This window comes from Pelodiscus sinensis, chromosome 10 (assembly GCF_049634645.1).
Source record: "Pelodiscus sinensis isolate JC-2024 chromosome 10, ASM4963464v1, whole genome shotgun sequence".
In the NCBI taxonomy this organism is placed as follows: Eukaryota; Metazoa; Chordata; order Testudines; family Trionychidae; genus Pelodiscus; species Pelodiscus sinensis.
The window spans coordinates 32,451,170-32,569,672 of NC_134720.1; the positions used below are offsets into that span (position 1 = coordinate 32,451,170).

Genomic DNA, 118,503 nt, shown 5'->3' on the forward strand with positions numbered 1-118,503 from the left:
TATTCCCCTTTATTCGGCATTGGTGAGGCCACATCTGGAGTATTGTGTCCAGTTCTGGGCCCCCCACTACAAAAAGGATGTGGACGCATTGGAGAGGGTCCAGTGGAGGGCAACCAGAATGATTAGCGGGCTGGAGCGCATGACTTATGAGGAGAGGCTGAGGGAGTTGGGTCTGGTTAGTCTGGAGAAGCGAAGAGTGAGGGGGGATATGATAGCAGCCTTCAACTTCCTGAAGGGAGGTTCCAAAGAGGATGGAGAGAGGCTGTTCTCAGTAGTGACAGATGGCAGAACAAGGAGCAATGGTCTCAAGTTATGGTGGGAGAGGTCCAGGTTGGATATTAGGAAAAACTATTTCACTAGGAGGGTGGTGAAGCACTGGAATGGGTTACCTAAGGAAGTAGTGGAGTCTCCATCCCTAGAGGTGTTTAAGTCCCGGCTTGACAAAGCCCTGGCCGGGTTGATTTAGATGGAATTGGTCCTGCCTAGAGCAGGGGGCTGGACTTGATGACCTTCTGATGTCTCTTCCAGTTCTATGATAAGGGGATGGTTTGAGAACATGATCTTGGTAACTAATTGAGCATTCATTATCAGTGGGAAATAGGTCAATGGAGTTACTATAGAGAACTTTCTGGGTGTCTGGCTGGTGAGTCTTGCCCACATGCTCAGGGTTTAGCTGATCGCCATATTTGGGGTTGGGAAGAAATTTTCCTCCAGGGTAGATTGGCAGAGACCCTGGAGGTTTTTTGCCTTCCTCTGTAGCATGGGGCACAGATCACAGCTGGATTCTGTGCATCTTGGGGCCTTCAAAGTATTTGAAGGCGTCAGTATCTGAGACATAGGTGAGAGGATTTTTCTAAGAGGGGTGGGTGAGATTCTGTGGCCTGCACTGTGCAGGGGGTCAGACTAGATGATCATAATGGTCCCTTCTGACCTTAAAGTCTATGAGTCTATGAGTCCCCATTGAGTATTGTGACAGATCACAGCCTGCAAACTGCAAAACTCTTATAGAAGGCAGCCATATTGGGAGGTGGGTTAATGCTTTCTTGTTTTCAAATTAGCCTCACCTGAACACAGCCCAGCAGCTAGGGTAGAAAATAGAGGCCTAATTAGGAGGCGGCTTGCAGCTGGGGTTAATTAAGCACCTGCTGCCAGTTAAGGCCTCCGAGGTTCCTATAAAAGGATTCCTCCCAGGCAGCAGGGGGGGCATTTTTTGGAAGGTGCACAGAAGAGAGCAGCCGGCCCCGCCCCGGGCCGAGCCCTGTCCCACCCCGCCGGCTTGTGATGAGAATGACTCGGTAAGCGGGGATCCTTGCCTCTAGAGAAATCCCAGGGCAACAAAGGAGGCTCTGTGAGTCTCTGAGGTGCTCAAGTAACCATCAAGAAGCACAGAACTCCTCAGGGAGCTACCAAGGGACTTTGTCACAGTATATTAAGTATGTTCACTCAGGCACAGTTAGGCAGTGCTAGGTATATGAACTGTGCAAGTGTTTGAAAGGAGTTTAGAACAGTGCTGTGTCTAGTGTTGAACCTTCTGTAACATGGTACAATTTTGGCCTTGCTAGAACTGGTGTTGGAATGCTAGTCTCAGGAAGTTCTAACTCCTGCAAAGCATCTGAAAAGGTCACAGAAGCACCCAAGAAAGAATAGAGAGGCATTTTTGTGAGACATTGAGACACATTGACACTAAACATAAAAAACTGCAGGAGTAGAGGGACAGTGTCAGGAAGGAGCCTAAGGAGAGCATGCAGCAGCTCCTAAACATTATGAAGTAGCAAGTGCACATGCTGGAGGCTGCACAACTAGCCCCTCCCTTGCAGCCGATGACCAAAAACTCTTTTCAATACATCCCTTGTCACCGCCAATGACTACAAGCCTCTTTTGAAAGAGAGCATCTAGACTGAAACCACTTCCTTCGAAAAAGCGAGCTGCTTTTTTGAAAGAGCGCCCAGACTGCTCAAAAAGTTCTGATTGCATTCAATAATATCTCTATTTGAAAGAGCACTTTTGAAAAAAGGCATTATTCCTTGTAAAATGAGGTTTACTGTGGTCAAAAAAGTTGCATTCTTTCGATTTAATTTCGAAAGAACCTGGTGGCCGTCTAGATGCAAGGGAAGCTTATTTGAAAAAAGCCACTTTTTTGGAAAAAATCCTGTAGTCTAGACACACCCTAACTGTAGTGCACAGACAAATCAGTAACCCCTTAGCAACTCAGGCACCTGCACTCCCTTGCATGGCAACAAGTTTCACTGACTTTCAGCATCAAATTGCTGTCTCAAGGCATCCCTAGTGGTCCCACATTGTGGTGCTCTATGAGCCCTGGTCTCAGGCTGTTTAAACCTGGCCTTCAGGAGCTGCGCCTCGGCAGTCCTGCCCTGATTAAAACTTTCATCCTTCCCTTCACAAATATTAGCAAAGGCACGGAACACGGCAATAGCCATAGGAATGTTATCATCGCCAGCAGACTTTCAAACAGCCAAAAGCACACTCCACAGTCATTCTGCACCTGCTCAATCTGTTATCAAAACATGCCTTGCTGCTGTTAAGCCTTCCTTTTATGGCTTCATGAGCCATGGCATTAAGAGGTAGGTAAGGTCTCCAAGGATCACAATGAGCATTTCCACTGCTCTCATGGTCTGGGCAGAAAGTCCCCACTTGTAGCTTCCTGAACAGGCCAGTGTTCTGAAAGATGAGTGTGTCATGCACCTTTCTGGACCAGCCTGTATTAATGTCTGTGAAATATCCATGGTAATCCACAAGTGTATGCAGAACCATGGAAAAATATTCCTTGAAGTTAATGTACTCAGAGGCTATGTGGTCTGCTGCCAGAATTGGAAGGTGCAAACTATCAACCACTGCAGTTTGGGAAGCCCATTCATGCAAAGCTATCCACAGTTTCACACACAGGCTATGTCTACACGCGTGGCTTCTTGCACAAGAACATTTTGCGCTAGGGTTCTTGTGCAAGAAGTCTTGTGCAAGAAAACATCCACACTGCCATGTGCATGCTGTTCCTTTGCCCACGGCAGTGTGGACACTCTCTTGCGCAAGAAAGCTCTGATGGCCATTTTAGCCATAGGGCTCTCCTGCGCAAGAAATCCCTGCTGAGCATCCACACTGCCCTCTTGCACAAGAGCTCCTGCACAAGAGGGCTTACACCTGATAAAAAAGAGCGTATCTCTCGTGCAAGGAGCCCTCTCTTCCCATGCCGTACTGTAAATTTTCTTGCGCAAGAGCAGGCGGGCAGTGTGGACGCTCTACAGATTCTTGCGCAAGAATGGCTGTACTTGTGCAAGAAGCCCCGAGTTTAGACATAGCCACATTGTTCAGAGTCAGTCTTTTGGAGCGGGATGTGATTGATGGCCCTGCACAATTTCATCAGCATGAGTCCAGCAGTCGCCTTTACCACTCTAAAATTACTGGTGACTGAGTGAAAGCCGTCTGGAGTAGCCGTGCAATCTCCGCAGACTTTTCCATAGGCAGGGTAGTTCTAATTTGTGTAGCCTTGTGTAGCAGGGTGGGAGTGAGCTCATCACACAGTCCCATGAAAGTGGCTTTCCTCATTTGCAAGTTCTGCGGCCACAGCTCATCATCCCAGGCTTGCATGATGATGTGATTCCACCATTCAATGCTTGTTTCCCAAGCCCAAAAGCCACATTCCACTGTGGGCAGCAGCTCCATGAATGCCACGAGACATCTCCTGTTGTATGAACACTTCACAGACTCCTCATTGTCACTTTGAAACTTCAGGAATAGCTCAATAGCATTTTCGTTGCCACCTGGGGATCCATTCCCACGCATCCAGGAGACAGAGGACACAGCAAAGAAGCCTTAAAACAGTGTCAAATGCAGACAGCAGTGCAGGGATTGCTGGGATGTGAAAAGCATTGGGACAGGACCAAAGAAGCCCCACACCTCCTCCCAAATTTCTCTGGCAGAAGAGGAAGAGGTGCTCTGTGGGATAGTTGCCCAGAATCCACCACTTGTTAAAAGTGTCGTTTCCCAGGGACTGTTTCCCAGGACCTGTAAGTATGGCCTAAATTCTGTATTCCCAGGTGAATATATTTATATTTAGCCATATTATAACCCATATGGCTTGCTTGTAGCTGTTTACCAAATGATGCCAAGTATCAGCGGGGTAGCCGTGTTAGTCTGAATCTGCAAAAGTGATGAGGAATCCTGTGGCACTTTATAGATGAACAGATTTATTGAAACATAAGCTTTCGTGGGCAAAGACCCACTTCGTCAGATGCATGTCACATATATGCATCTGACGAAGTGGGTCTTTGCCCACGAAAGCTTATGCTCCAATAAATCTGTTGGTCTATAAGGTGCCAAAGGACTCTGTCAATTTTACCAAATGATGTAGATCACTCTGAATCAGTAATCGGTCCTTTTCCTCTCTTTGTCATTCCCCGATTTGTGCAAATGTCATCAGTGATCATTTTATGCTTTCTTCCAGGTACTGAAAAAAATGTTAACTAGCGCAGGACCAAGAACCAATCCCTGAGAGATCCCAAAGAGGATATATTTGCACTGTTCCTTGAACCAGGTTTCAGATAGCAAATTTCTAAGGGTACTTCCATTCATGGGAGTTTTATTTTTAAGACAAAAATAAAGCATACATCCCATGTGGTGCAAATGTATTCCAAATCAGGGTCTGTGAAGGTCTGAGTGGCCTGCTTTCACAGAGCTCCATCTGAAGCCTGTCCACAGGGGGAAAATGTGAAAGGAGTTGGGTGATTTCAGTCTAGTTCCTTGTGGATGGGTGTTGACAGAATAAGACTCATCCATAAACAAACCAATAACTGCCACCCTGTTCACAGTATCAGCAGAGAAACCAATGATTTGAATTTGTAAAGAATTCATTACCATCTTCCCTTCTGGGCAACCCTCTGGCTCAGGACTAAGGCACACTGGTGCAGCAGCCTGAACTGCTACTGTTTGGGCATTAACTGTTAGACTGAAGTTCTTTGTCTATCCTCTTTGCATCAATCTTGAGTGCTATATTCAAATGAAAAAATTAATTAAAATTAATTTATGTATTTTTTTTTCCTTTTGGAGCCTCCTAGCACTACATAATAAATTACTTTAAAGTGCTCTGAAGATGAAAATAATCTCTAAGTGTCACATACCATTTGTCATCATAAATATTAAATCATTAAATATAGCAAAGATACATGCCACCTCTGTTTTTATATTCTATACTATTATTTGTTCAGTATGGGCCCATCCAATTTGTGTGATATACAATTAATACAAAACACAAACATTTACTTAAATATTGACAGGGGCAGAAAAGAAAAGGTATCATTCCTCATGCATTCAACCCATACCATTAGTAAAGACTAGAGGCAAATAAATAGGACATGCAGCAGCTCTACAGACTTAAGATTCTATAGTGGGGAATCAATTCAGTACCAAGGACCCCGCAGTGGAAATACTCTGACAGCACCTTTCCTCAGTCTTAACTCCTTCCTTGCTTTAGCTAGATCCAGCACCTCAGCTGATTTTATCTGAATAGGCCTAATTCTGAGTTCCCTTTACCCATGTGAATTAGGAGTAAATCAGTGGAATTATATCAGTATGTGAGCTCAGAATTGGCGTTTCTGTTTTGTTAGACAGAAAACCATTGCATTTTCTTGTTAACAGTCTATAGCACTGATGATTTTAGAGCCATGGTTGTGCTTCTAATACACATTTTGGATCTTGGATGCATGTCTTGTGATGAGTGGTACATATATAAAACATAACGTGAGTGTCTCTGGTCAATTACTATGCTTTTACACAGATATACTTTTTAATGGGCTAGTCCCTAATGTGAGTGCTGTCCATCACAGCAGCTGGAGCCTTATGTAGGCAGGATCTAAATTTAATGTTATTTTTTTTCCTATGAATATAATTCTGTGGGTGGTGCCAGCTGATGATTATATTAGCTGAAATACTCTGTTTATCCTTGGAACAGGTACAGCAATGCAAGCTTCCTCCCACCACCAGCTTATGAATGAGCTGGAAGAGTCATTCCTAGTGCTAAAGCTTTTATTCAAGCTCTGTGCCCATTTAATCCATGACCTCTGATGGAGCTGCCAAAGAGAATTCCAATTGTTAATGCTGGATTTTGGGATATGAACACCTGCCTAAAGGAAACAAAACAATCTGACCTATTTCACAAAAGATATTCATGTCCTGATTCAAAGCCCACTGAAGTCAATGGAAGGCCTCGCACTGACTTCCATTAGCTGTGGAAGAGCCCCCAAGTGACAACACACTAGAAGCTCAGATCATTCAACATTTTTAAACTTGAAGTCCAAAGTTCAAAATAGGAATCCACGGCAGCATTGCCAACCCTAAGCATTTAAAATCATGAATCAGAACTCAAAAATAAAGATTCCCCAAAGAACCCCAAAACTAATTATTTTTCTTTGTCTTCTTGGTTCTGAGTCTGCAGGGTGAACCTGAGTCAGATTTTCAAAATTTCCTCTGCCATCACAGGGGCTAGAAACTTAAAAATGAAAACTGTGATTCACACCTACTTATAAGCCTCCTGAAACTGAGGGTTTAAGCAAACCATCAAATACTACAAGAGTCCAGATAAAATCACACAAGTAAGTAACTTTATAAAAATAACCATGAAAAAATCATAAATTTGAACTGTAAAATAGCCCAATATCTCTGGAGCCTTGCAAAAACTTGATGCCCTTAGAGCTCACCCATTACTAATGTTAACATTGTATTTAGTGCATTAGCCCTGCTCCTCTACTTTCTTTTCTAAAATACAGAGAGACAGTCTGGTGTACTTCTGATGTCGCTGTGGATTAAAGCTTCACCTGGAATGATTAAATAATTGACACAGACATAAAAGCTTTTTTGTGAATGCTTTCACATGACATTTGTTAGAAATCCAATCCTGTGTAATATTTTCCAGTGATACCAGATGTGCACATCAGAAACATACCAGATCCTTGTGCAAACCTTCTCCCACATGGAGCCAGCAGCAACCTGGGCCAGGTTCAATACATAGGTGTTTCTTTCCATCAGTGCAACACAGAATCAGCTCAAGACTTCACAGAGTAACTTGAAAAAAATACACAACAGCCGTGGGTGCCTCAGAGAGGCAATACTTCCCCACACACAATCACAGAGTCTGAAAGAATTTTTAAAATAACAAAGAGATGCCTTATGAAGCTTATTTAGCTCTTTTTTGAATGGAGTGGGGAAACAGATTAAATCAGTCAAGGGAGGACCCTTGCATGAAGGTCCAGACCTCCTGCTGGGCACCTATCTCCACCCCTCTCACTTTCACAGGGCTCTGGCATTCAAACCTGTGTCTTAGCTAGGTCCTTTCAGGTTAGGTTTGGACAGTTAAGAACAGTCTTGCTTCACTGTATTTATACAAACTAATGCCATTAACATTGGTAAGAGCATTTCACTACCCCCGCATTCAGTACTAAAGTAATTTGTAACCCAACAATAGGTTATTGTTGATTATTTTGAGCAACACTACTCTATATGTTGGATAATTAAGCAGAACAGGTGTGTTCATGTAAATTCTATATTTACATGAACACACCTGCTCCAGAAGTCTCTCCCCGTCCCAGCTAGCTGTTGGGAGAATTCATTCAGTTCATTAAGGCTACATCTAAACTACACCCCTCTGTCGGCAGAGGGATGTAAATTAGACGTATCGAAAGGGCAAATGAAGCCAAGATTTAAATATCCCACACTTAATTTGCATAATGGCGGCTGCTGCTTTTTTCCAAAACTGGGCTTTTTGAAAAAAACTCGTTTTTTTTAAAGCCTCATTTTGAAAAAATGCTGCAAATGAAGCACGGGATATTTAAATCCAGGCTTCATTTGCACTTTCAATGCATCTAATTTATACCCCTCTGCTGACAGACGGGTGTAGTTTAGACACAGCCTTAGACTCTGCATATACTTGCTTAACTACTACTTCATGCTGATTTTTGGTAGGTTACTGGAAAGCCAGTAGTATAGTTAGTTAGTGCAATATAATGCAGACTTCTTGAAATCTTTACTCATTGTCATGTATCTCTGCAACTCTTCTTCCTGTTTTACTTGGTCTCTTAACTTAAAAGCATAAAATCTGTTGGAACTACCATTTTTTTATTTTTAATGATTTTAATTATCTTAAATGCTGTTTTGCCTGAAAGCTAACTGCTTACAATACCAGCCCAGGAGTTTCTGCAACAAATTAGTCAATGCATTTGAATAATTTCTTCAGGAATTATTGTTCAAATGTAGAAAATTTTTCTATTTGGATATGATCTATTTGGATTTAATCCTGATCCTAAGAAAGTCCCACAACTGTAAGTGCTATAAAATGTATAGGGATACACTGACCTTGCTCTAATGAGCTTAAAATCTAAGAGGACAAGAGCCAAGGTTTTATATACATTTACTTTATTTTTGTAATGTAAACAGGTATAAATATCCAACTGCCCTTCAACCTACCTAATTTCTTATAGGAGTCATTACAGAAGTGGGTCTGGAGGATGAATTTGAAGATGGCAGTGACATTGATGTGTTCAGGTTGGACATAAGAGTTAGGGGGGAAGAACATCCTGAGCCAGTTAATGAGAATTGGACACAACAAGGCCTTAAAGACTGGTCTTAGAGTGAAAGGATGAAGGAGATAAAAAAGAAATAAACTGGGAGGCAAGAGTTGTAGAAAGTCGCAAAACTGAAGACACACAAGTTAAACGTGATGCAGTGAAAAAGGAGTAATTCAAAAATCAAGGGTGATGCGGTCAGAACAACAGTCAAGGGAAATTATTTTAGCAACTATGTTTTGAATGAACTGACAGGAGGCAGTGTGTATGTATGTGCAGTGTTGGGAAGACAAAGAAAAAATAGCTGAAGATGGGTGATGAAGAAGGCCTAGATGAAAAAGCTGAATTAAGGAAGAAAGGGGCAGATGTCAGAAACGTATAAATGCATAATAAATCCTATTGGATGGCTTATTAACATTAATCATTTCATGCTATCATAAAGATGTTTGACTAGTCTGAGCAAATGTTATGTTGAGACACAGCCTCTATGAGGGTGCAGGATTCCCTCAGAAATTGTTTCATAGAAGGCACTGGTATGTATAAGTACATTTTCTGTCCTGTCCCCTTTTGAAGAGACATTGTCAAGGTTGACATGCTCTACATTTTGCCTAGGGTTGCCAGATACTTTAAAAAATAATGAACATGGTGGGAAAAAAATTGGTTGAGCAAAAAAACCAACCAAAAACCAGGAAACCAACCTTGTTGAGCAAAAAAACCAAACCAAAACAAAAAAAAGTCACTGAGCCTTTAAATAACCCCATGCTCCCTGCTATCCTGCCCCTGCCAAACGCGGCAGGGGAAGAATGTCCCCACCAGGCTTTTGTCAGAGAAAAACAGAAAATACCGAACATTTTACATGTCTGGTATTTTCTGTTTCTGTTTTTGGTTTTTTTAAACCTGACAGAGGCAGTGAAAAATGGACTGTCTGGGTGAAAACCAGACACCTGGCAACCTTAATTTTGCCTAGATTTTAAGGCAATATTCTCCTTTATACTTCCTTTTTTATCCCTGAATTCAATTAATCTCAAAATAGAAGGGCTGAAGTAATCCTTAATCCAGTTACACATAGGGTTCCAGCTGGTTTAACCAAAAATACTGAACCCCCTTTACCCCCCAAAAAAAACCACCAGGGAAAAAATGATGTTGAGAAAAACAAAAAGGAGGAGACCAAAGTTGTTAAGCAAAAAAATAAAAAAATACCGGACACATGGCAACCCTAGTTACACAAATAGGGACTATACAACCCTTTCTCACCTTCTCTTTCCCCTGGAAACAAGAACAAAATCTAGCATTGGAAACCTCTGTCACTAGTACAGAAAACAGAAGCAATGTTTCCATTCCCTACCACCTTCTGTCCTGCCTGTCTGTCATGCTCTTATGAGCATATAGTACTTTCATACTGTCTAGAAACTTGCTCTCTCAAGCAGAAGCCTTCAAGTTTCCTATAGTAACCACTACACCACATCCTACCTTCACGCTCTACTCTCTTTCTTGATACAGATACTCTACACTACACTGAAACTGGGGGTTTTATGCTTATTTATTTACCATGTGACATTTCTTCCCGTAAAATAACTACAGTAGAATCTCAGAGTTACCAGTGTTAGGAACTGACCAGTCAACCATATGCCTCATTTGGAATCAAAGGCATAGAACCAGGCAGCAGCAGATACCAAAAAAATTAAAAAGCAAATACAGTATAATACTGTTTTACACATAAGCTGCTAAAAATAATACAGGGAAACCAGCATTTTTCAGTGGCCATTTGTAAGCTTTTAAATGAATAACCATTATTTTTGTTGACAATTACGAGCATTTCAGAGTAACAAATAACATCCATTCCCAAAGTGTTACTTTGAACTTCTAGTGTACATGCAATCTATCACTCAAATGCACACAAACCCATAGGACAAAAATCACACTGATGTTTGTAAATATGCTGTCCAAGATAAATAATCCACCAATAACATCAAATTTATTCAGAGGAAAATTAACATATGTTTAACTCTGAGGGAAGGAGGTAATAAATACCTTGCAGTAACTGCAGAGCCTCAAAATATTTTCTCTTTATGGAGTCCACGCTAGGTATGCATGTGCCTCATTCACACAAGGTCAGAATCTTTGAACAGCATTGTTCATTATCTTGCACCCAGGGGTGGATTAGGGTCTTATGGGGACCCTGGGCCAGACCCCACCGCTTCTGCCTACACTCCCTGACCTCCTACCTGGTGCTCCTGATGGGAAAATGGGGTCAGGGTGTGGGGGCTTGCTTCACTCTTCCTGCCTGATGCTCCAGCCAGGAAGCAGGGTCGGGTTGTATGGAGCAGCTGGAGCACCAGGCGGGTGGAAGGGACAAACTCCTGCTGTCTGACCCCAATTCCTGGCTGAGGTAGGCAGACAGATCAAAACAAACCCCTGAGCCTCAACCCCAAGTCCTGGCTGGAGCATCAGGTGGAGCAGGGCAAGTCCCTAGCTGGAGCACAGGGCTGGAAGAGCAAGGAAAGCCCCCAACCCCACTCCCTGGCTGAAGCACCAAGCAGACTGCTTGGCAGGAGCACCAGGCAGGTAAAGTAGGTCAATTGGGGGTTCCCATTTTTTAGCGCCCCTCCCCAACTGACTGAGGCACTCAGGCACAGGCCCACTGGCCCAGTGGCTAATCCACCATAGCCTGCATCCTGCATGCCAGCATGCTCTCCCACCCAAAGTCATAAATAATGAGCAGCTGCAACCATCCCTCAGTTCCCTTGCTATTTCAGCAAATGAAGACTGTACAAGAGATTCTAAAGAGCCAAGGACTCTAAAAGTGGTCCCTAGTATCTTGTTAGTTGGGGGCAAGTGCAGCAGCATCTTCCAGGGGTCTTTAGATGGTTCTGAAATGCCTTTATTTATGGTTATTGCTAACCTGCCAGGAGTAGAGGATATTGAAATAATCAAGATGTCTTTTCTTCAATCACTTAGGCCACCATCTTTGGAGTGTCAATAATTTGAGAACGCAGCTCCTGAAATCACACAGGACTTGTAAGGATGGAAGAGGCTGCATTGTCAGGAAAAGTTGAAAGGTCTTACGAAGAATTTGAAAGGTCTAAGGTGAGACCCATCTGTTCTAATTCCCCATCCCTAGAAGCTTTTGTGGGCCATTGTACAAATACAGAATAGAAAGAAAGTGTGTGTGTATGGGTGAACGTACACACTCAGAGGTTTGTTTTTACGTGTCCTGTACCTGAATGGGGATTGCAATAGTATGCTCCTAGTCAAAGGCTATGTCTATATGCCAGCGTGTATCAGAGAATTTGTCATTCAAAGGTGTGAATAAACCATGCCCCTGCGCATAAGTTACAGTTACCTAAGCACCGGTGTGGACAGTGCTATTTTGGCAAGAGTACATCTTCCATCAACATTATTTCTGCTGCCTGCAGAGACAGTTTTATTATGCTAACAGGAGAGTTTGCCTGTCAGCCCACAGTATCTTCACCAGATGCACTGTAGCAATGGAGCCGCATCGATGCAGCTGCAGCACTGTACCTGCAATCATGTCCTAAATTATTCAAGAGACACAGCTTTTGTGTCATTCTTTGTGCTGCTGCCAGTATCTCCTAGAAGAGACCACTGTTATCTTTAGTCAATGAACACTAAAGATCTTGAAAAATTAGTAAGAGACAAACACATACATTTGCACTCGGCCAATTCACCATTCGGAATAAACATGATCAAACATCTGATTCAAAACAGAGGTGGCTGTTTGCCTGGAGGTGCCTCCCCTCTGCAGTCTTGGGATGTAAATAGTTTTTTTTTTTTTAAAGTAACCATTGAACAGATTAAAATTGTATTAGTTATGTGGTTAAACGTTCAATCGGGGAACGAGGGGTGTGGAGAGTGCTACAACACTCCATGTTTTCTGATGACCCCCACGGTGGAGATTCTGATGCTCATTTCTGGCCCCATGGCCAGAACTCCACTGTCATCTGTTGGCCCCCCTGCAGCCAGGACTCTGCTGCTAGCCACTGCAATTGGGGTCCCAACTGCTGACCTCACACCTGGGGTCCAGGGGGCAGCAGAGTCCTTAGCTCCAGCCAGCATCCGACTTTTCATCCTTAATGATTAACCAAAACAGAAAAGATTGATGCTTATCAGTTAACCAGTGAACCAGTTAAACATCCCTACTGTAAGCCTCGATTTCTAACATAAAACTACAGTATTCTATGTTGAATATGTTGAATGAGTAGGAAACAAAAGAAAAAACCCAATGGGAATCACCAAAAACAAAGGAACACTAAGATAAATACGGCAGGGGAAGTCAATAAAATGAATATCCTGAGTCTAGCAAAAAAATCACACTTCCTAAATTTCTAGTCTGTGGGACATCAGAAATGCAAATCAGCAGCTGCATCACATTCTGCTATCTTTACATAAACCACATGAGAGTAAAACTACTCAAATCAGTCTGTGAGAAAACTCTTCCCCAGCTTTCCAACACTGGGTGAGTAGGTGAAAATAATATTGATACAGGCATTACGTGTTTTTAAAGTACAGCAAAACTGTACAGAGATTACCATATGTTTCCACAACCACAGAGGTTCCATAAATATGGCATGTGGACCCACATTATGGTATAGAGGTCAGCAATCATTAGCAATTAAATATTTGTCATTGAGCACTGGCAATGAAATGCAAAATAGGCATACTGGGAAAATTAAACTGGATGGCTGCGTCTAGACTGGCATGATTTTCCGCAAATGCTTTTAACGGAAAAATTTTTCCGTTAAAAGCATTTGTGGAAAAGAGCGTCTAGATTGGCATGGACGTTTTTGCGCCAAAGCACTTTTTGCAGAAAAGAGTCCGTGCCAATCTAGACGCGGTTTTGCGCAAGAAAGCCCCGATTGCCATTTTTGCCATCGGGGCTTTTTTGCGCAAAATGGTTCTCAGTTGTCTACACTGGCCCTCTAGCACAAAAGCATTTGCGTAAGAGGGCTTTTTCCTGAATGGGAGAGTCATTGTATTTGCGGAAGAACACTGACAATCTTACATTAGATCGTCAGTGTTCTTGCACAAATTCAAAGCAGCCAGTGTAGACAGCTGGCAAAGTTTTTCTGCAAAAGCAGAAAAACTTGCCAGCCTAGAAGCAGCCGATAAGAGTAAATTATTTCATATATTATTCTTAAAGTATATTAACATTGTAACCAAAGTTCACAAAGAACTTTACAGACTCTAATGAATTATGCTTCTGAACATTCCTTCAATGACACTATTACAGGTGGGAAAACAGACAAATTAAATGATCTGCCCATGATCATAAATATCTATTTGGTTAAGATGGACGGGAGCACACAAAAAAAACCCAGTACTGGTTTCTGGCATTAACTATTCATTTTCTCTCTCAAGGGACTCAACACAATTAACATAGCCATGCAATCAACAACCCTTTCCATTGGAGTATATCTATACTACCAAGTTTTGTTGAGGAAACTAATGTCGACACACAGAATTCGCCCCCAAAAAAGTCACCAAAGCGTGTTCACACTTTCTCCCTCTGTTGACAAATTGTGTCCACATCTTTAGCTCCCTCAGCAACAGCAGGAGCAATGCATTATGGGTATGTAGCCCACAGGGCCTGATGACACCAGCTGTCACTTGGTGTTGTGGTAGTGTGGAAGAGAGTGCAGGCCATCTTGGGATGATGCAAAACATCCTGTCAGGCATTGCTTTGTTCAGGAACTTCCAGTATGCTTTCATGCCTTTTTTCCAACTGCCATTCTCTGCTGTGCAACAAAAAATCTGCAGCAAGAAAGAATGGATACCACGCTTCCCTTGTATGCTCTATTAACTGTGGTGACAATCTCATGCATGGCAGAGGAGATCATCTTAAAATTACACACAGAGGAAGAAGACTTGGAGGAGCCTGACAGTGTGTGCATGATATGGACAGCGACACCCTACCATTGCATTTGGCAGTCACCTAGCTGTTGTACAGGGTAGTTCAGTATTTTTGGACTATGGAAACCTGCACTGATTGGTGGGATCGCATTGTCATGCAGGTGTGGGATGAAGACCAGTGGCTACAGAACTTTAGGATGCATAAAGCAATCTTCCTGGAGCTTTTTCCTAAGCTGGCTGGCAAACTGTGGTGCAAGAACACTGGAATGAGAGCTGCTCTCTCAGTTGAGAAGTTGGCAATTCCTGCGTGGAAGCCGAGATTCTCAATTGCTACCAGTCAGTTACGAATCAGTTTGGAGTGGGGAAGTCTACTGTTGCTGCTGTACTGCTGCAAGTGTGCAAGGCAATAAATCACATTTTGCTATGAAGAACTGTGGCTCTGGGAAATGTGCATGACACACTGGCTGGCTTTGTGGACATGTGATTTCCCAACCATTGGGGGGCAATAGGTGGCACTCATATTCCAATTTTAGCACCAGCCCCCGAGGACATCAACAGGAAAGGATACTTCTTGTTGGTGCTGCAGGTGCTTGTGGATCAACATAGGCATTTCACAGACATCAGCATGGTGTGGTCTGGAAAAGTGCATAATGCATACATCTTCAGGAGCACTGGCTTGTACAGAAAACTGCAGATGGAGACTTTCTTTCTAGACCACAAGCTTAAAGTAGGGGATATGGAAATGCCCAATGTGATCTTGGGAGACCCAACCTACCTGTTACAACCCCAGCTCATGAAACCATACACAGGGCACCTGGACAGTAGTAGAGAACATTTTAACAACATGGTGAGCAGATGCTGCATCGTTGTCGAATGCTCCTTTGAAAGATAGGAGGCAAGATGGAGGAGTCTCTAGTAAAGGCTAGAGCTCACTGAAGACAATATTTCCATGGTTATCACACTTTGCATAATTTGTATAAAAGTAAGGGGGGAATTGTTGCTCAGGGGTGGGGGACTGAGGCACAGCACTTGGCTGCAGAGTTTGAGTAGCCAGACACTAAAGCTGTCAGAGGAGCTCAGAAGGCGGCTGTTAACATCAGGGAGGCATTGAGGGTGCACTTTAAAAAAGAGGGGCACTGAAATAAACCTCTGTAACAGTGGCTTCCAGGCTACACCCAGCCTCCTCCAATGCAATACCTAGAAAGGAACATGCCTTTAAAATCAGTTCTTGGGATTGCAGTGACTGGTCTGTAAGATTGCTGAACAAAAAATAAAAATGTTGAACTGTTATAAGAATGTGTCTTTACACATTGGAAAACAGTGCACTGAAACATAAGAAAGGACCCCTGAAAGCTAATAAGGAAGGTGCTGGCAAAAGGGTTACAGCTCACAAATGTGTGTAGGTCTCGGTATCAGCTGGTAGAGAGTGTACAGTGCATGGGAAAATAAGGACTCCTAGAGACAAAAAAGGAATATGAGGATGTGGGGGGAATTCTGAAATATCCACAGGGCTTTTGGCAGTGGAGGTGGGGTCACTACTGAGGATAGTGTCTAACTCTTTATAAAAAGACAGGTCTTGTCTCAGTTCTTTTATCTTCACTCAGCACTGCAGCATGTCCAGCTCATGCCCCCTTTCAAACAAGGATCAAGAAATGTGTCCGTATGTATCCCAGGTCATTCACAACTGGGACTGAACAGAATCCTCTCCCTTTACACTGATTGGCTCCAACAGTTTTGCAGTAGTCCAAGTGGGGTGTCCAGGGAATCAAGCAGGAGGAAATAGTATATGAATTTTTGTGGGGCTTGCAAGGGGACAGGGATGAGTAGCTGGTCACCTGTCTGCAGGGCATTGGAATTCAAACTGATGACCAGAGGGGCTTATTGGCAATTATTAGGCACTTCCTGGAGATCAGAATCAGCAATAAAATGCCTCCAAATGGTCACACTGCATGTTTGCCAACAACACAGGGAAAACACAGGGGAAAAGAAAAAAAACCTTGTGGAGATGGAAGTTTTTTGTAATAAAAAATGATTGTTTCTTGTGACAAAAGTTGCATTGCAGAGTGAACGCTTACTAGGGATGTTAGATATCAATTAGTTCAATAATCATGTAACCACACAAAATCTTAGTAGTTACACAATTATTCCATAAAGCCCAGATACCATTTTTCTTAGGGTACATCTATACAGCACCCTAAACTTGAAATAAGATATGCAATTTCCATTACACAAATTGCATCTCTTATTTCAACTGAACTTTGAAATAGCGTATTTTGAAATTTGGTGCATCTATACAGCACCAAATTTCAAAATAATGAACCATTTCAGGACATCGTGGAACAAGGGTTACAGGGATGCCTAAACAGTGCATCCGTTATTCTGAGACCTATTTTGAAATAGTGGGTGCATTCAAAAGACACAGGGTGGCTATTTCGGGATACTTCTGGTATCTTAAAATAGCCCTGTTGTGTAGCCACACCCTTAGATTTCACCAATAATCTTTCAGTGAAAGGAAATTTAACATATTCTTCTTACTATAAATTTTAGAAAAGTGCATCCATTTGTTCAATAACTCCTTTTAAATGGTAAGAGTTAGGACCATCTAATTTGGTATACAGTAGAAATGTGCTAATGTGTATGGGTAAATGGCTAATAATAAGCCTTGGCTCGTCAGTTAACCCTCATGGTTACATGCAGCCCCCTTCTGCCATGCTGCTGCCTCTAATAGAGTGGCAGCAGTGCTGTGAGGAGGGGCGGGAGGAGAAGGCCAGGCAGCTCAGCGGTTACACAGTTACAAAACTTTAACATCCCTAGTATGCAGCTTCCTCGTATCATACTTTTAATTCAAGATCAGAGTTTGACTGTGCAAGAATAATGGGATATGTGTGGAATGTGATTACTTTGTACAAAACGGAAAGGGAGGGGTGTGATAGCAAAGACAGATATACTCATTCATAACCACAGGGGGGCAGCCATTGGCCAGCAGCATGGTTCCCCCCGCACTCTGCCCTGCCCCAGAAAGCAGTTGCTGGTCGCTATGTGGCTCCCCACCGTGGGCCAGCCTTGGGGAGTGACAGCAGCTGTCCTGCATGGCCCCCACATGCACCCGGGCTGGTCCCAGGGAGAACCTGAGTGAGGAGGGCTCCACAGCCCCTGCTGCCCTGGGCTAGCCCCAGGGAGCACCAGCAGGTGTAGTGCGCAGCCCCAGGGAGAAGCTGGCAGGCAGAGTGCATGGCCAGGTCAGCCCCAGAAGAAATCGGCAGCTACCCCTGCCCCTTGAGCTCCTCCCCCTTTTTCTTCCAACTCCCTGCACTGATTCCTACACTCCTACCCTCTGTGTCTTTCCACACCCTCTGTTCTGACTCCTGTACCTCCCACACCTCCAACCTCCTTCCGAGCCCCACACATCTCTCCCCAAGCCCTCCTCATACTCCTGCACCTCTCTCCTCCCCAAATACCAGCCCCCTGACCTGAAGGACCCAAGAAGTGCTGGGTATGTTTGAGTAACAAGTAAAAGCCATGCAGTTAATAGCACACATATAACATACATTCAAATTGTCAGACTTCACAGCTTTTTTTCCCCTTCAAACCCAGGATTTTTTTCTGCCCTTATTTAGGAGACAAAGACAACCCAACAATAACTTATGTATGAAAATTTAATTACATTATTTTTTTCATTAGAAAATACTGATTTAACTTACATTTTTATCAAGGTGGGTTGAAAATTATATTCCAGTCAACAAGACCAAATGCCTAATGAAAAATTATGGTTATTTCTTTACATTATAAATTAAAAGTCCAAACATGTATAAGGATGTAATAGGATAGTTGATTAACGGATAAGCAGAAGCTAACAGGTTAATGCTATAGACAACACACATTTCAGCCCCTTCCCCTGTTGCCAGTAAATTTTTTAACAGGCTGACCAGCAGCACGGCTCAGTCCTGGTTTGTGCTGGGTCTGGGACCTACCTCCACTATGGTTCTGCATTTAAAGTGTATTAGGAGCCAGGCAGCAGGCAGCCCAGCTCAGTTCCAACTTGCGCCAGATCTGGAAACTCACCTTCCCTCCTGGACAGGGGCTGCCACCACCCCACGCTGCTGTCTCTGTATCAGAGGCAGCAGCGCGGGGTGGAAGGCAGCCAGTTCATGAGGGGAGATAGTTTTTAAACTGGCTCCCCTTGCGGACAAGCTCCAGCCTGGCGCCCTGCGCTGTTGCCTCTGACAGAAACGCAACAACGCGGAGTGGCAGGGGGCTCCCCCAGAGTAGGGCCGGAGTGCACTGGCCGCCAGCCCCACCCCTGGGGACTACAGAATAGCCAATTAACCAATGAGAATTCATGAGGTTAATCGACTATTCTATTAACCGATGATTAACATCCCTAATCACGTAACCCTTGGTCCCTAAAAATCATTACTTACAAAAGTAGTCCCTTTGAAGGTAATAATCTGACTTACATGAGTGCCAATTACTCTCCCATTTAAATCAACAGAAAGATTCCCATAAATTTCAGTGGAAACTGGCCCAAAATTAAGTATAACTTTAGTGCCACATACTAACCTCCTGTTGAAATCTATGTAAGTTCTGTCCACAGAAGGCTTGAAGCTTTAACATCTCATCATTGCAACTTTACAAAGATCCTCAAAAAATCATGTGTTTCTGAAAAGCCAGTGAATCTGCAAAAATATGGGTTAAATATTCACACCCAAATCATTCATTTCTCCCTACTACCTTCATGAGTGTCATTTCAACAGTTCACGAGATCAATGCCATAACATTAAGGAGAAAAGAAATAGGCAAGAGATAGATGGTATAACAGACAAATAAACTAGGTTCAAATCTAAGTTACAAGACAATCTCACAAGAGGACATCTGCCTATATCACATGGAGGAAGGATGGTTTTGAGTTTAAAGCAGAGGAGTAGCGCTCTGGCAAGGTGGGTTCAACTTTGGGAAGCCAGGGAGATGTGTTTGTGGTAGCCTTTGTTACTCAGGAGATGCAGTGCAGCATTTTCAATTAGCTGGAATTTCCTAAGTGCTGATGGCTTCAGGCCCACATACACTGAATTCCTGTAATCCATTTAAGGGGTGATAAAGGTGTGAATAACTGAGGCCAGGTCTTCATTTGCCAGGATAGGATAGCATTTGTTAGCCAAGTAGATATGGTAGAAAGCTTTGCTATGCTGCCCACAAATGTGGTTCATCTTTGACCTGCAGGTGCATCTCTAGAGCTTAGGTTGTAGTTCAGACTTTGTCTACTTAAACTTTGACCTCTTTAATGAAATTGCCAAATATAATAGCAGTTGTGGTACAGACACCTGTCCCTTAGCTGAGATGTTAGATTGAGATCAACGGCATATTTCAAGTGAAAGGACTATGGGGGCAGTACCAACTGTAGGCCAACTGTGTTCAGGACTGGATTCATACCAGCAACCAGAAGTAAAAATATCCATGGGCCAGATCCTGAAGAGATATAAATAGTTGCAGTACCATTGACATCAATGAATGACACATTTATACACTAGCTGAGAATCTGAGTCCATATCCTAATTGAGATATCCAAACCTAGATCTTCAGTGGTATTTAGGCACCTAGCTCCTGTTGAAATCAGTGTAATTAGGAACCCAAATACCTTTGAGGATCTAGGCTCCAGTCTAGTGCTTTCATGTCATTTCTTCTCAAAATGTCAGGTGTGAGGAAAACGTGTCAATGACAGATTTGTCCCAAATAAATCGAACTGTGAATGTCCCTTTTAGAATGATTTGCTATATAATTCAAATCATATTGGGAAACATAAGGGAGCTGGTTTCTGCCACAGTTTTGACAGACCCCTGTGGTTTTTTTTCTGTTTCACTACAGAGAAAAATAATCTTTATTCCTAAAGTACTAGACACAAAAGCTTTTCAGAAGACTCAGTCATGCTTACTTCTCATGTGTTCCATCTAGCCATACGGATCTCAAATAAGAAAAATGTGCTCCTCTGCTGAGAAATGAAAGAAAACTGTTGTCACTCTGGTTGTGGTAAAACTTCAGAAACTAGATGTGTTTTGGTTCTCACAACAAAAACTTCAGTGGCCGCAAAGAGCAGCCACATACTCTTGCTGGTGGCCACTCTAATCAATCCATCTCTCTCTGTCCATGCCTCCTGCAGCCCTTCAGCAAGAGTGCAGGGAAGGTGGGTCAGGAGCTCATTGTCCACCTGCAAAGTCTCCACGTCCCTACCAGGCAGAAGCAGGGGAGCTGTCCAGGGGAGTATTCCAATGCTGCAGCTGCCGCCACTGACAAGAGCCACCTCCAGCACCGCTCACATCAGCCCCACATGTCTCCAGAGGTGCCACGTAGAAGTCCTCTGGGTGGCTACATGGCGCAGGGCATCAAGCCTTGCTGGTACCACGAGCACAAACCAGTACAAATACACAGGCAACACATCTCGCTCCTGTTGGTAAAGTTATTCAGGAGCAACAGCAGAGCACTGCAGGGAAAAGCTGTTGCTTTGCTCCTCTCTTTCCCGATCTTTGCCTATGCTTTAGTAGCTTTTGTGGCCACAAAAAAATGCACTAGTGGCCCCGATGTGACCATGGTGGCTGTATTTAAGAAACAGTGGTGTATTAGCAAATCAGAAATTTAAAGAGTGAGAACTCAGAGAATTAAAGAATGAAAAATCTGATTCCAACTCATAAACTGGTAGGCAATTATCACACTCCTAACCACCATTTTTTGCATTATGTCATAATATATTTCCAGGAACTGCCTAACTTTTTAGAACAGTGTGGGTAAGAAAGATCCTTTTTCTCATCATTCACAACTCCAGACATCAAAACTAAACTTGCACCTTTTTTCTTTGGTTTCTCATATATGGGGCTTTTTAATACTATTTTTGTTTCTTTTTCAATGCTTGAAAATATTGCTTTAATTAAACCAGTGTAATCAAGAGCAGAATTTGGTCCTGTCGGCTTTGATCACTGCATTCTTACAGCTTAATATCTGCTGAACACAAAATGATCACATCTCACATCCTATTAAATCTGTATCTTTCTATAAAAGTGTATTCAACTTTCTAAAATATGTGTATCTACATTTGGGGGTCTTAATGCATGCATATATTTGGTATCATCAGTCTGGATTCATAGCCTTTCTCTTGCCCGAAAAACAGATTACTTGTGGCCAACACATATACTAGTATATATTCAATATTTGTGATCTTGGATTGTAAGCTCTTGAAACTGGGACTGTTTTCCCTTTCTGGGTGTTACTGTAATAAAAATAGCATTAATAAATGAAAATAAAAAATATATATTAACAATATAAGGATTGTAAAACTGTTTATAGCCACTCATTAACAAAACTTACAGCATAGCCATGGAGAGTATGCTTATTCCCATTTTACCTATGATTAAATGAAGGCCTAAAAAGGCTAAGTGATTCACAATGATCACACCACAAATTGCTGGCAGAGCTGGGAATAGATCCCAGAAATCCTGCCTCTGACTATGCTGCTCTAGCTATTAGAGCACTCTTAACATAAGCAAACTAGATAATACAGACTGTTCTGCTAAAAGAGAAAATTGCTCATAAAAAAAACAGATCCAGAAGTTTGCAAAAATGCATTTCCAGAGCAGAGTATGCTCTACATTGCTCTTCAGCATCCCTTGCTGACTGATGAATCATCAAGACCGTCCATTTAAAACCAGACAAGCACTGTTTTCTACTATGTAAAAAGCAGCAAGATGCAATTACAATAACTAAAGGCAGGCAACTAAAATTGAAAAAATAGAACAAATAGTTAGAATAAAAAGATCAGTTAGACTATATGAGCCTGATTATCAGGACCTTTAAAGAACAATATTATTCTGGTTCCCAATTCAGAATGTTTAGGCCCTCATATTGAATTTTTTAAAATATAAAATTGCAAGAGATTCATTACAGTTACTAAGTACAATATTATGTGTATATTACACATATATACTTAAGTACCAGCACACATTATATACTGCATAATATATATATATATATATATATATATATATATATATATATATATATATATATATATATATATATATAAATAATGTGTATACATTCTTAATTTCACTTCAACAAGCAGGTAAGCTAACCAAGAAATGATTTAGTAATGGTAATATCTCTTATCATTCTTCATTGTCTCAAAGTTCTTTACAAGCTGATAAACTCCATATAAGCATCTGTCATCTGAAGAAGTGGGTTGTGCCCAGGAAAGCTCATGATACCAGCTATATGTTTTGTTAGTTTTTAGGGTGCTACTACATTATTTGTTGTTTTTTTCTGTTTTTCCTGTTACAGACTAACTCTGCTACCCCTTTGAAGCACTGAAATTCAGTCAGCTCTGGGATTAAATCGGCAACTGATTAACTCAGAATAGCAAAACAGCACATATTATGACATGGGATGTAAGCGACTAGCCAACTAGTTCAGTGTTTCTCAATCAGTAGTATGCAACAGAAGGCTGGAAGGTACGTCAACACGAATGAAATTTGGAGAAAACTGAATTTTTGTTTTAAGTTGTACAGTGCTTTATTATTTTTGTACTTTTTACACCCAAAAATTTAATCGCCCATTTAGCTATGATTAAGTTGTTTAAACAAATGTGTTGCAATGGTAGAAAAAAATGTTGTGTGTCTAAAAACTGTAGAGGGGTACTGTGGGGGTACTTATAAATTTTTTTTTTTTTTTGAAAAATGCGTACGTTATAAAAAAAGGTTGAGAAACACTAAACTAGCTAAGCAAAATCTTATCAGAGAATCGACTAGTCTCCTGACAAAGTCGCTTTCCCCACCATTGCTGCCTCTATCAGAGGCAGCAGGGGAGAAGCAGGAGTTGATGCTGGGAGGGAACCAGCTTAAAAGCCAGTTCCCCGTTGGACCTTCTCCACGGGGGGCAGGAGAGTCAGGAGGTAGCAGGCACCGGGCACAAGCCAGGAATCAGCTGATTGCTGGCTTGGATTCAGTCCCAGATGCTACACCTCTGCTTTTTAAATGTATTAAGAGACTGCCTGCTTCAGCCTTTTAAATATATTAAGAGCTTCCCAGCTCTTAATACATTTAAAAGACTGGTTCGCAGTGGTGGGACCTAGCGCAAGCCAGGAATCAGCTGTCCCGGCTTGTGCAGGGTCCTCCCCTGCTGTGTTTCAGCCGGTCCCCTGCCAGCTCTTCATACAGCAAGCAGGGTTAGGGCTGGGAGCTAACCCTGCTCTGGTTCTCCTGCTTATCGACTAATTGACTAGTCAATGGAAAATCCATCAACTAGTTGATTGGTTAATTAAACAAAATTCAACATCCCTAATTCGGACAAGATGAGAAGAAAAATATCAGGTAGGATTTGTAATGGGTGTAAATTGGTATAACCAATGGAGTTATGGTGCTTTACATCAGTTTAGAATGTGATCCATCATATCTACCTGAAACAATTTCAGGGTATTATACTACAACCGGAATTTGGATAGGCAGAATATAACTATCAAAATGGGAATTTTGATAGAATTTTGGAGTTTATTCTTATTAAAAGTGGTTAACATATCAACTTCCTGTTTCATCTGAAAGACTAGTTCATTATAGTATTTATAGCTGTGAGACATTTCTTTCCAATAGCTAAGAAAAAGTTTGCTACAGCCCTTTGTATTTGCTACAGCCCTTTGAAAGGTATAAATACCTTCTATGATGTTATTTTCTGAAGGTTCATCTACACAGCAGGGCTTAACTCGAAATAAGCTACGCAAATTGAGCTACGTCAATTGCGTGGCTTATTTAGAAACAGCTTATTTCAAAATTGGGAGTGTCTACACAGCACTTATTTCAAAACAGAGAACTCTTCCTACAAGTTCCGTTAACTCCTCGTATAGTGAGGGTTACAGGAGTCAGAGTAAGAAGTCCTCCAACCTGACAGTATTCAACATTATTTTGAAATAACTGCCTGCTGTGTAGATGCGGACTAAGTTATTTCGAAATATGTTGCTGTGAAGATGTACCCTTAAGCATAGCTCAATTTGTGTAGCTTATTTTGAATTAAGCCCTGCTGTGTAGATGCACACTAAGGGCTTGTCTACACTTCAAAGAAGATCGAATCTCTTCTGGGGTTCAAATTAGCAGTTCTAGTGAAGACATACTAATTCGTACTGAGGGGGCATGCCCATCGGCACCTTCAGTCCTGCTCCTCACGAGGATTAAGGGAAGTCAATGGACACATGTGCTCCCATCAACTTCCCACCATATGGGAAGATATGTCGTCTCCAACAACGTAATTAACATAACTAGAGTTGCAAACCTTAAGTCGACTTTCCCCTTTAGTATAGACCTGGCCAAAAAAAATATTAAAGATACTTTGCAGACCTTTTGATCAATTAATAGAAAAAATTATTTCAGGAATTTTAGGAGAAAGGCATTAAATTAAATTTAAAATTATATTCCATTTTTACCAAGCAACTAAAGTGTTTTTTAAAAAATGTAACTACATACTGGGTTGGGAAGAACTTTATATAGATAACTTGCTAGGAAAGTAAGTGATGATCTTTAAGACATAAGTGTGCAATCAGTGAACTCTTTACAACAAACTTCTATATGGGTCAGTTACAATACAATACATTACATAATTATACAACTGCACTAGTAACACAACAAGCCTGCTGGAGTGTATGCTGCAAAACAGGAAATTTGGAGAGGTTCCAAGTAAAGTCTCCATATTCAATGTATAGGCTGATGTAGGCAACCTTACTGGACAGATCAACATAAAAGGTTTTGTTTGCTGGCTGAGAGAAACACATTAGATGCTCATTCAGCACTAAAATTGGCAGTGGGGTTGTGGCAGACCCACTCTTCTCACTGCAGTTGGCTGAGAAAACACTGGAACATGCCATCATATGGAGTATGTAGCCTTCAACACCGAGTTCAAGCCTCACTTCAGAGGGCTTTTGCATAGATAGATATTTTAGTAAGCCAGGAGAAAGGCCTATATAATAACCACTCAAGGGCAAGTATCAGAGGGTATGTCTACACTACCCCGCTAGTTCGAACTAGTGGGGGTAATGTAGTCATCCATACTTGCAAATGAAGCCCGGGATTTGAATTTCCCGGCCTTCATTTGCATGAAGCCAGCTGGTGCCATTTTTAAATGCCGGCTAGTTTGGACTCCGTGTCGTGCGGCTACATGTGGCACGGACTAGCTAGTTCGGATTAGGCTTCCTAATCCGAACTAGCTGTACACCTCGAACTAGCTGTACACACTAGCTAGTCCATGCCACGTGTAGCCGTGCGGCACGGAGTCCGAACTAGCCGGCATTTAAAAATGGCGCTGGCCGGCTTCATGCAGATGAAGCCCGGGAAATTCAAATCCTGGGCTTCATTTGCAAGTGCGGATGACTACATTACCCCCACTAGTTCGAACTAGCGGGGTAGTGTAGACGTACCCAGAGGGATAACTGTGTTAGTCTGAATCTGCAAAAGTGAGGAAGAGTCCTGGGGCACCTTACAGACTAACAGATTTATTAGAGCATAAGCTTTCATGGGCAAAGACCCCTTCGTCACGCAAGGGCAGTTGCACTGATTATACCCCCTGGGCATCTTTTCTAGACTTTGCTAAACTGTCTGGCTATCAGATTCTACTAAAGCTCTTTCCCCCTCCCCTTGCCCCCCTTGCCAACCTCACAAAAGCCACCACAAGAAAATAGGGACAGAGTAGAAGGCTGCGCTATATTCTACTGCGTTCCATACCTGTGTGAAATGAGGATGTAAAATGATACCAAACCAGACTATATGGTTTGCACCTATTTTACACAAATGCAAGAGTACACAAGCTACAAAGAAGTGAATAATGAGGCCCTTGATTTCCATGGACCCTGAGTAGGGATGTAAGCGATGAGTTGAGTAGTTGACTATCGGATAAGCATAGGCTTATTGGGTAGTCAAATCACTACTTGACTGCTTGCTCCTCCTCCCCCATTGCTGCCTCTCTATCAAATGCAGAAGTGGGGGGAAGGAGGGGAGGAAGCAGAAGCATAGTACTCGGTGGAGCTGGCTTTGGTTCTTCCCAGCATTGTCTACACAGGTGTGGAAGAGGCAGGGCAGGCAGAGGCGCAGCAGGTGAGCTGGGACTGAAGAAGGCCTGGCTTGTGCTAAGTCCCCGACCACTGTGGCTTTGCCTTTTAAATGTAGTAAGAGCCGCTGGCGCAAGTCCTTGACCACTTCACCTCTGCCTTTTAAATATAGGAAGAACCAGCCTGGTCCCCCGCTGTGGCTCTGCCTTTTAAATGTGGTAAGAGCCAAGTGGTTCTTATCACATTTAAAAGGCAGAGCCACAGTGGTCCTGGAACCAGCCGTGAGCTGGGACTGCTCAATTCTGGCTTGTGCATCCCCTGGTGTAGCCAGACAGGAACCCCCCTTGTAACATCCATTTTTGCTTGCCTGGAGCACACAGAGCAGAAGGCCCAGGCTGTGTGACCGTGAATGGCTGTAAACAGAGATATGCCAATTGCTGACCAAGAGGCTGCCAAGGAGTGTCCTTGACTTAACCCATATTGATACGAACACACAGCCATCCGCGGGGGGAGGAATCTCTCACCCAGCACTCACAATTTAGTTATCTCTCTTGCAAGTATAAATTAACTTGAAACTTGCTTGTAAGAACTGGCGCCACAAAATGGATCAGTAGAATTTGGCCTCTTAGATAAGAAAGAGGATACGGGCCCTCAGGGGTATAAAGATGGGTCCAGAAGCACATTTTCTCTGAGTGTCAATCTACCATCTATCTGCTGGTCGGGTTAGGTGTTTGATCTCCCGAGGTTCCAGAGGGGACGCCCACCTCGTATTCGTCTTTCCTAGGAATTGAGAGACCGGCCCTGGCCTGACACGCTGGAGTCAAGAGGCACAGAAAGGGGTAAAAATTGTACCTGGATGTGGTCCTTTGCTTAAGTATATATATATACATAGTTTTAGAGCTCTTTAAAGATTAAGCTGTCACTTGGTACCATTATTTCTATTTTCTATCTTTATTTTCTTTGTAACTATTTTTTTTAATCTATATTTGCTAGCAGTTAAGAAATAGAGCAATGGCCATTGTAACCATATGCTTTTATAAGTCTTTTTAATAAACCTGTAAGGCTGTGTCTACACTGGGCCACTTATTCCGGAAAATCAGCCCTTGAATTTCCAGAAAAGCAACGATGCTCTACTGTACAAAATCAGCCGCTATTCCGGAAAAACTATTCTTCTCCAGCTCGGGCATAAGTCCTTATTCCGGAACACTGTTCCGGAAAAGGGCCAGTGTAGACAGCCCAATAGTCTTTTCCGGAAAAAAGCCCCGATCGCAAAAATGACGCTCGGGGCTCTTTTCCGGAAAAGCGCGTCTACATTGGCCATGGACGCTTTTCTGGAAAAGGGCTTTTCTGGAAAAGGGCTTTTCTGGAAAAGCAGCCTGCCAATGTAGACGCTCCTTTTCCGGAAAAACTTAAAACGGAATACTATTCCATTTTAAGCAGTTCCAGAAATTCATGCCAGTGTAGACACAGCCTAACTGTTTAAGCTTTAACCTGACTCCTTCAGTTGCTGTAACAGAACCAAGCACAATTTAAAAGAACTTCAGCCAGTCAAAAAGGACAGGCATAGGAAGAGCTTGGGCGTTTGGATTTGTGTCGCTCCCAGGTGGCAGATCCATTGGGGTACCTCTCAGTCTTTCCCAGGCTGCCCGCTGTGAAGGAATCTTGCATTCTAGCAGCTAAAATCTGAGGTGTAATAAGCTCTTCCTATATAACGGGGCATCTGTTGGCCTGCTGGCCACCCTCTGCGACGGGACCCCGGTCCTAGCAGTAAAGACACAGACGTTAAACCTTTTCTCGGAAACACACACACACACACACACACACACACACACACACACACACACACTGCCCTGACCGTCGGCTGACACCTGGGAGCTAACTCCCTGAAGCTCTGCAATTAAAATGTACATAGTAGGAGTCGGGCTGCCTACACACCCAGCTCCTACTACATTTATACTGCAGAGATGCAGTGGGGGTAGCGAGTGCCCCTCCTTATTGACTAATCAAGTCCATTAGCTAATTAAATGCTACTTAATATCCCTACCCCTGTGTAGTGGTTTTGTGGGGAATACATCCCCTATCACAATTCAGATGGTGGAATAATAGTGTAAAGCAGGGGTTTAAAACTCACAACCCACAGAGCATCTGCAGCCCGAGAAGTTCCACAATTTGACCCCACACAGCAGGTCACACATTTTGACTCCAGGGATGCAGCATTGGGGATTATCAGGAGGTCTGGCAGTGGGGCAGCAGGTGTTGGGAGCCACTGGGAATTGGAACTATGCAGTAGCCTCTGCTCTGCCGCCATCTCCCAAGCCAGCCCGGTCACTCTGGTTTACCATGGTGGCAGGAAGTGGAGTATGCCAGCCCCAGTGCAGGCTAGCTTGGGAGATGGCAGTGGAGTGGAGCAGGCTGCTTCATAGCTTCCCCATGGCTCCCACCTCTGCAGTGAGTCTGGGGGATCCTGAACCCTGTTGCCAGCCCCCATCTGCCAATGGCCCTGTGGGTTAACCTGAGTATGGGGGAGCATCCTGTCCATAGGACAGGTGGGGCAACAGCCACAGGGCACCCACAAAGCACGGGATCTGTAGCAGCTGTGCCAAACCATCTTATGGATGGGATGGCTCTGCACACACCTCCCCCTAGGGCACAGAGACACGCTGGCAGTGATGTTGTAAGCAGTAATGGTACCGGGGATTCCTGAGGGAGAATTAAATTGCCTGGAGGTGGCAAGCCAAGCTGGGGGGATGCACAGAGGGGAACACACTAGTCATGAAAAGCATTTCTGAGGCTTTCCAGGTTTCTCTCCATGGTGAAATTAATGTTTAACCAGTTAATTAATTAAACAGGATTTTACAGCCCTCGTGGAGATATGTGAAATAGTCAAGAGCTGGTTGCTGCTTTTTGAAAACAGCCACAATAATACAACAATTTGTTAAATGATAAGCCAAAAGCAGGCACCACAGCAAACAAACACTACAGACATCTATAGCTTGAGCCACAAGCTGGAGTTTCAGCACTTGTCTTTGTCTTTCTTTCTTTGCACTTGCCTACAATTCATGGCTGCAGCTTGGTATAATTTTTCATTTAAAAATGTAACGTAGAAGGAATAAAAATATCCAATTAAAATGTACAGATACCAATCTTTTTCAGTTTTGTTTTTATTGCCAAAAGCTCTGGAAATTTACACTAATATGGTGTCACAGCCTATGATAAAGCATAGCTCAAGGCTTTTTTTATAGCTTGTATGATCATATAATGTTTTAATATTATGTGTTGCACTACTGATATGTTGGTTAGAATTATAGCTTTATCATCTCTTGGCTTTGAAAATTTTTTCTCTGATCCTGTCTTTAGTGCTGTAAAGGGGAGTTTTGTTATTGAGTGGGAGCAGAACGAATCAGGTTTTACAAGTTTTATATTGAATTTCCAGATTCATATTATTTTAATTGACATCTTGTTTCCTGTAATGTGCGTGTGGTATGTCTAGAGACTAGCTTTGCTAGAATACAAATACTGTATAATTTTCCAGTTTGACTATGTATTTTCCACATTTTGGCTAGTCATTAAGGTTGTGGGCTGTGGTTTTAATTTAGTAAGGAGAATTTATTCTCGCCTAAAAGTGAAACAGGTTTTGAAAATATGCATGAATGCGAAAAGCATTTCTGAGGCTTTCCAGGTTTCTCTCCATGGTGAAAGAAGTTAGACTGTTGTCTTCAGTAATAATACATGCAATTTCCCAAAAGATGGAGCTGTGCCAATCATCTTTACAGATAACATAGACAATACCTTTTTGCTTATGATATTGCTTTGCCACACTTCTTGTATGTGTATGTCCTCAATAAAAAATTCTATGTTTCACTTGATTGAAAAGAACAGTATTTATCTGAATTAGATGTAGAGGTCTGGTCTTCTCAGGTTCTATGTGAGGAATAGGGAACCTCAGGCCCAGGGGCCACTTGCCTGGATCTGGCCCCCAAGGCTCAGCCCCCCCCCCCCCCAGCATTGGGGAGCCCACACTGGCATCCCAGCCTCCCTGCTGCCCTACTTCAGAGCTGGACATGGGACGGTTGGTGCAGCTGCAGCTGGGGACGGCAGGCCCCCAGTTCCACCTACAATCCTGCCCCTCTACTGAGGCCCTGCCCCCATGGAGAGGAGGAGCTGAATGCTACCCCTCCCCCCAGAGGGGAAGAAGCAGGACAACACACTGAGTGCTCCCCAGCCACCCTGGAGCACCGGGGAGGGAAAGAGAGGTGAGGAGGCATGTGCATGCAGTGCAGCTCCCCAAGCACTAGGGGAGGGGAGGAGGTCTCATGGTTGCAGGAGCATGGGGAGGACAGGTGCTGGGGGAAGCAGCACTTCTCCTCTAAAATGTCTACAGTAGTCATTCTGGGGGCAGAGTGTGGGCATGGCCATGCCTGGCGGTTTGGAAAGGCTAAGTTTTCCCCCGCCTAACATATTGGATGTCTATGGGGCTGGAGTACACAAAATCTACTAGATGGCCCCCTCGCAGGCTCTGGTGTGCACAGGGAATGTGGGAAGTGTTTCTCTCCTCAGTTGGGAGCTTGGGGGCCACATCAGTGAGGGTGTTTTTCTTGCTTCTCACTTGTGTGCGGTCTCCGACTGCTTTTTTGGTGGGTCAGTGGCCCCCAACCAAAAAAGGTTCCTCGCCCTTGTTCTATGTACACAAACACCATAGGTGACAATGGGAACTTTGCACAAAACACGTAGGTCTTGATCATATCACAGATATATGTGCAGGGAAGGGACCCTCTCTGTGCTCCTCTCCCTTCAACATGGAAAGGGGGCGTAGCTTCCTCCTTGTCAACCTCAGATCTCACAGGGATTTTTCCTGTAATAAGAATCAGGCTCCTAGCTAGGGTGTTAGATGTTAAAATGTGTTTATTTAGGTAATAACCCAATTATACATGCACAGTGTTAGTAGAGGCAACATTTTGACCTCTTCAGCTGCCCCACCCCCCTCAGTATCAGCCCCTCCAGTAGCTGACAGCCTCAGCCCAGGTGCCAGATTTTGCAGGTCCATGTTGGTTGAGAGTGGGACTTGAACCCTTGACTTCTGGCTTTGAAGGGGGGGGGGGGGGGAAGGGCGGGAATTGGCTTCCACAGAGCTGTCTACCTTCCATGCACTGCTGCCCCAGTATCAGAGACAGCAGTGCGGGAGGGCAGACAGGAGTTGGTGCATGTGGAAAGCCGTCTTAAAAGCTGGCACCCCACCCTCACCATCTTCCATGGAGCTGCCTTCCACCTCACACTCACACTGTTGTTGGCTTCCTATCCGAGACAGCAGTACGGTGGAGGGGGGAGGGGAGGGAAGAGCTGTGTGTAACTGCATGTTAGCTCATCAGTTAACCATGTACATGTTTACACTTTCACATCCCTACTCTTAGCCATTCTGACATGAAGGAAAGCATACACACACACGCGCGCACACACGTGTTTGTTCTGTGGTAGGAGAGCAGTAATGATTCAGTGGATTATTTTTAGTTAAAATGTTATTTCTAATATACAACAAAATGTGAACATAGAGAAACAGACTTTGCACATTAACATGAATTATGCATAACTGAATGACACATAAAATAAAACTCCAAGGCAATGCCCTAACTGACAACAGCCTCACCCAGACTGCTGCACAGTCCAACATTGCTAAAGCACAGATCATGTTTAGCCATGACACTTCCTGGCCTGAGTATAAAGAAGGCTGCTTAGGCCTGCTCTATGCTGGTCCCGCCCTGAAAGTACCCCTCACGAGGCCATTGTGGCCCTTTTAGCAACACAAAAGAACTGGAACCTGGCCCAGAGAGATTAACCAATTTGCAAAAAGCCAGAGTGGAAGTCTGTGGCAGAGCTAGAAGTAAACTCTAGTTCTTTTTAGGGCAAGTCTACACCGGTGAAGAAAATTGATGTAAGATACACAACTCTAGCCATGTAATTATGTAGCTGGAGTTGATGTACTTTGCATTAATTTTCTGGGATGGCATCACAGCAGGAGGCTGATGGGAGAAACAGTCCCTTACTCCTCACAACAGCACCCTCAGCTTTTGATTTAGTGAGTCTTTATTAGACCTGCTAAATTGACCCCCCAGAAGATCAATTGCTGAAGCATCAATTCACTGGTAAGTGGAGACAAAGCCTCAGTCCCGGTCCATTGTGTTAACTGCAAGATAATTGTTCTTCTCTAAGGCAATGTTATTTTGGATGTTGCAGTATAATATTAAATTCTGAGGCTTACTAATGAAATAAAATGCAGTATATACATTCCCTTGGCCAATCCACTGTGCAACAGCCCAGCCATGGCCATCTCTGATGATTCACAGCATGGGTTTTCAATCTATTTTCAACAGAGACTAAAAAATTTCAAATGGTGGTGCAGACCTCTTTGGAAATTATAGAGTTAGCCTAAGGATCCACAGACCACAGTTTGAAAAAAAGCTGTTCTATGGTAACAACAACCTTTATAGACCCCAGAGGGTCTATGAACTAAAGGCTGAAAATCACTGCTGTAAAGGAAAGAAAAGAAAAAACAAAATATATTGGGGGGGGGGGGAGGTGGGATTCCTTCCTTACATCCTGCAGCTGACAGTCTACAGCTCTGCATCATGAGATTTTAGGATCATGAGATTAAGAACAAACAATTTATCAGCGTGTTATGCTAAACAGGATTTCAGGGCATCAACCTGCAACTTTCCATGCAAAGATGTTCTCAGGCCTAATATCTAAAGCCCAGCCCTAAAGGCTTTTCCAGTCTCATACCCAAAGCAATTTAATTGAGAAAATTCTCCCTCGGTAAATCTGCAGAGCCTGTTATAATACTGTAAAGACCTCTAAGAATGTTATTTGCTTGCCACTGGAACTTTTTTAATCAAAAGATGATCCCATACCAAAAGTGATTCAATTGCATCATCTATTGTTAGACCAGTGCAATGAAACTATTGTACATAATTGTTTTTGTTCCATTTAGATACAAAATAAATACTTTTAGACTATTTTTTTAAGAATAAATGTGTTTAATAACTAGGAATTCCTGCCAGAGAATGTTGTTAAAGTCAAGACTATAACAAACAGGGTTCAAAAAGAGCTAGGTAAATTAATGGAGGATAGGTTCATCAATGGCTCAATTAATGAAGGATAGGTTCATCAATGGCTATTAGCTAGGATGGACAGTAGTGATGTCCCTAGCTTCTGTTTGCCAGAAGCTGGGAATGGGTAACAGAGGATAAGATCACTTGATGATTCCCTGGTCTGTTCATTCCCTCTGGGGCATCTGGCAGTAGCCAATGTTGTAAAACAGGATACTGGGATAGACAGACCTTTGGTCTGATCTAGAATGGACATTCTTACGTTCTTAATCTCTTTTTAGGCCTTCACTTTATATTTGGCAATTAATTATTAGAATTCAACATGTGAAGATTCCCAAAAGTGTGCCACGAGCTAAACGTTTTTAAAAAGATTGTTCTGCAAGCTTTATATTAGACCACCCCAGATTTCTGTAACTATGTAATATTAAACACATTTATTTTTATTTTTGCCTTTTACACCAAAGACACAAGGTGCTGCCATTTCCTACATATTACAACTTAAGAAAAATATCAATAGTGTTTGGAATTTGTATATAGCACATTACAGATTTAGAGAGTGATGGTCTCCCAATTGCAGCCAGTGGAAGAAAATGGGGCTTTTCCTAATTTATGTTAGTTTTCCCCTTTAATATAATAGCGACTATTGACAGCCATTTTATGAGACCATGCAATGAGAGTATAATCAAAGGATCCAAGCCAAGGATTTCAACATGCTTTCTAAAGGTCAATGTTTTAAGTTGCAAAGCACCCGTAGGATAGGATAATATTCTCTCTATTTTAAAGATGAGGAAAATGAGTCACCAAGACATTAAGTGAATTGTCAAGGCCTCACAGCATCTAAATGGCAGTGCAAAATGTAGCAACTACATCTCCTGAATTCCAATACTGTACATTAATTACTGGACTATGCATCTATCTACAACAAAAGGAAGCTTGCTTATCATGGTTGGTTGTTCCACCTTACATGATGATATCATCATCTTGCTCCACTTATTTAGCAATTATTTAGCCAAACAATGGCATGTTCAATGGCCAAGATCCTGCACCCTAAAGATATTTGAACAGATTCATGACACTACTCTGTGATGCTGCTTTGTCCCAAACTTTTTCCTGATATTACAGTGATTTGCGTCGGTCCAACTTCTAAAAATAGATTTCAGGTTTTTTGTTTTTTTTTTTTAATTATGCATCACTAACTGTTCCCAACACCTGCATGAAGGGCCCCAAAATGAGTAGTAATCAGCCAAAAAAAGGGGGGGCACATTTTTCACTATTGTTACCATTTTACAAGGTGGTCAAAAAACTATTTAGAACTAGGGAGAGAGGGAGATTATATGCTGTATATTATAGGGAGTTAAAATACGTTCAGTTTCAGCTTTACTGCTTGTAGAGTAAAACAAAGGAAAAGAAGCTCTAGTGTATCTCTCACTGATTCCATTTCTTCATTAAAATCCTAATTAAACATCAAGAGATATTTTTTTAAAACCATACTAACCAGTATATGTGCTAGGCCAACACTTTATTCACTGATGCCACACTGTCACACTAATTTTCTTGCAATGGTGTCAGAATAAATGCCTTGGCTATGTCTACACTGGCCCCTTCTTCGAAAGGGGCATGATAATTTTGAAAGTCAGAATAGGGTAGGAATAAGAGATCCTCTGGAAAAGGGCTTTATTCCGGAGGATCGGGCCAGTCTAGACGCTCTTTTCCGGCTTTTCCCCAAGCCGGAAAAAAAGCGGCGGACATGTTTATTTAAATCCCGCGGGGGATATTTAAATCCCCCGCGGATTTCCCTATTCTGACTTTCAAAATTAGCATGCCCCTTCCGAAGAAGGGGCCAGTGTAGACGTAGCCCTTGTGTCTGTTATATTACAGTAAACTTCCGATAATCCGGCACCTTTAGGACCCAGGGGGTTCTGGATTATCAGATATGCCGGACTATCAGAAGGGGGGGCTATAAGGGGTCTGGAGTGGGGTGGGCGGGGATGCCACCCCAGACCCCTCATAGCCCCTCCTTACGATAGTCTGGCTCTGCCCCAGGCGACCCTGATTCAGCTGCTGCTGGTCAGTTTCAGCAGCAGCTGAATCGGGGATGCCTGCAATAGAGCAGCTGGGGTGCTGCTGGGTTGGTCCCGCAGCGCCGAGGGGCGGCGCTACAAGACCAATCCCGCAGCACCCCAGCTGCTCTGCCCCAGGCGTCCCGATTCAGCCTGCTGGTGAAACTGATGCTGCTGGTCAATTTCAGCAGCGGCTGAATCCCAACGCCTGGGGCAAAGCAGCTGGGGTGCTGCGGGGTTGGTCCCATAGCGTCGCCCCTCGGCGCTGCAGGACCAACCCGGCAGCACCCCAGCTGCTCTGCCCCAGGGGTCCCCAAGTCAGCCGCTGCTGAAACAGATCAGCGGCTGATTCCAGGAAGCCCAGGGCAGAGCAGCTGTGGTCCTACCAGGTTGATCCCGCAGCGCCATCCTTTAGCGCTGCGGGACCAACCCGGCAGCACTCCAGCTGCTCTGCCCCAGGCATCCCCAAGAGCAGCTGGGGTGCTGCCGGGTTGGTCCCGCAGCCCTGAAGGGCAGTGCTACGAGACCAACCCAGCAGCACCCCAGCTGCTCTGCTCCTGGCTTTCCCGATTCAGCTGCTGGTTAGTTTCAGCAGCAGCTGAATGGGGAAAGCCTGTCCGGCTGCCCCAGCACTTCCAGGTTCCTGATGGTGCCGGACTATCAGGAGTCCCGGAGCATTGGATGCCGGACTAATGGAGTTTTACTGTATTATAATCTTTTCAATTTCTAAAGCACATTTACCACAAGGATCTCAACACATTTCATCGAGATAGATGCACTTAGCACCACTGAGAGGAAGGGGAATTACTGTCATCCCCATTTTTCAGATAAGGAAACTGAGTCAGGGAGGAGGGACATGCGTCCTCCATGATCAATGTTTTCCTCAGGAATTTAAATTTGGGGAGGGGTGTCTGAATTTATGGGGAGGTGTCAGGGCTGATGAGGGGTGAGACCATAAGGGTAAAGGTGGGCTGTATGGCACGATAGTAAAAACTGAAAAATGTTTCATAACCATTTTATAGGATTTAACTCATGTTTTAAAATCACGCAAATTAAAGTTGGCTACTCAAGCCTTCTATGAAGCACTACGTCTACATCCTTCTTGGTTTCTTGTTATAGTTTTGCACAACTCTGTCAATGAACTTCTCGAATGTAATGCGTTCATCAGTGGCTTCGCGTGTGTCCGGTACTTCCATTCCTTCAATTGATATGCTCATTAGTTCATTCACATGATCAGGCAGAAGGCAACTTCTTTCAGAACACAAAATTCTATTCAATGATGAAAAAGAATGCTCAACTGTAGCTGTTGTGACTGGGAGTAGCAAGAGATGAATTCCTACGTCTTTCATCCCAGGAAACATAGCACAAAGATCCATTCGAGTCACTAGTGATGATAAAAAAGAAGTATCAGAGGGGTAGCCGTGTTAGTCTGGATCTGCAAAAGCGACAAGCAGTCCTGTAGCACCTTATAGACTAAGGGTATGTCTACACTACAGCCTTATTTAGAAATATCTTATTTCAGAATAGTTATTTCAAAATAAGATATTTCAAAATAACGCATCTACACACAAAATGCATTTCAAAATAGCGTGTGGACTCTAAATCACATTTAAGGCTAGCCGGAACCAGTTCCAGCAGAGCACCAGGTCAGGACTTACTGTGTGGGGTTGCTGCCTGAGGCTACCTGAGGTCTGTGCTTAAAGGGCGCCCCCCGGACAGCCAGTTATCAGGTTTTCCTGCTTGCTTGTCTACCTTGCTGGTCTGCCCCACTGGGGGCTTGTGCCTCATTCCTCCCTCACATCCTTCTACTTACCCCTCTCTAGCCTCTCCTCCTGATGTCAAATAAAATATTTTCATAAACACAAACTTTCTTTATTTAATAAAACTGTGGGTGGGGGGGAATGAAACTCGGGTGAAGACTGGGGAAAGGAGGTGGGAGAGGGAAGAAGAGAGGGTGAGACGGGGAGGGGGAAACATGGGAGGAGGGAGCTGAAAGGGGGAAGCAAGGGAAAGAAGGGGAAGGGGAAGCTCAGGGCTCACGATTGGGGGTCTCGACGGACCAACTTGACTTTCATGTTAACCTGCTCCTGGGTTCACATGTGGCCTTTGCTGGCCAGGCTGGCAGCTATCCTGCCATAGATGTTCCTCCATCTAGTGCAGAGATCTTGGACATTGGGGGCATCCCCACCAAACCTGAATAAGGTCCATGATCTCCACCCTAGACAGGAAGGCGCCCACCTGGGCCCTGGCAGGCTCCTGAGAAGTGGAAGACTGTTCCCGGGGAGCAGTGGAGGGCTGGCTGCCAGTGACTGCTGGCTCTGGGCTGGCAGGCTTGGAGCTGGCACAGGCACTGTGGCCAGAGTCTACCCCTTTAAGGGCTCCGGGGGGGAGGGGAGGGAGAGAGAGTGGCCATCATGACACTCTGAGAAGGCTGGAGTCCCCCTATTTCGAAATAAGTGTCTACACAACACTTATTTCGATTTTGGTGTTATTCCTCATAGAATGAGGTTTACCAAATTCGAAATAAGCGTGCCACTATTTCAAATTAATTTCGAAATAGTTTGGCTGTGTAGATGCTAGTAAAGTTATTTCGAAATAATGGCTATTTTGAAATAACTTTGCTGGGTAGACATACCCCAACAAATGTATTGGAGCATAAGCTTTCGTGGGCAAAGACCCACTTCATCAGATAAAAAAGAAGTTGAAGTCAAATCTTCATTCATTCATGTCGTATGATATTCCACTCTGTGTTCAAATTCTGTAGTCTGTCCTGAGCACATGGCAGCCCCATTGCTGGTAGTAGGAATAAGTAGGAATAAGAGATCCTCCGGAATAGGGCTTTATTCCGGAGGATCGCGCCAGTCTGGACGCTCTTTTCCGGCTTTTCCCCAAGCCGGAAAAACAGTGGCGGCCATGTTTATTTAAATCCCCCGCAGATTTCCCTATTCCAAAGTTCGAAATTAGCATGCCTCTTCCGAAGAAGGGGCCAGTCTAGACGTAGCCTCGGTGTTTTATAGGACAGGCATCTGTAAAAGCTACGTAGAGGATGAGTAGAATCTAAAAGTCACTGTTGCAGATTTTTAAGAATCAAATCTGTGTACTTTTTCAGTTGTCTTAAACACTTCTTGTCCTCTTCCCTTAAGGATTCAATATAAATGCCTTCATTAGTCAACTTCTAGACTGAAATCTTTGCTTCTTCCAGTACTTTTTCAATGGATAGCTCTCTGATTGATCCAAATGTAGCTTCTATTGCTGGACAAAGATCTACTACTGTTGTAGCAGATGCCTGGATGGCATTGTTTATGACCCAAGTGGTTTCAACAGTAGATTTATGAGAGAGGGAATGGCAATAGTCTTCTCTGAATGTAGTAGCAAAAGTAATTCACCAGCCTCACTACTTAGATCCATCCCATCTTGGTAGATACTTTCCAAAGCCAGTAATAATGGCTGGAGTAATTTTAAGACAACAGCCAAGGATCACTCATGAGAAAGTCAGCGGGTTTTCCCAGGCTGGACTAATTTGAACTTCAGTCCCAGTGTATCTTCTATATTTTCCAAGATATTCAGTCTTTTTGGACTCTGGCTGAAAAAAAGACTAGAATTAAGACATTAAATGTATAACTTTTTTTTAATGTCTTTTGAAGATTCTGCAGCTCATATTAGTGCTAGTTGGAGTAGATGGCCTCTGCAGTGTGTATAGGAAAGATTAGAGTTACATGTTTCTCTGAGCAAAGTTTGTACTCTACCATGTCTTCCAGAGAAGTTTACAATTCCATCAAATGCACACGCAACCATCCGTTTGGGGTCCAATTGACAAGCATTTAACTCTTCTAAGATGTGGGTTGTCACAGATGCAGCTGATGTGTTTTCTATAACTTGAACATCTAGAAATGCATCTACTAGCCTATTACTGACATCAAGATAACATACACAGTGACTTAATACTTGATGCCCATTTGCATCAGTGCATTCATCAGCCATGTATGCACATTTTTTTAATGTGGTGAGAGAGTTCTTCACTTTTTCAACTGTTGAGTCTTTCACTGTTGCACAGCATGCTTCTAGCCAGTCAGTTAAGTTTCTTGCAGAAAGATAGTGAGCATTTGCTGGTCTTGTTCAGAACCAGTGTTCAACTTCAAGATGAAGAAGTGACAATGCACTTAACATTGGCCTCCAGTTTGTAGTGTGTGGTATCTCTTGCTTAAATAGAAAGTATGATGCCACCGCCATGTTTGTTCACATGAACTATGTTGTATCTCCAGCATTCTTAACAGCCTCATTTAGTACTTATAAAATTGGCTTTGAAAGTGGGCTTATAAGGCTTTCTGCATGTTGATGCAGTCCAGAGGCCTGGTGTTTTGCTGCCTTTTCACGTAGTTTGTCAGCATTGGCTTTGCTGATTGGTCTGACAAACTAAGCTCCTCCATTTTTACCAGTTATACCATTGTAAAGCTTTCCTTCTCTTGCAAAAAAGCTTACGAAGGTGCACCAGTAGCCATCTTTTGTAACTTCAATAAAGGGAATACTTTGATCGACAAACATTGGGAATGCCTTTAGGTTTTGGAGAGACTGTTTCTTCAGTAGGTGGCTGTATTTGTGTTTCGGGCTAGTCGGGTGTACATACACCACTTGACACTTCAGATGACATGTTGAAATATTCTTGGTTCTTGATGTGTGTACTTCACCTTGGTTAGTTTTTGAGGCCTTTGAGTGGAAAAATTATTGTATTGTTTTTTGTCTTTTCATTTTCACTTTGATGTACAACATATAAAAGATGTGAATAAATTAAATGCTTTATTAGGATAATGCAAATTTAACATAAGGATAATGCAAAATACACCAAAACACATAACAGAAAATATCATATTGTCTCTATATAAATCCATGGTACATGCATGCCTTAAATACTGTGTGCAGATATGGTCACCCCATCCTAAAAAAGATATATTGGAATTGGAAAAGGTACAGAGATGGGCAACTAAAATGATTAGGGGTATGAAACAGGAGAGATTAAAATGACTGGGAATTTTCAGCTTAGAAAAGAGACAACTAAGGGGGGATTTTGACAGGAGGTCTATAAAATCTTGACTGGTGTGAAAAAAAATGAATAAGGAAATGTTATTTAATCCTTCATATAACACAAGAACTAGCAGTTACCCAATTAAAATAATAGGCAGCGGGTTTTAAAAAACAAAAGGAAGTACTTCTTCACACCACATAAAGTCAACCCATGGAACTCTTTGCCAGGGGATGCTGTGAAGACCAAAACTATAACAGGATTAAAAAAAGAACTAGATAAATTCCTGGAGAATAGGTCCACCAGTGGCTATTAGCCAGGATGGGGAGGGATGCAATACCATGTTCTGAGTGTCCCTACCCTGTTGCCAGAAGCTGGGAATGGGCAACAGGGGATGGATCTGTTCTGTCCATTCCCTCTGAAGCTCCTGGCCTTGACCACTGTCAGAAGACTGGATACCGGGCTATATGGACCACTGGTCTGACCCAGTATGACCATTCTTATGTAAAAATTAATTATAATAATAAAAATGTTTAGTACAGAAACTCTCCAAGACAATGACATCTCAAGATAGCAACGATGTGAGATAACAACCTTGGCAAATAACTCATTTTAAAAATCTTGGCCTACTAGGAAACACATTTATATAAGTTTCCATTCCCAGTCACAAATCTAGCATTCTGGAGCAAAGTCACTAAAATATAGTCCAACAAACAAATGTTTATTTAACGTGCCCCTCATTTTTCCCTCCACCTCACTCCACTCGCCAGTGTTGTCCTTGGTCAGTGGAGACTCAGAGTTCAGAGGTGCTTTCACGTGAGTGCACCTCCCAGAAGGGGGGCAAGAAGGCACCTTGCTTAATCCACCAGCTGCTCACTGTTCGCTCTGGCCACTGTTGTTTGTTGTGCCACCATTCACTCCATCGCTCTGTTGCCAATGGCTCTGTGCTGTCACCTTCTTCTGTCACCTGCCACTGTGACCTCTGCGAGTTGGTCTCTTGAGGTTCCACCCAGCTCTTAGTGATTTCAGCTGAGCTCTCAGTTGGGGAACCTCATGGCTAGTGCAATCTGGGCTGTCTCTCAAACGAAAACACTGTACCCACAGGAACACTGTCCCCACAGCAGGACTAAGCACTTAGACCTGACTATCAGTGATTTCAGCTGTAGTGGTTATTTAACAAAACAAAAGACTATATATGGAGCCTAATCAGTTCTGTCTTTAAACAGTGGCGAGAGGCAGGTCAAATAGTATTTGTGACTCAGACAGACCATCAAGCAAAACACCTGTCTCCACCCTCTCTCGATGCCCTCAATCAGAACAGGTTAAGTACAGTTCTACTGCCCTTTACTCATACAATAAGAACAACAACATTTCATCTCTTCCCCCCCTCGCCCATTCAAGTGATTTGTAACCTAACCCCAGCCAAATCTATCATTTGGACAACACAGCTCTGTTTGCTGGCTACCTAGGTAGATTAGGTGTGAATGTAAATATAATCTGGTCCTGAAGCCTTTTACCCCAAACCCCAGCTCATCACTAGCTTTCAGGGAGAGCTCATTTTGACTTTGCTTACAAATCAGAATTTGAAATTATTAGGTTGGCCAACATCACCAAAATGAATGCACTAACATTGTCATAAAAAAACAACAGCTGTATAAGAAAGCAAGTTATGTTCATACTTTTCAAATCTATTATACTTGTTCAGGTACACATATCTTATCATACACACTTTAAAAGCATATGCAATATTTATTAATGTTTCAATTTCAATTCAAATTTCCAATCACTAAATTGGCATGTAACAAGTTCACAAAACTTGGGGGGGGGGGGTTGGGGAAATTAGGGGGGTATACACCCCCATAGGGAGGGTGTAGGGACATCCCTGTCGGTTATCCAGCAAGTCCTGGCACTGACCTGCCCACACTCGCTAGAGCCTGAACCTGGTTCACTCAGCCCCAGGCTTGTTTCTGAGGCTACCGTCCTGCCTGGCCACATCCTGCAACCGTGCCGGATTTCTGGGGCCAGGCCAGTGCGGGCGGGGGAGACACATGGCAAAGTCCCCTTCGGCCCTTCTCACTGAGGCTCGCTCACCTCTCGGGATTCCCTGTGTGCCGGGGAGGGGCCGCGGCCAGGCCCATGCGCTCTCTCAGGATGACTGGCCGGGAGCCCCTGTCTCCTGGAGGGAACCCGAGAGCCGGCCGGCCGCCTCCCAGGGTTTCAGCTCTGACCAAGCAGCTGATGTAAAGAAAGAGAGAGGAGGGAAAGTCCTGGCCACCGTGCGCCGGCTCGGGCTATAAATGCGGCTGCCGCCGGCCGGCACCAGCAGCGCTCCGGCAGCACCTCCACTAGCGCCATGGCGAAGTGCAGCGGCCCCGGTGAGTCGCCAGTGCCCCACAGCGGCACGGCCGGGTAGTGCGCGGGCCTCGTGCGCCCCGCGGCGCAGCCTGCCCGGGGCTGGAGAGTCGCGGCGGGTGCGCGGGCAGCAGCGGCGTCCCATAGAGCCTCACGCGGCGTGGCGGGCTCCCGCGCTGACCGGGCTGTTTGTTGCAGGTGCCTGGTTCCTGGGGACTCTCCTCTGCCTCAGCCTGGCGGACTTGGCCGCCCCCTCGCCGCTGCCTTCCCCGGCCCCCGATGTGAAGGACTGCCTGAATGCTTCGAAATCCCTGGTAGCCGCGGCGAAAGAGGCGCTGCACCAGCTGCAGGTTTGTCGCTCTGTGCCCTGTCCTCTCCCCCCATCCTTGCTGGTGACTTTTTAAAAAATTGTCGCTTTGCCGGCAGACCTGCTTGTCTTCTCTACTAAGTAAGCCCGCTTGAAATACAATAGCTACAAGGGGGACATAAGGGCAGGTTTACACAGCAGCAGTAAGGTTATTCCGAAATAACAAAGAGCATCTCTATTCTGCTACAACCCATCATTTAGAGCTGGAGGACTTATAGACAGTGTCTAAAGCTAAGTTAAAGTAGTTCAACTTAAGCTATGCAATTGACATAGCTGAAATTAGGTAGCTTGATTGGACTTTAGGTATCTTAAGAGTTACTAGGAGTACTGAGGAAGAAGTGGGAGAGCTGTCAAATTTACAAAGGAGTTGGTATGGAATCGTTTTTCCAAAGGGAAGGCAAGTGGAGCATTGCCTCTGCATCTACATTTGTTTTGATAGATTCAGAGTGCTGTGCAGTGGTGAAAGAATGGATTCATGGTTAAAGGTTCAGATACCCTGGTGTTGGGTGCACAATCAAATAGAAGAGGTAGGGATCCATGCAGTTCAGGAAATGCAGGTTCTACTTGTACACGCTATGACTTTGGCAGAATGCTTGGGCAACATTTACACTACACATCTAGCTGTGCCACTGCACATTTGTCTGGTGTGGCTAGTTTAAGGAGTCCATGCACACATCAAATGAGAAGAGATGCTAGGACATGAATTATGACCTGGACCATGAGCTGGAAGTTTTTCATATTTAGTGTACAGAAGGATCAAGGACTCATCTTAATATATGATTTTTTTTTAAATAGGGAAATAATACAGATCTACCTCCTAATGATGTTGTGTTTATTGATATGTGTAAAATAGTTTTTAGAATACACAGATGAAAGGGCTGTATGAATTTTCATTTCTGTGAGGAGGCACCCTTTTTCTAAAGCAGACAGATCGTGTGCATTCCCAAACTGTATGTAGCCTTATATATCTGGCTCTTCAGAAATGTATGCATATTTGTTTTTATTTTGTATTTGCTTCAGCTAATCCCACTTCTGTGTCTCTCTTTTTAAACATATTACTTTTTTGATATTTCTAGATACTTGTAATAAGTTGTCCTTAATTTTTCTTAACTTTTTTCTTGCTTGTTGTTTCATATTTTACTTTCATTTGAGAATCCCATCCTTTTTATTATTATTGTTCTAATTGTTGCCTGAAATGATGCTTGACCTGCCATCTCCCACTGGTGCAGGGCTTCAATCAACTGGGACAAATTTGGAGGTGATATAAAATACTTGTTAGTAAGCAGGTGCATTGCAGAACACAATGGGATTGACTCCAGCCATCCTCCCTTTGATATTTCTTGGTGGATTAGTTTTTTTTTTCTTTGCTGTACTATTTTATTTGGGAATTTCAGACAACAGTCTAAGATTCTGGGTTGGTTGGTTTTAAGTTAACATAAAGGTACTTTAAGTTTAGTTTCAGTTAATAGAGAAAATACCCTTCATTTTCTCAAAAGAACTTTCTTCCCTTAAAGTCTGCCTTCCAACCTGAATGGCCCTCTGTCACACAGTATCTCCCTTTGATCTGTATCCTGCTAGTGTTTGTTTTTACTTTTTTCTCATCTGTCTTGTTCAAAGATATATTTCTCCACCTCCCGTTCAGTTTAGTTAATTCATACATAGTCACTAAGTTATGTAAGACTTCCTGAAAACATGCCATCAACTGGGCAAGTAGGTAATGTGTTGGGAACTTGTTAAAGAATCCAAATACCCCAACATGAAAGTATCCTCTCATATTAGTGATAGAAATGTAGCCGTGTTAGTCTGGTGTAGCTGAAACAAAATACAGGACTATGTAGCACTTTAAAGACTAACAAGATGGTTTATTAGATGATGAGCTTCCGTGGGCCAGACCCACTTCCTCAGATCAAATAGTGGAAGAAAATAGTCACAACCATATATACCAATTGTATATACTAATTGTATCCTTTGGTATATATGGTTGTGACTATTTAAGTGGGTCTGGCCCACAGAAGCTCATCATCTAATAAACTATCTTGTTAGTCTTTAAAGTGCTACATAGTCCTGTATGTCAGTTTTCTTTTAACTATCTCTCGTTGGCACAGTTGAACTGGTAGTAGCACCAAGCAGAATCTGTTTCTAAAATTCCCTGGCATAGGCACAGCCTTAGAGTGAGAGAAGCTAAATAGTTCCATCACCTCAATGAGACAAAGTGTCACTGAAGGATGGACACAAAATAATGCCACTTGTCCTTTCTCTTTTTGAAAAAGTAATCATGATTAAAAATTGTAAATTTGTGGTGTATAATGTTCTGAGTCAGATTCATGTTCTTAGAATGATTTAGAGTATTAAAAATGGAGGCAGTGCAATTCACGGAGATACACAGACAATATAAATCTATTTACAACCTGATCTTGATCCCAGTGAAGATGATGGCAAAATTTCCTTTCACTTTGGCTTCATAGCTTGTTGGTTAAAGTCATAAAGATATATTTGGAGGATTATGAATCATCTTCAATTGCCGTACTACTTATCCAGTAAATTTCTACTTATAAATAAATGCTCTGCAGCATTATGTGCAATGAATCTGTGTCCCTTTTTGTTTACATAGGAGCTTGGCATACTAAACTTTCAATGTACCCTGGAAGCTGTTGATCTTCTAGATATCACTAAGAATAAAACCAACACACCTAAGGCTTGTATGCCAGAAGAGTCCAAGGTATTGCAATAAATAAAACTCAAGTTTCATCACATTTGTATGGAACCATCTTGTAATTCATCACAGTGATACAGAATGGTCAAATTCATGTCTGGTGTCTTTGATTTTCAGACTGGAAATTGTCCTGCACTAGAAAGAGCTGATTTTGATAAGGTAAATTGCTAGTCTCTTGAGAGCAAATAATTTGTTTTTTGTTTGACTATAAACAGTACTCTCCAACATTTTTTAATCCTTGTATCTTCTACAGAGTAAATGCCTGCATGGTATCAAAGAAGACTTGATAGCTTACAGGGCAGTGTTCAAGAATTTCAGTATAGCTTACAAGGCAGAGTTCAAGAATTTCAGTAATCAGAAGATGCTGACTGCTATTGACAATATGATACAGGTATGTTTTCCTTCCAATTGACTAAAGATTACTGTATATTATTTCTATATCTTAAACTGAGTTCTGTTCTATATGGGTTTGATTTTTTTTTTTTGTCTTTGTTGTTACCAAGGTAAGTTATTCTGGAATCTGATCATTTAAAATCTTGATTATGCCTTTTTTCATTAAATTGAAGGTTTATCTTCTTTGTATAAATGGGGGTCTTACTTTGATACTGTATATTACGGTTTTAAAACGGTGATTGCCCATAAGTGATGTTGTAAACATATCACTACTGAAATGTCTGTCTTTTTAATGGTATCTTACTATGTCTCTCATTCCTACCATAAAATGGGAGGAGTGGGAGATAAGACTGTATTTTGGTAAATAATTAATAAGTATTGATAAGAAATAGGGAACAGATGTAACATGGTTATTAACAAATAATAATAGCTGGTAGCAACATGGCCCCATTTTAAAATAATTGCCTTTTTTATTAACATAGCATATCCAGATACATTGGAGATTCTAATAGTTGTTAAATGAGCTAGATTTAAATATTCGTAAACCACAGCTTCCCCTAGTTATCTTTTTAAAGGCCCAAAACTGTATTCCTTGGCAGGGGAAAAACTATTTACATCATAAGGAAAGTTTGCCTTCATAAGCAATACAGATTTGGGCCCTAACTATATGAATTGTATCATTACTATTATAGTCTACCTTTTCATAAACTATTTTATTTGTAATTTAAAATAAGCTTTTTATATTCAAAGACTAATGTATAGTTCTACTCTAAATATGATTGAATGATCTGACCAACTCACTTTTTTTAAGGCTATGAAAATTAAGAATGTGAGTAAGGCGGCGCAACCATCTACAAACAGAGGAGGATCCGCCTCTTTCAATGACAGAATGAGGTTATGTGGTGTTTTCCATGCTTTCAGAATTCGTACTGTGACCATAAGCAGGATGATGAACTACTTGAACACTCCTGAAAGCTCATCATAATCACTGAAACCTGAAAGCACTTTCTTATTAATCAAAGCAATGTTAAGTATATGAGAAAAACATATATTAGGTTCTTGTTGTATGACCTCTGTGTGCAGAAAACTCACTGAAGTCATTGGCGCTTGTACACACGAACGGTTACCAGGACTGGACTTGAATTTAAGAATACAATAATACTTCTACAAAAATGTTTCAATGATTAAGCATAATTTATGATCTAAGCTGTCTTGAGCAAATTAGTCAGTGTCTTTTAAGCTAAGATGTTAATTTTCTACATTTTTAGAAAAAATAAGCTATATTGTACGAGCATGTTCACAACATATCAAACTCAGATGTAATTTATTTATCTTAAATTATTTATTTATATATTTGTAATTTTTTAAAGTTTTATATATATAAATTATTATATAAATTAAAATATATTTATAACATTCCTGGTTTATTTATTATAATATTTATGGTTTAATAAATTTATAATTTGTATAATAAACATTTTATCTTTTTCTTATTTGTGAATTAAGATCACTATGAAAGGAATACCATTACACGAGCAATTGTGTTCTAAAAAAACATGTAAATAGTTGTGAACCAGTATATCACTGATACCACCTAAATTAGTATTGAAAAAAATCTAATTGCATTTTCTCTGTTTATATTGGATGTAGACTCTCAGACAAGACAATGAAAATAGACTACTCTGTCTATTTTATAATTAGTTTCCAGTCTCTATAATAGGCTATAATCTAAACAAAGGGATGTAAATTAGCCATATCAAAAGTGCAAATGAAACCAGGATTGAAATATCCCGAGCTTCATTTGCATAATGGTGCCCGCCGCTTTTTTTTTCGGAACAGGGCTTTTCGAAAAAAAGCCAGCTGTTTAGACAGGGCATTTTTGACAGAAATACCCCGTTTCGAAAGATCCTGTACTCCTCAAAAAATGATCTTTCAAAACGGGGCATTTCTGTCGAAAATGCCCCGTCTAAATGGCAGAGTTTTTTTTTTTTTTTCTCGAAAAACCCCATTTCAAAAAAAAGCGGCGGCCGTCATTATGCAAATGAAGCATGGGATATTTCAATCCTGGCTTCATTTGCACTTTCAATACATGTAATTTACATCCCTCTGCCAACAGAGGGGTGTAGTTTAGACGTAGCCATAGATTCAGAGGGTGAAATCCTGGTCTATCTGAAGTCAATGGAAAAATATTCTGTATAATTATATACTAAATATTGAAGGCCAGGAGGACATTGTGATCTACTTTGTCCTCCTGTACAATACTGTACCACAAGCCACAGAATTTAACCCAGTAGTCCATGCAACTGAAGCACGGGTGGGCAAAATATGATCAAGAGGACTTCTCTAACTTGGTCTGAACAGGAAAGCTCCACTGGGTTCAACCCTGGAGCTCCATGCTGTGAGGTACAACAACTCGAGGTTCAGATGTTGAAGATGACTGTGATCTTGTGTCAGAAGGTCCAGGAAGAGCAGCAGAGTAACCAGGCCTGAAACAGATACATCTAGGAGTATCAAGTATATCTAGGATACATCAAGTCAATCTTTCTTTTCAAAGATTGACTTGCACATTAATCAAGCTTTCATCAGGAAGACTGTGTCATGGGCTATGTCTAGACTGCAAGCCTCTTTCGAAAGAGAGCGTCTAGACTGCACGCGGAACTTTCGAAAGAGCAAGCCGCTTTTTCGAAAGAAAGCACCCAGTGAGTCTGGATGCTCTCTTTCAAAGAAGCCCTATTTACATTCAAGAACGCCTTCTTTCGAAAGAAGCACTTTCGAAAGAAGGCGTTCTTCCTCGTGAAATGAGGTTTACCGCCGTCGAAAGAAAAGCCGCGTTCTTTCGATTTAATTTCGAAAGAACGCGGCTGCAGTCTAGACGCAGGTGAAGTTTTTTCAGAAAAAGGCTACTTTTAGACTACAGGGTTTTTTCGAAAAAAGTAAGCTTTTTTCGAAAAAACTTCACCTGCATCTAGACTGCAGCCACGTTCTTTCAAAAGTAAATTGGAAGAACACAGCAATTTTTTCAATCACAGTAAACCTCATTTTACGAGGAATAACGCCTTTTTTCAAAAGTACTCTTTCAAAAAAAGGCGCTATTGAAAGCAAACTGTGCTTTTTCAGAAGAGAGCATCTAGACTCTCTTTCAAAAAAGCGGCTTGCTTTTTCAAAAAATTTGCTTGGAGGCTAGACATTCTCTTTCAAAAGAGGCTTGTAATCTAGACATAGCCATATAAATGAAGGAAGCTCCTCTTTTATTCTAATTAGTTAGCATTTTGCCAAATATATAGCCTATAGGAACCATCTTAAATGATCCAGTGTGGTATTTAATCTGGAAGTTAAATATACACAATTTAAGCTCTTCAAAATAATTTCAGTTGACAGCTGGTTTAAATAACTGAATTAATGAAAACATGTAAAGAAAAAAATATGAATTTACCTTACAGCAACTTAGAAACTGTTGTGGTGTTTTGTTTTGTTTTTTTTCAAATAATTTCTAGGGGACTTAACTTGTCTCTCTACCTCAGAAGAATAAGGAATCCTTTATGTGTGATTTCTTCTTTCCTTCTTCTTAATAGTTTAGGCGCTGATCGCACAAAGAGATCAACACAGGCATATCCCTATACACAACAGTTCAGCTCCACTGTAGGACCAGGGCTGTAACCATCTTTGCAATTAGATTGAGTAGGTCCATATATTTTATATTGTATATACAGCAGTTTACTGCTTTTTAAAGTAGGAGTATGTGTTATATTCATCAATAACCTAGGAAGCACACAAAACCCAAAAAAGTAATGTATAATATTCTCCAAATAAAATAATGTTCTAAAGGGTCTTGTTTTATAATTAACCATGGACATGGCTACACTACAGCGCTATTTCAAATTATCTTATTTTGAAATAGTTAATTCGAAATAAACTAATTTGAAATAACGTATTTATACACACAATCTATTTCGAAATAGCGTTTTGCTATTTTGAAATAGCGCATCCACACTGAGTGGACCTTGAACCGAAGTTAAGGCTGGCCAGAACCAATGCCGGCAGGGCATCAGGTTAGGCTTTAGTGTGTGGGTCAGCTCCCTGAGGCTAACTGAGCTCCATGCTTAAAGGGACCCTACCCCCATCCCAGACAGACAGTTCTCAGGGTTCCCCTCTTGCTTGTCTACCTCAATGAGGGACCGCAAAGCATTCCTCTTTTGAAGTGCCCTGAGTCGCCGCACTTGGGACACCACAGCACTCAGCCACATGGAGCCAGAGCTGCCCCTGGGTACGCCGGTGCATCTCGTGGGGTCGTTGCCATCAGCCCGGATACACTTGCTGCAGGCTGCCATCGGGGGGGGGGTCCATCAGGCGGCTGTCAGGATCCAGGAGGCCCTGCGGGAAAGCGTCCTCCCCAAGGAGCCCTCAGAGCCTCCCTAGTCCTCCCCACAGGTGGCTCGTGCCCCATTCCTCCCTCACGTCCTTCCACTTACCCCTTCCTAGCCCCCCTTCCTGATGGCAAATAAAAGACACATATGTTCAAAAATAGAAACTGGATTTATTGAACAAAATTTTTGGGGGGGTGAACCTCTGGGGAGACTTGGAAAAGTCCGCAGCAGAGGCCAGAGCTCTGGGCTCTTTAAATCATCACTGGAGCCCTGTGCAGTGCACTCCAGAGGTCTCTAAAAGACAGCTGAGGAAGGTTAGCCCCCATCCCCGTCCCTTAGGCATGGAGCCGGGCCCCTTTCCACCTCGCCCAGCGGCCCGGCAAGTCTCTCCGCAGCCCTGCCTTTACAAAGCAACTTTGGAGCATGAATGGAAACCAACACTCTGGACCTGTGCTATCAGGTGAAAATCTGATCATAATGACTTTCTTCATGTGGGCGCAGCCAGGACCATCTTGAGTGGGGGGGTACAGGGTTAAGACCAATCCCCTCCCAGGGGCCCAAGCGCAGGATGCGGTGCAACCTCCCCCACCACAGGTCCCACCTCCGCCTCCATGCCACCCCTTCTGCAAGCCCCACTTCTGCACCATACCCACTCCCCTCCTCTCTTTCCACCCACAAGAAATGCAGCCTGAGTAACTATGAGGTCTTGGTGTGGCTGCAGCAGGAGTCATCCTCCCCACTCACCATGCAAGTGATGAGAGCCAGTGCAGCCCAGCAGCCTGCTCTGCCCTGCCATGTTTCCTCTCCTGGTCTGCTGAGTCCTGCTTCTCTACAGTGGTGGAAAGTGGAGCACCGTGGGGCTGGGAGCTCTCCTTCCCACCACTGTGGGGAAGCCAAGCACGGCAGAATGGGAGGGTGGCACAATGAAGCAGGTGAGTGCAGGGAGGGTGACCCCCTGCTATCACCTTGAGCCAGGCCCCCATCATCCTTAGGCCCCTCAAATCCATTGGGAAGGTTGGGGCAGCCGCCGCAGGGCCCCCAAAAGTGCAGGGCCTGGGATGGCTGCCCCAATTGATCAAAAAGGCAGGATGGCTCCAGGCACATCAGTGTTCAGCCACTGATCTTAGCTTCCACCATGAAAACAGATAAATCTGCCACCAATCAAAAAAGCGCAAAGAGAACCGAAAGCAATGTACATGAATTGAGGAACTCCCATTGACCAGAGAAACAGTAAGGCAATAAAACTCAAAACTGAGGAACATAGGTATAGAGGGGCTCTCCCTCCTGCAGCAAAGCTTGTGGGAGGGCTTGGAGATCCCCTCATAGATAGCTCTCCTCACTGTTTCCATTGGAGGGAACAGCATTTCTCCCCTCCCCCTCTCTCCCGCACAAGAAGATACACCACTAGCCCCATGTGAGCTCAAACAGATCCCAAGGGAATGTCAGGAGACCAGAGCATGGCATTCTGGGCTCCCAGCACTGATTTCCACTCTCAGTCAGCAAAGAGTCACTAGAGATACACAGCCAGGGATTCTTCCATTAGTAGAAACTCATGGAACTCCCCTTAGAAAGGAATCTACATCATGGAATGGGAGCAGCAGAAACACAATACTCTGGCCCAAGTTTCAGTTAGGGAAGGAGATAATTAAGGTGACCATATTTCCCTATGCTGAATACAGAACACCTAGTAAAATTATTCCTATTCCAGTGAGTTCAAAGGCAATAAATCAAAACTACACAGTACACACATTCAAATTAACATCAAATTGACTGAGCCCCTGTGACAGGGAAGCCGATCCACGCACTCAGCCTGGCGGGCCGGCGGGTGCCGGCAGGGAGGAAGGGCCGGGGAAGCTGATCCCCGTACGCAGCCCGACTGGCCGGCGGGCGCCAGCAGCGGGGAAGGGCCAGAAGCGGCCAGAACGAGCGCCCGGGGGACCGCCACGGGCACTGCAGACAGCCCCAAGCCAACTGCCTGCACAGCTGCAGACGGCCAGGAGGCCAGGTGGGCAGGCACTAGGGCCCAGGAGGCGGGCTCGGATGGAGGGGGCGTAGGAGGATGGGACGCCGCCCAGGACACCCAAAAGGGCGAACGTGGGAGCCAGGGCGGGGGGAGAGAGCGGGGACTGGCTGTGCTCTCAAACCCCACAGGCGGCGGCGAGGCACTTGGACGAGGGACGGCTCGGCAGGCCCCAGCCCACCAAAGCAAAGCCGCGGCCAGCAGCGGGCAGAGCGGAAGGGCCAGACGGAGCCGTGCGGCAACCGATGCCCGACCCGGACGAGCACGGAGCAGGTTGCTGCGGAGCCCGGGAGCCCCAGGAGAGGCTGGCAGAGCGGCCGGCGAACGGAGGACGGCTAGCGTGAGCCGTGGACGGACAGGGAAAGACAGAACAAGTGGGGGAGCAGGAGTGTGGGGCTGTCCTCTCCCCTGCTACAGCCGCCAGGAAAAAGAAATACTGTGTAGCTGGATTTGTTTTATTTACCTTTTTACATTTAGGGTTCACATAGGGAGTGACACATACTCCTGTGCACCTCAGTCACACAGTGGGGAGGGGATGGCTGGTAACCAACTGCCCCAACCCTTCCTGCTCAGTCCTGTCCATCCTCCATGCCTGGCAACAGAGGAGGGAGTTGAACATGATCCACTGGTGGTGGGGGTATAGAGGAGCAATGGGAGTGGATGGGGGGGGCTGAAGGGGCAAAGCAGGAAGATGGCAGTGAAAAGGGGAGTATGCTGATAGGTGGGCAGCAGAGGAAACATGTAATGTATACTCACCAGTCACCATCATACTCACCAGCCACCGCACTCACTAGCCACCGCAGCTCACAGCTCAGTCAGTGTGAGATGGGGGCAGGGCACTGCTGGCTGAGAGCCAGCACACTGCAGGGGCTACACTGGAGGACCAACAGGGGGAGCAGCATGGCACCACATGCTGTTGCTTTGCTCACCACAAGCATTGCTCACTACCCCTATCGTCAGCCACAGGATTCCCTTCCCTGATTCGCTGCTGGTGGGCAGGTGGCTGGCGAGCACGGATCTGGCCAGCAGCACAACCCATCAGTACTGATGGATTGGAGATGGAAAATATAGGACAATTTGCCCATTTTTCAGAAAAAGTTGGGGCATCTGAAAGTGTGGTTAAATACAGGACTGTCACTTTAAAAATGACACATCTGATCATCCTGGAGATAATAAATGCCCCTCCTGCTCCAACCAGCCTATAGCTGCCCTAGCTCATTCACTTTCTACCTTCTGTCTCCAAGGGACTCATCAGGTTAGTGAAGATTCCCTCAGCGGTCCAGGGGAGGTTGACCACTGCCACAGAGTCGCTGAACTCCATTCATTTATGGCATAGTCAGATCTGTGATTCCCATCCATGCATTGATATTGGGGATATAACCTCTATTGATCGTGTCTATTCTATATGAAATTTCAGTGCATCCTGACTAGACTTTCACTGCGCTCTCCTAGTATTCATTGGGTTAAGTATAAAATCTGGGCTGGCTTTACACTACTGGTGGTTTCAAATAAGGATGTAAGCAACTAGTCGACAATCCAATAAGCATATGCTTATTAGATAGTGGACTCAACTAGTAGCTCCCCCTTCTCTTGCTGCCTCTATCAGAGAGAGGCAGCTAGTGGGGGAGCAGGAGCCGGTTTCCCCCAGCTGTTTCCCCCCAGCACTATATCCGGGGGGAGGGGGAGGAGCGCAGTGGGGAACTGGCAGTGCTTCCACCTTTGAAATGTAGCAAGAGCAGGGTTCTTTCAAAAGTAGAAGCACCGCGGGAGGAGGGGGCGAGATGGGGACTCAAGCAGTCCCCCACTGGCCCTGTGCTCCCTCCTTTTGAAATGTACAAGAGCCCCAGAGGGGCAAAGCAAAGTGCACACAAAGAGCATCGGGTGAGCAGCGGATTCAAGCAGACTGCATCAACTATTCGATTAGCTGATTAACATTCTTAGTTTCAAAGTCCTGATCTAGAATGTGGAGGGAATAGTCCATAACTTTAAAGAAAGTTCTGCAGAGACTACACACAAGCATACGGTAAACTACCATAACTAATGTGAAAAAAGGCTATGGCCAAGATCTAGAAGGACTCATAGGATATGTCTACACAGCAAAGTTATTTTGAAGTAGCAGCCATTATTTTGAAATAACTTTACTAGCATCTACACAGCCAAACCGCTATTTTGAAATTAATTTGAAATAGTGGAGTGCTTATTTTGAATTTGGTAAACCTCATTTCACAAGGGATAACACTAAATTTGAAATAGCTATTTAGAAATAAGTGTTGTGTAGACACTTATTTCGAAATAGGGGGCCTCCAGCCTTCCCAGGGTGCCCTGGTTGCCACTCCAGCCTCAACCAAGAACACTCCTCTCCCTCCTCCCTCCCTGGATCCCTTAAAGGGGTTCATAATGGCCATAGTGCCTATGCCAGCTCCAAGCCTGCCAGCCCAGAGCCAGCAGTCACTCCCAATGACCCAATGGCCCCAAAACATGAGCCAGCAAGCCACTGGCAGCCAGCCCTCCACCGCTCCCCTGGAGCAGTCTGCTAGCTCCCAGGAGCTGCCAGGGCCTGGAGAAGGCGGGCACCTTCCTGGTCCAGGGTGGAGATCATGGACCTTAGTCACATTTGGGGGGGATGCCCCCAATGTCCATGATCTCTGCACTAGATGGAGGAACGTGGCCATCTATGGCAGGATAGTTGCCAGCCTGGCCACCAAAGGCCACATGCGAACCCCGGAGCAGGTTTGCATGAAAATCAAGTTGGCCTGTCGAGATCCCCCAAACCTGAGCCCTGAGCTTTCCCTCCCCCTTCTTCCTCTTGCTTCCCACTTCCAGCTCCCTCCTCCTAGGTTTCCCCCTTCCCACTACCACCCCCTCTTCTCCCCTCTCCCGCCTCCTTTCCCCAGTCTCACCAGAGTTTCATTCCCCCCCCCCAGTATTGTTAAATAAAGACAGTTTGTGGTGTATACATGTATTTTATTTGACATCAGGAAAGGGGGTTAGGGAGGAGTAAGTGGAAGGACGTGAGGGAGGAATGAGGTACAAGCCCCCAGTGGGGAAGACCAGGGAGGCTCTCAGTGTTCCTCAGGGTGGAAGCTCTCCCGCAGGGCCTCCTCGATACTGACAGCCTCCTGGATGGCAGCCTGCAAGAAGTCTAGCCAAACTCGCAGCAACATGTCCACGAGAAGCATCAGAGTGCCCAGGGTCAGGTCTGGCTCCATGTTGCAGAGTGCTGTGGTGTCCCAAGTGAGGGCAACCAGAGCATGCAGAGACAAAAGGTAGGCAAGCAAGCAGAGAAAGCTGAGAACCAGCTGTCCCTTTAAGCACAGGCCTCAGATAGCCTCAAGCAGCAGCCACACAAAGTAATTCTTGACCTGATGCCCTGCTGAACCTGGTTTGGGCCGTCCTTAAATGCAATTCAGCATCCACTCAGTGTGGGCGCATTATTTCGAAATAGCAAAACGCTATTTCGAAATGCATTTTGTGTGTAGATGCATTATTTCAAAATAACTTATTTCGAATTAACTATTTCGAAATAAGATATTTCAAAATAATGCTGTAGTGTAGACATACCCATAGTTAGTGAGCATAGCACTAAAGAGATACACATTTTCAGAAGGATGAGAACAGAATTTATGAGATCAGGAAGAATACAAAGACCTCTAAACACAAAAACGTGTTTAAGCAGAAGCAGAATTTCATCTAACAGTGAACTGGTACATGGCTGCAAAAATGAATGCTTACCTCAGATCAGCATATGATATAATTTAAATTATATTTTATTTGTGAAATAAAATTTTAAAAATTCAGAATTCCAATGAAAAATTGGTATTTCTCAGTTTTATTCCCATTTTTAAAAGTACACAAAGCCAATACACATTCGAAGCCAGACAATATAGAGAGATCCACAGGAGCCCTTAAAATTAGATGTCAATTTGCCTGCAAGGAAGCAGTTCTGTATTACAGATAACAATATTTTAAAAGCTTAAAAACTCACCTATGTGTTTTTTATCTGCTGAGTTATCCATTCACATTTTCTTTTTCTGCATCCTTCAGTAAAATTTCTATGTCTAGCCTACATACCTGTCATTTTAATGTTCAAGTCAAAAACAGTAAAAAAAATACTAAAAATACATTCAATTCTACATTGATTATAATACAACAAAAATCTATACAACATATACACGCTTCTTATAAGAAATGTGTGACCTGCTATTGACACAGAGGCATCATGGCCTTTCCAGAGAAAAGGTAAAGCTGCCTTTAGTTCATATTGATGCTACATTGAAACTAGTATTTCACCTCTGAATAAACATAAAACTTCCTAGCAAAGAAGTGGCATACACAGACACACACAATGACCATATAATTGCATTATCACAAAGAGTTTATGTACCATGTATACAGCGACCCATGCTAACTAAGTCTGTGAATGTATGTACAGAGAAATGTTTTGAACCCAGTGAAATTGGCAGTATTGTTTTATAGGTGATGATGAGAGGTATAGAAATGAGCCCCCAAAGCCATTTTAATCTCTTCTGGAAATCACCTTTGGACTGGATAAAAAAATACTTAAACAAGACTGTCCAATAGTTGGAAAGGGTGAGCTGTTTTCAAGGGTGGGTTGAGACTGCTCTGTAATTCACATGAGTTGCTCAGCACTTAGCAGGAATGGTTCAAAAGAGAAATGACATCAATGAGAGATTCAAATTGCATTCAGATTGCTACTTCAGTGATAACTATATTGGTAATATAGTTGGTATTCAAACATTTGAATAATTACTCCTGAAAATGTTGCACTTATTTACATTGGTGCAAAATTCAATTCATATTATTTTCCAAAATAATGTTTTATCTTCCAAAGATTGCTGATGGATTATATCTTCATACTGGGTCTCCTGAGTTCCAAAAGTAGAGTCCACAATTAAATGACATTTAAACAGTATGAAATGTTTAAACCATTATGCAGCTGAATGTCCCTGAGAGTTCTCCTTTTAGCTTGTTTCTCCATGAACTTATGTCTGCTCTACAAAATCTGAGGAAATGAATGCACACATGTATATATTAGTTGACCACAAGGTGCTACTGCAATATAATTGTTAAATAGTAATAACAATAAATGTACATAACATCTTATGACACTACATAAATAATTTTATGCTAATTTTCCCTTTCAGAAAGGCTTTCTCCAGATCAGTTTAGGCTCCAGTTCTCCAAACAGTCCTGCATATGCTTGACTTTAAAAACATAAGTAGCACCATTATAATCAATATGCATAAAGTTAAGTGCATACAGAAATGTTTTCATAATCAAGACCACAATTAACTTGGTAAAGATGCAACTTAAATGTTATTAAAATATCTAAGAACAAAGGTTTAGACTAGGGTGGCGAACTTTTTTGAGTCGGAGGTCACTAACCAACAGAAAAATCAGTCGAGGGCCACTCACAAGTGAGAAGCAAAAACACCCAAACAAAACCCTCACTGACGTGGCCCCTGACTGAGAAGGAGAAAGACAGTCCCTGCATTCCCCTTGCAGACCAGAGCCTAGGCGGGTCCAGGCTGGTATATTCTGTGTGCTCCAAAGGAGGACAGAAGGGGACTGGAGTGCCAGTATAGGCTCCCCAATGCTGAGGGGGAGCCCAGAGCCTAAGGGGCCAGATCCAGGCAAGCCGTGGACTACATCTAGCTCCTGGGTTTAGACATTTTTGCACTGAGCTCCATAATAAAAACAAGATTTTGCTTGGATTTATAGGAGTGACTGATTTTAACTGACATGAAATTATACTAACTGTTCTAATATTAGTCATGCCAAAATATTTTTTTCAAAAAGCAAGTATAAAATACTGCTCATATAGTAGAATGATAAACACTTGCATTGACAATAAAGGGGAAGACTTCATGTTCATACATATTAGAGTGTCTGGTGAATTCTCTGATACTGGAACCAGAAGCACGTCTGACACACAATCACATAATGAAGTATAAAGAAAAGTTGGTGTATACCTTTCAGTATTTGTATTACTTCATATGACACATGATCCTTGAGACTGTCATACAAATTTTGGGCAGTTCCATTATTCTGTTCACCTTCCCTCCACTTGCACAACATCATGAATTTATAAACATTAACCTCGTCTTCCTTTGCCTGAATCTGATGAATATCTTTCATTTCTAACTTAAGGCATTCAATGGCAATTTCTTTCCAATCTTTACCCATCTTCCTTGCAAGAGTCATCAGTTGCTGGTCAGTTAATGTAGTTTTAGCTTTAGTTCCATCTAAAAAACATACAGGATACAAATAACAAATCGGCTCCAACATTCTTATTTTCAGTCGGTACTTAATTAAATGATTCCATTATTTTTGTATACTGCAACACAGAGATATGCAATGAAGGTGATCATATTAGGGTGTTGTAGGGATCTAAGGGTATGTCTAAACTACATGGCTCCGTTGACGGAGCCATGTAGATTTGTTTGTTCGGCAAAGGGAAATGAAGCCGCAATTTAAATAATCGCGGCTTCATTTACACTTAAATGGCTGCCGCACTGAGCCAACGAACAGCTGATCAGCTGTTTGTCGGCTCAGCGCGCTAGTCTGGACACTCCCGCGCTGACCTGAAAGCTCTTTATCGACCTCCCCAGTAAACCTCATCCTACGAGGCATAACAGGGATATCGATAAAGGGCTTTCAGGTAGGCGCGGGAGCATCCAGACTAGCGCGCTGAGCCGACAAACAGCTGATCAGCTGTTTGTCGGCTCAGCGCGGCAGCCATTTAAATCGCGGCTTCATTTCCCTTTGCCGATCAGCCTAATCTACATGGCTCCATCGATGGAGCCATGTAGTTTAGACACACCCTAACAGTTTAACTGGTAAGCCGATAAGCATTGGCTTATCGATTAACCTTACCAGTTAAACTCCCAGCCACTCACAGGGCTAGCAACCATCGGAGGCCTGCAGGGCCAATGGCACTAGCAGCCTCCGAGAGCCTGCAGGTTCAACAGCCATTAGTGGGGATTTTTTTTATTTGCATCCCTATTGCATTTTCACTTAATTCATTGATGCTGCTATAATGACGACTAATAAAAACCTGTAGTGAGCTACTAGCTCACCAGGCAGTATAGGAAGGATGAGGAGAGGAGTAGTGGATTACCCACAGGGACACACATCTCGAAGGACCAGCATTACTGTACCATGTGAGTAACTTCTTCTTCATTGAGTGCTGTCCCGGTGGGTGCTCCACTTAGGTGACATAGTAGCAGTACCTGCCAGATGGTGGTGGGCATTGGAGTCATTTATGTAGAGCAGGGCTACTCAACATGCGGCCCATTTGTTTGCGGCCCACGGATGGGAACCAAACCAAAGAAGTAGTCAATATAATGGTCTTCTGTTGATATGAGATTTAGTAGTTAAATTCCTGGACAGTCATTGCTCATTAAAAGTACTGTCATATGGGTGGAAATTAGGTAAATATGGCACTTTTATTAATATCAGCAGAACTGACTTAAGTGGAGCCTACATGTTGTGTAGTCTTGTCTTAATCTTTGTATTCATAACCGTCAGTGTGAAAGGCTATTTGCATATATTTGCATGTATATGCAACTACACAAGTTGCGGCCCTCGGCATGTGCTATGAGTATCATTGTGGCTCCTGGGGCTTCCAAAGTTGAGTAGCCCTGATGTAGAGGAAGGAAGGACCACATCTGCCAGAGATGTGGAGGGTATTTACCCTTTCTGTAGGGCGTAATGTTGTGCAAAAGTGTGATGGGGTCTTCAAAGTATTTGAAGGCTTCAATATCTGAGATATAGGTGAAAGGATTATTCTAGGAGAGGTGGGTGAGATTTTGTGGCCTGCACTGTGCAGGGGGTCAGACTAGATCAGTGGTCCCCAACCTTTTTAGGTTGTCGGGCGCCAGGGGGCGTGGCCGTTTGCCTGCCGGGCGCCAGGGGGCGGGGACCGGGGGCGCCCCCCCATCCACGCGCCCGGGGGCGGGGCCCCACCTACCGCGCGCCCGGGGGCGGGGTCCCCCCATAGCTGCGTGCCCGGGGGCAGGGCCCCCTCTAAGGGCCGCGCGCCCGGGGCCGGCGCTCCCCGCCACCCCCTCCCTCCCGCCGAGTGCCGCGCGCCCGAGGCCGGCGCTCCTTCCCCCCCCCCCCCCCGCCGAGTGCCGCGCGCCCGAGGCCGGCGCTCCTGCTCCTCCCCCCCCGCCAAGTGCCGCGCGCCCGGGACCGGCGCTCCCCCCCTCCTGCCGAGTGCTGCGCGCCCGGGACCGGCGCTCCCCCCGCTGCCTCCCGCCGAGTGCCGCGCGCCCGGCGCTCCCCCCGCAAGCGCCCATGAGCCATGTGCCCGGGGCCAGGCCAGCCCCGAGCACCTGGCGGGCGCATTGAAATGCCCCCGCGGGCGCCATGGTGCCCGCGGGCACCGTGTTGGGGACCACTGGACTAGATGATCATAATGGTCCCTTCTGACCTTAAAGTCTATGAGTCTATGTTGGGAGGACCAGGGTTGTCTTGGCCAGGCAGAGGCTATTAGACTTACTGTGGCCTGGAGGGAGCGGATCTTGTTGATCACTCTGGCAAGTAGAGGGATTGGTGGAAAGGCATAGAGTAGGGGAACCATCCAGTGGATGGTGAAGGCATCCCCCTCCGACTTCTTGCCAGTCCTGCTTGGGAGCAGAACTTGTGGCATTTGCAGTTGAGTGCTGTTGCAAAAAGGTCTATAGCTGGGAAACCCCACTTGCGAAAAACTAAGAGAATATTGGTATTGATCTCCCACTCGTGTTGTTCCAAGAAGTGTCTGATGGCCCTGAGCTCCAGGATGTTGTTATGGAGGTGTCTCTCCCATTGGGACCATGTGCCCTGTATTGACCTTGTGCTATAATGGGCACCCCAGCCCATAAGTGATGCATACATCATTATAGTTATTGACAGATCTGGGTGGTAGAAGGGTATACCGGCAAATATGTTGGTTGGAGAAGTCCACCAGTTGAGAGATTGTAGTACTGGTAGAGGAAGTGTGAGACACCTCACGAGGCAGTGTTGGGTTGGAATGTAGGTGGTTGCGAACCAATGCTGTAGGTAGTTCGCGGATAGGACAACAAAGGTTGTTGCCGCCATGTGCCCCAATAATTGGAGGCACATCCGGACTGTGGAAAAAGGAATATGCTTGACCCCCCCCAAATGAAGTTGCAGAGTGCCCTGAATCTTTGTGGTGGCAAATAGGCTCTTGCTGTCACCAAATCCAGAAGAGCCCTGATAAATTCTATCTTTTGTGTGGGCTGTATGATGGACTTGTGTATATTGATAAGCAGGCCAAATTGGGAAAAACTTGCCCTGGTAGCAGTTGTCATCACTTTAGTTTGTTGCAAGTGGAGCCCTTGATAAGACCATCATCGAGGTAGGGGGAAGATGATGACGTTCTGTCTTCTGAGGAAGGCTGTGACTATGGCTAGCATCTTCAAGAACACTCAAGGTATCGTAGAAAGACCAAAGGAGAGGACTCTGTATTGGTAATGGTCTTGACCTACAACAAATCTGAAAAATCTCCTGTGGGCCAGGTGGATGCTTACATGAATATATGTGTCTTGAAGGTCGAGGTCTGAGAACCAGTCTCTTTTGTCTAGTCCAGGTATTATAGTTGCAAGGGTCACCATCTTGAATTTTGCGTTGAGGATGAACTTGTTGAGTTTCCTGAGATCCAAGATTGGTCTCCATTCCCCTGGTTTTTTGGATGTTAGGAAATAGTTGGAGTAGAATCCTCTTCCTTGATAATCTGTAAAAACAGGTTCTGTTGCGCCTACAGTGAGTAAATTTTGCACCTCTGTTTTTAATAGGGGTTCGTGAGATGGGTCCCTGAAGAGGGAGAGGGTAGGGGGCATAGATATGAAGGGGACTGTGTAACCCGATTTGATAATCTCCCGTACCCATTTGTCTGTAATGATTTGGGCCCACTGTTGGTAGAAGGGGCTCAGGCGGTGATGGAAGGTGACATTGGAATGCAGTGGATCTGTGGGGTGGACACTCAGACCCCCTACCAAGACTTCAAATTTGTTATTTGTGTGAAGTCGACTGAGTGGTGGACTGGTTTTGCTGCATCTCCTCCTGTTAGGGTGTTGCTTAGGCCTCTGCTGTTGTCTGTAATAGTTATAATTATAGTTGTTTGGTAGGGAGTATACTTGCAGTTCTTATTAGGTGGGGTGTACATCCCTAGAGTGTGGAGTGTGGTACAAGAGTCCTTCATTGAGTATAGGACTTCATCTGTCTTAGTGACAAATACTTGTTTTCTATCAAAGGAGAGGTCCTCCACCTTTGATTACAATTCTTTTGGGACCTCTGATGACTGCAGCCATGAGGCCCTATGCATTACGATTGCTGTAGCTGTGGCCCTAGCCACCGTGTCAGCAATATCCATTACAGCCTGGAGGGCCATTTTTGCTATAGATAAACCCTCCTTAACAATGGACTGGAAGTGTAATCTCTTAACATCAGGAAGGTCCTGCAGTAGGTCCTGTAGTTTAGCATAGTTGGCATGATCATAGTTAGCCAGGAAGGTTGTATAATTTGATATCCTGAATTGGAGGGTGGCAGAATAGTATACCTTACAGCCAAAGGTGTCTAGCTGCATATGCTCTTTGTTGCAGGGTGTAGACTTAAATTGTGGGTTCATAGCCTTGTGACTAACTAAGTCCACGACCAGTGAGTTTGGCTGGAAATGTGTGAAGAGGAAGTCCATATCTTCTGCAGGGACAAAGTATTTTCTATCTGCCCTGTGATGGAGGCTGGATTTTGCCAAAGCACATCTGATGACTCCAAGATAGCTTCGTTGATGGGTAGAGCTATCTTTGAGGATGCCGTGGGTTGTAGTGTAATGTCTCTTGGAGTGTAATGTCCTGTGATTGAGCTACCTGCTTAAATAATTCTTGAAATTGTTTTAGATCGTCTGCCAGTGGAGAGGGCGATATCTAGAAAGCTGCCTCATCTGGTCTAGTGGATCTGGGGTCGTGTGAGGAACTCTCCGAGTCCAAATGAGGTAAGTTATCGTTCTCATTGGAGCCCACTTGTGTTATTACTGAGGGCGGGTGAGACGCTGAGGAATGCGTGGATATGGTCTGGGAGTGCATACATGTGTGCTGTTGTAATGTAGGAGCTGTATCTCTTGAGTCCGTGATTCCCAGAGGAGCCACTGAGGCTGAAACTACTGTGGAGGATACATGCACGGCTGGTTGGGCCACAAGGGATGTTGCAGGGAATGATCCCGACTGAATGCCAGAGTGGTCATTGATCCCAGTGGAGATGAATGGCATGATGAAAATCTGCTCCTATGTCCGCTGCCATAGTCAGTTCTTGGTGAGAGCAGTGTAGGAGAGTGGGGAGCCCTTTCTGGCATATAAGTATGACTCTGGGTATAAGACACCACTGAGGAGCGTAGTGAGCAAGCTCCTGATCTGAGTGGTGTGCCTGGCTGAGGAGATTTTTGTAAGTGCTGGGTCTTGCGCAGCGCTTTCTTATGCTGCAGTGCTGGAGCACGATCGAGTTCAGTCTGACCAGGGATGATCTGTTCAGGCACTGTAGAAGTGCCTGTGGGAGCTGGTGGTGATGGCATATGTGGCTTTGTAGGTGTCGCTGCCTAAACAGCACTGACTGGTGCGGCATGGTTGGGTTCTGACTCAGCTCTCTTGGATGGTACAGATTTGCGTTTCTCCGCGGTGCCGGAAAGTGATGGCACCAGGGAATGAGAGGCTCTGGGCAGCGCTGTTAATGAGCGTGCCAGGGAAGCCCACAAAGCTTGTGAGCCTCTGGGGGTGGTGACGCCACCCTATCAATGGGCTTCTGATGTTCCCGTGTCTCCTCAGGTTTGTCCCGTGGTAGCCGTATTTTGGGGTCTTTTCTGGCTCTGGCTGTCATGTTATGACAATACAGGCACTTATGTGCTGCATGACTCTCTCCCAGGCATTTAACACAGGAGGCATGGCCATCAGAAATAGGCATCAAGTCTTGACATGAGTCTCATCTTTTAAAGATGGGAGAACCTGGCATGTTAAAGAAAAAGCCGCAGCAGCGGTGCTTCTCAATCTCTCTTTTTTTTAAGCGAATGTTGAAAACTGTCATTAACTGCCTAAACTATGAAGCAAACTTTAAAATAACTATAATAATTTTTGTTTTTCCTGTCAGTAAGAAGAACACTGTTCTGACTCCGTCTTCAGCCAAGGTAGAAAAGGAACTGACGGGGCTCACAATGAGCACACTCGACAAATGGCAGGGGCACGTTGCTGGGTGTGCAGGCGCGGCGTGAGGGGCACTGCTCATCAAAAATCTCCAATCAGTGACATGAGGATGCACTGAGACCTGAGTGGAGCACCCACAGGGACACCACTTGATGAAGAACATTTTTTCTGATCATAAATAGCTACTTATTAGTGGAAAAAAATGCACAAGCCTGAACACACAGATATGCAGATATAACGAATACCCAGGCATATCAGATGCATATGATATGCAGCATTGAACTACAAGCCAAGTTCCTTCAATTACTTGATACATGCAGGAATCTAGCATAATAGTCAATCTTAAAGTGTGCTACTGCTTACAGAGAATAATGATTATTATACGTTTGTAATAATTACTTTAATAGGAAGTCACAACCATGGTTATATCTGTCAAGTCAGAACTTCAATGGGCTAATCAGATTTCTCTTTCAGTGGATCATTTTATAAAATAAATGAAGTTTTAAAATGATTAAATAGCACCCTCTAGTGGCTAAAAGCCACCACAAAGAACAATGGTGAGCAACTTGAGGTCTGTGGGCGGCGTGTGGCTCATTGGAGTTCTATGTGTGGCCCACAAGACATTCTGTTCACCCTTACCCATGTGCAGGGTGCCACATTCCATTGGTTTCCATCTGAATAGGTTTTTTTTTCTACTAGAATTACAGAGAAAACGTTGTTATCTGGCACTCATGGAGAATGGTGGTTGACAGTTAATTGAATGTGCTGGATACTCAAGCTTATAGCTCTGACCCCGTCTGCTACCAGCAGATCTGGCCCCCAGCAGCTCAACGAAGGCTGAAGGGGAAAGAGGCACCCGTTGATGATGTCAGACAGTAGTGCCAGCTGTCAAAAGCCCTGCAATGGAAAGCTGGGAGTCAGGAGCATGAGCCTGAAGCTGCGGTGATATTATGGCTGGGGGCCACAATCTTGCAGCCCACTGAAACGAAGTAGAGGCACTCATGTAGCTCACTTGCTATCCTAAGTTGCTCATTGCTAATAGAGCCAATCACTGACATGCAAATGAAAACCTGATTCTTTCTTCATTTCTTGAATATCACCTTATACAAACATTATCATTATTTTCTTTGGATGAGCTGACCATGCAAAATAGGTACTGGAAGCAAAAGACCTATCTCTTTCCTGGACAGACACTGTAAGGGATTTAAAATGTAAAGTTCTGAGCTAAAACTTTACATATATGAAATTGTAAACAAAAACTGGAACCAAATGTATAATTTAGAATAGTGCCTAATGTAACATAATATTCTTCTGGATGACATTTTGGTAATAAACACCACAGTGTCTATAATTTCTCTGAATAACTGTTAGGAAAGCCAGTAAGGCTGAAATGTTAGCAATGTTTGGAAAAAAACTAAGATTCTTAGAGACATCTAGAATTATCCATGCAACCTGTTACCTGTTAGCATATCCAGATGCAGCAGGTGCATCTGATATCGTAACCTACTGAATTAAGGCTCGAATTCAGCAAAGCATATAGGTGAGTGTTATTGGCTTCTCAAAGGCCTGGTCTACATTAGGGAGCTATTTTGAAATAACAAGCGGAACGTCCACACTACCAAGTCCATTATTTCAAAATAACACGCTGATTATTTTGAAATAGTAACTCCTGCTTTCCATAAGGAATAACACTTATTTCAAAATAGTTATTTTGAAATAGTGGTAGTGTGGATGTTCCACTGCTGCTATTTTGAAATAATTACTTTCCAGAGTTATTCAGCGTTTCCTGAGCTCTAAGTTGAGGCAGCAAGTCCACATTAAGGGAGCCTGCCTCAGACTAAGTTCTAGGCTTCCCTGTAGAGAGGGCACACTATTTCAAAATAGTTATTTTGGAAGTTATTGTTTCAAAATAAGTTATTTCGAAATAATTTCCTAGTATAGGCATGCCCAATGAGAGCTACGGGGTGCTGAACAATTCTGAAAAATTAGGCTACAACTTTTAGAAGTCAGAATGAGAGCTGAACTCTGGGAAGATCCAGTCCCAATCATGGGTGAAGAGTTCTGGAGTTAAAAAAAAAACAGGAATATCACAAAAATTCTTCAAAGCAGCTCTTTTACCTCAATGTATGCATTTACCTAATTTGTAGCATCAACCTAGGGTCATACAAGTAAACATTTGCTCCTACAAATAAAGTATATTGATGCCTTTTGCTCCCACAAATACAGGTTTCCGCCCTCATAGATTCTGTGGTCAGATCAGTGGAGGCCAATTTAACATTTAGCCCTCAGAAATAAATAGGATAAAAATAAACCATAAATAAATATTTTTGAATTGCACAAAAATTTTCTACCTGAAATATCTGTACCCTTTGGCCTTTTATTATAAATCTCTTCTTCAGAAAGGCTGACGCTTGATTTCCGTCTTCTGTTACCTGAGGAATAGATGGCAATTGATTTTACTTCTTTTGCATCATATATTCTTCTCTTATGATTAATCAGCATGTACAAAAGCAAAGTGGCCTCACTCCAATGAAGAGGAGAGTAATTCCCCTTGGAGGACACAGATATCGTTGCCAATTTTGGTTGTATATATACCTGGAGGATTCATCATATGACATAATCTTTAAATTGTTGGCAACCCTCCACTGGAAATGCATGGGTGGGGCAGGATGTAGAAGATCAGGGCCCAGCAGGTCAGTTGCTTCTAGACCCAAGAAAGAGGCAGACAAGTTCTTCCACAGAGCTGAGCTCTAAGTGAGGTCCAGGACTAGTCTGATGAAAACCAGCAATCTACCACACCAGGAGATGAAGGACATGAGAGAGACACTGGAGAAAGGGCAGCCTGACTGCAAACCTAAAAGCCAGAGTTGGGGTGTGATGGACTGATACCCACAGGAACTGTTAGGAAATAGCCCAGTGAAACCAGACATTGTTGTGGTTGTGCTACTGAGATGCAAGGCGGCAGCAGCCCATTTCCCTAATGATCCCGTCATGGGATTGCTTTCCACTGCTTGGGTCCTGGGCTGGAACTAAGTGAATCAGCATGGGCATGGGTCCTTTTTCACTAAGGAGCTGTCGGGCCTGAAATCTTAGGCCTGAGCCCAGAGATTGTTTGGTGGTTGCCTGTCACAGCTAGGAGACAGAGAACTATCGATTGTTTAATTGATCAGCTCCCACTGGCCAATTGGGATTGCCAACTATGTAATATTTAAAAACTGCACACTCCAGCAGGAGGGCTAGAAATGCCCCACCTCTTCCCCCAAAGATCATAGAATAGTAGAACTGGAAGGAACCTTGAGAGATCATCAAGTCCAGTCCCCTGCCCCAGTGTTTCCCAATTTTATTTGGCCATGGAACCCTTTTCAGCTTTTCAGAATTTCAAGGAAACCCTAGGTTTGTCAAGCAAAAAAAAAGGGGGGGGGGCAACCCACTAATGCATGAAAATCACATTCCTTCCCCAAGACCCCCCTACCCCTTCCTTGAGGCCTCATCCTCTCTGTTCCCCTCCTCTCCATCACTTGCTATCCCCAGCCCTTATACACTCTCACTAGGTTGAGACAGGAGGTCCAGGCTCTGGGGTGGGAATGAGGGATTTGGGTGTGGGAAGGGGTGAGAAGTACAAGCTCTATGAGGGAATCTGGATGCAGGAGAAGAGAATGTTGGCTCAGGGAGGGGGTTCCAGGCTGGGGAGTGTTGGGCTCAGGTGGAAGGTTGGGGTGCTGAGCAAGCCATGGGCTTGTGGATGTGAGGGTGCAGGAGTTTGGGCTGGATATGTGAGGGGCTCAGGGCAAGGAGGTTGTGAGTATCATGGGCTCAGGACACAGATTTGTGATGTGTGGATGGTGCAGGAGTGTGGTGGCAGAAGACTGAGGATGTGGGGATGCAGGAGTTTGGGATGTAAGAGGCTCAGGACAGGGGGTTCCACTGTATGATAGGCTCAGATTTGGGGTCAGGTGGTGCAGGAGTGTTATGATGCTGCAGTGAGATGGAGGTTTAGCCCCAGTTGGGGGCTTGTTGGCCAGGCTTCATTTTTAAATAAAATATGTCAAACTCAAAAGGTATGTCTACACTAGCCACCCTAGTTCGGACTAGGGTGGCTAATGCAGTCATTTGAACTTGCAAATGAAGCCCGGGATTTAAATATCCCGAGCTTCATTTGCATATTCCCGGGTGCCACCATTTTTAAATGCCCGGTAGTTCCAACTACCTGCCCGCGGCTATACGCGACATGGGATAGGTAGTTCGAACTAAAGCTCCTAATTCGAACTACCGTTACTCCTCCTGCAATGAGGAGTAACGGTAGTTCGAATTAGGAGCTTTAGTTTGAACTACCTAGCCCGTGCCACATGTAGCACATATTTATATATATATAAATATATATAATATATGTGCCACATATTTAAATCCCGACTTCATTGACTATGTCAGGTAGCCTATTTTACATGCCTCTGTTGGCAGAGGCATATAGTCTAGACATACCCTTAGTGTGCATCCCATGCAGGGACTGGGGACCCCTGCCAACAGGCAGTGTGCTATGACGCCTGGTAGGATGGGAAGTACTAATTGGGTAACTACATGGCTGCAAGTCAAGCTGCTCTTAAGAATATCTGGGTGACCTCCCAATCCCCCGACACTGCCAGAATGGGGTGCCCTAACTGAGTGGTTAAAAAAATAATGTAGTACACACTTTTCTTATAAATAACTTACTGATTGTGTTTCTTTTCTGTTCATTCTTGTTCTGGTCATGTAGTATCCAGTCACCTGTTAAAATATAAATGTTTTCTGGAGTAAATGAAAGGCACTGAAAATAATTCTCACTGCTAATCCAAAAATCCAATAATTCTCACACAGGAAAATTATTCATCTTTTATACTGCTCAGCAAGATTTAACAGCAGGGTACTGTAATGAGATATCATTTTGCTATGATTTTGTTACTTTTAACAAATATTTTACAGCACGTTTAATATGATGTGTTATCTTTAATAATTCAAACTCAACCATCCTTGCCAAAATAAATTAAAACATTTTACTCTGAAATGTGAAATTCTTTCAATTTTTACTCTTTGGTCAGTTGATTGAAACAGTACAATTTTTACCATTTCGTCAGCCTGATTCTAACTCATGGAAATTCAGATTTAACCCTTGGCTAAATCTGACCTTTTGTAACAGGTTCTCTGTTATCAATATAAATAAGAAAGGTTCTCCTATAGTGTTATTCTAAATCAGCTTTACATAACATTTGTGAACTAACTCTTTTTTGAGAGACAGTTCCCAAATATCCTAATAGCTATGGGTATGTGTACACTACCCTCCTAGTTCGAACTAGGAGGGTAATGTAGGCATACCGCACTTGCAAATGAAGCCCAGGATTTGAATTTCCCGGGCTTCATTTGCATAAGCCGGGCGCCGCCATTTTTAAATCCCGGCTCGTTCGAACCCCGTGCCCGGCTTATGCAAATGAAGCCCGGGAAATTCAAATCCCGGGCTTCATTTGCAAGTGCGGTATGCCTACATTACCCTCCTAGTTCGAACGAGGAGGGTAGTGTAGACATACCCTATGTTAATCTGTGTTTATTTCATTACCAAGATTCATGCACAACCTACAGATTTTTATAATGACCAGCAACTTGTTGGAAAATCTATTTACTTGAGTAAAACAGGAAGAAACATTTCTGAAAATGACAAAGTACAATACTATTTTTGTTATAGGTTGATCCTCTCTAGTTTGGGATTCCCTGGACTGGCACAATTTTAGTTAGCCAGATATCCACTTATCATGGGCATGGCCAAGTTTCTGGCAGTCCCATAAAATTTGTTTACAGCCACCAGTCCTGGCTCATTGTTTTGTGCTGTTATTTAGATCTAATTTTCCTCTAAATGTCTTCAAATAGCTCAGGCTATGTATAGACTTCAGGCTTCTTTCAGAAGAAACTTTTTTCAGAAGAGATATTCCGAAAAAACTTCTTCCGAAAGAGTGCATCCACACATAAAAGCGCATCGAAAAAGCGATTTGCTTTTTCGATAGATAGCGTCCACACTGAATGGATGCTATACGCTATCTTGCATTTCAGCTGTGATTACTATGTCCAGCTCTTACTACTTTTAAAATGCCGAGCCGCAAAAGTCCCAGATCTTCTGCCTCTATATTTTAAATGTACTAAGAGCCTTACTACATTTAAAATGCAGAGGTACATCAGTTCGGGACCCGGTGCAAGCTGGAACTGCTGAGTCTCGGCTTGCACTGGTCTGGGACCTATTCCTGCTGCAGCTCTGTATTTTAAATGGAATAAGAGCCAGGCGAGTCTTACTACATATAAAACACAGAGGTGCAGCGGTCCAGGATCTGATCAGTCCTGGCTCATGCCGGAGGTGGGGAGCTACCCCTGCTGCGGCTCTGCAGCTTAAAATTAGTAGCAGCTGGGCTGCCTGTGTGCCCGGCTCCTACTACATTTAAACTGCAGAGCTGCAGTGGGGGTAGCTTCTGGACCAGCTCAAGGAGAGACAGTGTGCCTCCCCTTATCGACTAATCATGTCGTCGATACAAATTGTAGCAACGATATGATTAGTCAATTACCCACTTCTTAACATCCTTACCTCTATCATTATATCACTAGATCTAAATCAGTGGTGAGCAGCCTGCAGACTGAGGGTCACTAGGGTTCTATGTGTGTCCCACGAGACATTTTGTTTACTGTTGCCGATGTGCAGGGTTGCCATATTCTTCTGGTTTCCATCCACAGAGTTTTTTTCCCACCAATATTACTAAAGTGACATGCACATAAAGCAAGGGCACATGCAGTGAGGTGCGTACTGATTGCACACAACAATGACTATGAGAGCTAGGCACTCCCTCTGCATTCAATCAAAGTGCTGCTATGGTTCTGTCAGCACACCCTACAAATTCTAGGTACACAAGCATAGTTAGCAAAATTATCCTATACTAGGAGGCCATCTTGGTTACAACAATCTTGCGGCACACTGAAATGAAGGAGGGACACTCTTGCTGCCTATTCACTAGGTTGCCCATCGCTGATCTAAAGTCATACAACACGGTATTATATATTTATTTTACATTTCTTATTTCTGATATTGTAATGTTGTTATACTCTCATAACTGCACTTCTGCTACAGCATGTGTAAATCAACATAAAAGTTATAATATATTGAGATATTGTATATTTTAGAGAATATTTAAATTAATATAAATTACATTATTAACATTTTCCAATATTTCCAATCTCTCTTTTCCTGGGACTTGGCACTTTCAGGTCCAGATCTGGTGACCTCAATGAAAGCAGAATTTGACCCAAACTTACACACAAGTTTTCAGCAGAAACAAATTATAGCTCAGTTAAACACACACACAAAAAACTCACATTCTCTTAGTTTTGCTTTCCAGACAATTTCTTCAGATTCATCTTCAATCAAAGATAAGGTAAACACCATAGGTTGCTCCAAGTAGACTTCAAAATAATGTTTTAATTTTAAGACCGAGCCATCACAAAATTCAATTTCCTAAAACATTAAATCAATTTTTTTTAAAAGCTGAAATATTTACTCAAAGCATTAAATAGCTTAAACATAAAAAGACAGCTTTTGGAAAAGCTGTGACATAGATATGAAGTGAAACCCTGGCCAAATAAGCCAACAGGAGGTTTCCTAATGATTTCTTAGGAGCCTGGATTTACCTCCTTGGTTTAGAGTTTCTAAGTTTAAAGATTTCCTATAATAACAACAAACAAATGTGCTGAAATTCATTTACACTAACACATGACCTAAATTTCTACGGCATATAAATGATCAAATATATATTTCTGCAAAATGTTTTCAGTCCAATTATGTGTTCATGTACATACCTCAGGAGTTATTTCAGCTTCTGATTCACTGATTAATTTGTATTTCTTTCCATCTTGTAGTCGTTTTTGACAAACTGGGGGCTTGTCAATTTTGATGAATTTCTTACCAGAAGATTTTACTGTTTTCGTGATATCCTAAAATTTTAAAATATATTTTACTTGATACTCATCCTGGTCAACAAATTAAATAATTTCATAAACGTGGATGTGCTTTTAAACTTTCTTGTGGTTTTCCTCTATCTTTAGAGGAAATGGATGGTGATGCTTTCCCTTGGAAAGTGAATGGTAATATCAAACATTTGCAGATCATGGAATATATTCTCCCTCACATCTAGACAGGTTCACATATTGGTGGAGCCTTCAATCTGTGCATATCAGTCAGCTATTGTATTTGTATGATATCCCATTAAGTGCAAATAATGAATGAGATTATCTACAAGGCTTTTTAAAGTACTACTCACAACTTTCATGTCTGATCATTATGAATATTCTTTTTTAACATACACATGCCTTTCCACACATCAAGCCTTACGAAAAGTAATATACAAATTTACGATTTTTAGCAAGGAACCACCAGAGAAATATTGTACCTTATCTGGTTTCATTGGCACCTGTCCTCTGAAGTGCTGAGCTTTTTCCACTGCTACTGAGAAAACTTCCCAGAGGAAATAAGGGGTGCCCAGTTGTTTGCAGGATTGGGTTCTAATTGCTAACATGTTAACTGCATATCTAGCCAAGTCTAGGATAGTAAAATACTGAATAAAGCAAGAAGCAAGTCTATTATTGACCCCTTCCAAAGAGCATCACAATGTTGATCAGAGTGAGTCCTGGCAGGTCTCATAAGAAAGGCCATACTGGGTCAAACCAAAGGTTCATCTACCCCAGTAACCTGTTTTTTGACAGTAGCCAATGCCATGTGCCCCAGATGGAATGAACAGAACAGGTAACCATCAGTGATCCATCCCGACACCCATTCCCAGTCTGACAAATAAAGGCCAGGGACACTATCTCTGCCCATCCTAGATAATAGCCATTGATGGACCTATCCTCCATGTACATAGCTAGTTCTTTTTTGAACCCTCTTGAAGTCCTGATCTTCACAATATCCTCTGGCAGGAGTCCCACAGGTTGACTGTGCATTATGTGAAAAAATACTTCCTGCTGTTTATAACCATTTTGAGAAACCTGTTAGCTGGCTGAGTCAGTTTGCTTACTTACCGGTACTGCAGCCACGGAGACTCATGACTCCTATTGGCTCCGATTAGCTGTTTGCAGCCAAGGGGAGCTGCAAGAAGTGGTGTGGATAGGATCATTGCTTTGGCTGCAAATGGTGAAACGGAGCCAATAGGAGCCACAAAGTTCCATGGCCATAGCACCAGGAAGTAAATAAACTGGTGTAGACAGTTCACAGGTTCCTCAAAGTGGTTTTGTGAACCACGTTGAGAAACACTGTGTTATGGGAAGGAGTAAGTAACTTTTATTTTCTTTCCCCACACAAATCCTCTATCACATCTTCTCCTTAGTCATCTCTTTTCCAAGCTAAAAAGTTCCAGTTTTATTAATCTCTCTTCATATAGCAGCCATTTCAACCCCCCCTAAAAATTTCTGTTGCCCTTTTCTGAACCTTTTCCATTATATCGTTTTTGAGATGAGGTGACCACATCTGCACACAGTATTTAAGATGCAGGCGTACCATGGATTTATAAAGAGGCAATAATATACTTTCTGTTTTATTATGAATCCTTTGCTTACTGATTCCCAACACTATTTGCTTTTTTGACTTCCACTACACACTGAGGCTACGTCTACACTGGCCCCTCTTCCGGAAGGGGCATGTAAATTTCACGAGTCGTCGTAGGGAAATCCGCGGGGGATTTAAATATCCCCCGCGGCATTTAAATAAAAATGTCCGCCGCTTTTTTCCGGCTTTTAAAAAAGCCGGAAAAGAGCGTCTAGACTGGCCCCGATCCTCCGGAAAAAGTGCCCTTTTCCGGAGGCTCTTATTCTTACTTCAAAGTAAGTGCCCTTTGAAGTAAGAATAAGAGCCTCCGGAAAAGGGCACTTTTTCCGGAGGATCGGGGCCAGTCTAGACGCTCTTTTCCGGCTTTTTTAAAAGCCGGAAAAAAGCGGCGGACATTTTTATTTAAATGCCGCGGGGGATATTTAAATCCCCCGCGGATTTCCCTACGACGACTCGTGAAATTTACATGCCCCTTCCGGAAGAGGGGCCAGTGTAGACGTAGCCTGAGTGGATGTTTTCAGAGAACTATTCACAATGACTCCATCTCTCTCTTGAATGGTAACAGCTAATTTAAACCCCATCAATGTAAATGTATAATTAGGATTATGTTTTCCAGGATGTGTTACTTTGCATTTATCAACATTGAATGTCATCTATTCTTCCATTTATTCTTCAGTAACTTTCAAATATCATTATCTAGCTATTATATAATATGGAGCAGTTCAACAATATATTCTGTCACAAATGATGAGAGTGAATGACAGAGTATGAACTAGTCTGGAAGCTGAACTTCTACCCTTATTCTGATCCTGCAAGCACTACGTGAATGAAATTCCCAGTGACTCTAAAACCTCTCTATATGTGAGATATTCTACTGGAAGATCAGTTTATCTATGGCTACAACTCCATACATTTGATAATATTGGATATGAGGCCTAAAACCTATTACAATGACAATATTTTAATGATCAACAGTTGGGCATTTTTATATTAAATTTGAGCATTTCCCACTTAAGTTAAAAAAATTTTACCTTTATAAATGAATCATTATTTGTTGCTACATACACACGAAAAGATAAGGAAGGGTGATTATTGACAACTTTGTATAAAATTACAGCTCCATCATAATATACTGGCTCTTGTGTTTGAACGACCGGTCCGACCGGAGAGAGAGAACTCACATGCCATTTGACATGCGTCTTTGAATGATCAACAGAAGGCTCAATTGATGGACCAGTACTTTTAATATGTAAAACTTTGAATGACATGTCAGATTCATGATCTGCAAAGAGATACCAAAATATTAACATTGCTTATAATGAATAGCAATAGATAGATGCACTTGTTAAATCAAAGTATTGTACTTACCATTTAGGCTGAGGGAATGTGGGAACTGAATGGAAGTAAGATCAGAGGCCGAGTCACAACTGATATTAAATAGAGGGCCTCCGACAATCCATGGTTTTTCAATATAATCAGCATATTTGCTCCAAGATAACACAGAATATTTGATTACAACAGCCTTTGTTACATCAAATATCAAGCCTGTAACAGTACACTGATATGTTCCCTCTGCCTCCAGCTTCAACCTGTATTGAACAAAGGTGACAAATCCAGTTTAGCTTTCATTACATGGTAAATATCATGTGATGTGATCTTTTTAAAAATGGTTCATATGAGATCTTTTTTTTTTTTTTAAGTGTTTCCTTTGGAGGTTTTCTCCCCACCAAGAACAAAACCCTATTAACAAACAAAAACATGGAAATAGAACATAAAATCTTTTTATTTTATTTTTTAAATTGAACCTAGGTTTGTTTGTTTTTAGCATATCAGCTAAATAAGGCTGGTAAAATAATATCCAAAGGCCATATCAGCCCTCCAAGACACTGGATCTAGCCTGCGGGTGAAGTGGGAGCCTCAGCAAGGCTCCTTGCCTGCCTCACTCCTGGACATTCCTTAGAACAGCTGGCTGCAAGGCCATGTGTGTCTGTGAACTTTGGGGGTAGGAAGGGAGAGACTTTGTATGCTGCCCCCACCCCCAGCACAAGTTCTCAGCTCTCACTGGCATTCAGAGCAGCAAACATGATCCCTGCTTCACTGGGGAACCTAGTGGGCAGCGCTGCTGGCTAGGAGCCACACAGGTGAGCGCCTCCCAGTCAGAGCCTGCCTCTGGCACCTCAGCCTCTTCTTCTCCCCAACCCTCGGTTCCCTCTCCTGAACCTTTACCCTACATAGCCCAAACCCTCTACACTTCTACTCCTGCACCCATACCCCCTACAAGATCCTGCACCCCCTCCGGGTCACAATCTCCTCCCAGAACCTAAACAACTTCCTACATCCTTCCTCTAGGTCAGAATCCTCTCCTGCACCCATACCTCCTCCTGGACACTACACCTTTTCCTGCACCCTAGTCTCCTGCACCAAGTCACAACCCTCTCCTTCACCCAGACTCCCACCCAGAGCTCACACCCTTCCTGCACCTCAGTCCGTTACCCCAAGCTCTCTTCTGCACCCAACCTCCATCCCAGACACCATGCCTCACCCATTAATACCATGGAAGAGTGTGGCCTTTGACCACTTACTAAATTCTTAGAGTGGCCCCTCATCAAAAATTGTGACAAGTATCAGAGAGGTAGCCATGTTAGTCTGAATCTGCATAAATAACGACACCTTATATGCATCTGACGAAGTGGGTCTTTGCCCACAAAAGCTTATGCTCCAATAAATGTGTTAGTCTATAAGGTGCCATGGGACTTCTTGTTGTTCATCAAAAATTATTGCCCATCCCTGAGCTAAAGGAACGCAGTTGGAGGAAGTTCAAGCCAGTGCAGAGTTTGATACACAGGTAAAGCGAAGAGCTGTTTCCTGCACAGGGAGCTCAAAGCAATTCCCACTGATTTTAATAGATGCTGAGCCAGACCTTAACTAAAGATTCTGAAGGTATATATTTACAACAGCAGCTAGGAAGGTGATTCTTACATGTATACCAGCTAGTCCATACAGAAGTCTGGACACGGTAGCACAGACAGCTAGCACAAGATGCCACTCTTTCCACAACGGCCAAATTATTTTTAGCATGCTAGCTCAAGCAGACCTAGCACATGTCTGACAATGGTGGAAATCACTCTTCCAGATGATGTATAGATAATACCCTGAATGATATTCAGAAGTAATCCCAAGCAGAGCACATTACAGTAATCCAACGCAGAGGTCAGAAATGCATGAGTAACTGTGGCAAAGCAGACATCCAATCCAAATGGAAAGTACACAACCCTCTAGAAAAATTCAAGTGGGAAAAGGGAATTATAGAACAAGATACTTTACAGAAGCCTCAGTCTCACAAAGGATTTAAACTCATGCTTAACTTTAATTACTTTAATGGAACTGTTCATATACTTAAAGTTAAGATTTCCTGGATTGAGCACAGAATCCAGTACTGATAAGAGTAATGAACTATCTATTTTAATGGATTTTGAGGCATATTCACTTACAATTATGCATGTTATTGAGCAAGATACATAAGATAATTTAATCTTTTATGTAATTCAGCTGAAGAGAGAAGCAATTTGATATGAAAAATACAAACGTTTACCAAATACATTAAATTATACCTACCAAAATTGTCCTCTCGAAAGTTTTCTGGGGGTCACTTGCTCTTTCTGGTTCTGTACATATAAATGAATACATTTGATGAAGCATAAATTTTGCAGTATTTTGTACAATTTGAAAATACTAATAGCAATTCTAATACGGATTTTAAAAACATACATGTTCAGTCTTGATGTGTTCACAGTGAACTTGGCTAGTAGCCTCTAAATGAAAAAACAGGAAAAAAATAAACACTTTAAAATGAAAAATAATTAAAAATTGACAGATGCATAATTTCAACAAGAGCCATGGTTCACCAAGTGGCAGAAATTCATTCTTTTCCAACTCTATCTATAAAAATATTACTTTTATAAAATATACAATTCATAGGACACACTGACTATGAGCCATTGCAGCTTGAGTATAATTCCCTACACATAATTATGTAAGATTACCTTTATAAAATATACATTTCATACACAATTATGTATAGGGAACTATACTCACTCTGAAATGGGCCCTATTCAAATCTGTTGCATAAAGTGGAGGATGACCTTTTTAATACCCTTTCCTCACCTCTAAACATTTTAACATCCCTTTGATTCTAGGATTTTTCACAATATAATCCAGTGATGCTTTATAGAAATATATTATATATCAAATCCATCAGCCCTTGTACAAATTTCTGCCCTCAGGTTTACTGACACAATCCCGCAAATTTCAACTGCCTACACAAAAGAAATTAAGCTACTATTCCCTTCCCTCATCAGCCCTCTGTCACTCCTCTCCTTCCTCAGTGAATCCCATTCTCCCTCCTCCCACATTACCCCAGGCTTCCTCTGCCCCACCCTGGTTCAGCTGTTGTCCTTTCTCCATTTCACTCAGGTTGCTTCCTCCTCACCACTCCCTGCATGCACACATGGAGATCACTGAGATACCAGGAGAGACTCTTGCCACTCTCATCTCTGGTGTGTTACAGCAGCCCACATTATCAGGGAGCAACAATGGTAGGAAAAGTCCTGCATATGCTGGAGCATACTCAGTTGCTGCATCAGGATGGCACATCCAGAGTTCAGTCACAAGTAGGAGCAGAGAGGGGCTGCAGCATTATCAGTACAGATGGAATCTTCAGAGAATTGTACTGCCAAATTCAAACAAATTTCTACTGAACATGTGCAAAGTGAGATTTTAAAGGCTTATAACTTGGCCAAACTGAAGCACTTTTTTATGTGGATGGCAAAACGCCTATCCCTGATACCAGGGATGTCTTCATCTGAAGCAGTGGGTTGTGCCCATGAAAGCTCATGATACCATCTACATTTTTTGTTAATATCTAAGGCTACATCTATACAGGCAGTCCCCAGGTTACATGGATCCGACTTACATCGGATCCCTACTTACAAACGGGGTGAGGCAACCCTGCACTAGCTGCTTCCCCCCAGCAGACCAGGGAGACGCGAAGCTAGCGCCCGCCCCCCTCCCCCCCCAGCAGACCAGGGAGATGTGGAGCGGCTTCTCAGCAGACACCTTAGCTTGAGAATAAAGGACTGAGGGAAGTGAGGTGTGGGAGAATAAAACTGAGCTCTGGAGAAATGTTTGGCTAGAGTTTCCCCTACAATATGTACCAGTTCCGACTTACATACAAATTCAACTTAAGAACAAACCTGCAGTCCCTATCTTGTACGTAACCTGGGGACTGCCTGTACTACGATCCTCTTCCACAAGAGGAAATACAAATGGAGCACTCATTTGCATATGTCAGGCTCTCACTTGCATGTCCTCAGATCCCTTTTGCGCAAAAGGTTTTTGTGCAAAAAAGTGCCGTGTAGACAGCACTTTTTTGCGCAAAAACCTCTTGCACATAAGGGATCTGAGGAGGAAATGGAAATGAGAGTGTGACATATGCAAATAAGCACTCCATTTGCATTTCCTCTTGCGGAAGAGGATCGTAGTATAGACGTAGCCTAAGGTGCTGCAAGACTATTCGTTATTTTTTAAGTTTTTTCCTGATACAAGGGTGATTTCCCTATGCCAAAATTCAAGTCCTAGTTTTAAAAAAATAGATGCACTAGAGCTCCTCAATGAAATGGCTGAAAAAATTTTTCTTTTTCAATATGAGCTAAACAAAGTTTTTTTCCCCTAATATTGTTTTTTGAAATGGCTGAACCATTTTTGCTGAAACTTTGAAAAAAGCTTCAGTCTGAGACAGACTGGAAAGTATCAGCCTGAATCATTAAAGTTTGGCAAAAAAAGTAACTGAAAACAGAGACTTATAATGGGAAATATCAGGCTACCTTAACTATAGGTGGCACTATCAGCTCTACCTATGATATGCACCACTGACTTGATTCTGCAACTAATCATGGTGAGTAGTATATACTCACATTTACAGTGCCATTAAGATAACTCCAGCAGAAAGGGATGCAGAATCAGGCTGACACAGTCTTTAATTACATGATCACATTATCTTAGGGGGGATGTGTGTATATCTTTGGTTTGGAAAACATGCTATCTGAAAAACAATATGTGAACATAATTAAAGACTGAGCTGAATCCATTCTTGAATAAACTCTATTTTATTCGATAATGTTACAACTCAGATTAATTTGTCCCACAGCTATTTATGATGCTTTCAATCAATGAAGTACAGTAAGTTTGGTATTTCCTAAATTTTTGGGTTCCTAATTCTGAACCTTTAAAATTGCATTAAGAAAGAATTTTTAAATTTATGTATTAATAAATACACAGTGTAAGAGCACAAGCATACACAACATAAATTCTTAACTGGGCTCTTCTTTAATTTGGGAAGAGATTAATAGGAAAGAATGCTTGATAACCAGTCTATGTTACTGAGTCATTTGTTTGCTCTTGCATCCCATTGTCTGCTATAAATTATTGTAAGAATTACGTATGAATCCTTATGGAAGTTGTCCTTTTACAGCAACAGAAATAAGAACAAAAATATATAAACTCACCTGATTTTCTTATATCTGGTTCCTCAGTATCTGCAGACAAAAAGCCTTCTGATTATTTAAATTCAAATTATATTACCAAGTTGTATGAACTATAAATAGACAGCTAGCAATATAACACACAAACTTCAACACATGCATCCCTTTCACCAACAGCAATCACTTCCTGCAATTCTTTTTCTGTTCATCCTGTTTTGCTACTTTTGCTGCCAATTTTACATGTATCTATGACCTCTTGTTGCTTAGGACTAATGTGGTAAAAAAAATGATTTCAACAGGTATTGTGTCTGGAATAAAACAACTTTAGCCATTTTTTATTTCTTTCTGTAAATCCTTACGCGTGAATGACCATGAGAATTATTTGGACATGTAAAAAACTATTCAGCTTCTCATGATCATGGTAAACAACTGGTTTGAAATTACGTACATAAACAGCAGTGTTTTAATCATTTAAAATCAATCTAGATGCTTAATGACAGCAAGAAAACACAGATAATGTTACATAATAATACTCACCTGACTCACTTTCAGAGCTACTTTCGGAAGTACTTTCAGAACTGTCATCTCCTTAATAAAATTACATCCCATTAGGCATGGTAATAATTAAGTACTTCACAGATAAGCAAAACATAAACTTAGCTATGTAAGTAGATTAGCTGGGCAACAACTTATACACATAAAAGAGAGAAAGAAATGTACTAGCCCTTACAAAAGGGGCTTTCTTGCTGAGAATATATGACACCAATGCTCTAGAACCTGCCCTGGCTTCCTACTGATTTAGCATTAGAGTTTAAGAGGTTGGTTATGACACCTTGAATGATCTGGAATCTGCCTGTGAGACCACCTCTAGTGCCATAACATAAAGCTCCCAGTTGGGTCTGTCTACACGTGTACCCTATTTTGAAGTAGGGATGCAAATGAAAACATTTGAAATTGCAAATGAAGCCGGGATTTAAATATCCCGCACTTCATTTGCATAATCGCGTTATGGCACTATTTCGAAATAGTACTCAAAATAAAACGCACTGTGTAGATGCAGTATTTCGAGAGAAAACCCTTCTCTCGAAATAACTGTTAAACCTCATTTTACGAGGAATAAGGGTTATTTCACGAGAAGGGTTTTCTCTCAAAATAATGCATCTATACAGTGCATTTTATTTCAAAATAGCGCTATAATGCAATTATGCAAATGAAATGTGGGATATTTAAATCCCAACTTCATTTGACATTTAAAATGTCTTCATTTGCATCCCTACTTCGAAATAGGGTACAAGTGTAGACATACTCAGTTCAGCTATCTAAGCTATGGCTGGGCCACTGCAAGAATACTGGGAGAAGAATTCCATGAATCCTCTTTCCACTCTAACTTATCTGCACAGACCAGCCATGATTTCACCCACAGACAATGAATGAGTTGCAAAAAGGTTTCATTACCTTACATTTAAAAGCATAGGATGAAAAGAAAACATTACTAAGAAATAAATACAATTTAAGGAATTTGCATAAAATGATATCGCAGGCTTACTCCCATCAAACCATCATGAGAAATTCCTCCCTTTATTTACATAACACCTTTGCAACATGATAAACCTTATTTAGATGCCTTTTAAAAGGACCAAAACAGTAGTTCAAGCTTGTTCTATGAAGTCTGGTGTCAACCAAAATGTAAAATTTCTCACACTTAAAGAACAGAATATTATTTGGATTATTTGATTGCTATTTTCAGTGGATTCTTCAATAAGACTAGGAGCTTTAGTAAGAATAATACTTTTCTGCTTACCTGATTTACACTCTTGAGCAGAGTCATCCTCTTTAATGCCATAACTTTCTTCTTTAGAAAAAATAAATAAAGTAGGGGATTAAATATGTATGTTGCACAAGAAAAATGAAACAATGGATAATGTTTTAAAATGCATTCAATCACTTAAAGTCCATGGCCCCAGACATGCAGTAGGGGCTGCATATGCCATAGCTGCTATTGGCCAACCTCACTGCATATACCATAGATTCCTTGCATCCCTTCATTTGCACCTTCACATCCCTTCTATTTCAAGGACTCCCTACTACCCTCCCCCTTTATGTCAAGGACTTTGTGTCCCCCTTTCCTTCTTCCTCAGCATGCCAGAGGCTGTTTGCCCCTAATTCCCTCTTTCCTCAGGCCATGGATTTGCGTAGCTTGACCAATTATATCGGTCTTATTATTTGCAGATGTTTACCGTTATCTGGCAGAAACTTAAAACTCACAAATGAATGTTTCTGTCAACTTTATTATAAAATAGAATTAAATTGCTCAGTTATTATAATTATTATTAGTTATTATGTGTATTGTGGTAGCACCCAGAAGCACCAGTCATTGACCAGGACAATGGACAGCTGGGTGCAAAATTAAACTCACAAATCTATCTATATATAAAATAGATTTTCCTACGGGATGACAGTGTGACATCATGCATCTCTCTGCATCCCACAGCCCCTCCCTCCATTCTTAGCCACATGGCTTTCCCTCTCCCCTCTGTGCTCAGTAGGAGCCACAAGCCATGTGCCTTCCCTGTGCTAAGAGTGGGGGTGGGCTGTGCAGCCTCTAGCCAGACCTGCTGCAGCTTTAGCCTGGCCCAACCCAACCCTCCTAGCATCCAGGGAAAGAGAGCCTGGCCTGCCAGGGCGAGGCCTGGGGTAGCAGAGGGCAGGAGCCACCAGCTCTGTGGCTCCTGGGTTTCAAGACTTTTCCCCTTTCGGGTGCTGTAGGGAGAGGCCACACAGACTACCTACTCTGCTCCCAAAATGGGGCCTCGAGAAGCCAAAGGGAGCAGTCTATCTGTCCCATGGTGCCTCAGGCTGCTTCAGAGTGGGCAGCAGCAGGGCTAGGCTGAAGCAGGGCAGCCTGATTCTGCATATGGCAGCAGCCGCCTTCTGCCTGGGTGGTCTTCAGTGACTATGGTTGCAGCCAGGAGCCACTTGAAAAACACAGAGGAGGCAAGGCCTCCACTTTCCTCTCAGCGAGCAAGGATGGCACCACAGGATTGGACCCCGGGCAGAGACGTGCCACTACCTGGACAGCTGGAAACCCGCAGAAGTGCCTGTGTTCCCCCATGCGCCTTTGGCTGCGGATTGTTGGTGGGAGAAGTGGGGGGTGGGTTGCCCCTCTGCCTCCTCGTGCAAACAGGACTCCCAGCCCAGCCCCACAATGCATGGATCTGGGCAGGCTCCCTCAGCTCTGCCTCAATGGAAATTCCCCCGCCAGGTGGATGGGGGGAACCAACCCCTGCCTGGCTCCACACCGCAGGAGCTGGGGGTTAACCACTCTCCCCCGCACTGGGGCCTTCTCCCCCTGTCTGCTCCACACCACATGGGCCAGCAGTTAACCCCTCCCCCATATGCTACCCAACTCCCCAACAGGCTCTTTCTCCCCCCCCCCCCCCCACTGGCCCCTGAGGCATCGCAAAGGGACGGCCCAGCAGCATTCGGAGTAGTTGCCAACCCTTGCTGGTTAGGTTGCCCATTGTTGGAGAGGGCAAGGTCTGCGTGGGGAGAGAGAAAGAAGGATAGTGTTATGTGGGGATGGGAGGTGCAGTAAACAGTGATGGTCGGGGTGAGGAGGATATAGGAATGGAGGCAGGGGAATGGGCAGTGTGGGGTATGCAGAGGGGGTTAGGGAGGATGATGGGTGTGTGAATGGAGGCAGGGATATGGAGTATAGGGATGGAAGGAGGGGAGTGGGCTGTGGGACAGGGAGCTCTCCTCCCCACAGCAGGGCACACGGTTCCCCGCAAGCTAAATCCAGTGTGGAGCCTCGGGGTCTCCTCCTCTCCTCCCTCCCTCGCAGGAAACCAGCACTGGCTGGAGTGTCAGGCAGGCAGCAGCCCGGGCATGGGCCAGGTGAAGACAGCGGTTCCCCGCTGTGTCCCAGAGCTGTGGGGCCCCAGAGTGCAGCAAGGAGCTGCTGCTGCCACTTCCACTGCCCCCTGGCTTGGCTCTGGACCTCCTCCAGCAGCTGGAGGAGGGGGGCGAGAGACTGGGACTGCAACAGAAGAAGAATGCAGAGGTCTGGGGGGTGAAAGGCTTAGGATGGGGGAGCTGAGAGGCCAGGGATGACGCAGCTGCCAGTCCTCCCCTCCCTGGTAGCTGGAGGTGGGGTAGGCACAAGAGGCCGGAGCTGACATGACCCAGCCCTCCCTGGCAACTGGAGGGAGAGCCAGGCCTGCCTACCCCTAGAGACAGGGGGGTTGCAAGCATAGTGAATAGGGGACATCGCCCCCTAGTTTATATTAAGATTCAAGTATCTTAAAAAAATAATTTTTTTCTTTATTTTTATATATTAAGATTCTTTAGTCCAAACCAAAAAAGATTACTATTTATACTACTTGTCCTTTTCTAAATGTGAATGGAAGTGTAAAAGTGGTGCTATCTTTATTTTAAAAAGTATTGTTACTCTACATATTTCTCTGTTTCTATGATTAACTTAGATTGAAACAAAGCAACCCCCCCCATGCACACAACTTTGTCATTAATAACTATATTGAGCAAAAGATTGATTTTCATAAAGTAAAATTGTTCTGGGCCTCCAAACTGTTCATTCCAATTAGTACTGTTTGTGATGTAAACAGAACATATTCTTGTAGAAACATTACGCAGTTATAAAAAAAAAAACACAGAGTATTTTGACTGGTAAAGCCAGAACATTCTGGGTGTCCCAGAAGATGTTCTTGGGACAGTAGGATATCACTAAAAAGGCCAAAACTGTCATGGGAAAACAAGACATTTGGCCACTTTTTGTAAGATTTTGCTAGCATGTATTCCCATGTCCAGGCTTAGCATTTTCTGGCTTTCAAACACTGGCTATTTTAATAACATTCTAACATTCTAACTAGATTTTCTCTTCATAATATCTTTATAATTTTAGCTCTGTCTTACCAAAGTTGTGTGCAGGGGTGGGGGGTGTTGTGTTTCAATCTAAGGCAGCGGGAAACTGCTGCCTTCGCTTGGCCCATGCCCGGGCCGCTGCCTGCCTGACGCTCCAGCCAGCGCTGGTTTCCTGCGAGGGAGGAAGGAGAGGAGGAAACCCCAAGGAAATTGTATGGGCACTGTGGGTCAAATTCAGCAGTTCCTTATCTTACACAAAACACCTACTCATGGCAGCATTTGGCATTATATAATTAATCTAGGCTTTAAATGTGATACACAAAAATTAGACAAAGCCATCAGACTGAACTATAAATGCATGTTCAAAAGCTTCAGAGGATAGCTGAGTTAGTCTGTACAGGATAAACTTAAAAAACAACAAATAATCTGGTAGCATTTCAAAGACTAACAAAACATGTAGATGGTATCATGAGCTTTCGTGGGCACAGCCCATTTCTTCAGATGTTGGATGTCCAGAACTAAAATAAATAGGAGAGAAGGGAAAAGAAGTCTTTAGGTGCTTATAGGCTATTTGTTTTTTCCTGCTACATTCCAGCTTGGCTTTCCCCTTGATATTTTTATACTCACTGCCTCTTCTTGTCCCCCCCCCCCCCCCACACACACACACACTTCCATTTTTTTCCATTTCCCCCTCTCTCCCCTTCTCCCCTATTTATTTTAGTTCTGGACATCCAACACTCTGGTCATCTGAAGAAGTGGGCTGTGCCCACGAAAGCTCATGATACCATCTACATGTTGTATTAGTCTTTAACGTGCTCCCAGACTATTTGTTGTTTTTTAAGTTTATAAATGCATGATTACCTTTTCTCTTATCTTGATATTTCTATAATTTTCTAAATAACATGAAAGGAATACATGATGGATTTGAGAAAAAATATAGAATGATAGAAAACAAACAAACCCCCACAAATTCTTATTCATGAGACTAATGAGTTTATAAAATAAAGATATTTTGGCTAATCAGACCGGGATTCTAGTTCTACATAACTGATAATATGATAACAAATCTTTTTGAAAGTATTGTATATATAGAAAAGTTAGCGTACCTTTTGTTTCTAAAGAGGAAACATCATCACCACTGGAAGACAAACAATAGGTATGTCAGTAACATATGTTCATATTTTTCTGTTACTGCAGCCAACAAGTGACCACTCTACAACATGGTATTTTAGAAGAAATATTTGTATCTCCTGGGATGTGCCAGGAAAATGGGATGTGCCAGGAATGGGATTGCTTCTCATAATCCAAAAATCAAAATGAAAAATAACTAGCTAAACACCCTGATAATCTGAAGAGTAGTTTAATCCTACAAAACCTCACAGAATAATTTAGCCTCCTCTGGACTGTAATGCTTGTTTTAAGTCTGATCGTGAGCTTGGTATTAAGTGTCTTGTTTAGTGGCCTGCGACGTCAGACTCAATGATCTAGTGATCCCTTCTAGCATTATACTTAATGATGCCATGTCAGTAATCTCACTGGGGAAATATTTACATAAGTAAAATCTATTTTTGTAAGTATTTTCAGGATCAGAAATTAACATAGTAAAAAGACCAACTAGCTGTGAGTGTTGACTATTATGAAGAGAAAAAAAGTGTAAAAGATAGAGAGGTAATTCAATCTATCCATGCTTTAAAAGCTTCTACAGTATAACAATTGTCTTTAAAAATTTGCTTTTACTGAAACATTAAGAATTTGCATATAAAATGGAAGAATGTAGATATCATCTACTATATACTTGAGAGAGTTTGTCTGTCTCTCTGTCTGTTTATTCAAGAACTCCTCCTAGACGGTAAGAACTAGGACCATCAAATTCAGTATACAGTTTCCTCTTACCATAACTTAAAGCAATGTAAGGGTTTTCTTGTGCCAGGAAAATGGGATGTGCCAGGAAAATGGGATTGCTTCTCATAAAACCATGCAGAAACTAGACAGACTCACCGGACAGATGAAAGGGGTTGGCTGGGAATCCCCCCTCCCATTCCAGGACTGCTCTGAGCCTCCCACCCCACAGGTGCCCTTTACAGAGGGTGTGAGGTAGCTGATGCTCCCCCTCAGATTTGTACAGGGATGTTGCGGGCTGTTCACCTTCCTCAGGGAGCGAGGGGAATGTGCACAGTTTGCTTCATTCCTCATTCTGGCTGGGGAGTACAGGGGGCAGATGAGCTGCAAACTCTGCTCTTATTTCCTGACAGAGACAGGAAGGAGAAGATCAGCCTTTGTACGAATCTTGGAAATAGCGTTTTGCTATTTCAAAATAGCGCATCCACACTGAGTGGACGCTGAATAGCATTTAAGGACGGCCAGAACCAGGTCCGGCAGGGCATCAAGTCAAAAATTACTTCGTGTGGCTGCTGCCTGAGGCTATCTGAGGCCTGTGCTTAAAGGGACCCCTCCCCCCGGACAGCCGGTTCTCAACTTTCCTTGCTTGCTTGCCTACCTCGATGAGGGACAGCAAAGCATTTTGTCTCTGCATGCTCTGGTTGCCCTCACTCGGGACACCACAACACTCTGCAATATGGAGCCAGATCTGTCCCTGGGCACTCTGGTGCTTCTCATGGACATGTTGCTGCAAGCCTGGCTGCACTTTCTGCAGGCTGCCATTCGGGGGGCAGTCAGTATTCAGGAGGCCCTGTGGGAGAGCTTCCACCCTGAGGAGCACTGAGAACCTCCCTGGTCTGCCCCACTGGGTGCTTGTGCCTCATTCCTCCCTCACGTCCTTCCACTTACCCCTGCCAACCCCCCTTCCTGATGTCAAATAAAATACAAGTTTTTTCATAAACACAAACCGTCTTTATTTAACAAAACTGGGGGGGGATGAAACTCTGGTGAGACTGCGGAAAGGAGGCAGGAGAGGGGAGAAGAGAGGGTGGGAGAGGGGAGGGGGAAACCTGGGAAGAGGGAGCTGGAAGTGGGAAGCAAGGGGAAAAAGGAGGAGGGAAAGCTCAGGAGTCAGGGGTGGGGATCTCACCGGACCAACTTCATGCAAACCTGCTCCTGGATTTGCATGTGGCCTTTGGTGGCCAGGCTGACAGCTATCCTGCCATAGACAGACGCATTCCTCCATCTAGTGCGGAGATCATGGACGTTGGGGGCATCCCCCCCAAACGTGAATAAGGTCCATGATCTCCACCCTGGACCAGGAAGGTGCCCGCCTTCTCCGGGAGCTGGCAGACTGCTCCTGGGGAGTGGTGGAGGGCTGGCTGCCAGTGGCTTGCTGGCTCATGTTTTGGGGCCACTGGGTCAGGGGCAATGACTGCTGGCTCTGGGCTGGCAGGCTTGGAGCTGGCACAGGCACTGTTGCCAGAGTCTACCCCTTCAAGGGCTCCGGGGGGGGGGGGGGGAAGGAGAAGAGTGTTCTTGGTTGAGGCTAGAGTGGCCACCAGGGCACCCTGGGAAGGCTGGAGGCCCCCTATTTCGAAATAAGTGTCTACACAGCACTTATTTCAAAATATCTATTTCGAATTTGGCATTATTCCTCGTAGAATGAGGCTTACCAAATTTGAAATAAGTGCTTCGCTATTTCAAATTTATTTCGAAATAGCGGTTTGGCTGTGTAGACGCTAGGAAATTTATTTCGAAATAACGGCTGTTATTTCAAAATAACTTTGCTGTGTAGACATACCCTTAGGCTGTGTCTAGACTGCCAAGTTTTCCCTCAAAATCATCTGATTTTGCGGAAAAACTTGCCAGCTATCTACACTGGCCGCTTGAATTTCCGCAAGAACACTGATGATCTCATGTAAGATCGTTAGTGTTCTTGCGGAAATTCTGTGCTGCTCTCGTTCGGGCAAAAGCCCTCTTGCACAAATGATTTGCGCAAGAGGGCCAGCCAGTGTAAACAGCACAGTACTGTTTTCTGCAAAAAAGCCCCGATTGCAAAAAATGGCGATCGGGGCTTTTTTGCGGAAAACCGCATCTAGATTGGCCACGGACGCTTTTCCACAAAGAGTGCTTTTGCAGAAAAGCATCGTGCCAATCTAGACGTGCTTTTCCGAAAATGCTTTTAACGGAAAACTTTTCCGTTAAAAGCATTTTTGGAAAATCATGCCAGTGTAGACGTAGCCTTAGTGTTTAGGAGTTCTTGAACGAACAGACAGACAGACGAATTCTCTCAAATATATAGTAGATTGCAGTGGTGTTGGAGTCTAAAGCTGTGTTACCTTTTCAGTGCATTCTTTGCCATCTATGTTCTACATCCCAGTTAAAATACATTAAATGACATGAAAGGTAATGAAATGAAGAAGACTTTTTAAAAGTATAAATATTTTTAAACTGTTCGTTTCAAGCTCCTAAAAGAATAGCACTTCCCCATTAAGCAACTTAATGCATCATAGCAACCTAGTTTAGTGAGTGGGTATCACTCACTAAACTAGGTGAGCAGACAGATCACTGTTGTATCCACTGGTGGCATTTGCCCCAAATCCTGTACAAAGTGGGCCATATGAGGTGTCAAATGAAAGCTTATGCTCTGCTGATTCTATGCATGACACTCATATACTTGTATGATTTTTGTATGTGAAGTTATGAATATAGGCTCTGTTCTTGTATTGTAAATATTCTCTGTCTGGGAGGGAGCAATGGGCCTCAACTGCCTATTGTGAGAAAGGATTGTTCAGTGAATGGCTATGCTAACTAGCACTGCTTCATGGACAATGGCTCTCTTGGAGAGGCCAATACACACCTGAGGAATGCATCTAGAAGCCTGCAGACCAGCCAGTACCTCATGGCTGCTGGCATGTGAAACACAGATAGGTCACTTGATCATGTGACCAGCTCCAGTTTGGGAGACACCAGGAATATAAAAGCGCCATGAAGCTGTCTCCATCTTGTCTTCAATCTTGCTACTGATTCCAGATGCATCCTTGCTAGGGACGGAGAGCCAGGAAGGATTACTGACCCATCCTAATATAGGATGTACACCAGAGACTTTTAAGCCAGCAGTTTGTAACATGTCTGATAAGGACCTGCATCAAGAACTTGGTAATTGATGTATGTAATGTATTCTTCTTAACAATCTTGCTCTCAACCTCTTCTTTCTTTTATTAATAAACCTTTAGATTTTAAAGGATTGGCTCGGTGTGCTCTTGTGGGTAAGATCTAAAGTGTAAATTGATCGGGACTGTGGCTGGTTCCTTGGGACCGGGAGGATTTGTTCGGAGTTGGTGAGATCGGGTTTTATAACCTCTCACCTGTGTAAGGCCCAGGGCTGATTATGGCACAGGGAGAGCTGGGTGTCTGAGGGGTATTGCTTGTGAGGCTTCCTGTTGGTCAGATTGGCAGCTGAAGCTCTCTATGTGACTGGTTTGTGGCCTATTTTGGGAAAGGTCTCCAGTCGAGGGCTGTAAGCAGCCCTGGTTTGAGCAATTTGCCCTCAGCTGACGCCCTCAGCAGTGCCCAAATCTGGCCCAGTCCGCCACAGTAGGCCACTCCGCCCTTCCTCTCAGTAGGCCACAAGACTGTCATAAGAAAGACGGTCACCCAAGTTAGGGTTGTTTTGCTAACTGTGTTTGCAAACCTAGAGTTTGTGAGGAGCGCTAACTGAACCACAGCAGCACTTTGATTGGATGCAAAGGAAGCACAAGGCTCTCAAGGTGCGTCTAAACTACATGGCTCCATCAATGGAGCCATGTAGATTAGGCTAATCGGCAAAGGGAAATGAAGCCGCGATTTAAATAATCGCGGCTTCATTTAAATTTAAATGGCTGCCGCGCTGAGCTGACAAACAGCTGATCAGTTGTTTGTCGGCTCAGCGCGCTAGTCTGGACACTCCCGCACCGACCTGAAAGCCCTTTATCGACCTCCCCGTTATGCCTCGTAGGATGAGGTTTACCGGGAAGGTCGATAAAGGGCTTTCATGTCGGCAGGGGAGCGTCCGGACTGCCCCGATCTGCTGACAAACAGCTGATCAGCAGAGCGGGGCAGCCATTTAAATATAAATGAAGCCACGATTATTTAAATCGCAGCTTCATTTCCCTTTGCCGAACAAACAAATTTACATGGCTCCGTCGACGGAGCCATGTAGTTTAAGCGTACCCTCACAGTCAGTGTTGTGTGCAACCCACACATACCTCACTTCATGTTCCTTTGCTTCACATGCATATCACTTTAGGCTACGTCTAGACTACATGCTTCTGGCGACAGAGGCATGTAAGTGAGGCTACCAGGCATAGGAAAATGAAGCGGTGATTTAAATAATCGCCGCTTCATTTAAATTTACATGGCTGCCGCGCTGAGCCGACAAACAGCTGATCAGCTGTTTGTCAGCTCAGCACTGTAGTCTGGACGTGTGTGTGTCACTGGCATTTGTCGACCACCCAGGTAAACCTCATCCCAGGAGGCATACATGGGTGGTCGACAAATGCCTTTGATGTCGACACCCGCGCATCCAGACTACAGCGCTGAGCCGACAAACAGCTGATTAACTGTTTGTCGGCTCAGCGTGGCAGCTATGTAAATTTAAATGAAGCGGCGATTATTTAAATCGCTGCTTCATTTTCCTATGCCTGGCAGCCTCATCTACATGCCTCTGTCGCCAGAGGCATGTAGTCTAGACGTAGCCTTTAGTAACATGGCAGGAGAAAAAAAACTACAAGGACAGAAACCAGGAGGGTCTGGTAATCCCACATGTGGGCAACAGTAAACAAAATGTGGCCCATCAGGGTTTTGTGTGTGGCCCACAGGGCACAGGTTGCCCAACATTGTATTATAGTCCTGACTTTGTTTCCTATCAAAATCCTAGGATGAAATTCTGACCCCACTAAAATGAATGGCAAAACTGCCACAAAGCCTCTGCTTTGTTCAGACTTCCAATTATATGAAACTATATAATATGAACCAAAATCCAATAGAGACTAGTTGAAGATACAATCTTAATTTTATGAGTTTGTTTTTTAAGATGCTATATTTGGAAGATTAGCTTTCCAGCATTTGGGGTCTGATCCAATTCCCAGTAAAATCAGTGGGAGTTTCAAAACTCCTCACACGGTCAATGGGTCTTTCCACTGACTTCAGAGGGAGTTGGATCAGGTCCTTGATAGTTTTTAACTAAATACTAGATATCAGTTCAACTAGAACTGAATAGGAAATGGTTTTCTTGTGGCATGAGAATTTTCAGGATTTTGGAGAAAAAAAATTGTCCTAAATCAGAATGAAATGTCACAATTTAAAAACATTTTCACAAACCAGCAGTCCAAAAATGAATTTCTTATCAGGACAAATCAAAATGTTTCATTTCAATTCTAACCTTTCTCTATTTTTTAACATTTCAAAACACAAATGTAAAAATTAAAAGTGACTTCAAAAGAAAATAATTAAACTTCAAAAATGTCAAACAAGATGTTTCAACAATTCCAAATGTTCAATATTCATTTTTTTAAAATTGGGTGACTCATCAAAAGCAACATTTTCCCCAGAGATAATTTTGATTTCAATGAATTAGCATTTTCCTACAAAAATTGTTTCTGCTGAAAATTCCTGTCTAAATGTAAAAGAAGCCTCACAAATATAACAAAGTACTTTACACAAGAGCCATGGACAGACTTATATCTCAGTGCTAAACACCTTTTACAAAGTATTGCATTTGAGTGCTACTAGGAATCCATGCAAATCAACTACAGAAGGCAAAAAACACAAAAATCCATGCAAAGCAACCAGAAGAGTCAGAAAACATGAGATTCTAGATGGTACTGCATCCTGCCATGAGGGCAGGGGACTGGACTTGATGAACTCTCAAGGTCCCTTCCAGTTCTAGTCTTCTATGATTCTATAATTAAGATTTTGGATTTACATCTCCTCCCTTGTGCATCACTACACTGTACTACTCTGCACTTCACAGATATGCTCACTGAAAGCAATCAACTTACCCTCTTCTTGTAATATCATGTGGTATGTGAGTAGATTGAATCATAATTATTTGCTAGATCACTAATAAAACAATGCCAGTTTAGCCATCAAAGAAACCCACCAACTCAATACAGCCAATTTAAGAATATCAGTACAAGTAACAAGTGCCTTAACCAATTATCTTATAATGTGTCAAGGCAGCATTTACTTCTTATATGCATAAATTATTCACAGCATTGATAACATGAAATTTAGATATGTTACTAGGGTTACCAGGTGGCTTCAAAAAAATACCGGATACACTTGATCTCAGATGGGGAGGGGACACCGGCTGGGAGGGAGCGGGGCTGGCCAGGAGGATGTGTGTGTGGGGGGGCAGGAGGGAACCAGCTGGCAGGAAGCAGGGCTAGCAGGCGGGGGGGAGTCGGGGGCAGCAGGGCTGGCCAGGGGAGATAAGGGGGAGACCAGCTGGTGGGAAGCAGGTCTGGCCAGCAGGGTGTTGGGGGGATCGGAGCTGGCCGGGGGAGATCAGGAGGAGGAGGGAGGGAGTACCGGCCGGCAGGAAGCAGGGCTGGTCAGGGGGAGCAGGGCTGGCCATGGGAGATCGGGTGGGGGGGGCGACCGGCCGACAGAAAGCAGGGCTGGCCAGGAGGTGGTCAGGGGAAGCGGGACTGGCCGGGAGGAGAAAGCGGGGGGAGAGAATCAGCCGGCAGGAAGCAGGACTGACCCAGGCACTCGCAGATCCGGGGCACAGCCCATCCTGCGCAAGGTCCCGGCGAAGCACAAGCAAATCCAGCCCCAGGGATTCCATCCCGCCCCGACCCCGCCTCCCTCCCTCGTGTAGCTGTGTACTGCCAGGCAGTTCACAACTAGGTACTGATACCCCTATTAATAATAAGACTTACCTAATTAGAAAATACCAGACATTTTATATGTCCGGTATTTTCTTAATTTTTTTCCCAGAAAGAACACTCAAATACCAGACTCTCCAGTTCAAAACCGGACACCTGGCAACCCTATATGTTACTACAAGGAGATTTATGCAGCATTGCTCAGGTCCTTCAGGGTAGGGGGCTTTCCCATATTTCTTGGAAAAATTTCAGGAGTGCTGCAAAACCCAAAAGATAATTGTTAAAAACAAAATCTCCTAAAAAGCATAATGAATGTAGTTAATTTAGCACTTTCTTTGGCTAAAGACATTTGCCAGAAACCACTTGAGGCATCTAACTTGCGGAATATATTAGCTCCTGCCACTTTATGGAGGAATTCTAGTATTGGCAGGATATATTTTCCTCTCTCTACTGCTTAATTAAGTATTTTATGAGCCACACAGATTTGTATATTCCCATTTTAACTCGGGTACTATCAATGTGTACCATGCAGTGGGCTCAAAGACTCTTTCAATTATGTCATTCTCTTCCATTCTCTTTAACTCAGTTTTACTTTATGAAATAATGGAATAAGAATTCTGCATGGCATGTGTATGCTATATGGTATTATCTCTTAATATTATTTCTAGTGGATCTTTTAAAAGACCAATATCACCAAATAGTCCATCAATTTTCCAGCTTTCTCACTAGATTCATCATGGCAACAACACTAAGACACTAGAGATTGTCAGCCTCCAGTCCTCTAATCACATCCACATTAATATTAAAGCTTTTGCCTTTTTCTATTGTTCCTAAGGAAAGCTGTCCTGTGGGGCTATTTAGGCCAGCATCTGCTCATTTCAGCTCTATGACAAGTCCCTTCTAATATGACCGTTACATCTGCACCCAAATATGTCTGAAAATGCAAAGTCTTTCCACAAAAACTCAAGTTTTCAGAGTTTACACCACAGCAGTAAAAACAGTTGTGCACAAGTTCAGGCTCAGGCTGAAGCTTGGGATCTAAAGCCCACCCCTTCCCAGGCTTCAGGCCAAGCCCAAACACCTACGCCAGCAATTCTCAAACTATGGGCTCAGACTCCAGAATAGGTTGCAAATCCATTGTAATGAGTTTGCCAGGGCCAGCATTAGACTTGCTAGGACCCAGGGCTGAAACTGAAACCAAAGCACTACTCCCACAAAGAACAGCAGGATTTGTGGCAGACAGCGGCAAAATGTCGAATTTTTATGGATTTAAAGTATTTGGCTGCTTTAGCAGGGCAATCACCTCTTGGACAGTAATCTTTCCACAATTTATGCATGTAGTCTGAAAAGTGTTAGATTTTGCTTGGCGCTTACTACACCAAACTCTGAGAACTTATTACACTCACTTCCTTTTTGCAGCTGTGCTATATCTCCAATAGTGGTTCTATTTCTAAGTCACTTCTTCTAAGTTACTTTCTGGTGTCCAGTGATATCTATTTCGATTTTTTAAACCATTTCTAGTTGTCTTAACATTTCTATTGCTCTGTAAAAGGTTAAATCTCTCTTCACTTGCAGTTTTTCTGAATGGCCCTTATCTAAAACGCAAATCACTACTGTGTGTGTAATACGCTCTTTCCTTTTTGTCTCCAAAGTTTTCTGCCATGCCACACAAGTCTCTTATAAAAGAATCCAGACTCCTCCTCACATTTTTGGACATGCTGGTAGAAACATGCTCACTTATAAACCACATTATGGTGCGGTACAAAAATATTATAAACATAGCCAGCAGCACAGTAATTATTCTTGTGGGTCTCCTCTTCAAAGGCAAAGGATTTAAAGATATGTTCAGTTTTCCAACCCATGATCATTGCATAGACTATGGAACTACACTGAATCGCTCCACTCTTGTCATGGAGTTTAGTTGTGATGCAGAAACATTCAAATTACTCCTTCCAATTAGGCCAGTCTGATGGTCTGTTGAAGTTGACACTCTCTGGTGCACGGAACTTTGGCATTCTGACAAAAGTCTGTAGTGTCTATTGTTTGTCTTCTGACACCGTGTTAGGTTAGTCACGCAGAGGCAAAATGAACATTAGCAACAACAATAACATCACCGTAAAAAAAATGTAGACTGTCTTCCCCACTCTTCACACTATGTCAATAAATATTATAATGCAGTTTATACTTTCCCTCACAACATGCAGGTAGAGAACTCTGGATCAATGTAAAATTTGATACCTGAGTATTTTACTGAAAATGTGTCAATGCCCCCAGCATTCCAAATGGCTTCATCTTTTCCTCAAAGCAATAGTAGAGCAGTAAAAAAAGTAAGTAAATATTTTATGTAATATGCAGCTTTCAAACTTTAACTCTAAGTTATTTCTGTGGTGGAATGATAAATAGGCAAATGAGGCTGCATAACGGACTTGAGTTTAATCTTCACACTAAGCAAAAAAGTCTCAGAATATGGATCACTGACACTTTCTGGTTGCACTTTTATTAGTAAAGTTGCTGTTAGATAAATTGTGGGAGCCCAGAGGGAGACTATAGCAGTGGTAGGCAACTTGAGGTCCATGGGGGCCACATGTGGCCCAATCGGGGTTCTGTGTGTGGCCTGCAAGACATTTTATCGTTACTCATGTGCAGGGTTGTCTGATTCTACTGGTTTCCATGTCATTTTTTCCCTACCTGTGTTACTAAAGTGACACGCACGTAGAACAAGGACATGAAGTGAGGTGTGTGCTGACTGCACACAACATTGATTTCTATTTAAAGAAAGGGATACTATTCTGCAACAACCTCCTATATCTCAGTGTTCAGTAAATGAACCCGTGGATTTCTATTCTGATCCTCTGGCCACTAATGAAACAGAAACTGAAACAAAGTTTCAGATCGCTTCAACAGTAGTTAAGGCTTTGCAGGCAAAGCTAAACATTTATGCATACAACATTACTGACAAAACTACATAGTGCAAACACTCATTCTTGCATTTTACACAACAAACTAGACAGCACTCAATTCCCTCAATGGCAGTTGAGAACAGTTGAGGTCCTTTCACTAGCAGTCCCTAAAGGTAAACATCAGGAGACTGGAGGCTGGGCATTTTTTTTTCTTGAGAAACATTTGTATTCATTTAAGAAAGTTAATATACAAGAGCACAGAAAAAGCCCAAATAATCACAACATTTTCAAGACTGATCCATGTATTCAAACTGACTATGCCTGGAGAAAATAATATACTTAGGGAGGATATACGAGGGCCAGTGTTATTTAGTTTGAAATTGTTGTGAGTTTATTGTTTTACCTTTTATATTTGTGCTTAGAATCCACCAGATAATTGCACATTATATGCTGAATAATAAATAAATTTGAGAATTCTATATATTACTGAACAACCTGCAATGGCTGGAATTGTTCTTTGGAAATGTATAAACCTTTTTTTAGGGTAGAGGTGTTGATTGGTTGGTTGGTTTTTCTTGGCTTGTTAAAAATATGGATCACAAAGACCCTACATGCACATTCATTTTAATTTGTTTAGATTTTTTTCCTTTTTTTAATGAATTAAAAATATTTAGATCAGAAATTTAATGTAGTGCTGCAAATAGTTGGTACACCTCATCTCAGAAGAAACAGATCTGAATTTACCAAATATTACCTTGACAAAGTGATGGAAACACCTATTCTCCCACCACACACCCAAAAAAATCAAAAATAATTTTCTTTGTGGCTGTATTATACCGTGTCCATCCCATTAGAATTTGAGCATCTATCTTGCAATAATGCATGTATCTGTCTCCCTGCAGGGAAGCGCTATTATGCACACTTTACACATGGGAAACCATGGCAAAGGGTTGGTTAAGTGACCAGCCCAAAAGCACACAGGAAATCTTGGACGGCCGGGGAGACCTTGGCTCTGGGCAAGTGGGCTGGGCTGCGGCGCAGCACCTGCTGCCAGCCCCTTTCTTCCCCGGGCGGTAGCCTGGAGGCGGAGCAGGACTTGCCCATCTCTCCCCTGCAGGCTGGTACCTGGGAGATGGAGGCATCGCTGCCGCTGTCCGCCGCGCAGCATCCAATCCCCCGCCAGCTTCTCGGGGCTTGGGCGGAGGAGGGGGCTTGTCGCCGCCCGGCCGGGCACTCTCCCCGGGGCGCGCACAGCACCTATGCCCAGCGCAGCCTCCCCTGCCCGTGCCCAGCAATGGCGCCCTTTGTTGTCCCTGCGCGGCCGCCTCCTGCCCAGCCCATCGCGGCGCCCGCCCTTCCCGCGCTCCGGCCCGAGCGAGCCGCCTCTCGCAGGGGCCCGAGGCCGCCCGGAGCCCCCCCCCCAGGCAGGGAACGGCCGGAGAGCGCGGCGCCCGCAGCGCTTTGTCCCTGGTGCCCAGGCTGCGCGCTCGCCAGGTCCCCGCCGCCGCCCTGGGCAGCCCAGGTGCGCCCCGCGCCCAGACCCGCCTGCTCACCTGCCCCGCGCCTCCTGGCCGCTGGTCATCGTGGCCGCGCCGCTCCCGCGCCCCTCCTGCACCGGGCCACGGGGCGCGAACGGCTCGCGCGGGCTGCTGCTGAAAGGCGGATGCTCGCTTCAGCGCGGGAACCGCGGGGGGGGGGGGGGAAAGGAGAGTGCGGGGGATGGGAGAAACAGCGAGAGCCGCAGGCGTGGGGGAGGCGGCCGGGTCACCCAACCCGGAGCACACGCAACCCCTGCTGCTGCAGCCAGAGCCTGGCCTGGCCCCGGAGAGGGGGGGGGGGGCCGTAAAGTGAGGCAGAAAGCTAGTAAGAACCCAGCTGCTAAGGGGTAGGATGTAGCGGTTGGAGAGCTTAGGTCTAAGGCGCAGGCGATAACAGTTCTAGTCTTAGCACCTCCTGCTGGGAGACCTTGAGCGAGTTAGGGCTCTTTTCCTCAGTTTTCCTATCCGTGGCCTGGGCACAAGGGGCCCTACCTCTTTTGTGAAACACATTGACCTCTACTGATGAAAAGCCTTACACAAGAATCAGCACCAGAGCCTCCTTAGCACTCCAGCACCACTAGAATCTTAATCCCTTCATAATCCTCATACCCCCATGGAGGCAGAAAAGTGCCATTTTACAGCTGGAACAGAGAGAAACAGAGACAAAGTGATTGTAGAAAATTTGTGGGAGAGCAGAAAACAGAAGAGACATTTCTTAAGTGCCAAAAACCACCCTTCCCTTCCCCTTAGCATGCTGTGGATGCTAGTAGGCAGACTGAAGAGAAGAGCAATATGCTAAAGAGTGCTGCTGTGCCAGAAATATTGAGAGGCAAGACTGAAGCAACATTTTCTGTTTAAAACCAGCCTTTTATCTTTTGAAAGACAAAATGTCATTAGTTTCCTAACCACAAACTTGTTACCTTTATTATTATTTTTGTCACTTTTTGAGTTTCAGTGGTTGGACTTTTTATAGTAGTGAAAGTCCTAGCAGACATTAAAAGCTGCACCTATCGCATACATTGGAGAAGTCAGGACATAGTTAAAATGGATTTACTATACTAGCTACAACATGTTTCTGGAAATCTTGGCACATATATTTGTTATACTAAAAACAGACAATTTACACTATTACATATAGGAAAAGTTATTAGTTACCTCTTTGCTTATAGAAATTAGAGAAGGGAAAGTTTTCATAAAACGGGTTGGGGAACCTTTTTTGGGTCAGGGGCTGAAAAATCCATCGGGGCTGAAAAATCCACTGAAAAATCCATCGGGGCTGCACAAAAGTGAGAAGCAAAACCAAAACACACCCTAACCCTCACTAGCATGGCCCCCAGCAGAGAAGCAGAAAGCCATTCCCTATATTCCCCTCACACACCAGAGCCAAGAGGGGTGCAAGGCTAGCAGATTTTGTGTGTTCCTTCCTAGACTCTGGAGCATGGACAAAAAATGAAGGGTTCAGTGTGTGGGAGGGGGCTTCAAGGAAGTGGGCTTGAGCTGTAGGGTACAGACTGGAGGGAGAATGCAGGAGTTTGTTAGGTTTTGGAGAGGTTGGGAGGGTGCAGGAGCATGCTGGGGGTGAGAAGATGGGGGCTACGTCTACACTGCTTTCCTCTTGCGGAAGAGGAAATGCAAATGGAGTGTGCATTAGCATATGTTACGCTGTCATTTGCATATCCTTTTCCAATACTTTTTGCGGAAGAGGTTTTTGTGCAAAAAAAACCACAGGTAAGACGGGGCCATTTTGCGCAAAAAAAAACCCCTTTTGCGCAAGACCCTTATCTCTCAAAAAATTAGGTTTACAGGGTTCTTGTGCAAAATGGTTTTTTTTTTTTTTGCACAAAATGGCCCCTTTTACACTGGTTTTTGTGCAAAAACCTCTTCCACAAAAATTATCAGAAGAGGATATGCAAATGACAGCACAACATATGCTAATGAGTGCTCCATTTGCATTTCCTCTTCTGCAAGAGGGAAACAATGTAGACGTAGCCTGGATGAGAGAGTGCAGAAGTGGGCTGAGGATTGGAGGCAGGGGGTCTGAGTAGGAGGTAATATGCAGGAGCAGACTGGAGGTGGCAGGATTGGGTAGAGAGTTAGGGTGAAGGAGTGGAATGGAGGTGAGGGTCTGAGTGGATGGGAGGGTACAGGAGCATGCTGGCAGTTGTGGGGTTTGGGAGGGTGGGAGGGTGCAGGAGCGGGCTAGGGTTGTGTAGTCTGGGCAATGGGAGTCATTTACCTAGCATAGATCCCTGAAGATACACATGGTTCCACGTCCCTCAGCAATCCCAGGCAATCTCTGTTTCTCCTATTGGCCACAATTATAGTTAGTTGGAGCAGTGGGGGGGGGGGGGGGAGGAGACCTCCAGGCAGTGCTTTGCTGGACTGCGATTTCCCCAGCCAGGGGAAGGAGAAGAGTGGTAGCATAGGTTTCCCAGTGCTAGGGGTTGGGGGGAGACCTATGCCTCAGGGGCCAGATCCAACCCCTCAGCTTAGGTTCCCCACCCCTGCCGTTAAAGGTTTTATCCAGCACTCTCCCAGCCGATGTAGGACTGTTCTCTAAACAATATTTTCTAAGGTTTTTCCAGTCTAATTTTCAATGTCCCTTGGGACTGATTAGTCTAAACTGTCAGAAAGATATTGCTAATATTCAGCCTAAGTTTTCTCTTCATCTGTTTAATCCCATTATCTCTAGTTATACTCCCATTAACTTTACTAAGGACTAAATTGTAGCCTACCTACATGCCCAAGCAGAGTAAAATTTCCCTTTAAGGTTCTGATCAACACTTAAGTCCAAGATGTAAAGGAAGCTGGCACTCTGCACCTATTATTTTCCCATTCCTCACAAATGGGCAGAACAGGGTGAAAGTATGGAGAACTATTATTTTGAAAACACTAGTTATGTACAATAAACTACACACTTTTCATATTTGCGTTATCACAGGGATAGAAACATTTGTGAGCTAAACACATGACCTAACTTTTTTTCAAAGGGTCATGTCATTCTCAGTATTTTCAATCCTATTCATTTAAAAGGCATGATAAAGGCACCCCAGAAATCAGTTCCACAGGAATTGTTTTCCCTTAATACAGGCAGTCCCCGGGTTATGTACAAGATAGGGACTGTAGGTTTGTTCTTAAGTTGAATCTGTATGTAACTCGGAACTGGCGTCCACATTCAGCCGCTGCTGAAACTGACTGCCAGTTCTGACTTACATACAGATTCAACTTAAGAACCCCAGGTGTCCCCAAGTCAGCTGCTGCTGAAACTGATCAGCAGCTGATTCCAGGAAGCCCGGGGCAGAGCAACTCTGCCTCGGGCTTCCTGTAATCAGCGCTGGTCAGTTTCAGCAGCGGCTGAATCGGGACACCTGGGGCAGAGCAGCTGGGGTGCTGCCGGGTTGGTCCAGTAGTGCCCAGAGCGGCGCTGCGGGACCAACCGGCAGCGCCCCAGCTGCTCTGCCCCAGGGTCCACAACAAAAGCCTGGTCTGCTGGGGGGAGGCACACTAGCTGCGCCCCATCCCCCAGCAGACCAGGGACACGGGGAGCAAAGCTGCAGTGGCAGCGGGGTGCCGCACCTCTGAGGCTTTGCTCTGGCAAAGCCTCAGAGGCACGGAACCCCGCCACCACTGCGGCTTTGCTCCCGGTGTCTCTGGTCTGCTGGAGACAGTCCCCAGCAGACCAGGGGCACCGGGAGCAAAGCCGGCTGCGGCTTTGTTCCCGGTGCCCCTGGTCTGCTGGGGACCGTCTCCAGCAGACGAGAGACACCGGGAGCAAAGCCGCAGCCGCAGCGCGGTCCCGCGCCTCTGAGGCTTTGCCAGTGCAAAGCCTCAGAAGCGTGGGAACCCGCCGCGGCTGTGGCTTTGCTCCTGGTGCCCCTGGTCTGCTGGAGACGGTCCCCAGCAGACCAGGGGCACCGGGAGCAGCTTTTCTCGCCCCGGAGGTCGAGGTGGCGGGACCGCTGCCTGCGAGCTCCGGGGCGAGAAAGCCCCGTTCGTAAGTGCGGATCCGACATAAGTCGGATCTGCGTAAGTCGGGGACTGCCTGTACAGGATTTTTTTAAAAAAACATTAAAAATATGCTAATAAAAGTCATATTGAAACCAATCAAGCCTCTCTGGATTTACACTGGGGTAGCTGACTTCTGTCCAAGTATCCTTCTATCTCTTCTATGCAGAGGACTAAAATTCTGTTCTACATCAATAGAAATTTTAGATGTTTCAAGATTACATGGTAGGAACAGAAAGTAAAAACCTGCCATTGACTTCAGGTCCCTGGTAATAATGTATTATATGTAGCAGCAGAAAACCTGCTGGCAAAAGGGAAATGTAAAAACAAAGGCCACTACACATATTGATAAATTCTGCAGCTTCTACCACTATATAGAACTATAAAAAGACTGCAAAAAAATAAACAAAAACCCCTGCATTAAAAGGAAATTAAGGTTGCAAAGTCATCCACTCCAAAGAGAGGAAAAATGAGGGGGTGAATTAAGGTTGCTTGAGGCTACCTTGATTCTGTCATTTGTCTTCAGTATGATGCAGTCTTTAATTAGATGAGCTAATACCACACTATTTTTTCCACACCTCTGCTAGTAAATGGGCAGCCTTAATTTTGTTTTTTCCTAAGTTCAGAATGTCTGACTTTGCAACCTTAATATTCTTTTAAGAGGAATTTTTAAACATAAATTTCTGTGGGTTTAACTTATAAAATAAAAATATCATCATGAGAGATCCTGAATAACTCCATTTTGTATCCCTGGCCTCCATTTTGAATAAACAAGAAATATTCCACTCACAGATGGAAGCTACAATTCACGTAACACTAAACATAGAATTGGCAGGAAAACCAAAGAGGCGGGAAAAGTAAACAATGATTCTGCCGATCTTATTACTGAGAGATAAATAACAGTCACTGGCTAAAAGTAGATCTGGCAGTTATGATGTCATATGATGTCATGTGGTGTGGTGTAGGTGTCAGACTCTAAACAGAGAAACATTCATCCAACCACACCACGTATGCCTCACCGGACCACTTCATGAGCGTGAGATTTTACTTATTTGCTGTAATTGTAGTCTGGGATCATATATTAGTTCCTGTTGTAAATTGTTAAAACCACCAGGATTTCTCTTAAACTCGACTGAATTGCTCTGTGGGAAGGGCAATTCAAAACAATGTCAAATTATGACATCAACGGTGTTAGGCTCTTAAGATCCATAGCATGGTCTTTGAAACTTAAGCTAGCAGAGTAGCTGATAGGAGTTAGAAGGCTGTAATCATCCCAAACGGTTAAAGTTTTGCAAAGTAACTGAAAACTAGGTCTTAAAATAGCAAGTGTTGAGCAAACTTGATTGTCAGCATCATTCCCTGTGCCACCCCTCTCTCCCATAATTCAATCAAATGCTAGGTTTAAATAAAACAGGTACATATCTTATTAAAAAGAGGCATCATGATTTGCAATAAAGCTTTATCTGAATTAAAACATACTATACTGATCTTTTTTGTTTGTATGAGAAACATATTGATCCAGGGGAGTAATGCATGCATGGACAAGTATATTTTATGCTTGGTTACAGTTCCTTGAGCTCTGTATAATGGAGAATATAAATGAAGGGTGCGGTTTTGTGCCACTCTACAGGGAAATGTAGCATCAAATTTCACTAGAGAGCAGAAGTCTAGTTTTTATCCATATCAACCTATATTTTTTGCATGTCAGTCTCTGCTGCTGAATATTCTAATTCTTTTGTTGTCAGGGTAATTTGTTCCTTTCCCCCTCAGGTATAGTATTTGTACCACTTGGTACACAGCATAGGTGCTAGGACGAGAGGTGCAGTTGATGCTGCAGCACTCCCTGGCTTGAACTGCTTTCCATGATTATAGAGGGTTTAGTTTGGTTCAGTGGCTCCATGCACCGTCACTATGCAAATTGTTCCAGCACCCCGGTACACAGGTTACTACTAGTTAATATTTAAATAATGTATACTGATACTCAGATCCTATTTCCATTCCTTCCCCATGGCAATAAAGCACAGGTTTGCATGCCAAGAGGCAGAACAGCTGTTAAATTATTACTAAATTATGCCAAAATATTCAAACTCCTCTATTACTAAATTATGCCAAAATATTCAAACTCCTCTTTTTAGGGCTATTAGTCACAGGTGACACTGGCCCTTTAAAAGGAAGCAGAACCAATGTTTTCTGACTGGACAGCTGGCTGCACTGAAGCCTTAAAGGAGGCCACATGGACTTAAGGAGAGACAGACCTATCCACCCACCTAGCAAGGAGGAAGCCAAGCGCCAGTCAGGAAAAATGCAAAGAAAATGGATCTTGCTGCCTGGGAATAGGGACCTCCAAAGCACTAAGACTGCCTCCTGTGAGGGGAGGCATCAGGAACCGGAGAACTAAAGGAGGAATAAATCCTGGGAGTTGTAGCCCAGGAAGGTTGGGGAACTGTGTTGATTTGACCCAAGTCTGAACAATCAACTGCATAAAAGGAATTTTGTACATAAGAACGGCCGTAGTGGGTCAGACCAACGGTCCATCTAGCCCAGTATCCTGTCTACCAACAGTGGCCAATACCAGATGGCCCAGAGGGAGGGAACACAACAACAGGTAATCCTCATGTGACCCCTCCCTGTCACTCATTTCCAGACAAACAGAGGCTATCGACACCATTCCTACCCATCCTAGCTAATTGCCATTGATTGACCTAACCTCCATGAATCTATCTAGCTCCTTTTTGAATCCTGTTAAAGTCCTAATCTTCACCACATCCTCTGGCAAGGAGTTCCTCAGGTTGCCTGTGTGCTGAGTGAAGAAAAACATCCTTTTGTTTTAAACCTGCTGCCTATTAATTTCATTTAGTGACCCGTAGTTCTTATATTGTGGGAATAAGTAAATAACTTTAAGAAGCCCTACTTTGTTAAATTATTTCCTGAATTTTGAGGGAGTGAATGCAGAAGCATGTGATATGGAGAACAGGAATGAGCCATAAGACTGTAGGGGAATGTCTACACACAGTTATTTTGAAAATACTCAAGTTATTTCAAAATAGCAGAGAGCACGTCTATACAGCAAGCCCATTATTTTAAAATAATTTTGAAGTAACAGGCTTCTTATTTCAACTTCTTTAACTCTCATTTCATGAGGAGTGTTCTTCCTTTGACTTCCTTCAGCGTAGACAGCTCCAAAAGCCAAGTTAAGGTACGTCGACTTCAGCTACATTAATTGTGTAGCTGAAGTTGCATATCTTAATTCAACTTTGCCCTGTAGTGTATGTGTACCTTAGGATCCCTTCAGCTAGTGATAGATAAGGTTAATGATCCTCCACTGTCCCTCATCTGGCAGGCACCTGCTTCAGCCCATGACAGTACCTGGTGGGTTCCAGATTCATATGGATGCATCCACTGATATAGCAATTATGTAACAACTTCATCACATCAACCAGAATTCATAAACTGTACAGAGAGATTTTCCAAACTGTCACATCAAACTCCTCAGATGGTACCACTGAAGTCAGTGGGACTATTGCAAAGCAAGATGCTACACAATATGCGCAAGGGTATTAGAATTTATCCCTTTAGTAAATATACTCCCATTTTCATATTAATTAATATAAGAAAGTCAGAATAAATAATAATAATAGAGGAGAATATTAATTCTCATTTGGAAGCACCGTGCTGCCACATTAACAGATGGTTTAGACAAGAAAAAACATTTATTTACAAAGTATTTAAACAAAGAGACGGGATTAGCAGTTCACAAGCTCTTTGTAATTTATTGAACTGAACCTATTAAGTAAGCAGCAGAGGAAAAATATAGAGTAATATAAATGAGGATGTTCTAGTTGACAAGATCAGTTATCTCTATTCTCTAGCCAACAAAACTCTGGTAATGCAATAAAATAAAATCTTACCAAGATGCCATAAATGCATCCATAGATTCTAAGGCCAGAAAGAACCATTGTGATAATCCAGTCCAACCTCTAGTATGGTGTAGGTCATAGTCCTTTCCCAAAACAGTTCTTTCAGCATATCTTTTAGAAAAACATCCAATTTTGATTTAAAAATTTTGAGTGATGAAGAATGGTTAATTAATCTCAATATTAAAAAGGTATGCCTTATTCCCAGGCTGAGTTTGCCTAATTTTAGCTTCCAGGCATTGGTTTGTGTTACTGCTATCTCTGTTAGCTAGAACAGTCCATTATTAAATATTAGTTCCCCATGTATGTACTTATAGATTGTAATCAAGATTGTCCTCTTCATTATTTACCACTCCCTCAATTTTTGGGTCATTTGCAAACTTTAGCTGTGACGATTTTATGTTTTCCCTCCACTAAATGTTAATTAGTGCAAGGCCACAAACCAATTACTATGGGACACAGCTTGATGACAACTCCCCTTTTATATTACATGTTGAGATCTGTTATTATATTTTCATTACTTTAAGAAAACCAAGACAATTTTATGACAAATAAAATGTTAATAAAAAAAGTCTACTATAATTTTCTTATATTTACAGAGCTTTTTGTTTATAATAGCTGAGCATGTATTATATATTGTAGTATGTATCTATAAATACTTCTCATACACAGCCCAGAAATATGATAAATTGCAAACGCACATGATAAACTGCTTTTATGCACCTTTGAACTCTCATATTCATTCTGCCCACAGAATAATAAGGAGCCCAATCAAATACAGGTACACTGTCTTTCTTGGGGAATCTCTGTCAGTAATAAGATTTTGCCTCCAAATAGGCCCTGATTGCATACCAGAAGCTCAGGCAAGCATTGTAGACATTTCAGCAGTAAGACTGTACTGCAATGACACACCTGTCGCAGGACTAGACTGAAAAGCTACATTGAAGTGTAGATATCAGGGTTGGGCTGAAGGGTGATGGAGCCTGGGCCCCACAATCCCAACTCCCTGGCCTGAATCACAAAACTATCCCCCCCTCCTTTACATTAATCCATAAATGAGCACTGCTGAACTTCTCTGACAGCCCCAGGGTTGAATTTGGCCCAGGAAACTCCGGCACACATATTTACTCCAGCATTAGTGAGTTAGCTGCATACAACCAAGGGTCTGGTTATGACACCCTATGTGTTCTTCTGTTAAGGTTAGATACTCTTTTGCTTTTCAATAGCAGCCTCTGCTTCTTGCTCTTTACACACAGCTTAGAAATCTGGCCAGAACACAAAGACAAATATAGACAAGCTCGATGTGAGTGAACTTGCATCTACCACTTTGGCAAGTGATCAGTTCACACCCACCAAAATCCAGTTCAGTTGAAAGAAATGTAAAGTCTATTTAGAAAGTGCTTTTTTTGAGGGGAGGGCTACCTTTTCCTCTCATACCGCTTAACGGAAACCTGGATTGTGAGCTATCTAGTAGAGGTAACTTCTCGTTACTTATTTGTATAGTACTTTGAACTATGGGACTCTAATGCTTCAGTAAAACACCCAGGCATAATAAACAAACAAATGTCTATAATATCAGAAAATCCACATCTCCATAAAAACAAAGTCCTCTGAATTCTAACACAATGACTAAGCTACAGCTAATGCTTACAAAATATCCTGGAAGGGGGGGGAAACATGCCTGGATCCCATAAAAAATAAAAAAATATATTTTAATAAGAAAGAAACAATTACAAAGTGATACATCAGGATTTGGTTTTGCAATATATGAAAAAGAGGACTAATTTACCAAGGGGGAATCCTCTGCAACCAGTCTAGGGCTATACTTAGAATTTATGGGGCCCTATGCAGTACTATTAAACTGGTGCCCCTACGCTTGATGGCAACTGGGGGAGGGGGGATGATTTTTTCCAACACTAAAAAATATTTTAAAGCAAATTTAAACTAATGCTCTGTACACTCAGGCTGTCTCAACACTACAAACTTTTGTTGTCAACACCTGGCTTGTGGCAACAAAAAACAGCAAGCACACACACACTGCAATCGAACTTTTGTTAGGAAAAACACCTAGTTTCGGTGACAAAAAACTTCCATCCTTAAGAAGTCTTTTTTCTTTTCTCCTCCCTTTATTATCAACAAATTTGGCTACCTCTACACTGCAGGCTTCTTGCATAAGAAGACTTTTGCTCAAGAGCGCATCCACACTGCATGTACGCTCTTACACAAGAAAGCTCTGATGGCCATTCACAGAATGACCATCAGAGCATCTGTGCTTTTTACCATAGGGGTACCATCTGTGCTTTTTACCTGCAGAGCGTCCACACTTGCCTTTTTGTGCAAGAACTTTTGTGCAAAAAGGAGCTAGGCCTCATAGAAGGAGGTTTACCTACACTGGAAAAAGCCCTCAGTTCTTCCGTTTTATTGCTGATTTACTTGTGCAAAAGCACACTTGAGGTGTGGACGTTCCGTGGATTTTTGCGCAAAAACCTTGCAGTGTATATGTAGCCAAAGAGCCAGTCTAAACTCTCTGCTGTTTATTTTGTCGATAGAACTGTCTTCTGCCAATATCCCACAATGCCCTGATGGCTCCACTCAGCTTTGATCTCTGCAGCCCCACAAGCATGCGCCTCTCCCCTTTCAAAGCTTCGGGAAGTGTCTTACAGCTGAGTGAGCAGATCTCTTTGGGGAACAAACAAAGAGCAAATCATTGGACTGCTCCTATTCTTCTCTGCATTAGGAACACAGCAACAGGCAGGCTGCTGCTGCAGAGGGATGGGAGGGAACAGGCTGCTATGCTGTTTTGACGTTCCTCAGCATGGAGAGCTAGTCATGATGCAGCTACTCATGATGCAGCTGAAGAGGCTATGAGAGAACTGAGGGGGAATCCCAAGATGCACAGGAAGCAGCTCTGCCTTTCCACAAGGTGGCACTCTGGAATACATACTCACAGTGCATTGCTCACATTGTTGATGATGTAGCCATGTTAGTCTGGTCTTGCTGAAACAAAAGACCTAATAAACCATCTTGTTAGTCTTTAAAGTGCTACATAGTCCTGTCTATTGTTGATGGTGCTCCCAGTGTGGACATGATCTGTAGACAGAGAGAGCAACATAAGATTGGGTGTCAACATAAGATTTGTTGACAAAACTTGCTAGTATAGACATACCCTAACACAGTAAATACTGAAACTCACAGTATGTGGCTGGCAAATGTCTGTTAAATGGCTTCATTACCACTTGAATTGATCTTTCACAGGTTCAGTGTTCTGCTAATAGGTCTGGCAGGCTTTCTCCTCCTTTTTCCTCACAAACAAACACATCAGTTCTGTGCTGCTAAAGACCCAAATCCTGGTAGTTTCTCCCCCTGCAGCTGATGCCCAGAACCCCCCAAATGTGGGAAGGGCATAAGGGTCTCCAGGCAATAGATGATGAGAATTTAAGACCTGCTACCTATAATCACTTGTACACGAGTTTAGTTTAAAAACAAGAACTCAGGACTCCCCAGCTCAAAGAGGTAAACACAGATACTAGTTTGTATGTCAATTTCCTGCAAATGACCAGCATACTATGGTAAATAAAAAAAAGCAAGAAGAAAGCAGAAAAGAAAGGGAAGCAAAAAAAAAAAAAAGAATTACATAATGCAGTAGTTTTCTGTGCAATTTTGTTTTGTTTTGTTTTGTTTTTTAAATCAGCCTTTGAAGAATCATGGAAGGTTTATCTTATAGCAGAACTAAAAGGTCTGCATTGTCAGCATTTCCTGTTTTCAGGGATTCGCAGCTGGAAAGGAAACAACTCCCTTATTAAGTATTCTTCAGTATTGCTCTAAAACACTACAGTTCACAAGATGATTACCACAATGTTTTGAGCAATTACAATACAATATTGTAGTGACTTATAACACTTTCTTCAAGGCTGGAACATGCTGTTTAAAGTAATATAACCAATACCAGTGTTTCTTTGAGTTATATGCTTCCTCTGCACAAGGACAAAAATATCCAGCTACTTCTATTAAAGCAAAACAGTTAGGCTATGTCTACACTGGCCAGTCTTCTGCAAGAACATATAATCACACCTCATTTGCATACTTAATGAGCCACCATTTTGCTCAAGGGGCTTTTGCTCAAGAAGGAGCAGTCTATACTGCTCCTCCAATTTGGGGCTGGGCCCCTGCACGCACTAACCCGCCAGTGGAGATGCAGGAGCATTGGGCTGGGGGCAGAGAGGTGGGGAGGTGACTCCAGCCAGTGGCTGCAGGTGGAGGAGGAGCAAGCAAGCTGAGGGATGACAGGGGGAGTCAAGGGGGACTAAAATGGCGCTCCCCTAGCACGGTGCCCTGGGGCGACTGCCCTACCCCATCCCTCCCTCGCTATGCCACTGCAGAGAAGAGCAATAAAAATTATTAAAGGTCCATGTAGTGAGGAGGTATTGCCTGTCTCCGAGTCAGACATGGATGGAACACCACAAGCCTCCTGGTGGATGGAACCAAGAGGACCACCATATGCATGCCAAAAGTAAAGGGGAGGGATAGAAAAACAAAGTATAAAAGAGTGTTCCAGCAGCTCAGTTGAGTTAAATGCTATTGAAGGAGACATGTGCTTCTTCCCTGAGCTGCAGAGAGCTGTGGCTGCTTGGAGGACCTGCCTGAGCTTCCGGAGAGCCCTCCATTCCATACTGCTACCCTTGGCAGTGTATCCCAGAGAGACTGAGAATGATCCCAGGATGCAGGTACACCTGATGGGGAGAGTAGGAAGGAGCCTAGGGAAATCAGACTACTGTGGCTGTAGTGCCACCTGAAACACAATCAGTATAATGCTGAGCCAGTAGCAGACCACCCTGGCACTGTTAGGGCCCAGGGCTGGAAAGCAGTGAAGTCAGGTAGGCCCACATCCCCTTGCCACTCCCTGGGATGTCAGTATTCCCCCTTCTTAGGCCAAGAGACCTGCATTTGTCTGTCACCCATCAGGCTAGTATGACAGACCCCTCCCTAACACCCATAGACAGTGCTACTGCAAGCCAGAGCCCTGACTGTTTATTACCCTGCCCTACTTAAAGTCTGGGCTTGTAACTTATTACCACATCATCTTGACTGCTGGACAGAGCTCAGACTGTTTGCAGCCCCACTTGAAGCCTGAGGCCATTGAGTACTACTAATGACCCCTTTCTATATTTTAAGAATACTCTAACATACCAGGCCACAAGTAGGTCTAGCCTCCCTCACAGGCAGATGTGAGAAGATGGCTGTGCTCATTTACAATCTAGAACAGTGTTTCTCAACCTTTTTTTTATATAAAGTACCCCTTTTTCAAACAAAAAAAAATTATAAATACCCCCAACCCCTTGCTCTAACCCAATGCACCCGTCCCTCCCCCAGAGCCAGGCACCCCCAACCTTCCTACCAGAGCCGCCACTATCACAGCCACATGCTTTTCCCACCAGCACTGGGGTGTGTGCACAGCTCCAAGCATTCAATTTGACAGGCACGTGCCACCGCCCCCTCTCCGATCTCCTTTGCAGGGCAAAATCCTGGACATTTTTTGCCAAATTTCACTTATGTGACCCCCACAGTCTTCTCTCACGTACCTCTAAGGGTACGCGTACCACTGTTTAAGAAACGCTGATCTAGAAAACATAACTTGGAAAAGAGTAGACTGGGGAGGAAGGGGATATAAGAGTCTTCAAGTACATAAAAGGGTATAAGAAGAAGGGAGAAAAATCATGCTTTCAACCTTAGAGAACAAGCCCAAGAAGCAATGGTCTTAAATTGAAGCAAAGGAAGTTTAGGTTGGACATTAGGGGAAAAACTGTCAAGGTAATTGCCTAGGGAGGTTGTGAAATCTCCATCACTGGAGGTTTTTTAAGTGGAGGTTAAACAGACCCATGTCAGGGATGGTCTTAAATAATACTTAGTTATTCCTTGTGTGCTGGACTCCTCTTGAGATCCTTTCTAATCCTTTTCTTCCATGAGCTTACCTTTAAATCCATGACTAGTGCCATTAAAACTTTGTACTGGCCTGGGCATATAGTCACTTAATCGTGACGTTTAAGGCCCTAGTCCTTCATGAAGCTTCATGTAGACAGTCCTCTGCACATACACAGAGCCAGGGCCATGGTGGGAGGAGGGGCCGTTGCCCCCGGTGGGCCAACCAAGGGCAAGTTCAGGGAGAACGGCATGTGCAGGTCTGATGTGGCTTCAGCTGCTGTGGCGGGGCCTGGCGGTCCCAGATCCGCCGTGCCTTTCTCCCTGCACTCGCCCTAGCGTGGCAACCGGGGGCAACTGCCTCCCTGCGCTACACCTCTGCACAGAGCCCCAGTGATTTCAGTGAAACACAGAAATTGTAATACTGGATCAGACTCAACCCTGTTTCTAATGGTGGCTCGATTCCTATGCTTTAGAGCTCAATGTTAGAACCCCACATTATACAGATGGGTGGATAATAGGCCCCCCAATTGGTCTTGTCTCTAATAGAGATTGGCTAAAGTCCTGAAGCATGAGGCTTAACAGCTTTTCCAAAATGTTGTTAATTTATCATAATTTTGGATATTCTTAATATTCATATAAATGTATATTCCCTTTTTCAATCATGCTAACCTCTTGGCTTTAATGACTTCCACAGTCTCATTTCACATTGTGTGAGAAAGTATTTCCTCTTATCAACTTTGAATTTGCCACATTTCCTCATACTGAAAGTCTCCTTCTCTAAACCATTCTTTTAGATACTAATGTCCCCTTTTTGGCCTCTTGCCTTTACCTATTCCAGAGCAAAATTTCACAGTTTTTGTATGCAAACACTGGGCCTGGACTACAGTATCTTGTGCAGCAACAGAACTTACCCAGCAGATCCTACTGTGTATGGATATCTGTAGTTTTTCCTTTCAGACGTCTGACCAGTCACATACAGGGATCAGCCAGCCTTCTCAACATACATTTTTTGTTTATTTTAGCTGTAAAAGCATTTGAAGGGAAAAGAAAAGGCTTTTTAAGCAGGAGTCTACATGCATGTCTATCATAACTGGGCATCCCCTTTTCCTTTCCATGTTACTCAGGAGCAGGCACTCACTCCTCATTTCCATTGCCTCTAGAAATAAAAAAATAATTTAAATAATGTACCTTACGCCAGTAACAAATGCTCCAAACAGAAAAAAAACACCGTTCTGATTAAAAGTTATCCTAGAAAAATAAAATAAAATATGCAACAGATTAATGTAGGATAAATAGTTACAAACATGCGTGGTCAGTAGGTGCCACTGAAGTGGTTCAGCGCTAAACCAATGGAACTTTTAACAGTAGCTTTGCTGGCATACAGGACTTTAGGACAACATTCTGTCTGGCAAAGACAGTCCAGGTAAAACAGAGAAATAAAGCCATTCCAGCGCTAGCTGGAAACAAAAGTTGTCGCCCTAAGCCAGGCCTACACTACTGACCCATATTGGTATAACTATATTGCTCAGATTTTTAAGAGACCTAAACCTTTCTGTAGAGAGCATTATGTCGACGGGAGAGCATCTCCCAGGCATCATCCAAGACATATCAGGTAAGTGCTATCCCAGTCCCTACACACACAGGCTGAGTCTAGACTACATGGCTCCATCGATGGAGCCATGTAGATTAGGTTTGTAGGCAAAGGCAAACGAAGCCGCGATTTAAATGATCGCGGCTTCATTTAAATTTACATGGCTGCCGCGCTGAGCCAACAAACAGCTGATCAGCTGTTTGTCCGCTCAGCGCGCTATTCTGGACGCTCCCCTGCCGACATCAAAGCCCTTTGTCGGCAGCCCCGTTATTCCTCATGGGATGAGGTTTACCAGGGCTGCCAACAAAGGGCTTTGATGTCGGCAGGGGAGCGTCCAGACTAGCATGCTGAGCGGACAAACAGCTGATCAGCTGTTTGTTGGCTCAGCGCGGCAGCCATGTAAATTTAAATGAAGCCTCAATCATTTAAATCGCGGCTTCATTTGCCTTTGCCCAATAAACAAATCTACATGGCTCCGTCGACGGAGCCATGTAGTGTAGACATACCCACAGGGTGGAAGTGGTGGGTGGCAAGGGGCAGCTGCACACCCTTTGCTTGGCCTTTGCAGCCTGGGGATCACACAGAAGCCTGTGCACGTGGGAGTACATGGAGTGTCAGTCCAGGACACATAGCCCCAGAAGGCTGTAACAGAGGATCCTTGTGCTTTTGCTCACAGGGTGTCTGGACAGGTCTGCCATGCTCCTGACAACAGGATAAGACACCCTCCCACCACAAGAAGGAGGTGAGGGATATGGACACACACACAGATGTGGCACACATGGCACATGGGCATGTTCGCACTCTCAGGGCAGCAGCCGCTCCTGGGGACAGTGTGGCGAGGCACAGGAGCATCTGCTGCTCAGACACACCTCCCCCAACACCCTGCCCCCCCTCTCCTCCAGCAGTCAGGGATACAAGTTCTCTCCCTGCAGGACACCACCACTGCTGGACCCAGCGTGTGCATGGCACAGAGGGAAGCCCAGCTGCCCCGAGGCCCTCCTCCCACCTGCAGGATCCTGGTCTGGCTGGCACCTTCACGTGCCTGCTGGTCCCCTGGACGTGAGAGTAGTAAGACTCTCCCCTTGGACATCTTCACCCCTGCAGGAAAGCACTCACTGGCTAGGCTACATGTGGCCTTGCTCAAAGCACATCACCTTTGTCCCAATCGACACCTTTCAGTCCTGCCTCGAAGACGAGGACTAGGCTTCAGGCAGAGTGTCTCCAGAGACTGCTGACCATCTCTCTGTTCTTCGCAGCTGAACCAGATGTGAGAGGGGGGCAGTCAACACCAACCATGGCAGCCTCCCAACCCCAAGGGAACCACCAGCACAGGAGACCCCTTGATGAGTTCCAGCGGGAGCACCTCACGGTGTGCCAATCCCCGGAGCAGATCATGAACCAGAGACTGCAGGAAGACATTCAGCTGCGGCAAGACACCTGGAGCAGGGCTGCATCATGTCCGTGGCAGTTCAATCCCTGATTGCCAGCATGCTGCTTGCTCCTGCCCCTCCTGTTTCTCCCCAACCCTCCCCCCATGGCCACCAAGGCCGCTGCACCTGCAGCAGTGGGATCACCAGAGCCAGGCATCACTCTCAACCTCAGCCCTAAGCCTCTCCTCCTCCTCCCTTTCTCCCTCCCTGGTTCTTTCCCCAGTCCCTCCCCAGTTAGTTTGACCCCAAATAAAAAAGCAGTTTATTTTTTCCAAAACAAAAAGTGTGGTTTATTGTCTGTGTGGGGGTGGGGAGGGCGAGAAGGGAGAGGTGTAGTAGGAAAGGCACAGAGGAGTGATGCACAGGTCCACCATGGGAGAGTGTCACTGGGGTCTTTGTGAGAAACTCTCCCCCAGGGCCTCCTGGATGCACAGCTGGATGGCAGCCATGAACAGCTGCTTGAAGGCCCTGCCAAGCCAGTCAACCTCTGCCCCCCACCCAGGGAGGAATGCCTCCCCATTCCTCTCACAAATATTTTGAAGGACATAGCCCGCGGTCACCATGTGTGGGATGTTCCGCTCCCTGACGTCCAGCCAGGTGAGGAGGCAATGACACCTTGCCTTCAGACACCTAAAGCTGTCCTAAGTAAAAGGCAAGAGCTCTCCTTACATCTAACGAATGTAGTGCCTGTTCCTTCCAGTCTGTGTGGGGCTCAAGGTAGAAGACCAGCTAAGGGCACACTTGCAAATCACAAGCAAAGAGTTCCAGCAACCATCACAGGCAATAAGAAGGAACTGAGGGAGTGGTGGGTCAGCAGGGATAAATATGCACCAATATATCAGCACCACTCCAGAGGTCTCCTGGCTGGCCCAGCAGGTACAGCTAAGGGTAAAAAGCTTCCAGAACTTGTGTATGCAGCGGGTACACACCTAAGTTGAATGGACATAAGCAAGCACTCGAAGAAGAACACATGTCCACACATGTTCAGAAGTTCTCCCCGCTCCGGAGACAACAGCTCGAGAGCGTCATACCTGCATGAGCACAGCCCCAACGGTTGACCTCCCGACACCGAACTGGGTCCTGATGGATCGGTAGCTGTCTGGCATGGCGAGCTTCCACAGGGTGATGGCAACCCAGATCTGGAGGGGGATGGCAGTCGCATGTGAGTGTCCCATCACCTGAAGGCAGGGGCAAGCCACTCACACAGCTCCAGAAAGGTTTCCTTCCTCATCTGGAAATTCTGAAGCCACTGCTCCATGACAAGCTGGCCCCTCCAGTTGGAACTGGTGTCAGGATGCCAGAAGCAGTGGTGTACAGTGTGCAAGGGTGAGCAGGTGGGACCCAGCAGCATGAGCCGTGCCTGCAGAGAGCCAATGAGAGTCTCCAAGATAAGCAGGGAGTTGGGTTCCTGCAGGACCTGGGAGGCTGCTTGCAGAAACTGCTGCGTGAGATGCAGCACAAGCTGCAATAGCAGCCAACTGCCCAGAGGCAGCTTCCGCTCTATAAATGGATTGCTGAGGTGTCCACAAGGGCAACCACAGTGAGCAGAGGAAGGGGTTTGTTGTCCCTCATTGAGGTAGGCAAAAGAGAAGAGCCTGAAACACTGTTGTACAGGCAGGGTCGGCCCGTGGACCTAGGCAAACTAGGCAGTAGCCTAGGGCCCCGTAGCCCAGGGCGCCCAATGATGATGTCACGGGGCGCCGGGGTGCCCCGTGATTACATCATAGTCATTGATGGACATTCAGGCGGGGGCGCAAATCGCGCCTTCCGCCTACGGCGCCAGCTGCCATGGCCAGCCTCGGGCCACTCCTGTGTACAGGGGTGCCCCTTTAAGCACAAGCCTCAGATAGCCTCAGCCAGCAGCCACGGGAAGTAACTGCTGTCCTGATGACTTGCCTGAAATGCTTCCAGGTGGCCTTAAATGCATTTCAGTGTCCAATCAGTGTGGACACTATTTCGAAATAGCTAAGCACTATTTCAATGAGCACTTGGTGTGTAGATGCTCTATTTCAAAATAGTCTATTTCCAAATATTGCTTCCAGAATAGCTTATTCCAAAATAATTGTGCAATGTAGACGTAGCCTGAGAGAATGTCCCTCTTTAAGCCTTGATACAGTTATTTGTTCCTCATTATTTGCAAGTTTTTTCCTTTACTGGTCAAAACCAGTTCTGTAGGTTAGCTGAAGGAGGAGGCAAAATTATCAACATTAATAGTTCTGGCATTGTTCTTTAACAACTTAAGTGTTTGCTGAAAGCTAGCTATCTTGAGCCATTCTTTTCCTTCTTGCCTGTTTTTCCATGCAGTCTATCGAGCTAAATCAATTAATTCATACAGTAA

General features: G+C 43.8%; 2 protein-coding genes across 9 annotated transcripts; one reads left to right on the forward strand and one right to left on the reverse strand.

Annotated features, from left to right (window-relative positions):
* Window positions 1–43,129: 43,129 nt before the first annotated feature.
* Window positions 43,130–47,628, forward strand: IL12A (interleukin 12A; the record flags this gene model as incomplete). The annotated part of the gene is made up of 5 exons (XM_006123444.4): window positions 43,130–43,378; window positions 46,007–46,114; window positions 46,226–46,267; window positions 46,362–46,499; window positions 47,313–47,628. Coding segments are annotated over 5 exons (711 nt in total), but the record flags the coding sequence as incomplete, so codon positions are not given.
* Window positions 47,629–56,634: 9,006 nt separating this feature from the next.
* LOC102456789 (NACHT, LRR and PYD domains-containing protein 1b allele 5-like) lies at window positions 56,635–99,592 on the reverse strand. Of its 8 annotated transcripts, none has more exons than XM_075937817.1 (15): window positions 99,322–99,589; window positions 87,222–87,253; window positions 83,036–83,083; window positions 81,772–81,819; window positions 81,259–81,288; window positions 78,464–78,507; window positions 78,311–78,360; window positions 76,064–76,284; window positions 75,727–75,977; window positions 72,955–73,089; window positions 72,475–72,613; window positions 69,805–69,858; window positions 67,449–67,529; window positions 58,879–59,151; window positions 56,635–57,908 (listed from the first exon to the last, which is right to left on the reverse strand). In XM_075937817.1, exons 1-15 carry the CDS (start codon window positions 99,348–99,350, stop codon window positions 57,889–57,891), a joined length of 1,455 nt encoding a protein of 484 aa, XP_075793932.1. In that variant the 5' UTR covers window positions 99,351–99,589; the 3' UTR covers window positions 56,635–57,888. The 8 variants fall into 8 exon arrangements, 7 of the variants coding, with proteins under 7 accessions (XP_075793932.1, XP_075793931.1, XP_075793930.1 ...); XM_075937816.1 differs by having other exon boundaries at window positions 83,036–83,086; XM_075937815.1 differs by having other exon boundaries at window positions 81,772–81,822; window positions 99,322–99,588.
* Window positions 99,593–118,503: the final 18,911 nt, after the last annotated feature.

Bases quoted from the DNA above. Each gene is read 5' to 3' on its own strand.
- LOC102456789 (XM_075937814.1), bottom strand. From the start codon at position 99,350: ATGACCAGCGGCCAGGAGGCGCGGGGCAG. The intron at 81,823-83,035 runs GTAAGCAGAAAA...AATTTTATTAAG, and splicing joins TGCTCAAGAGTGTAAATCAG to GAGATGACAGTTCTGAAAGT. The intron at 78,508-81,258 runs GTGAGTTTATAT...TTTTTCATTTAG, and splicing joins ACCAGATATAAGAAAATCAG to AGGCTACTAGCCAAGTTCAC.